The sequence below is a fragment of the Phaseolus vulgaris genome, chromosome 6 (assembly GCF_000499845.2).
Source record: "Phaseolus vulgaris cultivar G19833 chromosome 6, P. vulgaris v2.0, whole genome shotgun sequence".
NCBI lineage: Eukaryota > Viridiplantae > Streptophyta > Magnoliopsida > Fabales > Fabaceae > Phaseolus > Phaseolus vulgaris.
The window spans coordinates 23,310,623-23,431,009 of NC_023754.2; the positions used below are offsets into that span (position 1 = coordinate 23,310,623).

Consider the following 120,387-nt stretch of genomic DNA (forward strand, 5'->3'; position numbering starts at 1 on the left):
TTAAAATGGTCCTTTCGGTTAAATATCACCAAACGGTGTTAAGTGGTGCTTATGTGGCAGACACGTGTAAGTTACGTGGATGATGCTTACATTACTTCAGTGAATACTGAATTAGGGTTTAGGTTATTCAAATTGGGGATTTTGAATTTCTGATTTAGGGTTTCTGATATGAGGATTGCTCCCCTAGTTGGATTCTGTGGTGTGCTTCCCTGCTTCGATTCCATTCGGAGGTGTGCTCCCCTCATTCGATTCTGTGGTGCGAGTGAATTCGGAGGTACGATCTTGTGGTTTGTGATTCGTTCGTGGGTGTAGTTCCGTTTGTGGTGGAAATGTGTGCATATAGATCTGCATCTGTATCATCATGTAGCTGTAACTGAATGGAAGTGCAACAACAACAACGATCGAATTCTAGCCATGGTGGTGGGAGTAGGACGACTTTTGTTGCTCCCATTTGCGATTGTGGGGAATTTACGGTTTTGAGAACCGCAACAACTCAAAAATTGTGGGAGGCAATTTTGGGGGTGTCCAAAGTATAAGGTGAGATGTATTAAACTATGGCTTATGAAAAAAAAATGCATTGGTATTGATTTTTTGCTTATGGTTTTGTCTAATACAGAGTAGGAGTGGCGTAAGCATGAGATGCAATTTTTTTAGATGGTGCAAGTGCATTGAAGACATTGGGGATGACAAAGATGGAACTATTGCTAGACAAATAAACAAGATTTGTAGCTTGGAAGCGTTTGAAGATGTCAAGAAAGTGGATAAAGATGTTGTTAGTAGGGTTGTGTGTTGTTGTAATAAACCTTGCTATGTTGATTATTTTCTTAAAATTCCCTTGAGTGACGTCTGAATGTATGTTTTGGTTGGGATTATGATTGAAAGAATTAATGTAATATGTATTAGTTTGTTGATTTGATTATGTCTAGTATGTAATATGTATCCTGAGATCTGTATCAATGAAAAAATGAATTTTAGCAAGTGGTTGACATAGAAGTTATGTACTATTTTCTTGTTTTGTGGTGCTGCATAATTTTGGGGTTGAATAAGTTGGCATTGTGGAAAATAAGAATGGTGTAACCAAATTAAGATGCAGATTCATTCTTGAAATCAGTATCAGAATAAACTAACATGGGTTAGATTTGCTTAGCTTGAACATTAATGTTAAATACTGCATCTAGTATACATCTTAAGCTTTTACTTTTTTATGAGACAATAAAGTTCAGCTATCCTGTGTCTGAATAAGGTGATATGCATCTCATAATGGTCTAATGGACAATTCCACAATGGTTGCAGTGAGCGAAGTAAACTTCATAATTGAAACTATGTTGGTTAACTGATTTGCAATTCCCAGGACCAAGGCTGCATTGTAAACTTAAGTTTATTATATGTAAATGAAACCTGGTTGAAGATTTCACAAAAGTGATGTAAGGGTACATCAAATACATTGGTTGTTTAGAAGATATTTATAGAAAAGATATTCTCAGAAAAATTTAAACAACATTTAAAAATGTGCAACCGCTATATAAGTTTTTTCTCCAAGGACTTGAGATCGAAAGGTATTATACAATTGAAATTAAGAATCAAACAGATTAGTATCATGAACAATTAAGAACTCTGATTTGGACAACACAACAAGAAAATTCAGAACAAGCAGAGGCCAATCTCATCAAAGACTAAATAAATGAAGGAAAATTGTGATGTTATAATAATATAAAGGTAAAGTATGTAAAAGTAATACAAAAGATATGTAATACATTAGAAGATAAAGCACAAACAAATTTTCTTCACTAATGAGTCCATAAGAGCTACCACAGTTTGGTCCTATAATAATTGTTTTTCAAAATACATATGTTTAGAAATGAGTGAGTTCCAAAAACATTCATGGCTTCCAAAAGCGGTCTTTGATGGACTGTAACTTAAGCTGATCTTGTTGTCCTTCGAGCTGCCTGAGATGACCCTGGTATTCAAACTGTATGCAAACTGTACGCAAATTGTTTTACACTCTTCTGCCTACATGATATTCAAACTATACGCTAATGTATTTTATACAATAATAATCTTCTGCATATATCTAGAACAAAGAAGACAATCTCAATTTAAATAATGCTTGCTTTAGACAAAGATTTTAGTTTCCAGCTTTAACTCAGTTTCTGAAATATTGCAGTTGATCTTGTGGTCCTTCGAGCTGCCTGAGATGACCCTGGTATTCAAACTGTACGCAAATTGTTTTACACTCCTACATGGTATTCAAACTGTACGCTAATGTATTTTATACAATAATAACCTTCTGCATATATTTAGAACAAAGAATACAATCTCAATTTAAATAATGCTTGCTTTGGACAAAGATTTTAGTTTCCAGCTTTAACTCAGTTTCTGAAATATTGCAAGCAAAACCAGGAGCATTAATTCTAGATAAACGAAATGATTATAGGAAGGGATTGATAGAGAAGCATGGAAGTAGCGGTGTGGACGACTCTTTCAGATACAAGCACCTAACATTCTGCTAGCCAAGAGGAATTGTATTGCAATGAAATTAGATAAACTCCACAAAACTACCTACATCACTTTAAAGGCTGAGCCAATGCAGAAACTGCACACCACATATGTAACTGAAGCCCCTTCCAAATTGAATCTGCATAATTTTGAACCCCAACATCACAAAATCATCTGCACATGGATAAAGAGCTGCACGAATAGAACAAGTTCTGTTTCACACATTAGCAGCTACTATAATCTAAGTAAGCAGCTGAATGATGGACCCTTGAAGTGGAGAAGTATTGTAATCAATTACAAACCAAACCTATGTTGGACCACACATCACAAAATTATGTCAGAGACCAAATGTTGGACCACACATAAAAAAAATGTTGCACATGGTGGACCCTACATCATAAACAACTCACCTACTCTGAAACTAAGTCAAAAATTACTAACCTTATAAAGGAGCAACCACAAAATGACACCACGGTCTGGATCGCAATCGCTGCCCCTTCACCACCTCTGGACCGCACCACATAATCGCTCCTCCAAATCGACCATGGGAACGCAGCTCACCATCGTAACTGACGATCGCACCACAGAATCGAATGAGGGGAGTACACCTCCGAATGGAATCGAAGCAGGGAAGCGCACCACAGAATCCAACCAGGGGAGCAATCCTCGTATCAGAAACCCTAAATCAGAAATTCGAAATCCCCAATTTGAATAACCTAAACCCTAATTCAGTATTCATCAAAGTAATGTAAGCACAATCCACGTAACTTACACGTGTCTGTCACATAAGCACCACTTAACGCCGTTTGGTGATATTTAACAGAAAGGACCATTTTGAATACATTTTAAAAAACTTAGGGACCAAATTGAATTTTTTAAAACCACGGTACCAAATTGACTATTGGCTATAAATATAGGGACGAAAAAGATAATTAAACCTTTTAGATATTATACGTATATTCATATCTGTATCATATCAGTATTCGTCTAAGTGTGTTATAGCTTTTAAACCATTCAAATAGAGAGAATCTTGAGAGACTGTTTTATTCCTGTGGAAGCCCGGTGGCAAAGAACAGTGGAGGGTTTAAGAGCAGAAGCGGCTTTGTGGTGTTGAGCTGAGTAGAGTAACCAACTAGGCCAGGTTCTCTCATTCAATTTGCTTCGACCATGTTTTCTCGCACTCGCACCTTTCCTCTCGTTCCCATCGCTTCCAAATGTATTTACTTCTCTCTCTCTCTTCTCTCTTCTCTCTTTCTTCACTGACCTAACGCTGTTTCTCTTTTGTGATTCCCAATCAAGTGTGTGCCTCTCCACTCGAAGCTCTCTACTCCACCCACATTGTCGGCGATAAGCCCGTTCTGGTAAGTAATCCATTTTATTCTCATGAATTCAAATTTCTAAACTATGCCTGCGCCATAGCCACCCACTGTTGTGCCACCAGGTTCGGGATTTTATTCATTCCGCACTCTACCATCCCTTACATGGCTACTTCTCCCGAAGATCGGGCTCCGTTGGAGTTCTTCCTAATACTATCAAGTTCAATCAGCTTCAAGGTCTCGCTCTATTCATTTCTTCATCTATTTTCGGTTAATTGATTTTCGAGAATTAATTAATACTGTTATTAGTTATTATAGAATAAAATGAACTTAATTTTGTTTTACTATGTCTGAAGGAGGGTAAGTAATGTACTTCACCCTATTGATAATGGGCTTTTGACAATTTTGGCTGTCGGTTTTACGTCATAATATGGGGAATTAGCTTTTCATTATTCTGCTTTCGGATTGTTTCAGTTCAGACAGTTTATCTGTTCTCTGGATTAAAGGCAAAACATTGAACTTTTTAAAATTCCCAAACTATTTCAGTTCAAATGCTTGCTATATTTTTAAGAAGTTGAATAACTCAATTTTACATTGGTTATCAATTTTCCGTGGTTTGTACTAATGCTATCGAGTGATGACTTTTCAGGCCGTAAAGCTTATATGAGATACTTGAATAATATTTACAAGCAGAGTGACATATCATGGTTTACACCAGTGGAACTTTTTAAGGTGCCTTCTCGATGTGATTAAGATGTTCTAGTCCTTAATATGTAGAATAATGACTCGGAAGGTGGTTTTATGGTTCTCAGTTTTGTATGTAGAAATTTTCTATGTTTTTGAATAATTTATTTAATCAAGAATTTATATTTTCCATTAACGTTCAATTTTTAAGAGCTATTATTGTTGCCAAGCTCAACCTTCTTGTCAAAAGGGGGCTGCAAAAAGTAGCAATTGATTTCAAGGTTCAATTAGTGTCTGTTTTGGGGCTGTGAGCATTACCTGCAAATTTGCCGTGTTAAGATGGATGCATTTAGGGAAAGTTCAGTAATAATTGACTAGGCAAGACATCTAAGTTAAAACTGAAAACAAGAAGAAAAATTAACCTAGGCATCACACGAACAATGGTACTGAAGGACCAAGTCTGAATTAGATTCCCAACAACTACAAAACCCACAAGGAAAAATTTGGATGTTGAAAATATAATTACAAAATTCTCTCAACAACCCTCTGTATTGCCTACCCAATTTACTCTACCATTTAAAATTCACCCAATTCATGATTGGAATCTAAATGGAAAATCAGGCACATATTGGACATGAAAACTTTGGTATGCAACTTTTCAGAATTTTTGTGATTATTTTTCTTCGGTTTATCAATTTATAGTGAAATTAGTTTCTGTTGCTTGAAACAGCTGTAGAATCTTAAATAATAATTTTGTTTCTCTTAATATTTCCAATCATGTATGTCTATGCAGTGATCTAGCTCTTTTATGTTTATTTTTTTATGTATTTACTTTTGTAGCCTTGGTATGCTCATGCTATCGCTGAAGCCATCATGCGCACTGCAAATTTCTCTGTTCCTCTAAAAGTAAGTGTTTTGCAATCTTGTTGCATTTGATTTCTGGTCTAGGTTCATCTGGCATTTTCCCCTAATCTAAATTTCTCTCTTCATCCAGCAGCTGGGCTATATGAGAGCCCTGCATTTGCTGCTATTCAGCACTAAATCACTTATCAGATAATGTTTCACTTCTATATAAGTGTGTTTCATACCTTTAGATTATCTCAATAAGCCTCATCATATTTTCTTTTGATAATAATGTAGTAAGCATCTTAAGTTTATTTTGTTTACAGAGGTCTGTTACTTTTTACTACTTCAATCAGTAGTTGATACTATCCTCTAATTTGCAATCAGATATATGAAATTGGTGGTGGATCTGGAACTTGTGCCAAGGGTATAATGGATTACATAATGTTGAATGCTCCTGCAAAAGTTTATAACAGTATGACTTACACGTACGTGCCTTGATAGTCAATGTAATATATATTTATTATAAAACCAAATTATAGTGCTAGACACAGTTTTTAATTCTTATGTTAAGATACTTATATTGTGTGTACCTATATTGTCTGTGTAATTCATATGTTGCATAGTTCTCGCATTAGTAACTTCTATGTCGGTCAATCTTTACTTTGGGCCTTGTAATAATTTCATTGCAATAATATAAAAGAGGCATGATATAGAAAATTAGAAATTTTAGGAAGCTGTGTCCCTTTTGATTTTACTTGACTGTATTCCATTCTCAGCTGATTTGGACGGGATGGTTTGGACCAATTCTGGAGGTGCTTTTCTTGTAAATTATAAATTATTTTCAATGTCTGATGCACTCAACTGCAATTGTCAAAAATGGTCTGGCCTGGGCCAGACTAGGCTGGGTTATTGAATATTTTGCCTAAAATGTACTGGACCAATGTGGCCTGGCTTTGATAGGGCTAGATGGGCCATGCTGTTGATAGTTGCCCCCTTGCAGGAATAATGTATATCCACTGAAAAGAAGAGAAATAGTGTGAATGTCTAATTGAGAGGGTGAAAATAATAAGACTAGGAATAGATTTGTGCGGCGGGCAGTACTTATATTTTGAATTTTTACTACATTTCAAATTATAATGATAATTTATAGTTATACATTACAATTTACAAATGTTAAAACGTTAGTGGGGGCAGCTGCCCCCACAGGCACATGTGGATCCATCCCTGAGTAGATTCACTATTTAGTAAATTTGTCTTGTGTACCTATCTTTCACTGGAATCATTTGATTCACATCTGAATTACTATCCTGGTTTTTTACCACAGCTCAGTTGAGATTAGTCCTTCACTTGCTGAGTTGCAAAGAGAAACTGTTGGTGAAGTGCGTAGCCATATACCAAAGTTCAGGGTAGAATGTCGTGATGCTGCTGACCAGAGTGGATGGGGTAGACTGCTATTATAATTCTTCTGAGTTACATAAATATTAATGCGGCTTCCAATTCTAAAGTGATTCAGAATCTAAAGATTAAGCTATCCTATAGTTATTGTATTGTATAATTGTATTTACTATTATATTATTTAAATGTTTCATTATTATTATTGCTGAGGGTCTGCAAAAGTTAGGATGGCTCCATGTGACCTGGAGGTAATGTGTCCAAATATTTGAAACAACCTGTTTACTTGTGAGTAAGATTGTGTACATTTTCCCTTTCCGAATCTTACTTGTGAGTAGGTGTATTTTTTACCGCCTTCTTTCTTTTTAATAATTTATAACAAAATGACAACAATGGAACAATAAATATGTTTCTTTTATTTTTCCTCCATGAGTGATACAAGGATATTCAGATTTTTATCTATCATGTCCATTATTTACTTAATTTTCCTATTTCTCTAGAACTCAGGATCCTATTGTTGTATCAATACTTGTGTTGTTAGAAATCTTAATGCTCAAGGAATGCCTAAAAAATCTTAATGCTTGAGGAATGCCTAAATTGGTCACTTGTTGCTTTATTGTGTCTTTTCAAATGTTTAATTTGTATCCGAGGGTATGGACTTCTAATTTTTCTTAGGGTACAATCTTGTGGAGAAGGGGAGGACATAGTGGACATCAATGAGTTGGATGGATGATGGTGCACTTTCAGAGGCTAGACAAGCTTTAGATATTTCTGTTAACTCCTGTTGAATTATGGGGTTTTAGGTCTAGAGGGATGACAAGGAGAGTGAGACTTTGGATAACATTGTATTGAGTATTCTGATGGTTCTTAAAACCTTGAACACTAATGCTTATTTGTACTAACCACAATCCTAATTTAAAAGGATAAATATCATCAGAGAAGGGAATATTGTAACCAATAGTAAGAAATAATAAGGAAATAGGAAACTAAACCAATCCTGAAGAATAATATAAGACATTCTGAGATATGATCAAGATAATACTAAGTGAATATTTTCGTGTATTTTAATAACACCAACTGGCTGTTCTAGGTTGATATAATTATTATGGTATATGGGCCTCAATTATTTTCCTATCTTGCCCTTGAAAAGTTAATTTTCTCAAACTTCCAGCCTCTTATTTTGGATGTGTGATGACTTCTTTGCAGGATAAGTTTATGGAATAATGCTAATATTGTTCCCTTCTTTACAGAGCAGGTGGAGCTACAACCATGTTGGGTAATAATGCTTGAGGTGTGTTTTATATTGTTTCAATTGTTTTGAACATCTAAAACTTTTTGTGAAATGGTAAAAGAAGAGTTTCAAATCCTATTGTTTCTGAAGCAAATAATGTATTAGAAAATGGGGGAGAAAGCTCATTTTGTACCTCTAAAACCCTAAACAATGATGTTTTAGGGGATAAAATTGGTTAGAAGCCTATATCATGGTAGTGTCACTATAGCAAACAAAAAGCCACATTTTGGCTGCATTGGCCACTATTGAAAACTCTACTATTTGAATTCCATAGCCGCCCATGGTACCTTGCTCTGCTGTTCTGCTATGGTGCTGCTACAGGGCACTATTCTGTGGCTTCAACAAGCATCTGTGATGATTTGTATGATGCTCAACTTTAATTGTGCTTTCAAATACTTAAATTAATTTGTAGATGTTGATGAACCTAAAAGTCCCTAATTTGGTGCTGCCAATGTATGGTTCTGTTTTATTGGGCTGCCTGTAATACAGTGGCTGTTCTACAATTGCTGAACTCTGAACTGCTATTAGTGAAATGGTCAACTACAAGCAATCAGCTATTCAGGTGTGGCCAGAAGCTGCTTTAATTCATACATGTATGATAATGACCAATATAGGGAACCTACGGAGAGATGATTAGCCTGTTCCCATAGTTCAAGGCCCCATTTTACAGTTTTTGGCATTAAAAATTTGTGCTGGTAGTTTTCCTTTAGAAGCTAAGATCTGGAATTTGGCTATCTGCCATTATCAACTCAAACGCATCATAAATTTTTTGAGTCAATTGTGTGTTTTGCTAAGAATTTTGGTATTCAATGTTGCAGACTAGAAATCTTCTTTTGCTGGTGTTTTCTTCTCATTAATGGTGAATTTTTTTTATTATTGTTATTGTTATTTAGATATTTAACAACAATTACTTTACTTTGTGTAGGTACTTGATAATCTTCCACATGATCTTATCTATGCAGAGAATCAAATTTCCTCATGGATGGAAGTCTGGGTTGAGAAGCAGCATGACCAGTAAGTCTAAGCTTTATGTGTGGATGCTAAATATACTGGTACATATTCCAGTGCCTCATTGGGAGTAGCTGTTAGAAAATCTGACAAATATCTCATGATATTTTTTTATATATCTTAGAATATTTTAGAATATTCTAGATGATATTTTTTATTTTATGATTTTTGCTTTCTTATTTTTTATGGGGTTGAGTTAGGCTTAAAGTCCACTTTGTAATATGGTATCAGAGCCATTTCGAGTCTATCCTAGCGAGTATTTGTGTTGGGCCTATCGTGCCACCCGCTATCGGATCACCCATAATATATAGTCTCACGCACGAGTTGGCAGTCTCGGCGTGAGGGGGGTGTGTTGGAGATCCCACATCGACTAGAGATTAGAGTCTTTCATTGTATATAAGTGGGTGCAAATCTCAACTCTATGAGCCGGTTTTATGGGGTTGAGTTAGGCTTAAAGTCCACTTTGTAATATATTTAATCAAGATCTTTGTAATGATAGGTCTAATCATATCATATGAATAGGAATATTATTTCGTATATTTATTTGTATTTGTTTCATTAACTCTATATAAAACGCACTGAAATATTGTGTACTCAGTTTCAATATCTCTTGCATCTATTTTTCTCTTTAAAAACATCATATTAGAGCTGTACCAATTAGTCTCCTCTTCCATAGTGTCTCTTCTTTTCAATTTGACTATCATTTTTCGGCTATGTCCTAATTTGGTTTACACTGGAAAAATCCATGGCAAATGTTGTTCACCAAGATTGACTTTCCCAATAGGTAATGTTTCCCAGCACTGACTTTTCTAGCGACACACCTTGTGCTTGCCTCCTTTCAGGGTTGTACCCTTTTGTTGTTGATCATGGCTTCCTCTAGTACTACACCTCGGTCCATTGATAATCCCCGGACAACTTTTTTTTTGCTACATACAAAGATTTCCTCTACTGGTATCAGCATCGCTAGACTGATGGTTCTTCTACTTTGGTGTTTGTTATATCATTACAGTGACTTCTATTGCCATCCACAAGCATTGAATCTTTTGCCACAAATAAACCATATAGGGGTGGTCACTTCTATTCCTGCAGATAGATGATTATTCTGATGGTGAATTGTGTTGTTTATGGCTCATAATAGCCTAGCTCTCTGTCCCAGATGTTGTTGTCAGACTTATTTTCACGTTTAATGTTTTGGTTCTCCAATTATATTGGTTTCAAGCTTCCAAAGGAGGTTGGGAAAGTCCACCTTGCTTTGCTTGCCGAGAAATTTCTCAGTTTGTTGATTATTCTAGCTATTTGGCTTAGCTATCTTTGTAGCGTTTCTCTCTGGCTTCTCCAGCATCCCTGAGTTACCTTTCCAACAATTGTTTTTAGTGGAACACAGTTTTTATGTTTTCTAACTATTTTTATTTATGGAGAAATGATTTGTTTTTCTTGCAATAAGTTGAAAGCTTAGTAAGATTTAGCCTGAGCAGGATGTGTTAGAAAATCTAGGGAATATTTGAGGATATCTTTTCTACATCTAAAAATATTTTGGAGTATCCTTGATGACATGCTAGGATTTATTTTTATTTTCTATTCTATGATATAATTCCTTATTTAATTAGGATCTTTAAAATTTTAGGCATATTATATGATGTAAATAGGAATTTCATCTCCTATATTTGTTTGTATTTATTGCATTATTCTATACTAAATGGGCACCAATGTGTAGTCAAGACACCGTTTCAACATCTATTTTTCTCTCATTTGAAAACCACAACGTTAAAAAGAACAAAGATGTTTCTGTTTATCATTTAAGTGATTATAAAATCATAACATTATTTTGTGGCCTCTTTTATACGACCTAAATGAGAATTACACGTCACCAATCATTTTCTATCTTTATTAGTGAAACATTAAGTGAGTTATACAAGCCAATGCAAGACTCACTAATCACACGTTGTGTTGAGATCATGGACTTGGATAAAACCAACACAACTAACAGCACTGCAGTATCTACTATGAAAAGCATTTGGTCTAAGGTTTACCCAAAACCTCGGAGATGTTGGCTGCCGACCGGTTGCTTGGTAAGAGTTTCTTAAATCTTCCCTAAGTCTCTCACATATAAATTGATTATTGCATTTACTACCGTCTCACTTTCCCAGAAATTACTTGACGTTCTCCATGAGGTGTTACCAAAGATGTCTTTGATTGCTTCTGATTTTAGCTACCTGCCAGATGTGAAGTTACCTGGTGAAAGAGCTCCCTTGGTTTCAACTAAAGTATATTCTTGTTATACTTTTAACAAAACTGCTGTTGTCTGTTTTTGCATCTTGTAGACTTTAGAGAGAAGTTTAATTAACTGATTTTTCCTTATGAATGGCAGAAAGATGGGAGCAGCACAGATTATGACAATTATATGGAGGCCAAGGTTCACTTTACCTCTAGCTTCTTTCATTTTCAACTTTTTCGTTATTCTCACGTGTTCACTTCATCTGGTGTCTTACATTATAAGTGGATACTGTATTTGTTGCTTGAGACAATCTTGCTTAAATTTAGTAGTATGTTTTAAGTATTATTTCTTAAATTATGCCGAAGCACTTATGATTTGCTAAAGGTAATGGCTACAAAAGCAGTTGAACATGGCAATTTGAACGTACTCGAAGTTTCACATTTTATAATTTTATTCAATAAATTCGTATGGCATGATAACATGTGTTTTACGGACTGTAAGGCCTAGGAAGTAGGAATTTCCTTTTTTAAGAATGTTACTTGTTAAAAGATGTTAAGAGACAAATGTACATCCGAGGGAGGATAAGAAATTATACAAGTGCGAGCCAAAGCGGCGTAGAAGAACCAATAAGCTGCTTTATCCAATTATTTATTTATCACTGATAGAAACTCCCTTCAAACAGGGTAGGAACTGCTTTTATGCATTGTCGCCCTACTCTAGAGAAATCCATTTTCTTAGTTACTAGTGATCAGGAACGATCTAAGTTACAAACGTATATTTCCTTAGAAGGAACGTAAAAGCTGATTGGGAGCATAAAGGCCTTGGTGGTGTAATAATATGAAGAACCTGAAGCATTGGGAGCATAAATGTCTTGGTACTAGTGTAATTTAAATTGGAATTCCTTAAGAATTTTCTTTAAATTGCAAGATGCACTGATGTTTTAAAAGTTATCCCGGGATTGATATTACTGGTCTGTCTCTTACTAATCACAAGTAATTGGGTATTTCATAGTAATTTCTGGATCGTTTTGTTGCTTCCACTTGCAACATATAACTATTTAAGCTCAATCACCATTTCATTGGCGTACAGAACTATTTACGCATGCTGTCTTGTCATAGAACAATCTCTTCCTCCACTTCTAAAAATACATGGTTGTACTTAAGCATGTGTTTATCTTTTGCAGGGTGACGCTGATATCTTCTTTCCTACAGACTTTTGGTTCTTGGAGCGAATAGATCATTATTGTTCTGGGCGGCTAAAACTTCATGGTGATCATACATCAAAAAAAGGAAAGAAAAGGAGAACAATTACGGTAAGGCAATACCAGATGTGTTTTTGCTTCAAATGGTTAGCAACTTAGTGTTCTCTAGCTCAATGATTTATATTTGATGTAGCTGGAAACATCATCTTTCATGGAGGAGTTTGGTTTACCCACAAAAACGAGAACCAAGGATGGATACAACCCACTCTTGGATGATTTCAAGAATACCAAATTTTATCTCAGTGTCCCTACACACAATACTAAGTAGCTAATAGTCATGCTCAATGCAAGTACTTTCATTCACAAGGGCGTGCCACGGACGTGTATACCATTTGAGCATAAATGAGTTCCAAAGGGTGTCTGTGGTCATACATAATCGATGGGCATTTTTTCCTTGGACATGTGGCCCTTCTCTCTGAGACCCCACAAATTGTTTGATTTAATTGTAATACACATTTTTACATAGGTTTTAGAACATGACTTTTATAGATCACTATAATCTTTGTAATGTCGTATTTGGCAGTACTTTGATTTGTACACTGCAAGATCCTACCCACAAGGTATATACCTCAACCTTTAAGTGATACCTCATCTTCCAGAATTTGAAGTTGAAAGATTAAAAAGATATTGATTATAAAGATATTGCAAATGAGATTAAAAATGATGATGAAATTTAAGTGTTTGGGAGGCATAAATGATTCAATATTTTAATAAGCAAAAAGGTTATTATTAATACTTTGTAGCCAAAAAACTTATATATAAGTCGCAAGTGTTAAAATAGTTGTTGGAGGTTTTTTTTAAAAATTTAATCGTTTATAATTGGTTCTAGATATTAAGTGCATGATTCTACTTTCATATGAAACAAGTTAAAAAGTAAGACTCGGAGTAATAATTAAAATTTTGTTTTGACTAAACCAGGTTTTAAAATCATTAGTGTAGTTTTCATAGTTTCACAAGCGACCTCCTTGGCTACCATTATTACGCTTTTGGTAGTTAAACATTCTTACATGTGTCTAATATTAATGGTTTTAACTTCACACCTGGTTAAACAATTTAAGAAAATCCATCGTAGAATTGGGGTATAATCTCCAAGATTAATGTATTGCTCTCTGAAGTTTAACAATATTTGATAAAAGTTGGTCGTCGTGAGATGAAAAGAAAATTAAATTTATTACGAAAAAATAATCCTAGCTACAATATTTTCCAGTTTTTTTATATCTAACATAATGATCTATAAATAGGATTCGACAACTATTTTCAGGTTAATTCATAGTTAGAGATGGAAGGTAATCTATTCCTAATTTTTTTTAATTTCAGAGTGACACTAGGCTTTTCACTTATCTCAACAGAATGAAATTTTTGTTCAATCTGTATCTCACTTGGAATAATGGGTATACGCAAAAAGAAAAATAAAAATTTAATGTTAAAATAGATGGATATTTCCTTTTCTCCAACATGAAATATAAAAAAAAGAAATCTGATTACATAAATATCAAATTACAATGTCAAATAATTATAATAAAAAATAATAATAATAATAATAATAAAATATGTGTCCTATAAATAAGTTACTAAATTAAGAATCAAAATTAGTATAAGTTTATTAGATTATTTAATAAACTAAAAAAATATTTTAGTAACTTAAAACACAACAGGTATAAAAATAAGATAAATATTAGAATAAATATAAAGAAAAGAATGAAATAAATATGTATATACTCGTACTGATATTCATCCTCATATCTAATTTAAAATTTGGATATTAATCGTATTCATATTATATTTAATTTAGAGATTCCTCCTTAAAATTAAGAAGCATTTGGATAATAGTAATGGAAACGGATTCAATTTGAAGAAAAAAAAAGGCAAATCTACAGCTAATAATAATATATTTGTCATTATTCCAATTTGAAACTTTTTTTAGGTAATTTATGGCTAATATGGGAAAGCAAACAATTTGAAGTTGTGACTCCAAACGGGCAGCGAGACTAGGCACATTGAGAAGGTTGCAGGGTCAGTGAGACTTATTAATAAATCACTTTTATTTGAAATTTTGACATTTATAAGTGCAAATTAGGTTTGCCAGCGAAAATACATATATAAAAATTGTAGAAATAACAACAGAGCTTATAAATGCATGTTTGTGCAATTACAAAGGCCATATTACAAACTACACTATAAACACATGTCTACCTACATTCAGCTTAAGCATTTTATAAAGCATTCCTACTATCACCATTTGAAAAGGAGAAGAAGAAGATGAACAAGCACCGATGAGTTTCTCACAAGTTGAACAGCTGAAAACGAGTCATATTCAACAATTAATTACACTGTCTTTGGTTATGTTAAATATGTCTAACCAAAATGATATATATTAACAAAATCAAGAAAACTCACCAATCATTTTCAATGTACCTTCGAGTCCCATGATTTTGACGTAGAATATCCATCCCAAGGATGATAATCTTCAACTCGAGCAAGCTCAAATTCGTCTTCGTTTTTCTCTGCGTTACACTTCCTAACCAATCTATGAATCTCTTCTAATTCAAATGTGATCTCTTTCATAGTTGGACGTTTCTTTCCATTCAACTCTAAGCATCTATTGGCAAGATTAGCAACGGCAATGATTTCTCTTTTCTCTGCTTCTTTCACAATTCTCTTGTCAACAATGTCAAGCAGATTGTCCTCCTCCACACACTCAACAAAATATGAAGCTAAACTCTTGAACTCTCCAGATCTTACTGATGATATTGGCTTCTGGCCTGTTAAAAGTTCAGCAAGAACTACTCCAAAACTGTACACATCACTTTTCTCTGTAAATTGACTAGTGTGAAAATACTCAGGATCCAAATAACCAAAGGTGCCTTGAACAACTGTTGTAAGATGAGTAGCTTCAATAGAAATTACTCGGGATGTTCCAAAATCTGCAATTTTTGCCCTATATTTTTCATCTAACAGTATATTAGTGGATTTGATATCTCTATGATAAATGGGTTTAGATGCAACTGAGTGCAGGTAAAACATGGCTCCTGCAATCTCAGTGGCAATTCTCAAACACATATCCCAGGTCATTGGTAATAACTCCTTGTTTTGGTCATGCAAATATTCAAAGAGATTACCATTAGGTATGAATTCATAAACAAGTAGGGGAATTTCTGTCTCCAAACAACATCCTAACAACCTCACCACATTTCTATTGTTAATTTGTGAAAGAATGACAAACTCATTGATGAATTCTTCAACATTTCCTTCCACCTTAAACTTTTTCACTGCAACAATTGTACCATCTACCAGCATTCCTTTGTAAACAGTACCTTGCCCTCCTTTTCCAACAACTCTATTCATGTTAAAGTGGTCAGTGGCTTTCTCTAAATCATCTAAGCTAAAGAGAATAGCTTTGTCTAGATTAGCTTCATTGGATGATATTCTTTGTTGCAACAACAAACCACCATTCTTTTTGAAGAACTTCTGTTTCCCTTTCTCTATCACTCTCTTCCTTACATCCTTATACAACAACCATAGACCAAGGAGGAAAATGATAGATCCCACACTTGACGAAACTCCTACACAATTTGTCACAATAAATTCATCATGGATTGTAATTTTTCCATTACAAAAGTTGTTGTGCATGCATCTATAGTTCTAACAAAACGAAATTTCACAGAGATGTAGTTAACCATCTGGAAAAATACAAAAAACTAGATAATTATTTTTCATAAATACTTATAATGGATTTCTATCACAAAATAAAATTACCTATATGAGTTAATTTGTAGAAACTTTTTTCTAGTTTTCTTCTGCTACAATTAGAAAAAATTATTAGTCTAAATCTATTTTTATATATCTAGTCTTGATAAGTGCCTTTATAAATTTAATACGTACCTACTATAGCCCACTTCTTGGTTTGACTGTTATTGTAACCTGGTAAGGCTGAAACATCAGAAACGAAGTTAGATTAGGTTTTAACTTACATGTATATATTAACTTTCACTTAAAAGGGTATGATCAGACTGCATGGAATTAATTAATTTGATACCAGAAGTTATACTGTATTTAGATTTTAGAAAATATGTGCAATGTTAAATGCAAATCAATTCTATCCAAAACAATAGTATATAAATTATTTTATATAACACTACCACTGTAGAACAATGTAAAGTTACTGCATAGAGATCATACCAGTGCAGCCTCCTGCAAGGTAGGGATTGCCATAGAAGCCTTCTAAGCAGTCGCATCTCCAACCTGTGGTTTGCGAAGATGTAAAATTAGAGCGATTACAAGTGACATAATCTGATTCTGAAAGGAGTTGAAGGGTAGAATTGTGGAGTGTGTTGTCCAAAATCTTCCACTCAAGAATTGCAGGAACATGATCCATATTGTTAAAATCAGACGTAACTTGCCCATGTACAATGAGCGCATAACTACACGGTTCACTCACAGTATTATTGTTTTGGGTGTTAAAATCTTGAAGTGTTGCGTTATATTCTAAAAGATACTTGGGCAGTGAAGTCTCGCAGCAGTACCTGCCACTGCAACTACCTTCTCTTACCAAGTTGAAGTTATCGTTGACTTCTTCACTGTCATCACAAATAGAAACACAACAAGCAACATTGGACCCATTGGACTGCAAAAAAGCAAGGTTGTTGCAACCAATGGCCATAAATTTGTTGGCATCCTGGGAATACACGAAAGGGCTTCCTCTCAGGTTTATTACCTCTGGCTTCGCTCTTCTGCTTGGGCAGTTCCAATGGAAAATTGGATTCATTATATAAACTTCATGCATGCCAAGGACTCTCACCTCCAGATTTAAAGACTTTAGGTAGGGTTTTTGACCCTCAGAAGTTTCTCTGCATTCGATTTCAAACCACTTGTCTACGTAGCATTTCGGATCTTTCATTCCAAAGGGGTAATAGATCTCAACACCTCCACATATGGAACTACACCCAGGTTTTGCTATAATAAGCTCATGTGCAGAATATGCCAGAGGATATATAGGCAATGTTATCAACATGATGATGACGAGAAATGGTAGTTGCAGAATCATTGTGGCTAAAACAGTAATCCCAATATCTATACCAGATTATTAGAAGAAGCATATATTTATGCATAACTTAAGATAACTGCTTAATGAATTTCTAAGTATATGTTATTGATCTTCTGGAAGTCAAACTTTGACATGCAGTAATACTGGAATTTAAAATTTGGTTTGAACAATTCTCCATTGCCTGCAGTAGTGAGCTATGAAGAGATGATGGCTTGATTGAGATGGATGGGATAAAGAAATTTCCTCATCATCTTCACTCTCCAAATAATCAAAAGGTCATGTTAAGATATCAATATATATAATAACTAGTCTTGTTTTGATTAATATATTATCAAATATCTATTGTTTGAACAGTACTAATTTATTAGCCTGATTGATTAAGGAAAGATACAAATAATGGTGAACTTGTAATTGTTGGTATAATTGCATACACTTTCTACAGAGATATACTCAACCTACGTATTCATACACTATTTCTCCTTTCACCATTTGAATTTGAATAATTTAATTCCTGATCTCCATCTAAAAACTGATAATTTTCTAATCATTATTGATGAATTGATCAACTATAGAAATATTCATTGACTTATAAGATAAATGCTTCCGCTTTCAGAGTTATATATATATATATATATATATATATATATCATTTAAATTAATTAGTAACAATGTTATAGAAGCATGAAACATGCTTCTATAATATTGCTATTAAATAATTTAATTTTATGGTAAATATATATTAATGTATAATGGTTCCTTTACATTGATTTATAATTTTACAAGATAAATAACATGATTTCATTATATTGATTTTTTTTTTTTGTAAATATATATTATTTAAAACTTTTATTTTGATTTCTACGATTGTTTTACACATTAATCCATCAACTGATACGTTATACAAATATATATATATATATATATATATATATGTGACTATTTCTTCTCTGCACATTTGTATTCTATATAATTCGGGATGTCTTTTTTTAAAATTTGTAATTAATTTTCGAATTACATAATCTATAAAATTTTTTTATGAATGATTAATTTTTAGATTACATAATTAAAAAGTTTTTTTTAATTTTTGAATTGTATAATCTATTTTTTTAAATATATGTTCGAATTACATAATCTGAAAACAAGTGGCACAAGAAATTAAAAATGTATTTCCGCGTTTTGTATTGGGTGGCAGAGCAGGAAGAAAGAGTCATACTATGTACTCTAAATACCAACAATTGTGCAAATACCAAGAATTGTGCTTTGTTTTGCAGAGAACTGCAGAGCCTCTGGTCAGGTCCAGTTATTGTAGTGGGCCTGTTGTATGTTATGGACCACTTACCTCCATAACAATCATATGGTTTTTTCTTCCTGCACCCCATAATTATTAAAATAACAAGTTTACCCTTCATAAAAGTGGCTTCTGGATTATCTGAAGTGGAAATAACTGGAACAAATTTTTTTGGAATTTTTATAACAAGTTTTGAAATAAACTTTTCATAACACGTGAAATGTATTTTTGAATAAGCTTTCTGAATAGAATTTTCAAAATAAACTTCTTAGAACAAGTTTTTCAAAACACATAAAATAAGTTCATGAACAAACTTTGAAGAACAAAATTTGTGGAGACAAACATTTCAGAACTGTTCCTACTAGGGAGATGGGACCTAAAGAACTATTGAAGTCTTCGTCTTCTTCTTTCGGTCGGACAGGTTGTTAGGTGCTTGAGATCCTTCTCGTCTTCGTGCTTCTCCTTCGGCTCTCAGTCTCGGATGAACACCGGATGGGGTACATGCGGAAGGCACTCCGACGCTCAAGTCAGTAAAACGGGTGATCGGTATTCGGGTAGGTGCACAGTAATAAATGACATATCTTTCTCCTTGAAATGTGTGCTATTTATATTATTTTAATGAGCTTACCTCATTGGGCCTGATTAGTGGAATGGATCACACTTAGGGTTGCATTACCTAATCCTTAATGATGGCTTAGCTTCACTAACCTTGGTTTGAGCATTAATGTTTATACGTGTCAGTCGGTCTGACCATGCGTGGTGTGTCGGTCGGTCAGCCGGGGAGAGAGACACGTTAGCATGTGTCTTGATCATCTTGGATAGAGAGGCTGAGACACGTCAAGATGTCGACCATACTGGTATAAGAAAGTAAATGATAATTTCCAAATTGAATTTTCTAGATCAACTCTCTCTCTTATTCTTCTTTCCTCTCCAAGAGTGCAACGCACGATTTAAAATGAAAGTGTAGGTGGCGGATACAATGGTAGAAGTGGCATGGTGCACAAGAAAGGGTATTTTAGTCGTTTTCCCTTAGTATGTGACAGTAATTATAGGGATGCAAGAAATAAAGATGCTTATTAGATGAGATTTTATACATGATAGAGAACAGAATTGATATTTATGAAATTTTGTTTATTAATTAGGAATAGTTTTAAGAGATAGCTAACTAGTGACATCCTTAACGCATAAATGTTGGTAGGGAGAATTTTAGAGTAGATTCCCAAAATGCAGATGTGAGGTTATGTTAGAAAAAGATTTATAAAAGAGTAAATGACAGAAAAGCAAACACAAAGCTGAGTGAATAAAGAATATGCGAGGAAGATCCTTTCCTCCACTTTCCCTATCACCTACAAAACCCACTAACATCTTTACCTCACTTCACCACTTTTTTTGCTCTCATCACCAACCTACCATTGTGCCACTACCTCTTCTCTTCCACTCCAGTTCAATATGAATTCCAACTTCAGATCATGCCACAGAATTTGCAACCATCAACTTGGATGCCATCTAGGAAACAAAAAGAACAAGGATGCTCTTCATGTTAATTAGTTCTACTAGTTAGGCCACAAGCCTTCAACTTGAAGGGCAACCAATGATCCTTTGGCAATGTTTACTATTATATCATACACACACACACTCACTCAGTGTAAGCAATCTTGGTAATTAGTTTACTGTTTTTGCTCTTATGTTGTTTATTTCTCTATAGATGTTTCTGAGTAACATGTTTCTATTTGGGTAGCCTGTGTCCTGATTCACTGTTAATGCTATGTTAAACTCTGCCATTGGTTTTCAAATCTTTTTTATTTCAAGTTCTTTTGTTTTTATAATTGCTTGTTTAGTTTGACTATTCAGGTCAGCAAGATTTCTAACTTGTGGTTTATTTATTCATTCAATTTAACGCAAGAAGTATTTTGTAGCTTAAAATAGCAAAAATTGGCTAAATACTATATGGATTAAGTACTTAGTGTTCACACAAGTGTAAAAACGATCTATTCACTAAGAAATCTCGTATTCGTTTATTATCGTGTACGTAAACCCTTCTAGCCACAATAATAACTACGGATGAAATTATCTTTTTAGTAGGAAAATAAAAGTTCAACATGTTTTTCGTCCATTTAACTTTAACATAAAATTGAATTTTGTTTTTAGTTTAAATTTTAGACCATTCAAATACTTGTAGTATAAAAATGATTAAAATAAATTTTATTATGTGAAATTGGTTCAATTTAAAGTTTCACTTCATCAATACATTGAATATAGTTACAATGAACATCAGTCTTTAATTAAAATAATAATAAATTTTTAAAAAAATTAACAATCATTTTATTTGTATAATTATACATTTTAATCATCTTTAAACTACAATTATCTGGATAGTCTAAAGTTTAAACTAAAAACAAAAATCAATTTCGTATTATAATATATAGACGAAAAATATATTTAACTTTTAAGTAATATATGAAATTAAATGGTAGGTAACTAATAAGTGTTGAAGCTAAAGGTATTGTAGATAGACTAATTTTATTTAACCTATTTAAATTAATTTAGTTATATTATTTTATAGTGAATAAAATAATTTTTTTCTTATTTAAAACCTATTTCCTAAATCAGAATTTTATAATTCTTATAACCTTTGAATTATTTTAAAACCAATGTAAATTAATTTTATTAAAAACTTCATAATATAGAGAATTCTGAAAAGGATATATTTTGTTTATATGTTAATATGATATGGAAAGGCATAATAAACCATGCGAATTAAGTAGTAGTTTTAATTAAAATCATTAATTTTTAATTTTATTTTTTATTATACTTTTTAATTTTAAATCAATTATGATAAATGGACTATGTGTTTTGTCCTTACTTTTTTCTATTAATCCTATTAAAAAGTGGGTTTATATATCTCTAACTTAATTTTATAAAATTGGCTTGCAAGGTAAAGACTATAAACTTATACATAGATTATTTTTATGGATAATTGATATATGATATCCAACACAAAATGAAAACCTAATTAGTTGTCTATGTGGACGTAGGTTGCAGATTGACAGCGACCGAACCACGTTAAATCATGTGTTGTTTATTTTCTGCAGTTGATTTGCGATTGTGTGTTGCTTTCGCGTGCGTTTTTCCATCAGCTTCCACTCAACTACATCAACATTGACATTATTATTTTTTTTTGCTGGACTCACCATTGTCGATGTGTTGTTGGTTTAGGGTTTAGGGTTTATAAATGAGTCATTTATAGTCTTTCTGAAGGAGCAATGTACTTAAGAGACACTTCAATATAACACCTCAAATTGGAATCTTTAACCAAAATCAAAATGCACTTAAAATATGATTCTTCAAATTGGAATCACAACAAGCTATAACTAAGACAACTTGCAAAATTGCATCCAAAATTTCTTTGAGTCTTAATATGTACATCCTCACCCCACCACAAAGCAACTGTAGGCACAGGCGCAAGGAGAGAGTTCATCGGAATTGGAGCCGGTGGGAAGCTCATTGATGTCACAGTCGGAGTAGACGATGTCGGAGGCTTGGTCGCTGGAGTAGGAGCCACAACCGTGGGAGGAGATGTCGCTGACAATGCGGAGGTTACGGCTTTAGGGGATGTCACCACTTAACACCTCACATCTTTCAATCTCACTTCTCTGTGCCACATTAGAAGCACTTGATGTCATAAGGTGCGACTTAATGAAAATGACTAATTCTGATACATTTTAAAAAAACATAGGGATCAAATTGATTATTTTAAAAATCATTGTACTAAATTGAATATTTACCATAAATATAGGGACGAACCAGGTAATTATACCTTAAAAGATTTGATCATTAAAATTTGTCATATATAGTTAAAATTACACTTATTAACTCTTTGAATTGTCAAATTAAGTAATTATTATTTCAAATTATATCATTTTTTTTTCTTGAAATCTTACTCAGTTTATAATTCATTTATTTGAATCATCATTAATGATACCAATTGTGAATCATTTATCAACAAATTAATCAATTATTTTAAATAATAATTAATTCTTTATGTAAGTGATATTTGAACAGTTATCATTATTACAAAATTATAAAATTACTATACTAAATAAATTATATACTTTATTAACTAAATTAGTATGATGATTAAATTAGAAATTAATTTTAGAGAAAAAATAATAATTAATTATTATATTAACTAAATTAAATATTATTTTATGAATTAAAAAATTACTATCATCTAAATTAGTTTTATAACTAATAAAAAATTATAAATTAATTTTTAAATTGGTATCTAATTAACTATCAAAATTTTAATTATTAATTTATTTATATTATAAAGTTGATAGCTAATTAGTTACCAATTTAGAAAGTAGTAATGCCATTATGTTGTCAAATTAAAATGATTCCATAGACTTATCTAAGTCTAGAGAGATGATAGTATAGAATAAAAGTTCATTTAAATTAAAAATAAAATGAAATTTGATACATAAATAAATATTTTATTACTTAATATGCAATCAATTTTTTAAAAATTCAGATTATATTTTAATCTAACTCATATTCTATTTTTAATAGTTTAGTGAGGTGATGATGCACGTATCTAAAATATTTTATTGGTTATTCTCAACTATTATAAATTCAAATTTTCAAAATCACAAACAACTATCAAACATAAAAAATATCATTAAAACTTGAATCGAGGATAATATCAACACATATTTCTTAATCTAATATACCAATTCAATATTAATTAATGGAATTAATTGTATGAATTTTTTATTTTGAAGAAATATTTTTAAATATTAATTTTATACAATTAATTGCCTTGATTCTATTAATTTTTGCTTTTAAAGAACTCTCTTTTCATTTAATTTTATTGTAATTAACTTTATTACATTAATTTTTGCTTCTAGAGAACTCCTTATACATATTAATTTTATTGAAGTTCATAAATAATATATTAATTTCACACATTGATCCTATTGGAATATTTATAACATTAAATTCTCACTTACAAATTAAAATAGTTTTAAAATTAAATTACTATAACGACTACGAATAGAATTTTTAATAAAATGTAGTACAATTTTACATTTTACTTTAATATTATAATAAAATTCAAATATAGTTTAAACTTTTAACATATTTTATTATCATAAAAGTTTACTATAAGAAAATCATTAAATAAAAATTAATTTTAGAGATAAAAAAGAATTAGTTGTTATATTGACTAAATTAGATAGATTAAAAAAAATATTAGTATATAAATTAGTTTCTATTATTGATAAATAATTTTTAAATTAATATATAATTAGTTATCAATATTAACTACCAACTTTTAAATTCAAAATAATTAGATATCAATTTAGAAAAAATTTATCAATAATAGAAAATAATTTAGATATTAATAATTTTTTTAAGTCTCTATTATCGTCGATTCGAGGTTAGTCGGATTCTATATGAGCTCTTGTTAGTCTCCTTTCAAGCTCTAAGTCGGAATCTGGATTAGCTCATGTTGGTCTCTCTTCAAGCTCTAGCGAACCAACCTTCAAAGAACGAGGGAGGCTCCTCCTGCAATTACATTGTGACGCTCAAGTCACTAAGAGCACAAAATATTGTGTATATAGTGCATGCAAGTTCAGATACTCCCTGTGTGTGATTGTCTATTTATAAGTCTTCTTGGCCTTGAATATTTGACTATGGTTCCTTCAAGCATTAATGTGTTATATTATGGTAACTTTGTATAAAATATGAACATCATGTATATAAATTGAAGTATTCTACCATATAATTAGAACATTTATGTGATATAATCGGGGATATTATGCATGTAATTATAGCATTTATTATATGTGAAAGTTACGTTAATTAGGTTTTGATGTGAGGATCTTCTCCTGATACCATCGGTGTTGAATTAATGATATGGGTTACTGGGCTCAAACTGCTGCATTCTGGGGTCAACTCGGTCGGTTCCATGAATTACCGGATGGGCCAAGCAGCTTGACCAAATTTCTAGCAAGTACGGGAATGGAGGAGGTCGACCTGTTCGGTCTGGACCTCGAACTGCCAAAATGGAGGAGGACAACCGACTCAATTTTCTCACGATTTAAGCCTAAATGGAATACATCCGACTTGGACATTGATCGATATGTGTCCTATCAAATCCGGGACAGTACAATATTTAATTCAGTCAATATAACAACTAACTATTTATTTGTATCTAAAATTAATTTTTATTTAATGATTTTCTAGCAATGATTATTGTTTTATTAATATTTTAATACACATAATATTATAATAAATTTAATAAATATAATATTATTAAAAATTTATGCATTAAATGCATTTTAAATAAAAGTATATTTTGAATAATCTTAAATAAGTTCTTAATATTATAAGTATATTCTTTATTACTAGTGAAAAAGAAATATTTTGTACCTTTATTTTTCTTAAAATTTCATATTTAAAAAAAAATAATGATAATTACACACACATTCTAAAATATCGTTAAGGATCAAATAAAAGTATAAATTGTACACATCGATGGAAGATATCCGGTTCTTGATATAAATCACTTTTAATATGATCATACAAACCAATAAAAATAATTTATTTTTCATTAATTTTAAAACAATATTACTAATATACTAAATTTTACTTTACTATTAATGATTTTCTAAATTCTTTTATTAATATTAGGGGAAAGACATCCGTTTGCATATTGTGTATTCATTACATTAAATATATATTATTTTATTATTTTTATGAACAATTAATTTAAAAATAATAATTTAATATATATACATATATAATTTTATAAAAATAGTATTATAAAAATTATGTAGCTGTTACTTTTTAAAAGAAATGTTTATTTATTTATTTTGAATTAAAAAAATTATTTAACTATTTATTTTATTAAATAAATTATTTTTGTTTATTAGACAGATAAACTGTCTAATTAAAACAAAGGAAGTTACAAAATAATATATATTTTTGTATAAAATTAATATTTGTGTTTTTTTTATCATTATTATATGTGTTATATTAAATGAAATTATTAAATTTATAGTATAATATTATAATGAGTATCTAATCTTTTATTTTTATCGTTATCATGTATTATTTATATTTATTAAAATGAATTATAAATTTATATTATAATATTTTAATTTATCATAAATTTATGGATCTTAATATATGAAATTAAATTTAATAAATAATTATAAAAATAAACATACCTTTTTATAAATTTATTGGAAGTATATTTTATTTATTTTAGAAGTATTTTTTTTATTATAATTAATTATTAGTTCCAAAAATAAAATGATAAAAAATTGTATATAAGAGAGATAATATGCTTAGTATATAAAAAGTCTAATGTAAAAGTCTATAATTTTTTAAAATTATGTATCATATTAAGAAATCGAAGAAGAATATAAAAATTATTTATAAATTAATTTGTGTATCGCACCAAAAATATGCTGGTTACTTCCTAAATAAATCCTAAATATAATAGCAGAATAAATTACTCACTTAAGATATTTCTACTGGTTAAAAAGATTATGAAAAAAATGAAAAAAACTGTGCAAAAATCTCTGTTTAAAGGAAGGAATAAAAGCTATAACTTTTTTTTATATTTTCAATGTTAACTTCCATAAAAAATCTTAAATTTGTAGTTAAGATGGTTCAGAATCTTTTACCTTATAAGACATTGACCAGAATTTATTATTTTCTTTTATTATTACATAGTATTTAATTTTTAATTTTCTCATCTTTTTCAAGTAGAGGACTTTTAGTATTTTAACAGTCCCTCTCATTTTCTTTGCTTTTTTTAATTAACATATTATATTTAAAAAGTAATTGTTTAAGTGTGAAAAAGATAATTTTTCACTTATAAATTAAACTCTAATGAGCCTCCATTGTCACCAAGTCACAAGCCCTAACAATGGGTAAAACATGTTTGGTTTGTGTCTGTGCTGTTTTTTTTCTCTTAACACTCTCCAGTTCCTTGGCAGCACCATCGTCAAGTTCCTCACTCTATGACTCTTTCCTTCGCTGCCTCACACAACAAACAAAATCCTCAACTCCACTCTCCAACATTGTCTTCGCCCAAATCAACCCTTCCTTCCCCACCGTCCTCCAAAACTACATCCGAAACGCTCGTTACAACACTTCCCAAACACAAAAGCCGTTACTCATTGTCACTCCCCTCCAAGAATTTCACGTCCAGGGCGCTGTAATATGTGCCAAAGCCGCAAACGTTCAAATCAAAATCAGGAGTGGAGGCCATGATTTCGAGGGTCTCTCCTACGTCTCCGTGGAACCCTTTATCGTTGTCGACATGTTCAATCTTCGTGCAATCACAGTGGACACAACAAACCAGGTTGCTGTGGTCCAAGCTGGTGCCACGTTGGGAGAGCTTTATTATAGGATCTGGGAGAAGAGTAAAGTCCTTGGCTTCCCTGCAGGGGTGTGTCCCACTGTTGGTATTGGTGGCCATATCAGTGGAGGAGGGTACGGTAACATGTTGAGAAAATATGGCTTATCTGTTGACAATGTTATTGACGCTCAAATTGTTGACGTTAAAGGAAATCTTCTCAACAGAAAATCCATGGGGGAGGATCTGTTTTGGGCTATTAGAGGAGGTGGAGGAGGGAGTTTTGGTGTGATAGTGTCGTTTACGATTAAGCTAGTTCCCGTGCCTGCAGCTGTTACCATTTTCCGCGTTGAGAAGACTTTGGAAACGAATGTGACTGCCACAGACCTTGTGGTGCAGTGGCAGCAGGTGGCGCCAACCACTGATGAAAGGCTTTTCATGAGGCTCTTATTGCAGCCAGTGAGTTCCGATGTGGTGAAGGGAGGACGGACAGTTAGAGCCACGGTTGTGGCTTTGTTCCTTGGAGGGGCAGATGAGGTTGTGTCGATTTTGGGGAAGGAGTTTCCACTTCTTGGATTGAAGAAGGAGGATTGTAGTGAGGTTAGTTGGATTGATTCTGTTCTGTGGTGGGACGATGATGAGAGTTTGAAAAACGGGGGCAAACCTGAAACCCTACTGAATCGGAATGTGAACTCTGCTAGTTTTCTGAAAAGAAAATCCGATTATGTTCAGAACGCCATTTCAAAACAAGGGCTGACGTTGATATTTAAGAAGATGATCGAGGTGGGGAAGATAGGACTTGTTTTCAACCCTTATGGAGGGAAGATGGGTGAGATTCCTTCTGATGCGACACCGTTTCCTCACCGTAAGGGGAACCTCTTCAAGATGCAGTATTCTGTGACCTGGAAGGATCCTTCACCTGGTGCGACTTTGAATTTCTTGAATGAGGCTAAGATGCTTTACAGTTACATGACCCCTTTTGTGTCTAAGAATCCCAGAAGTGCTTATTTGAATTATAGGGACCTTGATATAGGGGTCAACGACTTTGGCAAGAATAGCTTTGCAGAAGGGCAGGTTTATGGGAGCAAGTACTTCAATGGCAATTTTGATAGGCTTGTGAATGTTAAGACTAAGGTGGATCCCCAGAACTTTTTCAGGAATGAACAGAGTATTCCAGTGCGTCCGAGTAAAGCATAGGAATCACACTGTGAAGAATATTGCTTACTTAGGGCATTTCTTTAGTGTGTTATGTATTTTTATTTGGACAACATACATTCAAAATAATGACATGAATATAAACATGAATGTTCTGAATCATTTGTTGGTCGTCTTCCCAAGGAATGAGTTGTGTACCAACCAAACTCACGGTTAAGAGTTGTTAATTACACACACAGATAGCCTCCAAATTCAGAGTTAAAAGACATATATTTGAAATTATGCCATCTGAAACCTGTTTGCAGTCAAATTCAAAACATATATATGAAGATGTAATTGGGCAGCCCAAGATACTACTGCCAACAATGATTTTGCTTCAGCTTCATGGAAGATGTCCATTCGGGTCAGGAAGACATTGGGGCCACAAATTATCCTTTGCCATTCTGGATGGAACCATGATATGTTGACAACCATCCATTATATAAGTGAAAAGATAAATAATATTTTACTAAAATATAATCTTCAAGTGTGCGGAGATTGATCAATTTTTACATATATACACTGATTACTGTGCAGTTTTCTAATTAATATTTTTTCTCTTCTAAGTATTCTAATATGTGAAGATTTTCACATATGTATTATCTTTTAGAAATTTAGTGCAATAAAAATAATAAATAAATGTAAAACATTTTAGGACATAACCTCTTAAAAAAGTCCAAAACATTACATATATCTTGTCACAGTAACTAGATTTTAGTTTTCGTGTTAGAAAAAGTATATCGATGAAAAAACTACAATGTTTTAAGTTAAATGAACTAGCCTGTTTAATTCACCAACACATAATTTTCTAAAAAAACTAAAATGCTATGTGTTAGAAAATTGGTTATAGTTTTCTTAATAGCAAAAGTATATTGAAAAAAAACTAAAAAACTATTTTTTGTAAAAAAATTAAGTTAACCAGCTCATTCTTCCGGTATTAACTCAATTTTTTTTAAAACTCATTGATAAGTGAGGCAGGTTGAGTAAATAAGTGCCGGATGGGGTTATACATCAGATAACTCATCTAATAAATAATGAATATATAAAATTTATATATAAGAGAAAACACCTATTGGAGCAAAAGAAATATATTTAACAACATATTTGATTACATCTTAATATTCTTAAAAAATAGTTTTTAAATTTTAAAATAATTTAAATAAAAAAAGTAAAAAAGGGCATTAATTATGTGAGAATATCACTTTGCACAACCGTCTTTTGGGAAGTGGAAATGTAGAAAAATATGGTAAAATGAAAGTTAAATGAATGAATAATAGTTGAGAATAGATATGATGTTTAAATCTGGCACCATCATGTTCTTCAAGAAAATATGCTTGATGTTTATTTTTGTTGTTATATTCTACTCCATGTGTCCTAATTTTTACAATAGGGACATCATGATTTTTTCACAATGCCAACCATATTTTTCTAAGTTATTTTATTTTTACAAATGGTGCACGGAACATATTTTATCTTATTGGTCATTTAAAAAAACTTCTACAATTCTTTGTTTTTAATTTTTTTTTTTTCATTATCTTTTATTTTGAGACCGCAATGAAACTTTTATTGAAAGACATTCTCGATATATACAGTCTTCAACTTGCTTGCTAAATCTCTGTTCATCATATGCTTCGAGATAACGTATTAGTACATAAGTACATATACTTTGTTTTTTCAAGTCACAATAGTATTATACGTGAACAAAAATTAAAATTTTCTAGAATTTTTTTTGTCAATAACATTTTTACTACATACTTTCATTTTTTTACTTTCTTATAGTTTTTAAATATCTCATTCTTCTTCATTTTTATTAACTCAACAGGTACCTTGAAGTTTCCTTAGAATTCCTCCTTGTAGATTATTTCACACTTAGTTCTTGTCACCCATTACTGTAACAAAAATTGTGTGGACTACTATGCATCTTTCTTTTCTTATTTCTTCAATTCCCTCTTACTTCTGTAAGAGCATAAATGTCCAGAGGAACAGTGAATCTATTTCATATAATGTAAAAATAATAACATTACTTTTTTTCTCTATCCTTAATATTAAAAATAATTATTTTTATGTTTCATATATAAAATTATAAACGTACATAGAATTTATTATGTTATATAAGAGATAGAAATTATATGTAAATACATTTATTTTCAAATTACTTTAAAAAAAATCTCAAGGATAAAAAGTTTTTTTTTAAATTTAATGATTTTTTTACAAAAAATAAATAAAATAAAAAAACAAACACTTCAGTCCTTATAAAAAAACATTTCCCTCCTAATTTTAAATAGAACATAAAAACTTAATGTGGTATGGTGAGTGCAAACTCAAGGATTTAATATGCAGCACCACCCACCTTCCTTACCACACAACAAACAAATACTAATCTTACCATCCTGTGAAACTTAACATCAAATAGTACTTATGCATCACATCCCTTCTACAAATGCTCTCATCCCTTCTACAAATGCTCTCAGCTCCTAAAAACATGAAAGTACTTTCTTTTTCCAATACCTACACCAAAAGCAAAACATTCCCCTTCCTAGACTAAGAAGCATAACAATTATTTTCACATAACATTTTAATTGCCCTACATAAATACCATAAAAAACTACATATGTACAATGGTATGCAATCCACACAACTCCAAAAAACATATTATTTTCCACACCTCTTAGTCATCTCACAAAGATAAACAAAGTTAAATCAGAAATTTAATGATTGTTTAACAATAATAATATGAAGTTATTGTACGTACATTTTGTTTGTTTAGTACGTAGGGGTGCATGAATTGGCATCTATTATGTATATAGTTTAAATGTATTTTGCCAAGAGGCAGTGGTCATTGCTAGTGTGACCTGTTTTTTTTAATGGAATACAAAGAAACTTTATTCTTTTTTTAAACAGGTTGGAATATCCTACTCTCAATTTGTTTATTTTCTTTGCTAAAAAAATTAAAATTATTGTGCATAATATATCAAAAAATTAAAAACTATATACTATAAAAGCAACTTATTTGTTTGTTAACTTAGCATTTTTCATGGTCCGAGTATAAGCATAATAAAACCTGAGAAAGAAAAAGTGAAGAAATGGTCAATTATAGTTTACTTAAGATTTGATGGCTTATATGAATGAGGTTCCCTTTAAAGTTTCTATAATTTGCCTTGAAGAGAAGGGTATAGAATTAGTTAAGGATGAGATAAGCATAATAAAACCTTTGGTTCTAACTGTGAGGCTAATAGAGATAAATTCTCCTTCTATTTTTGTTATTCTCCATTTTCTATGGTTCTTTGTTTCTATAGATATCTTGGTTTGCATAGGTGTGTGTCCGTGACTCTAAAGACGCCAATCACAATGACAATGGCGAAACCTAGTTTGGCTTTTCTTTCTTCTTGTTTTCTTCTTCTAACTGTCATCACTTTGTCGGTGGCAGAAGCACCAGATCCTGCAATCCACGATACTTTCCTTAAATGCCTCACAAATAACACAAAAACCACTTCGGAGGAACTCGCCAAGATAGTTTTCGCCCAAAGCAACCCCTCCTTCACCACCGCCCTCCAAGACTTCGCTCGAAACAAGCGTTTCACGACCCCCCAGACGCCAAAGCCGTTACTCCTCGTCACTCCCCTCCAAGAATCGCACGTGCAGGGCGCTGTAATCTGCGCCAAAGCCGCAAAACTTCAAATGAGAATCCGAAGCGGTGGCCATGATTACGACGGTCTCTCCTACGTCTCCAAGGAGCCCTTTATGATCCTCGACATGTCCAAGCTTAACGCGATCACCATCGACGTAAAAGCACAGACTGCAGTGGTCCAACCTGGAGTCACCACGGGAGAACTTTATTATAAGATCTCGGAGAAGAGTAAACTTCATGGCTTCTCCGCAGCAGTGTGTCCAACTGTTGGCCTCGGTGGACATATCAGCGGAGGAGGGTACGGTAACATGTTGAGAAATTTTGGTTTGACAGTCGACAATGTGATTGACGCGAAAATTGTTGACGCGAAAGGAAATCTTCTTGATAAAAAATCCATGGGAGAAGATCTCTTTTGGGCTATTAGAGGAGGTGGAGGAGCGAGTTTTGGAGTGGTAGTTTCGTTTACCCTTAAGCTTCTTCCCGTGCCTGCAAAGGTTACAGTTTTTAGCACTGAGAGGGGTATGGATGAGAAGATGAGTGACTTTGTGGTGGAGTGGCAGAAGGTTGCACCAGTGACTGATAAGAGGCTGTTCTTGAGGTTACTATTGCAGCCAGGAGGGAACAGCGTAAAAGCCTCGATTATGGCAATGTTTGTGGGAGGGGCTGATGAGCTTGTGTCGCTTATGGCGAAGGAGTTTCCACTTCTAGGGTTGAAAAAGGAGAATTGCACTGAGGTGAGTTGGATAGAATCTGTTCTTTGGTGGAGCGATATCAAGAGTTTAGAAAATGGTGAGAAACCTGAGATCCTGATGGAGCGGAAACCGAACAGTGCTAAGTTCCTGAAAAGAAAATCTGATTATATTCAGAAGCCTATTTCAAAAGACGGGTGGGAAATGATATTCAAGAGAATAATTGAGATTGGAGACACGGGGCTTACTTTTAACCCTTATGGAGGAAAAATGGATGAGGTTGCTCCTGATGCGACGCCGTTTCCTCACCGTAAGGGGAACCTGTTCAAGGTTCAGTACTCTGTGAGCTGGAATGAAGCTGGAAAGGATGAGACTTACACGAACAAGGCTAACAGGCTCTACAATCTGATGACACCTTATGTGTCAAAGAATCCCAGAAGTGCCTTTTTCTGCTACAGGGACGTTGATAATGGGGTCAACACCTTTGGTGCAAATAGCTACAAGGAAGGAGAGGTCTACGGAATCAGATACTTCAAAACTAATTTTGAGAGGCTCGTCAAGGTTAAGACCGCCGTTGATCCTGAAAACTTTTTCAGGAATGAACAGAGCATCCCTGTGCTTAGTGCCAAAGCATAGGGAATCATGCACTCCTCGCCACATTTTATCAATTAGAACAATAATAAGTCCTTCTCTTGTATATATATTTTAAGGATAAATTGTATATTTTTTAATTCTTTAATTCTTAATATCTGAGTGTTTTTTTGCATTCACCGATCATATTGTATAAAATCTTAATATAGCGTGAAATTTCATTTTCATTTTCGCATGTCTTAATTATAAAGATTGGTGATGGAGACTCGCCCTTGCTATCCCATTTTCCAATATTATACGCAAAGGCAAAATTAAGAGAGCAAAAAAATAGAGGAATAGAAGGTAGATAGAAAATAGATGGGAGTGAAACTTATAACGAAGGAAGGAGATGATGTTTTGAATAGGAAAAATATTAATATTAGCATTTCTGTAAGATGGAAGATGGTAGGAGAAAAAAAAACAATTACATAACACATTGAAATATATTTCTATTTTAATTGAAAAGTAAAAATTATTTCTTTTTCATAACATTTTGCTTGGAGGGTGATTTTCTTAACTTGATGATACAAACATCTCGAAAACTATAAGGTGAATGCATATTGTTATTTACTCACATACATAACTAAGCGTGTCCATCAAATTCATCCATCCGTTTCACCGTCTGGTTCTCTGCATCATAATTTTAGGGGGATACTTTGTTCATTTCTGAAATAGTTTTCGGGGTCAACCTCAGTTTTAATCTTCACCAATGTATAGAAGTTGTTATGGAAATACTTAATACCATAAACCTCTCCTTCGTGGTAGCTATTGTTATCATGATGATTGATACCAATGTCAAGGTCCCTGTAATTCAGAAAAGCTCTCCTTGGATTTTTGGACACAAAGGGGGTCATATAACTGTGTAACCTTCTAATCTGTGTTGTAAAGTTCTTGTCTGCAGCATATCCCGGTTCATCCCAATTAACAGAATATTCAATTTTGAACAGATTTCCTGCTCGGTGAGGAAATGCTGTAGCATTTGTTGAAATCTCGTTCATTCTTCCACCATATGGGTTGAAAACAATACTTGTTTCTCCCAACTCAATCATCCTTCTCCATATCCATTCTAACCCATCTCTGGAAATTGGAGTCTTCACATAATCAGATTTTCTTTTGAGGAACTTTGCTGAGTTGAGTTTTCTGTTAAGTAGAGCATTTGGGTGGGTACCATTTCGAAAACTAGCCCACCAAAGTGCAGACTCAATCCAACTCATTTCAATGCAATTCTCTTTGTTTAGACCCAAAATTGAAAACTCCTTGTCCAAAAGTGACACAAGATCATCTGCTCCTCCTAGAAACAAAGTCACAACCTCAGCTCTGATAGTTTTGTGCCTCCCTCCAACGTTTGAATTCACAGGCCGCAATTGCAGCCTCATGAAAAGCCTTTCATCCGTGTGTGGTGCAACTTGTTGCCACTGGACAACAAGATCAGTGGCATTTTGATCCAAAGTTTTCTCAACCCTAAAAACAGTAACAACTTCTGGCACAGGAACCAACTTAATCGTGTATGATAATATGACTCCAAAACTTGCTCCTCCACCTCCTCTTATGGCCCAGAATAGGTCTTCTCCCATAGTCTCCTTGTTGAGAATCCTACCTTTGACATCAACAATCTGAGCATCAATGATGTGATCAATAGATAAGCCATATTTTCTCATCATATTGCCATACCCTCCTCCACTAAAATGACCACCAACACCAACAGTAGGACATACCCCTGCAGGAAAGCCATGAACATCACTCTCCTCCCATATCCTATAATAAACTTCTCCAAGCGTGGCACCAGCTTGGACCACAGCAACCCCTTTTTGCACATCCACTGTAATGTTGCGGAGGTTGAACATGTCAAGCATGATGAAAGGTTCATCAGAGATGTATGAGAGACCCTCAAAGTCATGGCCACCACTTCTTATTTTAAGTTGAATATCGATGCCTTTGGCACAAATGACTGCTGTTTGGACATGATATTCTTGCAATGGTGTGACGATGATTAAGGGTTTTGGTGCAGAGGTGGTGTTCAACCGGGCGTTACGAATGTATGCACGGAGAATGGAAGTATATGATGCGTTGGTTTGAGCAAACACTATGTTAGAGATGTTGGGAGAGTGAATATTGTTTCTTAGACAATCAACAAAAGCTCCATACACTGAGTCTGTTGGGGAAGCACAAGAGGTGTGTGAAAGCAGAAGAACAATAACAAAAGGAAGCATGGAAGCCATGGAAATGGTGGCCAAAGGATTTGGTTTTTCCATGGTGGTGGTTCATACGTTTCTGAAGAGTAGGTGAAATGAAATAGTACAGGCCAAGTATGGTTGTATCGAAAGAGACACAAAGTTGGGATTTGGGAGGCATTAGAACAAGGTTTTAAATGATCGAAAGTTTTTTTGGCTTCACTGTTTCATAATTTTTGACGATAAAATTTAGTGACCATACATTTCTGGAGGGACACTATGATGAAGATTCTTCTTTGAGCTTTGCCGTTTTCTCAGCCGGCGCATACAGAACAAGCTAGTTAAAATATTCCTCAGCTGAAGTTTAACCAAAACTAAAAACAACACAGGAAACTCGAACATTAATATAGAGCAGTCTCAAATATACTACATGTTAATATTGGGAGCTCCACTTATATGGCCACCGGCACCAACAGTGGGACACACTCCTTCAGGGAAGCCATGAACTTTACTCTTCTCCCAGATCCTATAATAAACCTCGTCCAATGCGACTCCACCTTGGACCACTGCAACCTCATTTTTGACGTTGATGGTGACTTCTCTAAGCTTGAACATGTCGAGGATGATAAAGGGTTCCTTGGAGACCTAGGAGATACCCTCGTTGGACAGTTAGAAGAAGAAGAGCAAAAGAGAGATAAGCCAAACAAGGTTACGCCATTGTCATTGTCATTGGCTCTTTAGTGTCATTGGCTCTTTAGTGTCATTGGCACACACCTATGCAAACCACGACATCTATAGAAAACAGAACAATAGAAAATGGAAAATAACAACAGTAGAAGGAGAATTTGAAGGGTATTCAGAAAATTGGAACTGAAAAACAGCTATAACATTGAGTGAGGAAAGAAGAAGTGTAACAGTATGTATGAAATAGGATAACTGATTACAGGGAGAGGCTTGGATCTTGCTTAAAAGAAGTGAATATTGAGACGAATGTATTGGAGATTGATATCTGTTGGGATCTATTTCAGAGATACTCATGGAGCAAAACACTAATCTAGTAATAGTATAGGTAAAAGAATCATAAATCTGAAGGTGTTAGTCATAAGAAGATACCACTGCATACAATATCATCGTTTGAAGTGCAGTAAAATCTGTAACAGAGATGTGAATTGAGGAGGGGAGCATAAGAACTTACGGAAGACTATCTGTAAGGAACTCTACTAACTGCGACTGCGTCTGTTATATGTTTAGTTTTCATGATCAATTGTCTAATATTCTCTCCTTATGTCTAGGAATGGAAAGTGGGGGCAACATAGAGCAACTAAAGGTGTAGTTTAAGTACTTAATTGACTGAACACTGTTAAACTACTATAACGGTGGTAGCTGAATGCGAGTGGGTAAGTGTTGTACATAATAATGCAAGATTTTTGGTAAGTAATGAACAGAAGTGCAGTAGTTGGCTGAAGGAGGATCTATAACATCAGTAGGTAGTGAGGGGTACATGGAACTTGTGTGCTTGTTGTTTAGGTTTTATGCAGGTTAACATGATCTACTAGCAACAAAATGGAAGTTGAATAAAAAATGAGAAAATGCAGTGAAGCGAAGGAAGAAGGGAGAAGTGTGGACAATGAGTAAGATTACTTAACACCCTAAAATTGAGGTCTGAATATGGACACAAATATCTCTATGAACCCAATATTTTAACCATGTTTATTTTATTTTTAATTTAAAAGTATTATTATATTATTATACTCAAATAAATCTGTTTTACTTTTTCAGAGTCTAGTAATCTCTTCCATATCTCTAATACGAATTTAGTTGAGAAAGTATGGTAATACATGTGGGAGTGACAACTTAAGACCTAAATATGAAAAATTCTGCACTAAATATTGTAAATAAGTTGGAGTAATCCAAATACTCTATCATAGACATATAATAATATTTACTAATAAAAAAAACTATTTTGTAAGAAAATATGTACTATTTTATCAAAATTGTCTTTGAACATAATAATTCTAAAATAACTCATAATAACTTCTACAAGAGTATAAACTAAAATCATATTCATATATATATTAATTTACAATTTTATTACTTTTTTAACTACATAAAACATCAGTGTCTTTCGTAAATCATATATCTTATTAAAACAATTATTTCCTCAACAAAATTCACAACTCAACCAACAAATTTCAGAGGTTCCATTTTGATAGGTACTCATCTAAAAAATATTACTTTTTAGTAGAAACATTTGTTAATTTTTTAAGTACAGGGAGGAGAATGAATTCAAATGTATACAGGTTTTCTTATTTACCATTTGAATTCATTCTTCCATTTATTGGTTATTTTATGCACTTTTAATCATATTTATTTTAATTTTTTTAATAAATATAATATAAAATTTAATCTTTTAAAAAATATGATATGTATATACGTTTCTGTAAAATAAAAAAATATTTTATTAAAATTTATGAGAGGATGAAATACTTAATATTTAAAATTTAACTTAATTATTGATAAAACTCTCAATATATATACATTATGTTTTTTATAGTAAAACTTGTATTTATAAAAGAATAATAATAATAATATAAAGAAGTTATATTTAGATGAAAATTTAATTTTATGGTTCATCTTTCTAAGCACTAATTTTATAACTCTAAACCTTTTTTTATTTTTGAAGTAGTATACTTTTAACATATTCAACCTATGAGGTTCGGACATGTCTCTTAATGGTATGTTTGTATTGAATACACGTATCGAACACCGACACTCGTAGGACATATATCGGTGAAATGTTCAAATTAAAAAATAGTTGTTGAATTTCTAAAAATTCTAACAAGGTTCTAAAATAATTTTAAAAAAAAGAAATACATTAATTTTCTACAAACTCAAATTTATTATATAAATTTTTATTATAATTATAAAAATAAAGAACAAATTCTTTTGAATCAGTCATGAAAAACTTCTTTTTATTCCAATAAAAATTGAAACATACTTGTACATATAAATTTTTATTATCAATATATATAATTCATAATTGAATAATATATAAACTCGTATTCTCATAAACTCGTATTCTCATATCCTATATTTTAAAGATTATATGTATGTCAATATTTATGTATATGTCGTATTAGTATCTAAGTAAGTATGTCTATTATAATCCATATATTATTGAAGTATGCATTTAGACATTTCTAATTATCTTGTTACGAGTTCAGTCAAATTTAACCATCCAAATTAAATAAACATGTTCTAATATGTAAAGCTTGTGTTTGTGTCCTTGCAAGATTTGAGTTTGACTTACTTCATTTGACAAACACGTATTATAAATTGTCCTAGGGTGTAATTGTCTAACACGTATAGAAAAAAAAAATTGTGAAATGATTAAATGATTATGAAAATACTGAATTCAGAATGTAATTGTCTAACACGTATAGAAAAATTTAAAAATAATAAAGTATAACGCGTCTCTCATAATGGCAATTTTTGTATCGTCTATTTTTGCCACCAGTTGATAGATTCTTAGAGTTTCAGTTTGTGGTTCACGCTGTGGGAGGCTTGGCGGTATATGTATGACTTGTATCTTAGTACTCATTACCCATTCCATTCATCACTTGGTTGTAGAAGTTGTGAAGACTCATATTCTAGTTCAAACAAAATATTAATATATATCATTATGAATATTCTATTATAAAAATAGAAAAATGGAGGAAGTTAAAAATCCACTAGGAACATCACGCATTAAAAAAGAGGGGACAAAGTCAAGAGAAATTTAAAGACAAAATGGAGAAAGACAAAATAAGAAGGACAGAAGATGTGGTGAGCATGAAAAGGAAGAGTTCCACCAGTCACGCAAATTTAGTTGGGAAAATTCAACCAATACCAACTTCTTTACTTTCATATCATATTTGTAATAGTGGGATTTAACCCATTATCCTACGCCCCAAACACAACCCATGTGATTGATATTAGCAAGTTAGAAATATTGCATACCCCATAATTGAAGATTAAACATTGTGAATCTCCAACCATTGATTCAGATGGGAGAGGAAAGAAAGAAGAAAGAACACAAGAAATAAAATAAATGAAAGCTTTGAAATTCAATGATGTATCAATAATGGGAAAAGTATCCCGGGCCTACATGCCAACCATTAAAACAGAATTATAGGAACAAAAATTTAAACTAAACTAAAATCTAACGGATAGTCTTCACTGTATGATTCCCTATGCCGTGCTCAAAAGTACAGGAACACTCTGTTCATTCCTGAAAAAGTTATCAGGATCTACTTTGGTCTTGATGTTCACGAGCCTCTTAAAATTCTCACTGAAGTACTTGCTTCCATAAACCTCTCCTTCTTCAAAGCTATTCTTACCGAAGTTGTTCACTCCAATATCAAGGTCTCTGTAGTTCAAAAAAGCCCTTCTGGGATTCTTAGACACGAAAGGTGTCATGTAACTGTACAGCCTCTTAGCCTGATTCGTGAAATTCTGTCCCGCACCAGCTGAAGGATCGTCCCAGTTCACAGAATACTGAATCTTGAAGAGATTCCCCTTACGGTGAGGAAACGCCGTCGCATCAGGAGAAATCTCTCCCATTTTCCCTCCATAAGGGTTGAAAACAAACCCTGTTTTTCCCAACTCAATCATCTTCTGAAATATCCACACCAACCCGTCTCTAGAAATGGCGTTCTGAACATAATCGGATTTTCTTTTCAGAAAACTAGCAGAGTTCACATTCCGATCCAGTAGGGTCTCGGGTTTGTCACCGTTTATCAAACTCTCATCATCGTTCCACCACAGAACAGAATCAATCCAACTCACCTCAGTACAACTCTCCTTCTTCAATCCAAGAAGCGGAAACTCCTTCTCCAAAATCGACACAACCTCATCAGCCCCTCCCAGAAACAGGGCCACAACCGAGGCTCTAACGGTTTTGGTCCCCTTCACAACCCTGGAACTCACTGGCTGCAATAAGAGCCTCAAGAAAAGCCTGTCGTCAGTATTTGGCGCCACCTGCTGCCACTGCAACACAAGGTCGGTTGCAGTCACATTTGTTTCCAAAGTCTTCTCAACGCGGAAAACGGTAACCGTTTCAGGCACCGGAACTAGCTTTATAGTAAACGACAATATGACACCAAAACTGGCTCCTCCACCTCCTCTAATAGCCCAGAAAAGATCCTCCCCCATGGATTTTCTATCGAGAATATTTCCTTTCACGTCAACAATTTGTGCGTCAATCACATTATCGACAGATAATCCATATTTTCTCAACATGTTACCGTACCCTCCTCCACTGAAATGGCCGCCGACACCGACAGTAGGACACACCCCTGCAGGGAAGCCATGAACTTTACTCTTCTCCCAGATCCTATAGTAAACCTCTCCCAGCGTGGCACCAGCTTGGACCACTGCAACCTCGTTCTTTATGTCCACCGTGATTGTGCGAAGGTTGAACAAGTCTAGGATGATAAAGGGTTCATCGGAGATGTAGGAGATACCCTCGTAATCATGGCCTCCACTCCTGATTTTGAGTTGAACTTTGACGCTTTTGGCGCATATTACAGCGCCCTGGACGTGCGATTCTTGGAGGGGAGTGACGATGAGTAACGGCTTTGGCGTTTGGGAAGTGTTGAAACGCGCGTTTCGGATGTAGTTTTGGAGGACGGTGGGGAAGGAAGGGTTGGTTTGGGCGAAGACAATATTGGAGAGTTGGGTTGAGGAATTTGTGTGCTGTGTGAGGCACTGAAGGAAAGTGTCGTAGATTGAGGAATCTGGGGTTTGTGCCGACGACAAAGTGAAGAGAATTAGAAGAAGAAAAGTGGTAGAGAAATAAGCCAAACACAGCTTTGCCATTGTCGGTTGTGAATGTCTGAGTTGGCGACTTGGGAGAGGGTGAGTGCAGTGTTTATATACACCACAAGAGAGGTGTTTGGGACGTGTTGGTCTTAGTCCACCTTTGCGCCTAAGAAAACGTGAGAATTGTCATAAAAGGATTTTTCTTTTCATGGGAAGGGTATTTGATTGAATGGTAGATACTAGAAAAAAGAAAAAAGTGTTGGAATCCCACATTTAAGTAGGTTTAAATTATCACCCGGTTGAGGTTTAAATTATTAAGTTAGGTTTAAAGTTTAATTTGTAATATGATAATTATTTAACATTTAATTTGTAATATGATAATCATTTAACATTTAATTTGTAATATGGTAATCATTTAAATTCTATCCATAACATGTTATCCGTTGAAAATCATGAGAATATTTCATTCACTGAGGAAATTGAATTGGAGATAGAATCTTCTTGTGATTTTCCTCATAATATTATTGGTCAACGCTAAATTGGGCATTGAATTATCCCATAAAAATATGAGATAGAGAGCCACTTGTACTTTGCGTTAATGCATTTAGAACCATATGTAGTCAATTTCACTTATTATAGAGCCGTAAGCAACTAGATCTTTTGTTTGGTAACTGCTGGCAGCACATAGAAATAAGTAATTCTAAACCCTTCTATTTGTACTTTTTTGGTCAATAATCCTATTTTATTTGTATAGTAATTATTATATATGTTTATATTTTTAAAATAATAAACACATTTACCTTTTATTCAATATTTTCTTTTTGAATTAATAAAAAGTATAAGGAATCGACAAGAGCATATTACGTTACTAATTAGGAATGCATGATTGGGTATTTTGTTTCTTGGGTTGTTGAATGATACTATCTTACAAGAATTGTGACTTATCTTGGTTGACAAATTGCACATTACATAGAAAAGTAAAAGGAGTTGTTCTTTTCTGGTACAAGAGTACTAAGTTTCAACAAATAAAATAACGTAAAGGGTAATATTATATTATTATATCTATTCTTGTATAATAAAAATGTTGACTTTTGTAAAAGTCTTGAAAGCATAGTGTATCCTAAATTTCTTGCATTAGTTTCCTCTGAATGAAGAAGGTGCAGTGTTAAATGGCATGGGTTTTTATGTCCTAAAAGGTAAAAAGAAAATGCGAAGTAGTATAACTAATGGTGGGTTTCTTTTTCTCTTTAATTATGTAACCTTTTATGGGAAAGAACACTATCTAACCAAGTAAAAATTAAAGTTCCAGAACAAAAAAATTAATAGGTTTGTGTTTCTAATTCATCCATCTCTTCCTTCTAGATTCATGTATTATAGAAGGTGAACTTCCCCTTTATTGTTTAGTGAATTTCTTAAAATATAATTATCGAAATGTTTATAAAAGTTAATAAACTAGAATTTTGACTTATCATATAAATATATCCTACTTTTCTTTTTCCGTTTAAACAAAGATTTGTGTATTTGTTTTTTTTTTTCTATTTTCTTTTGTATCAATTGATTTTTTTTTTATTCATTAAAAATGGTTTAAGTATTGTTGACTCTTCTATTATATTTAACTTGTGATTTAAAATTCAGTAAAGAAATGTAATCTAAAATGTTCAATAATTTTTACTTAAATTGAATGTTTGAAAAATAGTTATTATAATTAACTCCTTTCGTATCTTTTTCTTTATTTCGAAGAAAAAATAATATCTATTATTTTCAATAATTTATTTGGAGTTTTTCAGCCGTGAATACTTTAAAATAGTTTAATTGCCTTAGTATTGCTTTTTTTTTTTTAAAATGAAGATTTTTATAAAAAAAAATATAAACGAAATTAAACGTAAAATAAAAAAGTAAATTAGTGATTAAAAACTTATTAGTATGATTAAAAGACTTAAAATTCACAAAAAAAATCATGACTTTGATTTGATTTTTGTTTTAATATTTAATTTATAAAATAAAATAATATTAATTTGTTATAAAAATAATTAAAATTTCATAATTTTAATTTTTTTTAATGTTTAAACTTGTAAAACGATCACATTACTCCAATTAACGTACGAATTTAATTAAAAACAGAAATATTTTAAACATTTAATAAAACAGTTTTTTTTTCAATTAAAACACAATTAAAAATAAACACTTACTATTTTTTATTTATTTTTATGTACAGATACGTAAGCAATGACGATACAAGTAGTAACCATATGACACAAAATCAAGCAACCAAGAATCGATTGAAAAAATAAAAAAATAAATTTAATAGACTAAATTTTTTAGTAGTGAATTAAAAATATTTAAATTTATAAGTGACTTTGTATTTTACTATCTTGTAAAACACATTTTTTTTTAATGAAAAGTATTGAAAATAAAAGGAATATTTTATTTTCAATTTTTATTTTTTAACTTTTAAAATAACTATAATTGAAATTAAATATATTTTTATTAATAAAAAGTAAAAAAAGAAACTATCACTACAAGAAAATCATGAAATAGAGACCAATTTTTAGATACCAAAATAATTAGTTGTAATAGTAACTAAATTAGAGACCAATTTAGAAACTAAACAGAAATTTTATTTCTAAATTAGTTTCTATTATTGTTAAATAGTTTTTAAATTGGTATCTAATTAATAACTTTAACTACCAATTATTTAGTTTCTAAATTTGATAGTAAAAATCTTGGTATTTACTTCTATTAATTATTTGATCATTTAATATGAAAAGGAAAACATCAAAGGATATAAAAATAAAAAAAATCTCTAGAAATTGAAAAAAAAAAGACGGGAATAAGTTAGCATTGATTAACTTAAATTGGAAAATATATTAAATTTTTAAAATTTATGAATTAATGTTGACAAAGTTTATTCTAGAATATATATATATATATATATATAAAGAGTTAGTGTTGATTTGATAAACTCTAATTATATAATATATTTAATTTTTAAAATTAAAAAATAAGGAGATAAAAATAATGTTTTTTATTTCCATTTAGATGATGAAATAAATATTGATATCAGCGACTCTAATTATAAAAATATTTATTTTTTAAAGTTAGATTTTACAATATGCCTGATTAAACCTGAATAACGTTAACTAAATTATATGTTTAATTTATTTTTTAGTTTTAACTTTATAGTGGGAATTTAGTGTGAGCACTGTTAGCTTGGTATCAAGATCTAAATTTTGGTAGGAGATAACTAGTTGTATTTTTGTATTAAGCTTTTGTATGTTTTAAATACTTCATAACTGAAAATTTTCTTTAATATTTATATCCTTCAAACTTTATATGCACTGGCAGGAAAACTTTGATTTTAAATACTTTGATTTAAATTATAGGGAATTGTTGGGCCTATTGGGCTTGGTATCTCTTAAATAGGGAGGGCAATTGCTTCCTGCACCATATCACTGCACCCGATCTTAGCGGAAAAGACGAAACTGTCCTTAAAAAAAAATTTCGAAATATGTGTTTTGGATATTTTTTTCCAGAACGAAATTTTATATTACGGATTTTTTTATCCGGAATTGATTTTTTATTTTTGTTTCCGGATTTTTATTTCTGAAACACAATTATTTCTTTTCTGGATTTTTTTTTCGGAATGTATTATTTTTCAATTCTGGATTTTTTTGTTCAAAATAGAATTTTAATTTTGGTTTCCAGATTTTTATTTCCAAAACTCAATAATTACTTCCGGATTTATTTTTCTGGAATATATTATTTTCAATTCTGGATTTTTATTTCCGGAATTAAGGGCATTTTTGGAAATTAAAAAAATATGTTGGGTGCAGGTTAAAAATGATTGGGTACAGGGAGCATTTGCCAATAGGGAGGCTCAAATATTTGTTAAGGTGCGTTTAATTTGTTAAACAAGTATTTGTATGAACACTACAAATATAGTTGTTCCATATTTTTGCATATTAATTGTTTCTTGAATTAAAAAAAAAAGCATGACATAGAGATATGAACGAAACAAAAAATAAACTTTTTGTAACTAACAAATTATTAAACAACTCCTTATTCTAAATATATATACTATATAATATACTCAAATGAAAAAATAAAATCTAACCTCCGTTTCCCATTTTCTTAATAACTGTTTTGAATAAGGTGTGTGAATTGTTGTAAACTCCTACATATTAGAACATATATAATAATATTTTTATACTATTATAATAATATAAATTTTATAAAATAATTAATATTTAAAATGATATTTTAATAATTCTATTATTATTTTGATTGTAGCCTGTTGTCTATAATTATTATTTTCCTATATATAGTGTGGATATCTAGCACGTTCTCTAAGATTGAGATATTCCAAAGAGTGTAAGTAGAAATCTATTCCCTTTTATAAATGTTTTCAAGTACTTAAATTATATGTAAATTGGTACCAATCAAAATAAATTTTCTTCATTTTTTAATTATCTATTTACATTCTTTAATTACTATAGTTCTACCAACTTGATTTTTTTTACATTAGGAAAATGGTATTTAACTTGTTTTGCTTGATTTATCTTTTATCCCAAGTTGTTGGAGATCCCACATCGACTAGAGATTAGAGTCTTTCATTGTATATAAGTGGGTGCAAACCTCAATCTTATGAACCGATTTTATGGGGTTGAGTTAGACTTAAAGTCCATTTCGTAATACAAGTTTTTGTTAAAAAAACCATCTTTTATCCCCTAAGTTATATTTGAATATTTTTACTATTTGTATCATTATTTAACATACTCCGTTAAATCCATTGATTCTCAGCATCAAAAGTCACAACTTTTAAGAGTTAATATAATATTAAATAGTTGTCGATAAAAACAATATTAAATAGTTAAAACCCATTCACAAACATTAAAAAAAATGTCCTTTGTGTTTGTTCATTTGGAAAGCAGCGAAAGAAATCACAACAGTTTTTTCCATCATTACAAGATGAAGTAGTAACTTCCGTAAATGAGGAACGTTACATGCAATTGTGTCATTTTATATTTTAAGTTTCTTCTATTAGTGAACGTAGTTAAAACAGAACACACTAATATATTCTATCACTTCTAAAAAAAATCTTAACCAGAACAATTAAAAATAATTCAGTAACAATGCATAAAGTCATAAACCTTTTATTACACAATGATCACTTCTATGAAAAAAAAGCTTGTTGAAGATCAAACTTTTTTTTTTCTTTATTTCATTTTTGTAACTTTCATAGTTATATTTTTTATTTTTAGTGTCAATGGACACCGAGTATTTACAAAAACATTTTCAATTTTGTTGGGTTTTGACTTTCGCTCTGAATTGAATGTAAGATTTACTCACAACATTTTTAGAGTTAGTTTTCTTTTTTTAATTTGATTTTTTTTTGTATAATCTTGTATTTTAATATATATATATATACATATATTAAAAAAACGTTTAATTATATAAATATTTTTAATAATTTAATTAATTATTATCTTTAATTAGATAAGTTAAAAGAGTTATTATCTTTACATATTAAATTAATCAATTACAATTAATAGTTTAAAATTATTTTATAAGTGTTAATAATTCAAATTATAATGATACCGTATATTTATAATTTCTTAGAATTGAGTATATCTAACCAATTAAGAAAAATCACTTGCCTAATTGATAGTATTAAATATGTTTTTTTTAAATCAAACCTACCCTTAATCAAACCTACATTGATGAAACATATTAAATACTAGTAATTATAAGGTTTAATTACCTTTTTCGTTCCTATATTTATAGCTAATAGTCAATTTGGTAGAGTGGATTTTAAAAAAAATCAATTTGGTCCCTAAGTTTTTTAAAATGTATTCAAAATGGTCCTTTCTGTTAAATATCACCAAACGGCGTTAAGTGGAGCTTATGTGGCAGACACGTGTAAGTTACGTGGATTGTGCTTACATTACTTTGGTGAATACTGAATTAGGGTTTAGGTTATTCAAATTGGGGATTTCGAATTTCTGAGTTTAGGGTTTCTGATACGAGGATTGCTCCCCTGGTTGGATTATGTGGTGCGCTTCCCTGCTTCGATTACATTCGGAGGTGTGCTCCCCTCATTCGATTCTGTGGTGCGATCGTGAGTTACGATGGTGAGCTGCGTTCCCATGGTCGATTTGGAGGAATGATTATGTGGTGCGGTCCAGAGATGGTGAACGGGCAGCGATTGCGATACAGACCGTGGTGTCGTTTTGTGGTTGTTCCTTTATAAGGTTAGTAATTTTTGACTTAGTTTCAGAGTGGTTATGTTCTGTTTTTTATTACTTTTAGAGAACATATACAGGTTGTTTATGATGTAGGGTCCACCATGTGCAACATTTTTTTATGTGTGGTCCAACATTTGGTCTCTGACATAATTTTGTGATGTGTGATCCAACATTTAAGTGAAGGTTTGGTTTGTAATTTGTTTGTTATTTGTGGTCCACCACAGAATCGAATGAGGGAAGCACACCTCCGAATGGAATCGAAGCAGGGAAGCGCACCACAGAATCCAACCAGAGGAGCAATCCTCGTATTAGAAACCCTAAATCAGAAATTCGAAATCCCCAATTTGAATAACCTAAACCCTAATTCAGTATTCACTAAAGTAATGTAAGCACGTAACTTACACGTGTCTGCCACATCAGCACTACTTAACGTCGTTTGGTGATATTTAACAAAAAGGACCATTTTGAATACATTTTAAAAAACTTAGGGACCAAATTGAATTTTTTAAAAACCACTGTACCAAATTGACTATTGGCTATAAATATAGGGACGAAAAAGGTAATTAAACCTAATTATAAAAAATATAATGGGAAAGGGAAGATATAATGTAATTTAGTTATTGAATTTAAAAGATTAAAATTTAATATTAAATATTAACTAATTATAAATATTTAAAAAGAAACATATTAAATTATCTCCATGTTCACGAATTTATCTTATATTCAAATCTTTTAAATTCTAGACTCCATTTTTATTCACAACTCATATTTGTCCTTCTCACTAATAATTTTTATAAAAATAAAAAGAATGAAACTTACCTAAGAAAGTTTCAAATATTTTTGTAGCATTTATAATATGAAATTAGATCCTATGATGTAGACCAAGTGGTGTTCACATTCTTCCAATTAATTGGAAGTTCCTATCAAACTGTACATTTCTTATGCATGGTATATAGTCGCACTTGAGAGAGTTGGTGTGTTCCTATTAGAACATAATCCACTACTCAATTCAGTGTCACGATATCATCCACTCATAATTCAAAATTCCTTCGTGGTCCATTTGCCAGAATATAGTTCTTTTTTATATGATATTCATATTTGACTTTAATATAATGTTCACATGCTCAAATTTTAGAGATAAAATAAATTTGTATATGAGACTGTATATGTATATTTATGAGAATATTAAATAATTTGATAAGTTCAATAAATTATAATTTATTAGAATAAATTTTAAGTCAACTTTAAATCTAATTTAATTAAAATATTTTTATTTTGAATCAATATAAAAATTTTAACAATATTTTTTAAATGGTACATGAAGTTTCAAATGTTCATGGACATATGAATATGAGTGTATATAACACCAAAAGTAAAAGTGCATGTGTAAGTTACAAAACTCTAAAGAGGATTAGTATAATTTATTCAATAATCAAATTTATAATCTAAATAATTTGTAGTTAAAAACTTTGTAGCTAACTAGATACCAATTCAAAAACTACTTAACAAGCTAAAATTATTTTTAGTCTCTAAAATGGTTTCTAGTTTAATCACAATGACAACTAATTATTTTTTTTTCTAAAATTGATTTCTATTTCATAATTTTCTTGTAGTATTCATTGTAAAATGGAAAAGACATTTTTCTTTTATATCTCTTAAGAGTTTTTCGTAAATGCTAAATACATTATATCAAGATGAATTATTTGAAACAGACACCTTCTAATAAATGGTTAAATATATTTTTCGTCTTTATACTTTTGTGTATAATTTATTTTCATTCTTAGTCCAAACTTTAGATCTTAGGTATTTGTAATAAAAAAAACTTTTAAAATAAATCTTTGTCAGTCAAAAAAAAAATTATGTGACAAACAAATTTTCAGTGTGAACAATGTTAAAATATTTCATATTAACTTATCACCTAATATTTAATATAAATGTTATAATTTATAATACTATAGTATAATTCACATTTAATATTATTTAGAAAAACATTAATAGGTAATTATTTTAATAATTTTTTTATTATAATAATATTTAAAAATTTAAAATTTATACTATAAAAAAATTAATTTAAAGTTATAAGCGAAAAATATATTGAATCCTTTTAATAAAAATGCAGTTATCAGAGTAGTGAAGTTCAAATATTTTATTGAAAAAAACTATAGATAAAGAAAACACATTGAGGAAAAACAAAATTAATTTTTTGATTTGGGTGTATATTCAAACAGTGAGAATATCTGGTATTGTGATGGTTTTAACAGGATGCTGATTAGGATTTGCGGGTTACTATATTAACCCGCCCACCAAATAAACTTTTAAATATTAAGTATGATACGATTAGGTATGATATGACACCCACAAAATTTTTATTTTATTTTGAGAAGCATTACCAAAAATATAAAATATTAATGTTACGCTTTTCATCAAATTGAGAATATGTTATGCAGAATTAGTGTGTTGCGCATGCTATCTATCCCCAATCGTAAAGGAAGATGAACCTCTCACTTTCTTTCATTTTCCTCACTTCCTCTTTCTTTAAGCTTTCATTTCTTCTTTTTCTTACCTCATTATCAAAATACAAAAACTACTTTTAATATCAAAATATTTAATCAACCCAAAAATATTCTTATACCCCCAAAATTATAAATTACGCTCACCCCTGAAAGTTTATACATAATTACAAAGATTACTCTTTAATTTGAAAACTAGAATTCTACACAACCCCTTTTGACAAAGGAAATTTCTTCTGCTTACCTTATCTATGCTTGGCAAAAACATGTTACAAAACTTTAGTGTGCCATTATACTTTGCGTGTAGCACTGAGTAAGTAAAATGTGAATTTGATACGAGCCATGAAATGAATTGAGTATTATGAAATATGCAGAATCTTATTAAAAAATTATGCAGAATTTTCTTTAGTTGTTGCATGATCACAAAATGCTGCAAGAATGCAGACAAACTTATCTCTAGTTATTAAAAAATATTTCGAAAGTAGTGGGGCCATTGAAGACTGTTGCTTTGCTTATACCATTCTTTTTAGCAACTATGAAGCATAGGGAAGTCCTTTCGGATTATGTTAAATGTGAAAGTGGTCGATGTTCTTGCAATCAAAGATATATCAGAAAGCTCATGTTCCACACTGTCATGATTAAGAATAGAACATTAATTACAAGATAATGCCAACACTCTTCATCTGCATTGTGACGTTTTTCTTAGCTCAATTATACGTAAACTATAGTATAACACATTTGTGACCGTAGTTCATTATGGTCGTATAAATATAACATTTATGATAGCCTCCTTAAGCACAAAAACACAAACCTCAGAAGAACACAAAACCATGTTGTCACCAAGCTCACACTTGGCAATTTTAGTCCTCCTATTATCAGTTTCATTAGCAGCTTCTGCTTCACTTGATGAAAACTTTGCCCAATGTCTCAGCTTCTATTCAGACAAAGCAGCTCCATTTTATGCCTCAATTTACACTCCAAAAAATGCTTCATTTACCAACATCCTCGAATCCTCTGCACAGAACCTAAGGTATTTGGTGCCTTCAGCGCCAAAACCAGAGCTTATATTCACACCCTTGACTGATTCACATGTCCAAGTGGCAGTGACTTGCTCAAAGAAACTTGGTATTCATCTCAGAATTCGTAGTGGTGGCCATGACTATGAAGGACTCTCGTATGTTTCCGAAGTTGAGGCCCCTTTCATAATTGTTGATTTGTCCAAGCTTCGTGCCATAAATGTTGATATAAAAGACAACAGTGCTTGGATTCAAGCTGGTGCCACTATTGGAGAAGTCTATTACAGAATATATGAGAAAAGTTCAGTTCATGGTTTCCCTGCAGGCCTTTGCACAAGTCTAGGTGTTGGAGGGCACATCACGGGAGGTGCATATGGATCCATGATGAGAAAGTATGGTCTTGGAGCTGATAATGTCCTAGATGCAAAACTAGTTGATGCAAATGGCCAAATCCTTGATAGGGAAGCCATGGGGGAAGACCTATTTTGGGCAATTAGAGGAGGTGGAGGAGCAAGCTTTGGCATCCTTCTCTGGTGGAAGATAAAGCTGGTTCCTGTGCCAGAAAATGTGACAGTTTTTACAGTTACAAGGAGCCTAGAGCAAGATGCAACAAAGATTGTTCATAGATGGCAGGAAGTGGCACCCTATATTGATGAGGATCTCTTCATCAGAGTCATCATTCAACCAGCAACTGTTGGGAACAAAACTGAGAGAACCATCACAACATCTTACAATGCTCAATTCCTTGGTGGGGCAGACAGACTCCTCCAAGTGATGAAGGAAAACTTTCCTGAATTGGGTTTGACAAGAAAAGATTGCCTTGAAACTAGTTGGATCAAGTCTGTGCTCTATATTGCTGGTTATCCTAACGACACTCCCCCTGAAGTTTTGCTTCAAGGTAAGTCAACATTCAAGAACTACTTCAAAGCCAAGTCAGATTTTGTGAGAGAACCAATACCAGAAACCGGGCTTCAGGGACTCTGGCAAAGATTGCTGGAAGAAGACAGTCCCTTGATGATTTGGAACCCATATGGTGGAATGATGAGCAAATTTTCAGAGTCTGACATTCCCTTTCCTCACAGGAATGGAACACTTTACAAAATCCAGTACTTATCTCTTTGGCAAGATGGGGATAAGAATGCCACAAAGCATATAGACTGGATTAGGAAGCTTTACAACTACATGACTCCTTATGTGTCTAAGTTCCCAAGGGAGGCATATGTGAACTACAGAGATCTTGATTTGGGAATGAACAAGAAGAACTACACAAGTTACATACAGGCAACTTCTTGGGGCAATATGTATTTCAAGGATAATTTCAACAGGTTGGTAAAAATAAAGACCAAAGTGGATCCTGATGATGTGTTCCGGCATGAGCAGAGTATTCCACCACTTCCAGTTTCAAGTATGAAGTTAAAAGACAAAAAAAGCAAGACCTGGGAATGAGGCACTGTCTTGGTGGAGGGAGTCATTGGACTGGTTTCTATATATTTGTTATGTGGTTCATTAGCTAATTTAGATGAATAAAGGATACATTTGGATTTTGTTGTGTTTTTGGTCATTCTAATGTTGTAAAACACTGTTCAAGTGCTTAATCATTGCCATCTATGTAGTTGTGCGTCTGACAATATTGCAAGTAACAAGTGCCGTCTCACTAGCAAGAGTCCTGTAACTTCTAAGAATCCAAAATCCACTCTACTCAAAATAACTGCAATATTACTCTATAAATTAAGGGATAAAAAGAAGAAAAAAAAAGTTTCAAAGGCAAGATTTCTTACTCGATTCTGGGTTATATTTAGTCACGCATAATCAATCTAGATTATATCAGAGTAATCATATCCTTAAGAGTACAATATGTTTATAAACTCTCAAAAATTGTATTTTACTTATAATTTTTTAATGTTATTTATAAATTTTACATTTGGTTAACGTTTACAATATGAAAGCTAGTAATGTTTCAACTTGCATTTTTTGTATAACAACAACAAGAATGCTAAAATAAGCATATACACAGTATAAAAGAAATTATGAGACCTCTTTAATTCATTACAGGGACAAAGTCTACCTAAAATGTTAAGCAAGGAAATTATAAATATTAAAAACTATTTCTCTAGTTATTGGACATTATAAAATCTTTCAAGATAAAACTTCATAAAAAAGTAAAGAAGAAATATAAAAACTAGCAAAGAATCTTTATCCAAACTTTTAAAGGTGGACAATGCTTAAATGAACAAAATGAGACGAAAGTTTAAAGGATTACTAGATATATTTTATATATATTAAAAGAGAGCATGATGTGATACCACTTAAATTCTCAAAGTTAAATAAGAACAAAAAGAAGAACTAAAAAAAATCATATCAACATGAGACCATATAGAGATGCTTCTTCAGTGAGAAAAAAAGAAAGCAAACAAGTTATATGTTAACTTTAGTATGTTAAATCAAAGTTTTTCAGAACAAAAAGAAATATTTTAATGATTTTCTTTCCGTACAAAAAGTTTATGAATAACTTCTTTCAAAACTCTTTCATGCTTTCAAAGGCATATAAAGGTTTAAACAAAATATTATTAAAGAAAATAATTCTTTAAAGAGAAAGAAAAGCTTTCAAAAGAAGAATAATATTTTTCCTAAGAAATAATCAAATAAAGTTACAAAAAGTTTAAGAGATGAATTGTTACTCTATGTGTTGAAGAATCAAGAAAACTTCAAACTATTTTAGAAGATAATAAATAAATAAATAAAAGAGGTTGATCATGAATATAAGGGAAAGAAATTTGTTTATGATGAGTCCAAAATATGTGTTTATTTTCATGGAAAAGTTAGATGTATTTTATTTACTATTATTACAAAATCTAAAAAAGTGTTATATTGTGCAGACTCAACTCATTTGAAGTGTTTATATATGAAATATGTGCGTAAAGCTTTAAAAGTGATTAGAAAGAGGTGTAGGCCCATTGGCATGATTGGGCTTCCATCAACATCACGATAGCATGAAATGTAGGCGGCTTCTCCCTGCACCTCCAATGTTTCTCCCAACTCCATATATTTTTATAATTCCATAAATGTTAAGGTTTTTGTTATATGCGTGGCTTGTTTCTTTTGTAGTGATGTTGGTTTATTGAGGTTGTTGATGTTGGTGAAGGTTGAGATAAGTTCTTTGTTTTACACTATTTTGTTGTGTATTTTTTTTATTTTGTTTGTGAATATGAAATTATACAATCTGTAATACTTTCATGGTATAAAACACTAATAGTCAACCTTAGGGCTTAAATCTCAAAGCTAACACTATGGCAATAGATATCTACAGCAGAAAGGAACTTTCCATCATAAATCAATCTGATACAAGAAATCAATTTATACAAGATGTTTACTTCTAGAACTGACACCACAAAATTGACAAACGATACACCCAAAAAACATCAATGATTGTGGGGTCAAATAAATTAAGATAAATAAAAGCAAGATTTCCGGAATTTGCTATTATTTAACGAATATATGCTATCCTTGACAGTAATTTACATACTTTTGACATCCATTTTTGACGGAGGAAGTGTTCCAAAAACTTTATCCCATAGTGATGAAGTGATTCCAAAGCCTTTATCCTGGATCCGAAAGTGATGATTCAAGTGATATTTCTGCAGAAAAAACAAAAAAAATGTTTATTTAACTTGAAAAAACAAGATGATTATATCAAAGCAATGCATCTTGAAGCAATCGTCATCTTTTAACCTTGAGATTTCGGGGTACTTCAGTCTTTGGCTGACCATGGTGCAAGTAATAATGGGTGCAATCATACATTACATAACCCAATAAACCGCCACCAAATAAAGCAGGCGCTGTTGAAGGGGTTGCCATGAGCTTCACTACGTTCCAGAACTGGACACAGCATACAAAAACAATAACATCACTTCATGAAACCTTGAACCATATGGGCAGAAAATATGTTTAGCAACATTGAATATTGACATATCTGAAATTACTATCATAAAATAAAGTTATAAACGTCGCTGCACTATTAAAAGATATATTCAAACATAACGAAAATCCAATCAACATCTCTTGTATTTCCCTCTCATACCTGAAACAGTTTCACTTAATCTAATGTTTGTCTTATTGGTGATTTTCCATCAAAACTATTACATTCAATATGACATATAGCGTAACAGTAACAATATATAGAGATATACAGTTGTCTACAACTAATTCATCAATAGTATTTGACCAGTTTATACAAGAAAAAATCAATGTCACACTTAACTACTTAAAAGAGAGATTTAGATAGCATGGGAAACAAGAAAAAATATGAAAGGTACTCTTTTGGTCTTTTCAATTATGGGAAGCACGCATGACAAAATGTAAAACTTTGGCTGAAAATTTAAATCCCACAATTCCCTTCCAACCAAATAAGTATGGGAAAATGATTTAAATAGTATGTCAGAGAAGAGATACCGGCATCAATAATATAGCAGTTGCAGCAGGGGGGAAAACGAGTCTCAAGCCATCCATGGGGTGCTTATGGTGGCAGCCATGGAGTAGATAATGCAAGGTATTTCCCCTAAAGCAGCATTCAATACCCCCAAAATAAAAAGAAAATAAACTTTTAGTGTTATTCTAACAAAAAAAAATCAAAATAGATATAGTTAAACACAATTACAAGCAAAAATTAAAATGTTATTTCACACTAAGGAAAGGAAAGGCAAAGAAAGTGATCTAACCAGTAGGTCTTTGTTTTGATGTGAAAAAGAAAACGGTGCAATGAGTATTCAAGGAATGTCCAAACAAAAATGCCAGCAACCACCATTAGAGCCAAATGAGGACAACTGAGACCCATTAGTACTGAGCTATACACAAAGTAGCAAACAACTGGCAGCCAAATGACTGGTATTGCCCACCAGACTGTGCGCGTCAAGAACTGTTCCAAGTAGTAACAACTCAAGATCACATGAAAATTTTCAATACATTACCAGAACATAAATTTTAAATCCTGAACCGGAAGAGAATTGAAAGAGATATCATAATCACAATTGTTATAATTATAGTTATAGAAATATGTAGCAGATCTATCTAATAAAAAAATATAATATGGATTATAGATATATATATATTATGAGGAATACTTTTATTTCATCTGATTATATCTTTATCGTTAGAGAATACTAAATCATTTTTATTAATTATATAGATTTCGTTTTTTCACTACAAAGTAATTCATGTTGTCTCATAAACTCACAGTTTTAGCTCCATGTCTTTCCTATATAATTTAACAAAGTATCTAGAGCTAGGTTCAAAAATCGCGTTGGTTCAGTGGACCTATTGTCTGGAGAATTATTTTGTATTTTGCAAACCTTTCTTCAGGTGTCAGCGAGTTTTCCAACAAGTTTCACGCGACCACCATTTGCTCCAACGGACACAGGGTCGGGATCGCGTCATGCCTCTATCCAACGATCCACCAAACACAGGCATCTTGTCTCCTGTTCCACCGCAATTCCAACTGAAGCGTGATGGCACGTGTGACAACACCTGTGGCCTTCTGCCCAAGTCGCTCCTCCATGCACACTAAACACATGGTGGCTGCTCCATCAAAGTTCGTTTAGTGGTCTGATCTACTTTTCTCTCTTCTTAGGTTATTTTAGTATCTTTTTCCATACTCCAACGAAACAATGTCTTCCAGGCGCCCTCATCAACATCCAGAACAAATCCTCCCATTTTTTCTAATCTTAATGTTAGTATTGAGAAGATGAACAGGTTTAACTATTCAACTTGGGCCTCCACAAAATCATATTATGGTTAAGTGGGTTGGATTACGAATCTTATCTCGCTACAATATTGAATCCGTTCCAACAGAATAACAGGAAAAATGAATAAAGATTAATGCTCAATTATGTAATGTTATTAAATCCATTATTCACACCTCACTCATACCTATTCTCAATCTCCTTTTCTTGGACCTTCAGTCTTTGACTTTGGTACAACCGATCATATATCCAGTAACCACTCTCTTTTCTCCCCCTTTACTTCTACCGTATTTTTGCCATTTATAATTGTTGATGACAATGATTTCACAAACACAAACTTACAGTGTTGGTTGTACCCAACCCCTCACATTCCTTCTTGGTGACTCTCATTCTTTATGCCCCTAACTACTCCACTAATTACTGTCACTCGATTGATCCAATCTCATGACCTTTACCTTTACTAAAATAATGTACGATGCAGGATCACATATAGGCAGTATAATTAACATTAAATGTGAGTCACATGGCCTTCACTTGTTCTCTCCATCACCATCAGTATGTGCATTGACGGTATCTCTGATGAAGCACAATTATGATATCTCGAGTGGACAAAAGTGCAGAAGATGGTGTCAAGTTCATTTGACTAGTTTAAAGTATGTGTGATGTAGTTAGAAAAACATATTCGACAATATTTTCATTATAGTCATAATAAACAAGTTTCATCACTTCCTTTTTTTAGTTCACTTTGATATCTGGAGTCATTCCCGTACGGTTACTCCTTCTGATTTTAAATATGTTTACCTTTATTGATAATTACTCTATATGTACTTGGATTTGGTTAATGGAGAATCGATCAAAGTATTTCTACGATTCAATTTTTTTTAATGCAATCAAAACTCAATTTGGTATATCCTTCGTAGTGACAATGTCCGTGATTATCCATCTCACCAATTTCAGTTGTTCATGGCATCTAATGGTATTATTAATCAAATTTTGTCTTCTCATACTATTCAACAAAATGTAGTCAAACACAACACAAAACAAACATCTTATTGAAACTACTCGAATACTTCATAGTCATCTTCCTCACTGTTTTTGGTGGGATGTTGTCTATTACTGCATATTATCTCATTAACCGAAAATCATCTTTCCTTAATTATCAAGTATTTCACCATCCTTTTTCCTCATTCCTATCCATGTAGTTTTCCTCCACATGTTTTTGGTACATAACCTCACACCTAGTCAAGATAAAATTCTTAATTGGTTGTGTTCAAATGTGCCTTTATATGACATCATCATTCTCAAAAAAGGTATTCATGTTTCTCTCCTTATCTTAACCGATATTTAGTGTCTATCAACATCTCTTTCTTTGAGTATGTTCTATACTATACAAATGTTCCTTCTACTTATGACATATGTAATTACTTTCCCACAATATCGATCTTCCTTCATCACCACCAAAGAATACCTCGAGATGCTTCCCCGACACCTCTTCATGTGTATCAACATTGTTTACGACGTATTGAAATCTCACTACGGAACCAAACAATCTTCGATGGATAATGATATAGTGGAGGTCATGTCTGATCCTTCCTCAACACTGTCTCCCATACTGGGTCCGGTCTCCTCTGAAAATGAATGGGCTATTCCTATTAGAAAAAGCACACGATCTACCCATAGCCTTTCTTCCCACTATACAAACTTAGTTATCATCAACTTTCCACCATACATTTACTTGTTTGTTCTCATTATCTTCTATTCCTATTCATGAGTCTCCAAGTGAAGTATTGTGGCAACAAGATATGATTAATGATATAGGTGCCCTTCAAAGTAGTGGTAGTTGGGAGTTGATTCCTCTTCCAGTTGGCAAATCAATTGTTAGTGGTTGTAGATTCTTAAAACAAGAACTGATGGTAAAATTGATCGCTATTATACAATAAATGGTTTATGCTTAATGTCTCTCTCATTCCTATAGTTTCACAACAATCAATGTCGAAAAAACTATGAAAACAGCAATTGTCATGCTAGTAAATGTAGAGCATTAAGCATTAACAAAAGTAAAACATAACTCAAGTGATGGGAATGTTGAGGTGAATGAATGAGCTGAAAAGTAGACATAAAAGAAATGAAAAACAAGATTAAGAGTGGATAGTCACCAAGAAACTCAGATTAGCAACTACTCATAACAAGATGACTGAAACTCACCCGATAAAATTTAATCATGAAAGAAGAAAATCAATTGAAGATTCGTGACAAAAGGAACATGAAGTGGAAGATGGTCAAATTAAAAAGGAAGGGTAGCTAGGAGAAACAATTGAAAAGAACCTTGCTCTAAATTGTTTTACTACAACCTTGGTTTTAGATAAAGTCAATGGCATCAATTAGTCAATCTAGCCAAACTCTCTTTGTAAGGCCAGGCTTGGCTGTTGTAGTTTTGTCTGTAGTTAAGTGGCATACCTCCAGAATTTCATTTTCAAAGAAACGAGGGCCTTCCTTGCAAACAATGGGCTGGTGCACCCACTCTTCATAAGCTTCCCCAAGATGTCCCACCTTTAAAACATGGAGAATTCAGCAAGATTCAACAGGAGATTACTTGGTATACATAAACACAAACAGGGCCTATATGAAAACTGAAAACTAGTCGAAGACGGAGTATGGAGAACACGTTTGAAAGAAGACTAGAAGGGGTTTTGCCTTTACCTGGAAAACAAGGGCCTTGTTCAAATCAACTTCAAAGTTCTGCACAACCATCCTGGAACTGAGTTCAAAGACCAAAATGAAAAATGTTAAGACCTAAATGGGTGTAAGTTTAATGATAAAAAAACAACAACGTCGTGTATAAAACCATAACATGCACCGCTCACAACAGGTCATATGGGGTCAGGAAACTTCGTAAGTATTGATTTTTTTGCCTTCCTGACGACATTGATTTTAACCTTTATAGTAGGGAACAAGCTAGGAAGGCGAGTTGCCAAAAAGAACAAAGATACAATTCGTTTTTAATAGCCTTAATTGGTCACAGTCTTGTAGACTTATATTGCACAAAGGTTCTAGTTATCATTGCTTCAGGCCAAAGCTTGCGTGGTCGTTTCTCTAATGACTATTTCACGCTGCAAACTATCAACACAATGATAAGCCGCACCTTCTTTTATAAAATAAAAAAGACCCATACAACACCCCTATAGCTACCAGAAACGACCAGCGTCGTTTTCAGCCAACTAGGATCATGCAAAACAACGGAGCATCAACGTCAAAGAAAAAATAAGCAATAATTTCACATGCACAAATACAGCCAAGATTTATATTCTACGAACTAAAACAAGAAAAAACAAGAAGTAAAAAAAAGTAATAAACATTTTACATTCCCCAACAATTATCATTTCCCAAAATATACGCGGATAGCCGTAGAACAAAGGCAAATTTCCAAAACTGCCACGTTTTGTACAATACAAAGCGGAATTGAACAATAATCAGCAGACATTAACAATGCCAACAAATTAACATGTATCTACGAAAGTATGAATCCAATTGAGTAGCAAATTCAAGCGACGGAAACCTCAAAAGGCATTATAAACATAACCAAGCACACTTGAAATTCATATCTAGCAAATAGCACACGATAACTCTAAAAATACGCATTTACTTAGCAATGCTGAAACGAAACCATTAAATCAACTCCAGATCCAGAAACCAACGTGAATCGAGAAAACAAACCTAGAAGCAGAAGACAATGCGGTGAGATCGGAATCGAACCTAACCGGAGAGGAACGCTGTATGCACGCAGCACCGCAACGTACCCTTCTCCACGTAGAGCAATGGAAAGGGCTAGGGAAGGAGAAGAAGGCGCGTTGTGTTATTACGAGTTTAGGAAGTGTGCGAGAGGGAATCTTAACCGTTCATTTTCAAAGGCATCAACGAATATCTCTCTTCGCGTTGGATTCTAGCTCGTCACAGCCTGGCACTGTGGCAGGATCACCTGCGGGCAGGCTCACCACAGGATTAAACAGTTGTACTGTATTTGGATGACATGGCGATTTTTTATTGGAGTCAAGGAATACGAATTTGAGACTAAAGTGCACCGATTCGGATTTAAATCCCTGCAGTCATTCACTGAACTTCATGCAATGCAATTATAGATCGACGGTGGATAATTTTTAAATGTAAATCTCATTTTTTGTTTTAATATTAAACATTAAAGTTTGAAGTGGTTAACATTTGTGCGGTTTAAAATGTAACTGTAGAATATCTTAGTCTGTTTCGAAGACGTTATTGGTCTTTTTGGTGGGACCAGTCGAATCTCGACACGTTAATGTGATAGCGTGACATATTTCGAAGTTGCTTGCAACTAGTTCGGAATAAAAACCTTTTCTACAGATTCGCAAAACTTAATAATAATGTTGGGTAAATTAAATTCTAGTTTCTATGCTTTTCTTTATTCTTATTATTAAATTTATATTTTCAAAATTATATGTCTATGTCTATTTTCAAAATTATAAACAAATTTTTGAAAAGTTCTTAAAAAATAATACAAACATTTAAAATTGAGAATATGTGAGTAACAGTATTTAAAATGTTTAAAACACGTTAAATGGCTAATAAATGTTAAAAACTAATAAGAGAAGTAGGTGGCATTGAAAGTTAGATAGACAAAAATAGAATAAGAGATTGAATGGCACTTGAATAAATTAAAATATTACATAATATGGGTATGTTTTTAATATAAGTTTCTTTTCATATAGTTTCTCTTATAGGCAAATTACAACATTTAGTATTTGTCTTCTATTTAGTTTAATTCTATATTTACAATTGAAAATTCACAAAGTTTTACACAACATAACCAAAAGTTATTCAACTATTATATCATTGATGTAAAATCATCTCTCAAGTAAAAAAATAACTACCAATACATTTCCCGTTTAGAAATAATAATGTTTAAATATAGGATTGGATATTAAATTTAATAGTTTAACATTCAAAACATTTTTAAAATAAAATATAAAGAAAAGATAATTTATTCATAATCTTAGTATTACAAATTAAACGAATAACTAAGTAAAAATAGAAGTAAAAAATACAAAAAAAAATCATTAAAGGGCTAGTTAGATTTTTTGGACACAAATCATTCCTTAACAAATAGATATTTTATATAAACAACAATTATTTTTTAAAAAATATTATAAATTTGAAGACGTTATTTATTTAAATTGGTTTAATAAAAAAAATGAGAGACAAAAGAATAAGATGATGTTACGGAGTAAGTTCAAAATATGAGATTTACTAATGTCTGACTTGAATGTGCTTGATTTGTGCTGCGTTTACTGCTAGGACTAATGTTTTGTAGATGCTTCGGAATCGATGGAATACTTGTCTTAATTACTGTGAGAAAGTCAGGTTTAAGGTTACTCATATTTTTCGTTAAGGAAATGTGTTTGTTGATAAGTTGGCTAATTTAATAAATTTTTTTATAAAGAACTATTTCATTGGTATAATATGTTTTTACTTAGTTTGTTATTAGAATTTTTTATGAATATGTATAGATTACTCATTTATCGTGTGCGCTTATATAGAGAGATTATTGTCTTCTCTAAATACATAAAAGATGACGTTTCCTGCGATAAAGGACACAAACTCAATTTGGATTAAAAAATTTGGAATTCTAAAAATCTAATACACTTGTGAATCGACTCAACATGTTAAAATTAAAGTGTGTCAATTCTTTCTTTATGTGTTAGATTATTAGGAAGCATAGATTTGATTCCTTATCTATAAATTATGATGTGCCACTTGTTAATTGTGTAAAGAGACCATTATTATGAAGGAATATCAACTTAATTAAAACAAGACTTGTTTTATATGATATATCTTGCTAAAAAATAAAAATATTTGTTTATTATGTGTGTTGCATGTATTCCTAATGTTTTTTTTTATAAAAACTTTTTTTTTTTTTGACTTCTTAAGTAGTACACATTAAAAACACATATTTCATTTATCTATACTATATATAATATTTGTTATATTCAATTAAATTTCAAGCTCATTTGACTTATGAACCTCTTCAATTACATCCTTCAACTCTAGACTTTAAAATTTGTCAGCTCTTTCAAAACTATATAAACAAGTGTTTGTTCTTCTAGGTATCTAGAAGCATTAAAATTAAGTCTTGATGTGCAGTTTTTATGGTGTTATAACTTTTACAAGACAGGGTCTTCAAGGATGAAGGTTCAATTTCTGTTTTTATTTGTGAATTCTTAATTTAAACAAATTTGACAAAAAGTAACATTGAAGGTGAAGGTTCCTTACGTGTTGATGTTCCTTAACTTTTTAATGACTTTTTTTTTCAATTTTTAAAATGATTTAAACAATTGTATCGGTAACACTAGTTATAACAAATTCAGTTCTAAATTACACTATAAAAGAAGCACCCCACTAAAAGAATTACATATTGTAAAATTTAAAATTATAGTTTTGACTTTTGAGATGTAGGAAAAAAATAAAATGGAGACTATATATGGTCTAAGTACACTTCGTCTTCTCAAAACATGTTTATTATTAAGTTTGGGATCCATTTTGTTTCTTTCATATTGGTTTTAAGTTTTGGCTTCATATCATGTGTTGCATGTTTCGAAAGGATTTGTTTTAGTTGGTATGGTAAAAAATGTCAATTATAAATTACAAATTAAAATTTAAGAGTTTTAAACTTTCACAACCCACTTTCCAACATTTGTTATTGTGTCATCTTTTGGGATCAAATTAGAAAAGAAATGAAGTTAGAATATTAGATAGTTTATTTTAATTTGAAAACCAAAACACATAAGAGTGTTCCAATACAAATGCATTATATGAACTTTTCAAGAGATTTTATTTTACTCTCACTATCATATTATGTTAATTTTAAGATCATTTTACAAACCTTGCTTGAATGATGAGATTTCATAAGATTTATATTTTTATAACTATTTTATTTTATTTTCTTACAACTTATAGAATTAATATAGCTACATATTTAAATAATATTTTTATTCCTACGGCTTATATTTTCCTATTCTCATGCTTCTATATGAACCTTCTGTTTATAAAATCTAAACCTCAAATTCAATATGGTATCTAAGAACAAACACTGGAAATGGTTTATTGGTAAAAGAATATTTCAGAAAAAAAAAATAGAAAACAAAAATTTAAGAGAGTAACTCTAGAAGATTAAAATAATTATTTTTAATTTAAAAGCTTGAAATAAAGTGACCTGAATGTCAGATATTAAAATAATAATGATAATTCAAAACCTACTCTTTACCGAATTTATTTGTGAAAAGCATAATTAAAATTGTGTGTTTTTTAATACGTACCTCAATTAATATTTTAACAGCGGTGTTATGTTATTTGATGCATTTCTTCTCACTTTATTCATCAAAATAAATTATTTGCGCGTTTTATGCACTTTTTTTGGTTATTTGATGTATTTCTTACTAATTTGTTATTTGATGTAATTCTTTAGTCTATTTTTTATTTTACATGGAATCAAGTGAATAATGTTCTATAATTACTTTCATTTAAAACAAGTTGAATTACCTACATCGAAAATATATTTTAAAAAAAATGTATATAGAGAATAATAGCTACGTATATATATATATATATATTTTATAATTTACTAAAATGGTAGACTAGGTTCAGTAATTAAGTTAAACATAATTTCTTTCTAGCATAAGATTCGCTTAACAATAGACTGCTTATTATATGATTTAGTTCTAAGTAAATGGGCTGGAATTTTGCAAGCGGCCCATAATAAGTTTCCTTTAAGTCGGGGCTATGCATTCTGCACCCTATAAATTTAAACTGCACCAACATAATTTTTTTAAAATTTGTATTTTAATTTGCATGATTAAAATATATTTTAATTTTATATTTTAAATTGTATATCTTCAAATATATATTTTTTATTTTTAAATGTATATCCAAATATATATATATATATATATATTCAAAAAATGAGTTACAATCTAAAAATATATTATTATCTTAATAAAAAATATATATTTAATATCGAAAAATACATACTAAAATATTTAATTATAAATGTATTAATATATTTTGGATTGTACATTAAAAAAATATATTAAATAATATAATTCAGAATATATTAATATATTTTAAAAATATTTTTTTAAATAGATAAATACATGTCTAAGCTATTCAAGATACTTAAGCTATTCAAAATATAATCATAAGATAAGTTTTTGTTATTTAACTGCTCAATGATAATAAGGTTTAAAAACATAAGAGTGATGAAGGTAACATTCTTTAATTTGTGAAAATATGACCTATCCAATGAAGAAAAAGTGTAAGAAAACATAGGTTTAAAGAATTTTAATTTCTAGTGGTTTTGGACATCTTACAACGAATAGAGTTTACAATATTTTATAGTATATAAATGGGTGCAAATCCCATTTTATAAATAGATTTTATAATATTGAGTTAGACTTAAATTTACTTTTTAATATAATATTAGTATCATTCAAATCTTAGTCTATTGAGAGTTTGTTGACCTTATCAGATCATCCATTATTGGATCATTCATAATATATAGTCTTAAATACGAGTTGACAAAAATTGTTTAAAAGTATTAAAATACTAAAATCATACATAATTTAAATTAAAAAAAAATGCAATTTTGTGTGACATTCTTATGTTAAAACCTTCCCGAGCTTCACATTTCCGTTGGAGACAAACAGTGTACATTAAAATCTTTTATAGGTGCTTAAAATTAGTTCTACTTGAAATAATTAAATTTTTAAAACTTATTAACTTAGTTTAGGAGTAGGACAGATAAGCCCATCTATTTTTTATTTATTTATTAGGTTAATTTTTATTTTTTTTGCATTTCAAATTAAACACAATATTATAAATTTTTAAAAATTACACACAATAAAAAAAATTGTAAAAAAATCGTTATAACACAATACTTTATCAAGAAATAAAAAAATTTGAAAAGTAAATAATAATGGATTTGATTAGGCCTCATTAGATTAACACATTTAAATAAAATGACTTGTTGAAATAAATAAAAAATATTTAACTTATAAAGAATAAATAGAAGACTAAAATATTTAATCAAAATATAATTATTTAAAAAAATCTATAATAATAATATATTTTAAAAAATATAATTTTATTTATATAATTTATATTTACCAAGTAGTTCATAAATTAGGTTATAAAATATTTGTAATCCAATAAAGTAATTTATTAAACCCTAAAGCAAATTTTGTTGAGAAAAGCAGAAAAGCTTATCTACTTAGGATAAAACAATAAGGATATTTGAGGGGAGAATATGTTAGTATTGAAGTGGAAGTTGTGATTGTTTCCATTGCAAAGAGTGGAAGTGGGTAGTTTGAGAAAAACATGCACCACAATTGTTGTCCATCAACAATGCACTTCACTTATTGGAGGCCTTATCTTCTTCAATAAATATACCCAACTCAAGAGGCAATTCAGCTATCTATCTTCACGAGAATCACCTACTCCTAAACTTATTCACCAGGATCCATGTTCTTTCATTTCTTCCTCTCACATAAAGTTTTATGTCCTCTTTATTTCGTTTCTATGTACCATTAATCTTCCCCTTTTCAACACTAAATGGAGACCCAATTGCTTCTTAAAACAACCACTTTTCCGCTTTCAAATAAAAAACAAACCAACCACCTCCTTTTTATCAATTCAAAATTTAGATCCCCTCCCATCCTCCCCACTGCCCGGATACCTTCTTTATTATCAATAACAAAAGGTCTCATAGTGATTATTATTATAGTAATAATTGTTCATACTTGAAAATAAACTAGATATCTTGAGATGAAAATGGTGATTTGTGAAAATTTATTGTGGAGTTTGTTGAATATGATGAGGGAAGATATAATTGCACGAGATTTCCAATATTTAAGTTAATTAATGATAAAAGAAATTATAAATATATAAGTGAAAGTAAAAATTAAGTGAGTATGAGAATTGAGAAAGTACTCGTGAAATTATTTATATTTATAGATTTTTTTGGGTATGGATTGAAGTATTCAAAAGATATTTAAAATAAACAAAAGATACTATTGATGATTAAATATTTTTCATTTAATAAATTACTTCAATATACATATTCAAGTTATACGATTGTATCTGGTTTGATTGAATTTTATATTATTTTGCATATATTCGTATATGTTGGATATTGGTATATCACTACAACAAGAAAATCATTAAATAGTAATTAAATTTAGAGACAAAAAATAATTAATTACTATATTAACTAAATTATATACTATTTTAGAGACTAAAAAATTATTAATATCTAAAATGGTTTATATTATTAATAAAAATTTATAAAATAATTTTTAAATTGATATATAAAGTAGCTATCTTAAAAAAAAAACAACATTGCAAAATTTTATTCAAGAAATATTTGTTGAGATGAACTAACATAATTCATTTAATTTTATTTAAGTATAAAATATCTATTTAAAACGTACTTATAAAATTTATTAAAAAAATATGAATACATAAATATATTTAGCACTATATAATAAGAAATAATAATTTGAATTCTTAATTATATTTATTATTAGTAGAATTCTTACGAAAGTTAAAATTTTATAAAAGAACGGAGAAGATGTGGCACAAAAGGACCACAAATAAAATGTTTTAAGTATAATTTAATGTGAAAATTGGAGAAGGAGAGAAAGTTGAAGCATATATTTGTATCTAATATAGGTTGTGACAGTCACTTTATGTCTCCAAAAGTGAATGTTATTGTCATCAAAGCAAACAATTGCTATTAAGTGTTTCTGGGCATGCCATAAAGTGCATATGCCTTAATATAAAAAAAAAAACTCAAATCACTAATTACTTCAGAAGTGTTGCTGCTGCCTCGCTAAATCCAAGAACCCCACTTTCCTTTCAATAACGTTTTTTTTTTCATTTTTATTTTTTCCAATCAAAAATAAAAAAAACGTTTTTTCTCTCCCTCCTTACCCAATCTCCATAACTAAAGATGTTGATATAACATCTAGAAATAAAAACAAACCAAGAGATTTTTCTGAGCTGTTTTAAAGCTAATTTTTTAGCATTTTTTAGATTATGACACGTACTAAAGTAAAGCAGTCAATTTTTTTTTTATTTTAAATTTTCAATGTTAGAGAATATAATGAACATTTATTTTGGTAACGTAAAAAAATAATTTTGATCCAAGGATTTATAAGACATTATTATCCTGGTACCCCCAAATATTATTTTTTAAATAACGGTCAAGTAATTTTTTATTTCTACTATAATGTAAATTAATTTTTGTTATTGAGAATCTGTTTACCAAGTCAAATAGATAGTTACACATAATGTCACGGGATACATAGTAAACAAGAAGCTACAAATTTACAACAGTTAAAAAACATGCTAAAATAATAATAAAGTTAATCGAAAAATGGCATCTCACGAAAGGTGGAGACTAATTTGCATAATGGGAAAAAAATACAAATATTATTTGAGTTGAGGACACTTTCACAAATGTAGGAATCACATTGTCCTTATTTCCCAATCTGGAAGATAAGCAACATTCCTTATTACGGAATTTGAAAGGAATAAGGTAACTAGATTCATTCCTTCCAATCGGCATCGTTTGTTTTTATTTTCAAATTTTATTACATCTTCTAACATCAAAAAATTTGTAGTCCTTACCATTTCATCTTCTATCTTCTATACACAACCTATTTTTAGGTTCTTATGGAAGAACATATTCTTCAGTCTCCCACGTAATCTCCATCTTAAGAACAACACATCACAAATCCTGTAATATTCTGTTTGTCATGTACTTCAACGTGTCAATCAAATGAACCCTAGCAAAATCTGCTGAATAAAAATATTATTCTTAGATCACAAGTTACATTCATTCCTATCTACATCTTCTAACATCTAAACAATCCTTCTCTTTGTCATCTTCAACCATCAACGTTTAACAACTGAACAAAACATACATGACACAAGTCGAGTAACAGAGAATATTAGCACACATAAGAACAACAAATCAATTCACATCACCACAGTCACAATAGACAAACAAAAAGAATGTAACTTGTTTGATTAGTATCTATCTATACATTTACATTTCAGAGTACAACGCATGAAGTTGGATTCCCAACAAATGGTTGGAGTTCCTTTCCCGGGAATGATCTCTCCTCACTGTTTTAAACTAACATGATGAATCTTTACCATCTAAGTATGATCTAGAAATAAAGTGGAAAAAATAAATAAAAACTTGTTTCCCCAAAATCCCCATCAAGAGTTTGAAACAGAACACTTTTTCGGAGACACATTGGGTGATCTCCATAATGTTCTAACTATTTTCATGGTGCAACACCATGTCATTGAAAGTATCAAAGCCGGGAAACGACCCAGAAGAAGCCCAACAAGGGCAATCATAACCAGAACCATGGAAGAACCTGAATTCCCAACCCTAGATACTCTCTTCGCGTTGTAGGAACAAGTGATGCCACAATCAACCTCATCTTGTTCAGTATCCTTGTTCTTATCCTCCTCTTCAACTTCTAACACGGGTAACTTATCTTCTTCCACAGCACTCGAAAATTCACTACCCGACTCATCATCAATTTCCTTATTCCCCTTATCCTTTTTCTCTTTCCCAGGGCCACGAAACTTCTTAGGCACAAGCATCTTCATCATCCTCGACCCAAACCTACCACTTCTACTCCGTTTAATCTTGTATTCAGAAACTTCTTCAAGAACATGTGAAGAACAATCCTCGATCACTTCTGACGCCACGTCACCACTGATAGAACGCATTTCACGACAAACCCCCACGTCGCTCACAACCTCAATTTCATCAATTAAAAAATTCTCCGAAAAGGTCAATTGAGTCAAGTCAGTGAATCCACTCCCCCGAACACGCTCCTTCTTCAGAACCCGAACCTTCTGGAACCACGATTCCACAACGGAACCCGAAACGACGCGTCGCCCGGCGATTTCGAGAAGCAGAAGCGCGAACGTCGACACGGTGATTCCGACGGTGAGCCTCTTCACGCTAGCGACCACAATTAGTACAATCAGAATCTTCACAACTAAAATAACGTTCACAGAGCACTCCGCGACCTGATCCGAAACCGAAGCGACGACGTTCTGTTCAATCCGAGGGTTTGGGACACAAGGATAGGGTTGTGGCGGCGGAGAGTTGGCCGGAGAGGTAGGTGGCGGCGGCGGATCGGGGACGTTGGGCGGTGGCGGTTTTTTCGAGCGGTGTTTTTTAAAACGGCTTCGGTTTTTGACGAAGAGGTCGATTAGGGAAGTGGGGAAGCCGGTCTCGACGACGAGGGAGCCGCCGCGTTTTGGCGATTGGAGATCCGCGACGATTTGGGAGATTCGAGGAACACGGTTCTTCTTCCACGGAAACGGCATGGTGGTTCTGAGAGAGCAGTGAAACGCAACGGAACAGAAGAGTGGGTTTAGTTTAGGTTAGGAATAATGATGGAGCATTGTTATTATAAGATTGAAGTTGCAAGAAAAGGAGAAATTGAAGAAGGAGACAAGGAAGCGGTTCCCACGGAGTGAGAGAAAGAAAAGAAACAAACACGGCGAAGGCGCGTGAGTGAATGAGTGCGTCTCAATGGATCAATCCATTGTTTAAAAAGAAGGTTGTTGTGAGTTGAAAACTCGCGACTCCAGAATGCGACCTCTTTGATGAGAGAACACTGTTGCCGTGTCCTAACCAAAATTTCCTTTTCCTTTTTCCTTTTTTATTTCATTCATACATTTCGAAATTTGGAATCTATCTATTTCCTCATATTTTCTACCTTTTAACCTAAATATTCTCCTCAATTTCTGTCGGTACCAGTTTTTACCATTAACGCTTCAATAACTTCTTTTACACTACTAAATTATTATTTTTATTTTTTAGTTTTCAGTAAATTAATTAAATTATCTTTATTTTCAGATAACGCCATTCCTTTAACTTAAGTTCTTGAAATTATTATTATTATTGGTTTCAAAATTAAAGTCAAGCTTCTAACGTGTAAACTTAACTTTAATAGATATCGGGTGTTTTAATTATTACTTTACATTACGCGTTTTTGTTCTTGAAAACAAACAACACGATTAGTATTTGTATTTTTTTTAATTAGTTTCTTCTGCTCACCGATGGTTTTTATATTCTAGTGAAGGAGAATATGTATGTGTTTGTGGATTGCTGATTCTTTCTCCTTTTTTTTTTATGTATTTTATATTTTTTTAGGAGAAGGTGGGTTGGTTTTTGGTTTGGTGAAATAGTAAGAGGAAACCGATAGTGAAGATTAAGTGGTTCGGTTTCATTCAAATCGTGAGAAAGTACTTTGGTTTGAACACTGGTGAGCTAATACATCATATCATTTATTGTTTTTTTTTTCTTTTAAGTTGTTACTAGTCTTCTCTCGTCTTTATTTCATTTCAAAGTTGATGTACATTTTCCCCTTTTTAGAGTTCATTTTGTATCAATGATTGGATTTAAGGGTGTGGAAACTGATAGATGAATTTGACAGAAAAGAAGTTGGAATGAGATTGTTTTGATTAAGAAAAAAATGAAAAGTGATTTATGAAAGTCTGGAGTGATATTTGTGATTGTTAAAAAATTAAATTTTAATCAGTGAAATTGTGGTATTACAATTTGACTGTGGTCAAAATTAATTTAAAATGGACTATTATCAGTTATTTGTATATTCAACTTGTGTGTGATTAAAATGATTTTCGCTCTGAATCTTAATAGAATATATATATAAATGATCTGGCACGGTAGATACATGTAAAATTATTGAAAATAAATTTAATAAAATTTGAGTATTAATAATTGTAAGATATTTACCAAAAATTACAAATTTTATAGAACTTAATAAAATAAATATAAATTGGTATAAAAATTAAGCACCTAATAATATTAAACATAAGATGGATGATCATAAATTATTTGTACATACGGTTAAAGCAATATTTTGGTACTATCCGTGATCGACCCAAAAAAAACTATAAATTATCTAACATGTTAGTACATCTAAAAATGTGTAAAAAAAATTATAAATAAAATTAAATTGTTATTGTTAATAGAATAATTATTTTATAAGTTTATTTTGATAATGATTTTTTTATAATTTTATTGTTATAATTATTATTTATGATTTTGTTACTATTTTTTATATATTATTATTATTTCATAAATTTATTTTGATTATTCAAATAATAATGTGTTTTTATTAAAAAATATTATATTTTAATTTTTATTATTTATATCATTTTCATCAATTATTTAAGTATAATTTATCATCAAGTCTTCATAGACAATTATGCCTAATTGTGTGCTTATATGTGTACTCTACATCACACATATCTTGCCTATGAGGATGCAAATCAAACACAAGTGAATGGAAGACAATGTATTTGAGAGTTTACTTTTGAATGTATTTGAGAGTTTACTTCTGGATGTCTATATGTATACAACAATCATGACACCACCATCAAAAGAGTTACACCTACGTAACTACGTATTCCTCGATGACTCTACTTACATAACTATGCATTCCTCGATGACTCCACCTACAAAACATCATTCTATTAATGGATTATGGATTATTTGATAAAAAATTAGATAATGTACAAGAAACAACCTATAATTGTATGAAAAACACCATGTAAAAAACCAACAACATAATCGGTTATGGAAGGTATAACCGATTATACTTCAAAATGAAGTCAATAATCTTTAGCATATAAAACATAGAGTAAAAAAGTATGCAAAAAAAAGTTGGACAAATTATCTATTATCAAACTAACTTTCCTTTCAAATATATTCACATACATATATAAAAGATCACAAAGTTAGATCATCCACAAATGTATTCCCTCACATCTTTACAAATCACATAAAATAAACTAAAAACTAAAAAGTCATCTTCAAATCAGTACAATGCATTTTTCACCAAAAACAAATACAATGTTAATCTGAAGAGTTTTTTAACTTTCTTTTAGATATTAAAACTAAAATCTATTCACTTCTACTTAATTATATATGCTCTTTTTTATGAATACTTGGCAAAAATATCACAAAGGAAGTAGAAATTATATATAGTAATAAAATCAGAATATCTAATGCAGCTGTTACTTAATTTCAGGATCCAATCTACTAATACATGTCCAGATTGTCGCTTCTTATTTTTGGCGTTTATTTTCAAATATTTGTTGCAGTAATTTTTCTACTCTGTAAGCTAGTTTAGATATATAGATTTTGTTTCTCTTTCAGTTAAATAAGCGACACTATATTAAAGCAAATTGTAGATTTTGGTTTAGAAATAAAAGTTTCACCTCTTATAATTTCTCTACATAGTATGCCTAAACATTTTTCACTCCTTTGCCAACTCTATGATAAGTTGGTGTTGCTACAACGTGAGGAACACCTTTCCACTCCTTTGCCAACCATATTTAGTGAAAGCATAATGGCTAAGGACGTGGATGACATAACAACAACAAAGCCTTTTATTCTGCTTAATAACACAAACAAATGTTCATTCTCCAAACACAATTGTCATTAACAATAATAATATATCCCACTCTAAAAAAATTCTGTGGTAGAAACCAAAATCAAATTGTAGCTATATGTATGATAAAGTTGAGGAGCGAGTAACAAAAAATCTGTGAATAATGAATGTGAAAATACGTGGTGATCCTACCACTAATTAAATCAGAGTGTGAGATAGAGTGGTGAATATCCAACTTTGGATAAGTAACATCACAAGTAATTTTGTTATTGCAATTATTTGGCAGCTTGACATGGACTTCCTTGTCGCTTTATGAGCTGCCTGATTCAGTAACACAACTCATTCCTTTTCAATCTTTTATGGCCTTATAATATGGATTTTATCACTTTCCTTCATCGTAATTGGTTGCCAGCAAGAACTCAAAAAATGTGAGGTTACATTCTTAATTAGCAAAATTAGATAAAAAGAGAAAAGAAAAGTTGTCAGAAAGACTATACAAATGTAACCCACAGGAGGTGCCACAGTGAACTCCAACAGCTACTCTTTTTTTTATCTTTCTTTTCATAAGCAGCCTTTAGATATCAGTTGATTGTGATTGACCATATAATTCTTTCCACTACACAATGAACACTAGGTGCTGCCTTAATAATTGGAGCACACTAGATAATTGTTTAAGGGACCCATTAGGCCATTTTCCTGTTAATCAAATTATATATAATGGATATGTATATGCATGCTTTAGGATCGGAAGAAAGGACCACTAAAAAGATTGACTTTTGGGGCCCCAAAAGAGGGATAAGACCCAAAGAGAAAAGTTAACCCTTCAAGCTAAAAAGAAGCAAAAAAATCCTATGATTATGGTTCTGTGTGTGTGTGAGTGAGTGACAGTGGGGTTGGTGGGTATCCCAGGCACGCAGGCAGATACAAAGGAATCATTTTAAGACAAAAACAAAACCGAATAATTTAGCATGTTTTCTTGGACCTTATAATACAAGCCTTGTTGAGCACAATAACAGGAGATGTAAATGCCAAGTCAGAATCATTGTGGAACATTAGAACAAGAAGCACGTGGAATCATATGGAATTTGACTCATATTGGTCTTGTGCTATGAGAAAGTGACACCTTGTCTACTCCTTTCATCCCCTACCTTAAGTTTTCACTCATATTCCTCTGAGCTCCATATTCGATCTGCCACAGGTTCAAGCTTTAAAATCAGTGCTTTATTTATTTATTGTTTTGTTTGTGGCGTATTAGGTTGATCTTTTACCAATGAAGTGTGTTACAGAATATGAACCAGTGGACCATCAAAAATTTGATTCTCTGCTGCATCAGGACCAGAATGTAATGTAGAACACGAGAGATTCTATTTAGTACTACTAAATCATTGATAATAATAAATTAGTAACATTAGTCAGTGTTGTTGTTAATTAATAAAAGTTAATGATTTGTGAATGTTTCATTAATTTAATAATAAACCAGTGGAATTGAGTAAAGTAGGGTAATAAAAGAATTTTTCAGCAGGGCAATCTCATTTTGAAGGTCTCAAACAAAGAATATCCTTTCCAAATTGGGAGGAAAAGAGAGACAGAGTATCACAGTGAGAGGGCAACGTCGCATGAAGAAGGTGGCACCATCAATTATTGCAAAGTAGAGACCAACTTTGAACAAGTAAGACATGGCCTAATCCAAAAGGTATTCGAATCCAAAACATCATCAAGACGATATGGAGTTTCCTTGACAGACCCGCCAATTGAAATCCTTTTCAATAATTTTCCTTCCCTACCAAATGCCATGCTTATGAACAGGATTTTGTATAAAAGAATGAATCAAATGATAAGTGCTTAATCACTTTTTTTCTTATGAATTTGTTGAACAGAGATTTGTCACCAATAGCCTCTAACTCTGTGCAATTGCTGACCATGGCATAGTTCAAAGACTTCGAATCCTTAAATAAACAATACTCTTACAATTCCAGCTAACCCAACTAATGTTTTCTTTTACATCACTTTTGTCCCCACCAAAAGCGAAACCTTCTACCTTAGACAGGATGCTTGATAAAGATTAAAGTTAGAGAAATGAAATGACTAATAACTTTTGAAAAATTTCTTTAAGTATCTGATAAATATAGTTGCCTATTTATTTGAAATAAACTACACTAAATACTATAATAATATACCAATCTAAAAGCATTGTTAAGCCTACTTTTTGAATTTTCTTCCTTCGACGAATAACATAGTCTCTGCTCTTCGACTATTTTAACCTTCACTTTATCTTCAATAAAAGTATGAGCCTGCTTTTCAGAAAGCTGAAAACAAGCATGCAATCAAATATCTTTGTGCTATGAACAGCATATGAAATGTTTCTGGTGTGGAATGTTTCGCCTAAAAGGTGAAGTTGACTTGCGTTGTTCCATTTGTTATTCACTGCAATGTTCACATTTGATCCAGAATATATATCACTAAATCTTTGCTGGAATAATGTTGCTAAACTTTGTTACTTAATGATACAAATGAAAATTAATGGGCAATGCATCTTTCTTTGTTGAGGAAGGCACTTTAGTTGGGACTAGATAATAAATCTGTTAAAGCTATCAACTTAAAAACTACTTGTTTAACACACTACACTGGCTAATACTAATAGAGCACAAATTGATACAACAAATTACTTAAGCCACCATCAGCAGCAGAAGCACCAAGTCTAACAAATCAAGGTGGCTAGAAGGATAGTTGCAAATGTATAACAGACCCTAGTGGTGATTGGGGTAGTTAATCTGGCATAGGGGAAAACCATGTCAAGAGAGAAGTGAAATTTAGAGTGGAGTTATCATCCCTGAACTTAAAGGAAGGGGAACCAGGAGCCTTATCTCTCAAAGTGTGTTTTATTCTCAATGTTGTTCTTGAGTGTCATAGTATTTTCTCTTGAAAAAAACAAATAACTCTCCAGTTTTCTCGCAAGATCCATCACAATTGAGATATGGAAGAAGAAAAAGCTCTGAACATGTTACCCTAGCAAAAGAAAAGAACCTTTGACCTCACTACAAAAAGTCATTGAGGTAGTGAATGAGCCATTAATAATATCTGTTCCATCTACAGGAACTTGGCCATATCAAATGGATACATAAGTGTGTATGCAGATTGGAAGCCAATGATTAAGTAAAGTGGGAATCATGTCATTGCTGCTCATTATCAAAACAACCCTTTTTCTCCCATTAAGTCCAAAATGGATTTGTTGCCAATATCAGCATCCATGAAAGAATGGTGCCAGGGAAAAATATTCTCTCTTGAACACTCGTAGGAGAAAAGAGTAGTCCACACTAACTTTTGTAAAGCTTTGTATTACAAGCAAAACGATATTAAAATCCATTAATTTTGTCAACTAATAACAAAGGATTAACTTAAGATGTTAGAATATGTTGGTATGAAGCCAAGACAAAGTGTTTTGAGCTGACTAAACCCTATGTTTAGTGAGTGAACTTAATCATTGTATCTCTTTTATAATTTTTATTTAAAAAGATCTTTGTACTTGTAATTGGGGTGCAACCGGACAGAAATGAAAATCTAATAGTGTCCGTGTGGATATAGGTTGCAGTTAGCGACCGAACCACGTTAAATCCTGTGTTGTTTATTTTCTATAGAAAATTTCATGTTTATGTGTGTTGCTTCCGCGTGCGTTTTTTCTATCAAGTGACATTGGAGCTTGGTTCGTTTACACAAATCCGATCAGCATCTTATCACCAATAATGCAAACTTTACCTCCTCATTTTGATAAATATATATTCATAAATATCTCAACTTATTCTAATCAAATATATTGATGGATTCCATGCATTTTTGTAGTGTATGAGTTGTTGTGGGGTGAGGTGCATTGAGATGTTGCATAAACCTTCCCCTGCACATCTCATTTAATAGATGTAATTTGTACGATGTTATTAGAAACTGATTTTCTGATTCTGGTCAGTGGTCACTCTTGAAGTTATAGGCCACCCATGGTCCTTCCTTAGCCATTACTAACCTTTGCAAGCACCTCGCATTTAGCTTTGATACATCTTCAGGGACTTCCATTCCTTCCCAGACAAAATTTTGCAAGAGGGATATTATAAATCCTTGCTAGATTGAATCAACAACTTCTACAGAACATGATTGTTCAATTTGATTGTGTTGGAGGAAACAGGAGTGATGAATCAGACAAAAGAAGATATTTTTATCCCCAAATTTCAATCTTCCTTACCTAACGCAATAACACACATTAATGCACGTCAATCAAGCCTGCTAACTAACATACCAAACTAATTAACAACAACAATTTCTTGTCACTCCAGCTTCCATGTTAAGGCTTTAGCTTAATCAAATGAAGGACAGGGAGATCATTAATGGCATAATTAATCCAACTTTGTTGGTTCTAGTGACAAAATAATTTGAATACTTCTGGTCTTCAAAACAGCACTTTTGGACGTAGGATAAGGTTCCTTGTGAACATAGAATTAGGCGTGGTGGTATGATATTTTTCTTCAAGAGGTGCCACACCACACGTACATGTCTCGTGGTCGAGGGGCAAGATGAGTTACCAAGTTTGAAGATCTTCTAGTCCATTCTTAGGGACACTAGCAACCGTAACAGACCAAATAAAAAATTAATCCAACTTTCATTTCAAATTGGTTGGAAAATGGAAATTGATTCCGCGCGTCTAAGAAATCTACTTAGGACTAGGTAAAGGCTATTTTTTTATTTGTTCTCGCTCTTTAATAAGCTCAAATACCTCATAACAAAAAGATACAAAAATTGATCTTAATCATACATTTTACTACATTCAAATTAGACGCGATATTCGTCTTACTTCTTAGTTTTTATTGAAAAAATTATTCAATATATCAAAACATGTTAATAATAATTTATATATATTGCTCTCTTAGCATACTAAAGCTTTCTTAAGAAGGCAACAATTTAATAACTCATACCCTTTAATTATTAATTAAAAAGCATGTCAAATTATTTAGAAGTTAAGGTGAATGAAACTTGTATTCACATTTATCCTTTGAACATATTGATTAACTCTTAAAGAATATTCTACATTGACTAGAAATATGATCAAATTATAGTATACATGTAGGTCCATACTTCACCTTATAAAAATAATTTTGCAAGGTTGAATTAAATTTAAAATTTTCTTTCTAAGATGACATCAAAAGTTTATTAATGATCAATCCTAGCATGATTAGTTGGATATATTATGTCACCTGTTATAGAATTTTCCATCTATTTTCGTGCTTGATTAATTAATTTTAATATATACTTTTGATTTAAAAGAAATAATTTGACAACGTTCAATTAAACCAATTTTTAATTTTGAATTTAATCAATTTACAAACTATTTTTACTCTCTAAAAGGTTGTAGTGATTTGACAGATAAACTTGCTTTGCCAAAACAAACATGAATCAAATTTAATCAATTGATTAATAAAAGGATTTACTTAAAAAATGTACGCACTCAAAGAATTTTTAGTTATAGATAAACAAAAAGACAATACTATCCATACATGTTTAAATAAAGCAGAAACGATGTGAAAAGTAATGATGTAACATATTTAGGTGCAATGAATTCTGTGACATAGATTTAATAAATGGTTTCTGTTGAGAGATTGTACAAAAAAATTTATTTACAGCACATCCCAGTTTTCAATAAGTATAATATATATATAATATAAAATAAATCACTTTGTTTATGATATCAATTACTATATATCAATTTGAAATGCCCAGAGTGACCAAAACCAAAAATAAGGATATTGAAGTAAATCTCATTCTATAAACAGTCTAAAAAAATGATCATGTGAAAATTTAATCAAGAAAAGAAACAGATGTGTAAATCTTGTTGATGATAGCATATATGAATTAGGATAAGTAATTTTATATTAACTCAGTTAATTGAAGTTGGAAACCCTTTTAATTGGTAAAAACGTGTGTTATAATCCGAGAAATGTTATGACATTAAAATTTTTGAAAAAAAAATAATCTGTCACTTATAAAAATAGAAACAAAAAACTTTTAAATAGATTTAATATAATTTTTTAAAATATTTATTTTCCTACCGACAAAATATACATAAAAACTACTTTTTAGTTAGAAGTAATAATTCATAACTTATTTTAAGCATTTTCCTTTACTATAAAAAAAATCAGGTTTACATATGTATTCTCTTTGTAAGAAATTTTTTGTAATAAAATATTTATATGAATCCTACAAATATTGACTTTGTTTCTACATTTCTATTCATAATATAAAATTAAATAAATAATTTTTTTATTAAAAAGTTTCTTTGGACGTTGAAAGTTTTTAGTTTTCAAGTTTTAATATTTTAAGTAGTTTAATGAGATTTTTGTTTTTATAATTTTGTTAATATTTAATATTCTTCTAAATCATACAATAAATAAATATAGTATAAACTATATTTCAATATTGTAGATTATTTCATGAAGTTTATTTTTAGAAAATTTGTTTAGTTTATATAAATTTATTGTATTTAAATTATTTTAAAAAACTAAATATTAGATATAAGATTATACTATTAACCACACATATACTTTAAATATTTTATTATTTTATTTTATTTATTAAAATAATTTTTAAACGATGAAATATAAAATGAGGGTCATACATATATCTATAATTTACTTTTAGGTGTACACAAATAGTGTAAAATTAATAAAAAAAACTTTATTTCTACTAAATTAAAGTATAAATACATATTTTAATTAATAAGCATTATATATAATATAACATATATAGTCATACATATAAAAATAATATAAATTACACACAATTATATTAAAAATTCAATACAAAGTTTATTATTTTTTATAATTATATCCATATTTAATCAAATATTTATTAATATATGAAGATAATGTAAACTATGCTTCTGCATCAAAAGTCAATATAGAGAATTAACTTAAAGTACCCTAATGTGTATGAAGAGTTTTATGACAATAACTTTTGTTTTCTGTAAAATGCTGAAGATAATTGCACTAAAGTTATAATGATCATCAAGATTTATAGTAAAACTAAATATATGCAATGAGAATATTTTTACCTGCAGGTATAATAAAAGCTTAACATATATTTGTGTGCCTTTTTAGTTATGACAATTAATGAAATCAAGAAGTCACCATAACACATTATAACATCTTAATTTCACAAACTAAGCATACATTGGATTGGAAGCAGTGTTATAATTTATCACATTAGTGACATTTTGTATTTGGCCTCTACCAAATATTTATTGTGTTGGTAAATATTTTTTTTAAGGGATACAAAACGCGAAAAACTCTTATTTTAGTTGTTGATTTAAAAACACTTTTACTAATATAAAGTAATTACTTCCAATTTTTTATAATTATTTTTTTTATTACTGTACTTGTTTGACATATATATCATTTTTGTCAAAGTCAGAAGGATCTTTTGTGTTTTACTACTAAGTAATTAATGTTTGTGTATCGGTATGGGTGAGACCTGTTGGGTTTAATAGTGCCAAAGTTCAAGAGGGGGGGTGAATTGACCTTTTAAAATTTTCTCGCAGAAACAGTGTTTAACACAGTTTTACAGAAAATAAATCGATTTATGTGAAAATGAACAGATTTATTTCAGCACTGTTTTTGTTTGAAAAGCTTTTAATTCAGCAAGGTTAATCACAAGATTATGCAGTGAGAATTTCCAGCAGCACACACACAAATATCAGATTTGAAAAACAGTGAAACACAAAACAACAAGCTTCAATTTCAAGCAAGTGATTAAGGTTCAATTGATAGCATGCTAATTAATTGAGTGACCTTTGCAAACAAGCTGTTCCAGTGGCTTTTAACAGACTATGAGTGTTCTTCTTGATGTCAAGCAATTTTCCAGAAATTAAGAACAATGAATCACAGAACAGCAAGCTTCAACTTTAAGCAATTTGTTTAAGGTTCAATTAATAGCATTTACAGTTTCTTGAGCAGCCTATCACAGTCAATCTGTTCCAATGGCTTTTAGCAGATTATATATGTTCTTATCAGATTAAGACAACTTTTTCAGAAATCAAGAACAGTATGCACAGTGCCCAGAAAGAACAGATTTATTTTCAATTGAACAGATTTATTTCTTTGTTGTTTTATCAGTTATGCAGAAACGAAATTGCAGAGAGTGAGAGAGAATGAACACAAGCAATTATACTGGTTCACTCAACCTGAGCTACATCCAGTCTTCACCAACAACAGGTGGAAATCACTAACACACAGTACAACCAAGTACAATTCCCACTGTTCTTGAAACCTACAAGAACTTAGGTACTCTTGTTGAAAAAACCTATTTCAGCATACACACACACCCACTCTTCAAGAACACCTATCAAGAAGAGTGATCAACCAAACTATTACAAGAAAGAGATGTGAAACGACTACACCTGATTGAGGATACACAGATCTGCCTTAAACCAGTAGGCAAGATTGCTAGAACAGTAGCAACACCTCACACCAAGCTTTTGGAACCAAACCAAGAACAAGCACTTTGTGATTTTTGAAATCTTTGAAGAACAAATGCTAATCCTTTGTAAACACTTAACTCTCTGCTGTCAAAACTTGTTTTTGCAAATGTATGAATTGTTTGAATCGTTTTTTTTTTAACTCAGAAACAAGTTTGCATTTTATAGAAGGCCAGCTTATAACAGAATTTTGAAAAACAGTTAAAGCTGTTATAAAATGAACAGATTGAAAATAAAATGAACTGATTTATTTTCAAAAGCAGTTAGAGAATTTGTTAAGTGAGGAGACTTAGTCAACTATTCTGGTGCTGAGATAAAACTGAAAAACGTTTAAGCTTGACATGGCACCAGAGGCAAAAAGAATCTATTCATTTACAGATGAACAGATTTATTTTTCAAAACGAAAACAGAGAAAGTTTAACAATTTAAAACTCAGTCGTTTTGAAAAGAAGAAGACTTAGTCAAAATACCTGATGCACAAAATCAAATTTTTACAAGACTTTAGCCAAGGCATCAGTGAAGAAAATGAATCTGTTTATTTAGAAAAGAACAAATTTATTTTTATGCAGTAAACGTGTTTTTGTGTAAAACCTGTGAAAAACAGTTTAAGAAAACTTATGCTTGTTCTTAACACATGGCCAGTGGTTATGAGGTGAGTTACTCAGCAAAAAGCCCACTCTTAGACTACCTCTAAGCACTAACTAAGACATACTTAAAGCAAAGCAACAATACACATGAAATGTACATAAAAGTCTTCATCAAACACAACATATAGGTCTTCATCAAACACAATCTTGAAGGGGCAGCAACCATCTTCAACAAGACCGACATGTGGACTCCCTGATCGAGACCCACTTGCCTGCCTGAAACCTGTCTGCCTGACCGAGACTAGGGAACCTGGCCGAGTCCTGCGAGTCTTGGTCAAGGCGACCGAGACCTGAAATACTTGGTCGAAACTAGGTAAAATCGGCCGAGACGAGTAAAATCGTCACGGTCGGCCTGGCCGGCCAACCCATACTACCGTTAACGCTCAAACCAAGGTCAGTGTGTTGGAGATCCCACATCGACTAGAGATGAGAGCCTTTCATAGTATATAAGTGGGTGCAAACCTCAACCTCATGAGCTGGTTTTATGGGGTTGAGTTAGGCTTAAAGTCCACTTCGTAATATGGTATCAGAGCCATTTCGAGCCTATCCTAGCGAGTATTTGTTAGGCTTATCAGGCCACCCGCTATCGGGCCGCTATCGGACCGCTATCGGACCACCCATAATATATAGTCCCATGCACGAGTTGACAGTCTCGGCGTGAGGGGGGTGTGTTGGAGATCCCACATCGACTAGAGATTAGAGTCTTTCATTGTATATAAGTGGGTGCAAACCTCAACCCTATGAGCCGGTTTTATGGGGTTGAGTTAGGCTTAAAGTCCACTTCGTAATATGGTATCAGAGCCATTTCGAGCCTATCCTAGCGAGTGTTTGTGTTGGGCCTATCGTGCCACCCGCTATCGGGCCGCTATCGGACCACCCATAATATATAGTCCCACGCACGAGCTTCTATCTATCACTCTCGGCGTGAGGGGGGTGTGTTGGAGATCCCACATCGACTAGAGATGAGAGCCTTTCATAGTATATAAGTGGGTGCAAACCTCAACCTCATGAGCCGGTTTTATGGGGTTGAGTTAGGCTTAAAGTCCACTTTGTAATACAGTGAAGTTAATCCGTTATTAAGAATTAAGTAATACAACCCTAAGCGAGATCCACTCTGCTAATCGGCCCTAATAAGATAAGTCCATTAGAATAATATAAATAGCACACATCCCAAGGAGAAAAGTACGTCATTTATTATTTGTCATTTATTATTGTTCACCTACCGGAGCACTGATCACCCGCTTTACTGACTTGAGCGTCAGAGTGCCTTCGCAGGTACCCGTCCGGTGTTCACCCAAGACCGAGTGCCGAAGGAGAAGCAGAAGGACGAGGAGAACTCCAGTTCATCACCCAACAACCTGACCGACAGAATGAATGAGAAGAATACTTCAATAGTTCTCTATGTCTCATTTAGTAACAATTTGGTATATTGAACACCAGGTCAACAAGTTAATGTTGCAATTCTCTTTTGCAACTTCCCATAAATTTAACCTCATTTTCTTCTTGATGACTTTAGATGCAGGGATTTTGAAAATTTGAAAGTATATTTTGAAAATACAAGATATATGAGATGTGGAGGAGTTTATTATTTATTTTATTCATATATTCTATATATAGAAAAATGTAAATGAATATCAAATATTTATAAATATATTAATCTTAATTTTTTACATCTAAATAATAAATAAATACATTTATGTTTCTTTATAAAAGATATTATAAAAAACTTAAAATTTCTAAAATCTAACTTAAATTATAATAAACAAATGTTCACCAGAAGAGTTGGTTAAGCTAATTGCAACCTCCAGGTATGTTGAAAAGATCCCTTGATTATCTTTTTGTCAATGATATCCAATTTTTTTAAATATTAAATTAAGTTTATATAAATATATAAGCCTTTTATTTTTTAGTGCTTTTTTTTAGTTAAAAAAGGAAAGAGTATATATATATATATTAAAAATAATTATGTAAAAAATATAGATATTTTAAGAGAAAAAAGTATACAGTTTTATTGTACTAATGTCAGTTAAAAAGAATTTAAATTAGCATAAATACTTATAAATGATATTTAAGGGAAATAACAATTATAATAATAATAATAATAGTAAAATTAATTTTTTTATTAGGAGGAAATCATTAAAAAAATTATTATATATAAATTAATTTTAAAGATATAAAATAATTATATTATACTGACTAAATTAGATACTTTTTATAGATTATAAAATTATTAATATCTAAAGAAATTTTTATTATTAATAAAAAAACTTAAATAATATTTTAAATTAATATCTAGTTAATTACTAAATTTTGAAAGATATAGTATTTTTGGTAAATCTTAAAATATAAAAAGGAAAGTATATTTAGCTGTGAAAGAGGTGCATTTAATAATGACTGGTGTGGGCCGTTCTAACAAAATCACTAACTGCAACCTTTTTTCATGAAAATGGGCTGAAAAAGAAGAAGGAAGAACATCAACCTTTTTGTATTAAATTGATGATGACCAGCATATATCTATAACTTTATATGGAGTGGGCTCTGAGAGTAGGTTATCAGTTATTTTCAATGTTAAATGTTTTGAGGCTACTCACATTCAAGATTTTGTTCTACTTCTACATGTTCATTATTGTGTATTAGCACTTGCAATGATTATTTTCCAAAATTTAAACAAAATGAAGCAGAGATTTGAAAAGTGTGAATGGCTTCTGGGATTGTGATTTGTGTATTTGGTGATGAAGTCAAAGGGAGGAGCCTCCTAGTTGCAGGAAGCAGAAAGATACAAATGAAAAATTGTATCACTTTACCTACTACTCCACAATTTTGTCAACAATGTCCACCCAATGAGTTTAATGGTAAACTTAATATGATTCAAAATTGAACTTTGGGTGCAAGAAAAAGGTTGGAACTAAGAGTACACTAACAAGAGCTGCTGAATCATGTTCATCACACTATTAGCTTTAATATCTTAATTAGGTACACGTTTAAACATTTCTACAATCCTTTATCATTACTTAAAACATTCACAAAAGAAGAGAAAATAAAAAAAATACAAAGAAATATATGTGTTTATTATAGTGATAAATCATCAAATCAAAACATGTCCAATTTATAATTAATCATTTTATTCCATAAATTGTTGAGAAGTCAGATCACAATAGAATAATTATTAAAGACTTCAGAAACCAAGACAAAAGTCATATTTCACCCACTAAATATAGTATTAAATGAAATTACATTTTTTTTAATTTCTATGAGAGTATAAGGAATGTTTGTCACAATGCGTTTTGTTTATTTTTTTTAAAGGCATTTTGTTCTTCTTTTAAATATAGATTGTTTTTCACTTTTTTTCTTACTATTAGTTCTATTTTATTATTATTTATTTATTTTTAAATAGAGGTAATATTTTATTTACAATCATCTTTGTGTGTAAATAAATGAAATAACAATATCAATTTTTTACAATCATCTTCTATTTTACAATTTTTAATATAGTTTCAACTTAAACTTTGGAATAAAAATTTTCAAAAAATGTTCAACAAGTTTATTATGCTCCTTTATAGATGTATATTAATTTATTAAATAAAGGAAGAGAATGGGAGGAAAACAATAGATTGTCTTGTAATTTTGTCATAAAACCCTTAAAAAGTTATCATTTTATAGTAAAAGTGCATTTATTAAAATTTGTTGCAATATAATTTATGTATGCTAAATATTAAGTATAAATATTGATTGAACTTAAATTTAGATTGTAGAATTGAATAAAAATAAAGTAATTTAAGCACGTACTCTTATTTATTTAATATAAACTCAGAAACATTTTATTAAAAAGAAGGAATAAGTCATGATCTTAGTTCTCCTGGATATTATGTTTTCTATAACAACTTTACAACCAGAAAAACACATTTGAAAGGTTACTTAACCTAATTAAATCAACTTGAAAAAAAGTGGTTAATATAGTATTTGATGCATCAACATATTATAGAAAGAATGACCTTTAATTAATGTCATTACCACTAATGGGGATCTTTTTTTTTTTTTTAAGTTGTTGATGTTTTAATGAAATAAAAAAACACTACATAACTAATAGAAGGATTGAAGTTATCAAAGAAGTAGGGAAATAAATGTTGTACACGTTATAATAGGCAGTGCTCATGTGTATGGAATGATAATTACAACATTTAAAGTTTTATCGGATATCTTTTTTATAATTTTCAGACAAAATAACATGTGATGTTTAATAGTAGATTATTTAGTATTTTTATACTATTTCGTATAATAGTGTAAATTATGTTTAATTATTATTAAATAGACGGTTGTTCTAAAGTATAAACTATCATTATTTGAACTCAATCTTTATGAGTAAAATTCAAGTGTTGTTTGACACTTAGTTACTCCTAGTTGGAAAGCTGAGTATTCTTTAATAACATGATTAACATATCGCAAATTTTTCTTATTAGGGTGGAATTGCATCTTTCGACAATTACAAAGATAAGCACTTTCTTCTAGTCTGTTAATGAACACAAACATCGTTTTTCTAAAACTTTTGGCACAAAGACAATTTATAATCGTTTTAGCATTTTCAAGTAGTAGTGTAGCTTTTTATTCTTCTCATCAAAACATGTCTTAATATATACATGTAAATAATATAACTACGACAATCCCCTTTTTAGCTGCTGAGTAGCATTGAACTCATTTTAATATCTTTGTTTTTCTTCTATCATTTGACAAACTTGATCGTTGAGATTAAATGCGTTCCTGACAACATATATCCTTGATAACTGACAATATCTTTCTCCCTAGGCTGGATAATCTTTTGCACCAAAATATTGTAAAAGTGCATATTGTATTTAGGATATACTTAAGCTAGAGTTGACATTTGCTTGTGTTAAGATAGTTGACGAACAATGCAACTTTAGCTCATAAGGAGGATGAAAACCTAAAGGTTGTTTATGAATTTATTTACACATATGGTCTAATTGGGCTTTTGTTTATTTTTGTAGGCCCAATCAAGAGGACAACTTTAGGGTGAAGGAATGTACAAACATATCCAAGAAGACCTCCAAGTCATCAAAACATAAACTAGAACTTTGGTTAGAAGAATACAAGAAGATTGAATTTCTGCTAACTAGTCAACATTATTTTTGGGCCAAGCTTCATCTTAAATAAATTGTATAAAGTTGTTTAGGATTTCATGGACCATGTATTGAGCCTAGTAGCATAAAATAACTGGACCAAATATTTGACCCAAGTAGCAAATGTTTTTGGGCTTGTATTTGGACTAATAGTAAAATATGTCTAGTTAGGGTTAAAAGTGACTAGTTAGGATAATATTTGAGATTCTTTGAGCTCAATGTAACCATAAAACGTCTAGGTATATTGGAGGAAGAAAATTACCTTGGCATGGAGCACATGGACGTCCACATGGCAACCTAGGAGTGGAAAGGATTTAACATGGAAGGTGTGAGCTAAACATGGAAAACATGACTCCACATGACACCTTCTCATTGAAGAGTTTTATTTTGAATTTTCAAATTTTGGCTCCAAAATGTTCAGTCCTTTCTCCTATAAACTGAGGTGCTTGGCTCATGAATTACTAAAATCAAATATATTTGTGAATTGCTCCCAAGTTTGCATGCTTTCTCACTCCTTTGTCTAAACTCTCTATGATAGACACCTTGATCTTCTTCTTCACATTTTCTAAGTGATATAGCCCAATCAACCACTCTCCCTACTTCTCATGCACCTTCAAGGAAACCATAACTCCACTGGACCATCATTGTCTGCTCCCTCCATCAAGCTTCCGCATAAGTTCATCAAAAATTCAAGAAACCAATTCGAAGGCTACACCATCACCAAGAGATCTTTGATGTAGACTTTACTTTTGTGCAGATCATCTTGACAACAAATAGTGGAGACATTCCCTGCAATACGAAATTAAGTTTTGAGAATATTTTGTATGTTTTACATTAGCTTAAAATATATTTGTATATATAATCTAATTACTAGGAACACCTATCAAGTAAAGTATAAAATTTTCACAAAGCTTTATCATTTGTTAAATAATACACTTGAACTTTGTATGATATTTTTATATAACGTCTGTCAAATTTTATTAAATTTAATATATTTAACATGCTCAATTTAGATAATATTTATTAGGTTTAATAGTTTTTTTTTGTCTATATGATAATCACACTACATAAAAAAAAAAAACATATCACAACACTTCATAAACCTACACAAATCTACAAATTCTTGGTTCCTTTCATACACTATTCCACCCTTTGTCTCCATCACACTCAAATAACCTTAAAACACAATATTAAAAAAAAAACTAAAATTTGATTTGAAATTCGCTTTGTAAAGTCAGTCAAGCCTGGTTACAAAAAATTTGGTTTTTTATTTTCAGAAATTTGATCCCTTTTATTTTCAGAAATTTGGTTTTTGGAAGTGTGATGTATGAGATGTCTCTTGTAGAGTTTCGGTAACATGAAAAAAAATAAAAAATTGAACAAATTAAGATATCTTTTACATCTTTCCCTGACTCTCAAATTCCAAATTATTCAACCTTACTTTTATTCTCTAAATCCTAACTTTCCCTATTAACCCAATACTCTTGATTCAACTCCTCTTTCGCATGTGTAATCCACACTCTTGTGTTAATTTCCATTTCTCAAATCATCCTATTCTTAATGATGTCAAAGTCACTCTAATGCAAGATACCATATTAAGTCTTTTTAATAAAATTAAAGATTTTTTTATCAACAAGTAATTTTTTTTTAAGAATTACATTACATTTTGACGAAAAAAATTGGGAGAGAAATTGATATTAAACCTATTTTTTTATTTTAAAACTCATCAACCACTCGTGACCTTACATTGAAATGTTGGATCCAAAAATTGGAGAAATCATTGACAGCTGGGTTGGGCTATAAGCCATCAATTCTCACCGGCCCACCTCACTCATTCAACTGCCATTTTAATATTCCAAACCATGGTTCTTATTAAATTATAATTCTAACTGGAATATTCATGAAATAAATAAATAAATAAATAAACTACTCACTTCGCCTCACTTTTTATTCGAAATATCTATTCTCGTAGCATTAAATTTCTCCAAAATGAACTACTCCTTCATTTCCTCTTTTATAAAATCCAAATGAAGAATTTCGTTTGGTCCAACTGCTCTTTCTATATTTGATTATATCAAAAAACCCTTTCTATAAATAATGTGATGGATAGAGATAATATGCATAAAAAATATTATTGTATACATTCCTGTATAATTACTACAGCTCTTTCAAAACAATATAAATTTTAGATTTAATACATGGTTCATTTTTTTAAGTGTAATGAATTTTTAATTTTGGTTTTTAGACGCAAAAAATTATTAAATTGTTCATATAATGCCATTTGTAGAAAACATTTAACAATGCCATCTTTTTTTTTAGGAGACAACTCAACAGAAAGAGAAAGGGTAACAGTCTCTGGTGGTGGCAACAACAGGGAAAGATCAAACGTTTGGTTTGGTTCCTTATCACAATTCACAGCTCAGCACAGCAAAGCACTATCATTTAAAAAAATCCTGTCTATTCCGAAAATACCCTCAGGATATCGCACAATTACAAAGCAAACCCACCCTTCAAATTCTCCCTAGCATTCACCCCTCTCATTCATTTCCATTTCCTTCAAACCCAATCCCCAGTTTCCTCAAACCCTAATTCCCTTTCTCCCACACTCTTGCACACTCTCCGATCGAAAATGAGAGAAATCTTGCACATCCAGGGAGGGCAATGCGGGAACCAGATCGGAGCCAAGTTCTGGGAGGTGATCTGCGACGAGCACGGCATCGACCACACCGGGAAGTACAGCGGCGATTCCGAGCTCCAACTCGAACGCATCAACGTCTACTATAATGAAGCCAGCGGCGGAAGGTACGTTCCACGCGCCGTCCTCATGGATCTTGAACCCGGCACCATGGACTCCGTCAGATCCGGCCCCTACGGCCAGATCTTCCGCCCCGACAATTTCGTCTTTGGCCAGTCCGGCGCCGGCAACAACTGGGCCAAAGGCCACTACACTGAAGGTGCCGAACTCATCGACTCAGTCCTCGACGTCGTTCGCAAAGAAGCCGAAAATTGCGATTGCTTGCAAGGTACCACCGCTACTTTTAATTTCCTAGTTACTCATCGAATTTGATTGATTTGATCGTGTTTTGATGGAACTGGACCGGTGGTGATGTGGCAGGGTTTCAGGTGTGCCATTCTCTTGGGGGAGGAACGGGTTCTGGCATGGGGACGCTTCTGATTTCAAAGATTCGTGAGGAGTATCCAGATCGGATGATGTTGACGTTTTCAGTGTTTCCTTCTCCTAAGGTTTCTGACACCGTTGTGGAGCCTTACAATGCTACGCTCTCTGTTCACCAGCTTGTAGAGAACGCTGATGAGTGTATGGTTCTGGACAATGAGGCTCTCTACGACATTTGTTTCAGGACCCTCAAGCTCGCTACACCGACGTGTAAGTTTCTGGTTTCTCTTTTTCTTAATCACTGTTTATTTTGTTGGTGTTGTTCTGTTGTTTTGGTTTGCTGAATAATTGAGTAAATGTTTGCTGTAATTATCTTTTTTTACTTTCAATTTCACGATTTAAATTATGATTAAGTCTCTGCTTGGATATTTACTTCATTAACGCTTGTAGGAAAAGGAAATAGGGACAAAGTAAAATTAACTTATGTGTAAGTTAAAATCAACCTTTAAGAGATAATTCCTTGCATTTAGGTTATGTATAAGCTAGTTTTAGCTTGTGGGAGAAGTTGATTTCATTTACCTTACTTTTATTTTGTCCTAGTTCTATGGAGAAGTTTATTCTAATAGGGGTGAAGTGTCCCAGTGTTGGTGGGTCCATGGGGGTTATTCGAGTGGAGTTAGGTCTTGTGTCTTGTTCGTTGCTGTTGGGTGGTATTGTTTAACTTCTTCTATCAATTTGGTTTTCAGTCACTATCTCTAATGGCATATGGCCACTTTATTTGAGATTTTTATGCAATTGATTTCGAAAGAATTGAGGTTAGTAAAATTGTTGTGTTTGGGGACGTTATTTTAAAAGTAAGTTTAGAAGAACTGATTTTATTTGGATGTTAAAATAGAAACATTTTGAAGGTTAGGTTTTTTGTGGCTCTTTCACGTGAATCAAATTTACCGACCAAAACACCTTAATTTTTCAGTTCTTAAATCAATTATACATTTCTGCTCACTGCTGGATCGATTTTGATTCCTCCATATATTACCCAGACAACTTTTAGTTTATGAATAAATTCTTTGGGGCCTTGAAGCAAACAGGACATTAGTTGAAAGTTCAATTTTTCTAATTAATTATTTTCTTGTTTTGATTACAGTTGGTGACCTTAACCACCTGATTTCCGCCACCATGAGTGGAGTTACTTGCTGTCTACGTTTCCCTGGGCAACTGAACTCCGATCTTCGCAAGCTTGCTGTTAATCTTATCCCATTTCCCCGGCTCCATTTCTTTATGGTTGGGTTTGCGCCCTTGACATCTAGAGGATCCCAGCAGTACCGTGCTTTGACTGTTCCTGAATTAACACAACAAATGTGGGATGCTAAGAACATGATGTGTGCTGCTGATCCTCGTCACGGTCGTTATTTGACTGCATCAGCAATGTTCCGTGGTAAGATGAGCACAAAGGAGGTAGATGAGCAAATGATCAATGTGCAAAACAAGAACTCTTCATATTTCGTTGAGTGGATACCTAATAATGTGAAGTCCAGCGTGTGTGATATCCCGCCTAAGGGTCTTAAAATGGCTTCTACTTTCATTGGCAATTCTACTTCAATCCAGGAGATGTTCAGGAGAGTTAGTGAGCAGTTCACGGCTATGTTCAGGCGCAAGGCTTTCTTGCATTGGTACACTGGGGAAGGAATGGACGAAATGGAGTTCACTGAGGCTGAGAGTAACATGAATGATCTTGTTGCCGAGTATCAGCAGTACCAGGATGCTACCGCCGATGAGGATGAGTACGAGGAGGAAGAAGAAGATGAGGAGGAAATTGCACCATAAGGCACTCCTTCATTTATAAAATGGTTTCAAATATCAATGTGGTTGGCTTTGAACGAGTGGTGTAAGTTTTAATTGTGATGCAGTCAAATTAGATTGACTCGTTAATGTGTATGCTTATTATTGATTGTTGACATTGTATAAACTGGGTTTTGTTGACAATATTTCTGTTCTTGAGAGATCAAGTCTTGGATGTTTGTAATAGTTAGTGACATGTTTTTTTCTCTTCACCTCTCCTGTTTTGATATCTTTTGATTATAGTAAGTTGCCTATGAACAAAACAGTAATTGTTTTAGGTTTTCATTGACATGTTCCATTCGGGCGTGATTTATCCTGGCTGGACAGACTAATGACTTATTTTGCTAAAATCGTCTGAGCATGACAAGATACAAGATACGCTGGTTTAATTTAATTTAAAAATAATGTTGTATGATTATTAGTAAGATGCTGTTTTTGATACGAGTAAGATATGAATACAAAGGTTTGTAGTTAATTTGTGTAGTGCCATTATAATGATTGATTGGTAAGACTAACGAGAAGGAATGGAATCAGCAGGGAAGTTGTCCGGCAAGTTGAGATTGTAAAGGGTGGCATCAGATGATGGAGTATTTTAAAAATATTCTCATATCACACTTAATATTTTTTGTTAGCTCTATTCTTTATCATCCTTTTGTATTAATGGAAAACTATAACTGTCATTTTTATAGCACTTGAATAATCTAAATTATAGTATAAAATGATAGAAATATTTATATACAATAATTATTAGTAATTATTAGTAATTGGTAGTTAAACCTTGATAGTTAATTAGATACTAATTAACTATTTAAAAATAATAGAAACTAATTTAGAAATAAATAAAAAATTTAGTTTCTAAAATGGTCTCTAATTTAGTAATTATAACAACTAATTATTTTTTGTTTGTAAAATTAGTTTTTATTTTATGATTTTCTTATAGTAATATTACTAAATATTAAAGTATTCAAATTGTGTCATTTTAATATATATATATATATATATATATAAAAAGATTAACTTTCAAAACATATTAAGTATACTTTATAATCCAAAATTCAGCACAGATATTTTTACTTATTTCAAAATAAGATTTTGAATCATTTTTAAAGCGAGATTTTTTATATATTTTAAAATACATATTGTGAAGGAGAAGACAAAGAGAAAACAAGTGGAGTGTAAATAGGATTGTTGACCAAGCTCTGAGTGGACCAGGAAACAAAACCCCAAACTATTCGGCATGTGTTTTTTTCTAAATTAACCTTCAAAGTTGATAGTTTTTTTTTTCTCGTATGAAATTAAAATCTATTAAAATTAAAACTCTACAATTTTTTTTTTCAAAAGCTATATTTTAAAATAACCTCATATTGGTAAAATCTCTAATGCTTCGGATGCAAATATTCAATAAAAATCAGCTTTCAACTAGACAAACTTATGCAATTTAGCCCAAAGAACTCTTCTAAGAATCAAGAAAAATGTTAAATATAGCCATGAAGTTGTTTTCACACCAGGAGAGAAAAAGTGATACAAATTTATAGTGCTTTATATCTATTAATCATATTTCTAAACTTCATATACTCTCTTCCCTCTTTTTCTGACTCCCATATATTGTTTGTCGTAGATCCGAAATATGTACTCATAATGCATCTCCTCCCATACGTATACTTAGTCTTGGTACCAAGAAATTTCCTAGAACTAGAATACATACAACAGCTCCAAACCAAATTAGAACTGTTGTCACGCATTTAGAATACACATTAATACCCTTATTTTATTGGTCACTCACTTTCTTCTTGTACAATATTTTTCTTTACAAATGGAAGAGTTAGCTGCTTCAATATTAGATTAATGAATAATTATCAACAAAATGAATCCTTTGAGATTGTTTTGTTGTAATCTATAGCCGAATGGCAGCATCGCCGGCATTATCCGTAGTATAAAATATTTCTACACAGACCAGCTTGAACAAAACCCTACTTACGCGATTCTTACCACTTCAAAGATGACCAAGTCTGTTCTTAAACAGCTTCACATGTACATTGCTTTATAAATAGGCCTCAATGCAATGTTCTATCATCTTCATCCACTAATAACCACTTATTACTAAAACACACATTTCTCAACTGCAAATTCCACTTCTTCTTTGTGTTCTTCTCAAATGGCTAATCCCTTATTTTTCCTCACACTTTTGGCTCTTTCACTTTCACTTGTTTTAGCAACTGCTATCACTATCCAAGATTTCTGTGTGGCGGACTCAAAAGAGAAAGGTACAGCAGATACATATGCACTACTATCTTGCCATTTTATTTTAAAACCCTAAATTTTGTTTAGTAAGTAAAAGAAGTCAAGATTTATTTTCTCTATAAATTAGTGTAAAAATGACAACAGTTTTTAAGAATCTTGTTCGTAGTCTATTAAACCATAACTGTCAATTATTGTAGTTTATATCATTTTTTGGACTATATTTTTTTCTTGCATGATCTCTCCTATGGATTAGGTTACATTGTAGTTAAAAATGTACTATAGATAATAATATGTTACAACTCACATTTTTATGTTGTAGTAATAATAAAAGGTTTTGCAATAGATACAACAAGATTCTGACACTTCTCTGTGATGAATTATGGCAGTGTTGGCGAACGGGTTGGCATGCAAAGATCCAAAACTTGTTGAGGTGAATGACTTCTTCTTCAGTGGTCTTCACATAGCAGGAAACACCACAAACCCTGTTGGCTCTAAAGTGACACCAGTTTTTGCAACTCAGCTTCCAGGACTGAACACTCTCGACATCTCCATAGCTCGTATTGACTATGCTCCATGGGGCACTAACCCTCCTCACACGCACCCTCGCGCCACTGAAGTCTTGACTGTTCTCCAAGGCACCTTAGAAGTTGGATTCGTCACTTCCAACCCCGAAAACCTTCACTTCAGGAAAGTTCTACAAACGGGTGATGTGTTTGTGTTCCCCACAGGACTCATTCATTACCAGAGAAACGTTGGGAATGGCCATGCTGTGGCCATTGCAGCACTTAGCAGCCAGAATCCAGGAGTCATCACCATTGGTAATGCAGTGTTTGGGTCTACACCTGACATTGATAGCGATGTTCTTGTTACGGCTTTCCATTTGGACAAGACTACCGTCAACTATCTACAGTCCAAGTTCTAGACAAGATCATCGGAAACATCGAATTTGATTAATTATTGCTTCCTCTGAGTGTTGAATTGTATGTGTTCATTATCCATTTGTCTTTATTATTTCTTTGTACTTTGATTAATTTGTAGGATTGGCTTGTTTCTGTGTTTGGTCCACATCAATTGTTATTCTGTTTCGATATTATTTCACTATTGGCATTAAGTTCTTGTCATTCCATAGCAGTATTCAAGACCTCACATTTTGGCCTGGTTTCTTTTACTATTCCTACCATTTTCTTTGGTAGTTTGTGTCCTTTCAGTTTTATATTAACATAATTTATCCCTAGCTATTTTTTTTATCAGTAATAATAATTAAATAAATGCGAACTATTTCAGGATGGTTCAACTCTTATACAAAATATACAATGAACATCTTCTAAACTAAAGTCACTAAACTAACCAAACCAAAGCACGAATCTTAATAAAAACCTAACATACATCAAAAAACCATTCTCATACGTTCCAAAGGTTCCAAGCACCAGGAGAAGGAAAACGAGGCAGAACGAAATTTTGCAGAAATCCAAGAACAAACCTTTGCTTGCATCATTGCACACTTCTGACGCATCAGTCACCCTCCTATTGAAAATGATAGAGTTCTTGTGATTCCAGATTTCCCTTACAACCCCAACCCAAATTGTGTTCCACACATCATTAAATGAATCAAAAAATAGACTCAACCTAAACTGAGCAAAGTTTGAAGAAGGATTAATGTGAGACACAAACGGCACTCTCAGTCACTTAAAGCAAAAACACCAAACCCGCCAAGCAAAATTGCAAGCGAAAAACAAATGGCAGTGAGACTCTTCCTCCTTCCCACACAAACAACACAAAGAACTTTCCACCAACACCCCACTCCTTTCCAGATTGACCATAGTAACAATTTTATTATCCAATCTTAAAGCAGACAGTACAACTTTACAACTTCATAACTTACTGAAAACCGGAGAAAATATATGTATTATTAATATACAAAAATATAAGTATAAATTAATATAATATAAGAGGTTAAGATGTTATATTAATTAATTATCAATTATATTCTCTTTGCTTCGTTGCTAAACAAATTTTAAAGTGTATAAACGGTTTAGTTTTTCATGTTTTTATAATATCTCATTTTTTTTTTAAATTTCTCCTCTTACAATCTATCTGCGGATAAGTAAAAGAAAAACCTTATAGCAAAGACACTATTATGAGTCATGTCTAACTAATACTATAATTAAATCTTTTATCATATCATCATGCAGGTTAAATTAGTGCAATATGTATTATATGATATTTAATATTGCATGATGAAAGACTTAGAAAGAACTTCCAATGTTTTTTTTAACTCTTTGTTTATTCGCAACTACGTAAACATTGAAAAGAGTAAAAAAAAAAACAAAAGAAAAATCAAACACGCAAAATAATATAAACATTTCACACTCAACTTTTCATAAAAGAATCAAATTTTTTTAGATATCAAATACATTATATTAAAAACATAATAAATCATATTTAATTATATTTATGTAACCTTTATTATATAATATAATCAATTATGTATAAATAAATATAATTAAATATTTACATTTTAATTACAATATAATAAATAATATAATAATATAATAAATAAAAGATTTAAAAATTTAAAATTTATAAAAAAATATTTTAATATTTAGTAATTAATTTTAAAAAAATAAATTTATTCAATTAAACTATAATTTAATTTTATCATGTTTTAATTTTTTAAATTGATAGGTAGAAAATAAATCATATATATAATTATAATTGATTATTATTTAAAATAAATATAATTTTTATTTTGTTTTAATTTCATAAAATGATTATTTATAATAAATTATATTTTATTTTTATTATACATACTTTTATTAAATTTTAATTACAATATTTTGATAATTTAATATATTTTTGCATAAAAGTTGTGAGTGTATAGATAAAAATGAAATGGCAAATAGAAAACCTCTAGGGCAGCCGATTGGTCCAACTTCTAAAAAGGTTGTGGTCCTGATAGAAAAAAGCCATTGGGAAATAATAAAATTGCTGGACCACCTGGGCCCTAGCTTTTGAAAATGGGTGCAGATATGAAAAAGTGGTGGTAGCAAATAAATGGGCTGAATGAATGGACCCAACATATTTTACAAAAACAGATGTTCTAGGAAAAAAAAATGGGTTCTGAAAATAAAAGAGGCCTAGATAAACAGTAAAAGAAGGCAGAAATTGTCATGGAATTTTTGAAAGGTAAAAACTTGTATTCAGCACTTGCATAATCAGAACTAATCTGCACTGTAACCTTAATGAATAATAGAGAAATGATACTTTCACACAAGAGAGATATACACCTCGATATGATTGATTTAAATATAAATAAATATATATAAAATAACAAGTAAATTTATAATTAAATGATATAGAAATTTTTAAAAATAATAATATTGAAAGTTGTAACATAATTATATAAAAAATTCATCGTTAACCATTCAGAGCTCGGTTGTGGCAAACGCAGGAGCACACATGTAGGAACTCCCAGTTATATCAGTTCGTTATTTATTACTTTAAATAAGGAAGGCATCTCCTTCAGTCAATTCATTTTTACCAATGAATCGAGCCACTGAACAGTCTGGGGAGAATAAGCTGGTGGTTTGAAACTCTTTTCCACCTCCCATGACAGGCATGTTCGCCCCAACATTCACGCGGCTCACATAGCTAGCTTTGTATGTTTGCCCCAACACACCACTCACTTCATTGCTTAGAGTGAAGAACTTAAACCCTAGATCAAGGTGGGCAAAGCAATCCTCTTTGGTAATTCCATAGTTGTGAATTCTAGAGTCTTCTTCGGTTATAGGGACAACCTTGGCTGTGACCCTTAATCTCCCTTCCACTTCCACAAGGACACTGTTTGTAGAAGTGCTCCTAACAATGGAGACATTAGGAACAGTGGAGGATGTCCACCTGGCACCTTCTGATTCGTAGAGGGTGAGAGGTTGACCATCGAATGTTAGGGCAAGTCGGTCTATGTGGTCTTCCCATGTGGTTGTTTTGAGGGCCCCGACAAATAGTTGGTGATTGTCAAAGAGAATAGCTATGGATTGGACCCAAGTGAAGTCTCTCTTCATGTTGTTGTTTCTTCTGCCTATGAAGTGGGCGTTTATGTGGAGGTTGGGATCGGATACGAGGCAGAAGTTTCTGTCTTTCTTTCCATGGAAATAGAAAGTGATTCCATCGCCACCAATGAATCGAGGATCTTGGCAAACAGCTCCTGGTCTGTCACACTCTGCCACTCATTCAACACAAAATTAGTCAAAAAATGTTTATTCAACACCTAAGGGAAACAAATCACTCCTAAGAGAGGTGTATAATTATCATTTATATTTTAGATTAGAGAATTATGTATTACTGAAAGACTTACTGCAAACTGGTTTGCAAGTGATGCAATCAACCTCACACCCACGAGGGCAGGCGTTGGGACAAACATGTTCCATGTTGTAACAATTAGAGTAGCTCTTGTTCCTGCATCTTGCTGTTCTTGGTGACGAGGATTCACCGGAGCCAGGATGACTTGGAGAAGGTGTTGATGTAGACGGAGGTGAAGGAGAGGGAGGATTAGTTGTGGGAGGTGTTGATGGTGATGGAGTTGTTGGAGAAGGCGTTGATTATGATGGTGGCGGATTAGCAGGTGTAGTTGTAGGCGATGAAGGGGTAGAAGCTGTTGGTGGTTGGTTCGCAGGAGTAGGATTTAAAGTAGGGGGTGGTGAAGGAGTTGAAGATGAAGGTGGTGGATTCTCAGGGGTAGAAGCGGCAGGAGGAGTTGGAGATGAAGGTGGTGAATTCTCAGGTGTAGAAGGGGTAGTTGGAGGTGAGGGTGGTGGATTATCTGGTGTAGAAGGAGTTGTTGGAGATGAAGGTGGTGGATTCTCTGGTGTAGAAGGAGTTGTTGGAGATGAGGGTGGTGGGTTCTCTGGTGTAGAAGGAGTTGTTGGAGATGAGGGTGGTGGATTATCTGGTGTAGAAGGAGTTGTTGGAGATGAGGGTGAAGGATTATCTGGTGTAGAAGGAGTTGCTGGAGATGAGGGTGGTGGATTCTCTGGTGTAGAAGGAGTTGTTGGAGATGAGGGTGGTGGATTCTCTGGTGTAGAAGGAGTTGTTGGAGATGAGGGTGAAGGATTCTCTGGTGTAGAAGGAGTTGAGGGTGGTGGGTTCTCTGGTGTAGAAGGAGTTGTTGGAGATGAGGGTGGTGGGTTTTCTGGTGTAGAAGGGACTGTTGGAGTAGTTGGTGGTGGATTTTCTGGTTTAGAAGGAGATGTTGGAGATGAGTGTGGTGGATTTTGTGGTGTTGAAGGAGATGAGGGTGGAGGGTTTGCAGTCCCAACACAGATGGGTTTACAAGAAGCACACTCCACTGTACACTCATCAGGGCAAAACTTAGGGCATACATGCACTAAATTATAGCAATGTTTGTACTTCTTTATCTTGCAGCTTGCATGGCTAGGATTTTTGGCAATTCCAGGGGGAGTAGCCCCTACACCTCCCACTAGCACAAGTAGGATTGGCACCAAAACTTTAACAATTATTTGAGCCATATATAAATTGAAGGTAGATTTTCTAGTTGTAATTCTTAGATCAAATACCTATTAGCTCTTCAATTTGTGTGTGATTATCATGGTATGAGCATTGCCTTTTATAGGCACGAAGAATCTATAAATTAATGAGTTGAAGAGCTGTACACAAGGCTAGAAATCCACGAGTTTCGGATTGTGTTTTCAAAATTTTCTTATCAGAAACAACGTATATCATTCACATGGTTCCTTAAGAAATTAAAATAGTTGAAGTTACTTTTTGTTCTGTATCAGGCACATGGTTCCTTTGGAAGCTTTAAATCTGAACATGGCATCTCTTTAACACGACGTAAAGGAATCAGTTAATTAGTCTTCCTCTTAGATTGAAATACATCTCCTTCAGTAAATGAAGGTATTTCATCAACATCAAATTTCCCTGATCAACATCAACTATCCATCAAAATTCAATTATTAATTAGTTTTTGATTTGTGGAATTTATTAACTTGATTTTTTATTCAACTATTAAATGATTATGGTAGAGAAAAATATTTGTCACTTTTTAATTTATCATGTAGCATACACATATAAGCACTAATCTTCCAATAAACCATGACTTTTTGTAATATTATTCCAAAAATAATTGATGAAATTTGGTAATTAATATGACTTATTTTATCAATAAAAAATTAAATCAACATTTTAGAACATTTGGATACTCTAACTGTACATAAAATTAATATAACATAAAATATTACTTAAAAATTAAAATAATAACTAATTATTTGGTGAATCCTTTGAATTATTTATGAATTTTAAAACACGTCTTCAATTTGTTTTAATTGAGTTGCTAGACTAGAAAAGTAGATTATTTTTGAAGAGAAATGACACCTTGTGACTGTTCTAGGCACTTAAGTTTCTTTCACAAAAGTTAAATAATTAAACCTAAGTTTTATAATAATAAAATGCTTACAGTCACCAGTCATCACCAATATTTTTGGATGTTTTCCTTAAGACGTGATTGATGCACATCTCGAGAAAATAGATTAGTCAAATTCCCAAACATTAGGGTTCGACAACATTGGCCTAAATTTTATTTGGAAACATTTATGAAAATTTATTTGAAAATGTTATTAATATATTATTGATTGTTAACAAAGTTATCAAATTCAAACTTTACAGGCATGCATTATATTATTAAAAATCTCTATTTTATTATTGAATTAGAGGAAGTAGATTGATTAATTATTGGAATGAAAAACAATTATATTGGGTACCCACAAACTAATAATTCCTGTGCTTTGAATACATGACTAGGTTCAACTTCTGCTTTCATTTGAAGTAATTTCTCAATCTGTTTGCCTATATCCTAAGTCAAAACACTTTTTTCTGTGTGGAGAAAAACAAATGCTTTTTAGGATTGAACATATTCTTTCCTGCAATTATGTTTATGAAAAATAAAAAAATTATTAAAAAAAGACTATAATAAGTTTATTATATATAATCTAACTATAATTTAAATAATAATCTAACTAATAATATAATTAATAATATAAATAATAATCTAACTAATACTATAAACAATAATTTAAATAATAATCTATTTAATGCTCTTAAAAATAATTTAAATAATAATCTAACTAATACTCTAAAGATAATCGTTTATAAGATAATAGATAACAGTAATATAATATACTATAGCAATAATAATATAATATAATATAATATAACATAATATAATAATAATAAAATACATAATAACAATAATAATATTAATATATTTACATAATTATAATAGTAATAAAATAATTTAATAATATAAATATTAAAAATTATAAAATGATAATTATAATATATATAAAAAATTAATAAAATTATAAATAATAATTATAATAATAATATTAAAAATAAGAATAATACTTAAATTAATTTTTAAATTAATAATAATAATAAAATAATACATAATATTAGTAAAATAAATAAAAATTAATAATAATTAAAATTAAGTTATCAAATTATATTAATCTTAATAACAATAATTATTTTATTTTTATTGTTAGTCTACAAAAATTATTTTTTTATAAGTAACTGCAATGTCAAATAATACAAATTCTGGCAATAATATTTTAATCACACACCAGTTATGTGTACAAAATAATTAATCATATATAATTTTAAATTAGTTTTAATCATACGAGTAAAATTATAGTTTTATTATTTCATTAATATAAGAAAATATTTCATTAATTACACCTATTAAATCACTTTAAACTTTCATAAACTCTCATTCTCTTTGTCTAAAAAAATTAATTTAGTATTTTATTTATATTAAATGAATATAATATTTTATTATGAAAAGGTTGTAAAGTAGAAGCCAGACAAAAAATAGAATGTGAAACAAACAATAATCTTTTGAAAAGGGTGGTGGTAGGTTACACCCAAGTGAAAAATATTAATTTAATAATCCAATAAATTAATATTTTAATTATATTTAATTTATTTTTTAATTTAAAATATTATTATAATAGGTTGTGAAGCAAATATTATTTACTATTTTGGTGTAAAAGTAAACTTTTTTGCCAAAAGTACATAAACGAGGTAACTCAAAACTTTTATTAGTAATTTGCACAAAATTCTGTTTTTTTTTTAAATTGGGTAAGTGTCTAGTGTGACACAACTTTGTTTAATTATGTTAATTAACTAAAATTGTATATGAGTGATACAATTTTAGCGTAAAATAATATAACTGAAATTGTATCACCCGTGTACAACTTCACTTATATTATTTTAGACTGAAGTTGTGCCACCATGCACAAATTTAGTTTAGTTGTGAAAAAAATAGGTTTAATACTTGAAAGAATTTAATTTTTTTACACATATTTATAAATTTTAAAAAGTTATTCTTTGTATTATTTTAAAGAGAATTTTTTTTATCAACAAGAAAAGATATAATAAATTTAGCCCACATAAAAGTGGTTCAACCCTCTTACAAAGTAAAAAAGACATACACCTCAAAAAACTCCGATTGCCTATCCTTCCACAACTAGCTTTTTAAAGATAATGTTAAAATTTGAATTCTCAATAATTTTTTAAATGTAATTATTTGCATATTATGATATTATGAAATTTTTCCAAAGTTATATAGAATGTATGAGATCCAATTTCATCTAGTGCAAAATTAAGTTTATTGTTCTGCGTACACTTGACCTAATTTTATTCCAAACCTTCACATGAGATATAAAGAACTCGGAAGATCAAAGACTAAACACATCCATAATAGATAATCGAGATTGAAATAAACTAAAAGAGTTCTCTTACTATAAAAATGAAGGACACAATAGGAGCAATTGCTCGTATTAACCATAAGATATCATCACACTTTTATTAACTATTATGTAAAAATATATTATGCTTTCTTATATTCTCATTTACAATACTTTCATGTCATTCAACTAACTTCGACCAATTTATATAATATTGTAATCTGCAAATAATTACAATTAACGAATTATTAAATCTATAAATATATCTCTAAAATAGATTAATGTCTTTCAAATATTAAATCTATTTTTTTATAATCAAACTGAACTTATGCCTCGATGAGATAATCTTAGGCATAATAATAAAACTAAAGTCACCGATGAAACAACTTCAATTATATTATTCAATTATATTATTATGTAAAAAAGTCGTGAAAAAAAAAGTTGTGCAAATGTTACGAGTTCTAACTTAAAAGGTTGATCTCCCAGAACTTAATCCAATTTAGTAATTTTTCCCCCCAAATTTACATAATTTAGCGGAAATATTCTTCCTTTCCGACGTTCCCTTACATCTTCCTTCTCTGCTACCTTTCTGAGTTCATCACTTTCACAAATTCAATATCGAACTTGAGCGACCTGTTCCAACCGCAAATTTGGTATACACGAACCAAATCACAGTACTATTCGTTCATTTTACTAAAAAGATAATAAACTATACAGTTTGGGATATCAGACTATAAATATGAGAAGAGAAGAAATCCATGTCTGTGAACTTAATCAAGGACTAATATTACTCAATCCTCAAATTCATGATGGTTCTACTTTGTAGTAAGGTTGCAGTACCCTTTTCACTTTCTTTCAATATTTTTTTGCTTATCAGAAGAGAATGATAAGCTTGTCTTGAAAGAACAATGGGCACAGAAAGGATCAGAATTATCACCACACATAAATAGAGGGAGAAAATGGAATAAAGTAGCATATTGTTTAATTTAAAATGTCAAGCAATATTGTACCAAACAAAGTGAAAATGTCAAGCAATGCACCAAACAAGTGAAAATGCCAATTCGCTGATAAAAAAAATAGTGAAAATGCTAAGAAAACTTGTCATAACGCAAAGGAAACAAGGCAATGTTTTGTCCATAACCAAAAGATCACTCCAAGTTGTTGCAATTGAGAGCATCCTTGACTCTGAGAATAGTTGAGGTTAAAAGGGAGTTCACAGCTGCTCCAGCTTTCCTATTTGGCATATTGCGTCCATCAGCACTAGCTAGTATCTGAAATGCCACAGTCAGTAATGAGCCTCCCAATCTTTCACCATCTGAACAATCAAATGCTCCCAAAGCTGCATTTGGGTCACCCTCTGGAGAGATGACAAAACCTGATGGAAGAACTGGTAACATTGAAGAGTCTTCTCCCATTATGGCCGAAGTCATAGTTGCTACATCAGTTGGAGCATATATGACATACGTTCCCATGGGGGTTGTGAAACTCTCTTGAAGAATCAGTGCATTGTTCTCGCTAGGGATGAATGGCTACACATGAAAAATTGAAGAATCAGTGATCAAGTTAGGGTTGTGACTATTAAAACCTAATTCAAAGTTGTTTGCTACGTACCTTAACCATATAATTTAACAAAGAATGCCTTATGATTATGACAGTGTTTGTTTAATATAATTGTAATAAAAACTAAACTAAACCTGTCTTAGAACAAAGTTGAAACATGAAACAAAAAGAAAGATTTGAATTACCCGAATAATCGAGACACAGTTCCCAGGGTGAATTCCATTTGAAATGTGTGCAACCTTGTGTGACTGGTTTCCACAGGTAAGAACATCCCACTGTGTATGTAAGAAAAGAGCACGTAAATATTAATCATTCTGCAAAGCAAGGTTAATTTAAATCTAACTAACAAATAAAAGTAATTCTTGTATATAATAAAAAATTAGTTAGCTAGATTATTGTGAACCTGAGCACGGTTTTTATCATCTGAGAAAAACTCAAAAATTTTCATATAATGGAGAGGGAGCCAAATGGAGGTAGCAGCTGCAACAATCATGCCACTTGGTTGTCCAATCATTTTGCTTTCGCGAATAGAGACCCTCACTCCACTAGTATTCGCCAGATCAGAAAGTGGAAAGTCCAAACCATCTGCCATGGTTATACTTTCACAGAAGATTTTGAGCATACGATGAGCAAAATTCATTATACTTCGCCTTCCTTCAAGAGAATTGATCACTGAACAATGATAAGTAAAATATTTGAGTTAGCTATAAGCACATAACCATCTATCATAAATAAAGCATACACACACATATATGTGAATTCTTGTTCACGTATAAAAAAAATGCATGTATGTATTCATGCAGTGTAAGGGTTTTGAGTAATATGAGAAAGTGTGACCTCCTGCAGTGTCATGATCAGGTATCTTTTCAATATAAAAGGCAGCAAATCTCTCGGAAATTCTTTGAAGTTCCATAATCCACCTTTCAGCTCCATATGCAATGCCCTTAGCAATAATATCTTTGTACAGTGGATGTATTTGGATTTTATCATCCACTTCAACATGCTCCACCCAAGTAACCTAACAAAGCATAATATATTTTTTATTAATCCGTCGGATAAAAAAAAGGGTATGCATATTTGAACACTCCACGAAAATAACTGGATTTAATCCCAGGATTTACTTCAATATTGGAATTATATGATTTTGTGATGTGAAGTGATCAGTGAATCCCAAAATATAATGATACAGAATTTCTAAATCTGGATAAGCTGAAAAAGTTTTCACTAGTTTTAGCATCAATCTAATTCTAATTCATCCATATAATAGATGACCACAGTGAAATAGATTATAAACCTCTAGATTAACTTTATTTATAATGTCCAAGATTTAGAAATTTTATTTTAAACTAGCTAGTGTTACCTTCACACATAAATTGTTTTAAAAGAAATTAAACTAAAAACTGAAAAAAAAAATAATTCATATTTAATTGTTGAATAAATGCTCACACATTATTGCCCTAGCAAGTGGTACTACCAATGGGTCAATTGAACCATTTTACATTTTTCCTGTTAGGCCTTCATCTTAACACAAGGTAGCAATGCTTTCCAGAATGGCCTCTAAAATTTTGCTTTTATGTAAAACGTCTTTCTCAGTAACATGTAGAGTATTTCAATCTTATAGTTGAAGATCTACTAAAGTAGTTCACTAATATGTAAATTACTAACCATGGAGTACCCATTGGGCAGTTCCTGGATCAAGCACCCAGAGGGATATTTCCAAGAGTGAAAAATAGAGGATTTTTGCTGAAAGGAATCAAATGACACATCTGCAATCACCAGGCCTTCTTCAATTTGTTGACAGAAACGAAGAAATTGAAATTCACGAGGTTGCACAAAGGGTGAAAGAACATGCATTTGCTCGGACATCTGTCATAAAAGTATTGTCAACAGATTAAAAACTTATATTAAAGAGCTTAATTACAAAAACAAGGTTTGCATGAAAATATATACCAACTGCAAGGCTCCACTTCGGTTTCCTGCCGAACCTCTTTCAAGTACTTTCAGTGTTTCTGCTTTTGAGACAATTGTTGGGAACAGATTAACCCATTTGTTCTGAAAAGAGGAATTCATCACCATGCTCTTACGAGTCAATATTTTTTTCATGTCGATAGTCAAATCACAATATTAATTAAAAACTAAGAGAGAGAAAGTCTACAGCAAGGGTTATGATATGCTTACCGAATCTAGAAACATGTCAACAAGCTGAAGGCTATTGATGCTCACTATTCCTGATTCTTTTGTTGCTTCAATACGCACGTTTGGCCCTTTGAAATGTTTGGTCTTTGGGAACATTTTTTGATAGTTTTCAAGCAGAAGGTAGAGCTTCCCATCTTGAGTGGAAGACTTAATCCAAAAAGGCTCATTAATCCGAAGAAGCCTAATTAACTCATCCATTGCGGTAGCAGCAACCTTAGCCATAAGGTTTTTTTCTATGCCTTCACTTGCATATACGTTATAGCCACCATCCATCATTTGCAAAGCAAGATTTGGATCATGACTTGAACTTGCACCAATTACTTGGTTCATTGGATTTCCATGTGATGCATTTGAACTTGATCCTATGATGGGGAAAAAACCCTGTTGGAACTGATCAGGTGGTAACATCTGGCTCTCCAAGTACCTCGAAAGAAGACGAGACACCTTCTCATGCTGAAAACCAATTCACAAATATTTAAAACCAATCAACCTACAGTTCTTCTGTTTAAAGCAGTAGCAAGCAAATATTGCATTCACATGAAATATAAAAAGAATGAATGAACGAGTTCAGTAACCTCTTCCTTTAGGTGAATATTTTCAATTTTCATATTATGGATAGAATGTTCACGATCTCCTTCAAGACACGGTGGTCCCCCACAAGATGGGCAAAGCATACTCTTCAAAGCCTCTTGCATTGTAACATTTTCTGTGTGTATCCTATCATTCTCAACTCGAAGAGCAGTGTTATCTGCTCTCTCGTGTTGATTCTTTAGGTAACATACACATAAAAAATGGTGAGTTATATATTAAACACAATATTGACACGTAAAATGTTTTGTACAATCTCACTGTAGAAAACACTTTCTGTAAATGAATAACACCAACACATGTGAAATAGTTTCTAAATGAAAAGTATGATCAATACCTTGATTTGGGTCCTCTTATTCTGAAACCAGAACTTTATTTGCCTTGGCTCAAGTCCAATCTCAGCAGCCAACTGACGCCGTTGGGCCTCATCAGGGTGTGGGCAATCCTTGATGAATCTTTTATAAAAAAAAAAAAACCTCAATAGTTAGTTCTTCCTTTAGCAACCTATGAAAAAAAAAGTACATTATATAAAAGTTATCTAATTATTATATAATATGATTTGATTTTGACCTATATAATTGATTGAGTTATGTATAATTAATTATGTAGTTCTATAATGTAAAAGATAAGTGGTACATAAAATGCATAATCCATATGGGTTATGTATAAACAACTATACATGCTAGACAATCAATTATGTAGTAACATGCTGATAAAAAAAAATTATGCAGTAAAATTTTTCCTATTGAGGTAAGAACATGAAAGTAGAAACATTTTTATATTTTGCATGATGTTAATGTCTTTTAATTACATCATAGAAAAGAATAAAAGTCTTTAATGAATTTGATGCGTTAGTTCTTCAACTTAACCCTCTCTAACCTAAAATAATATACACAACATATAGTTGATTTAACTTTTTTTAATAATCTCAAATAATTTGTTATTTGCTCTGTTTGTAACTTTTGAGTTGGAAAAAAAAGTTATGAATTCAAATTAAATTTGATTTGTAGAAGAGGAGAACCATTCATCTATATTAAAGAGAATATGCTTCATTAAATATAATAATTATTATTACATATATAGATAGAAAAAAATTACTGCACTGGTCAATTTAGCAAAACAAAAATCATAGATAGTGCAAACTACTCAAATTCAACAGTTAAAAAAATAGTAAAAATATTATAAAAAAATGTCGATAGAAAAAACAACAAGCTTATTGGTAGTATATTGCATAATATAATTTATCAGTATGGAATTCACTATGGTTAGTTTTAATGAAATGTGAAACAGTATTTTCATCAAACATGTGCACGATTATGACATTCATCATACAATGAAGCACCAAAAAAGTGTTCTTCAAAACAATTAATAGTTCATATATTTTAGTTCTATAAAATTTATTTTGAAATATCAGTTTTAATTTTTTTTAAACAATTGATTCGTGTTAGGGTTTCATATTTTGAAAGCAATTTGAGAAGAATGTATTTAGAGTATGATTGAAATGCATGTTTAAATTGGTCATATATTTGCATTGAAAAGTGTGTTTTAGGATGAAAAATGTGAAAATTGTTTTGTAAATTATAAAAATCAGAGGCTAAAAAAATACAATTTGTGACATTTCTCCTAATCAAAATCGTCGACCCTGCACAAAATTGACCGAAACATGCAAGGGCATGTTACAAATCAATATCGGTAGCATTAATCGTGATCCTAGTGACAATCAAAACCACATTAAACCAAAATTAATAGAAAAACCCTTGAGTAAATAGATTAAACCAAAATTCATCAAAAAAAAATATTTGATGAACCCAAGAAAAGCAAAATCAAGAGGAATTAAATGTGGAGAGAGATCTATTGAGCTTGATTAAAAAAAAAATAGAGTTTTACGAAGATGCACAATTAAATCTAGAGGAATTATGTGTTTACTCTTTAATTTCTTTCACCCAAAAAGCAAAATGCTCCCTCAAAATGAAGCAAATCAAAGTATTAATTAAATTGAAAGGGTTATCTTAATTACCTTTCAAGTCTTGCTGTTTGAGAAGAAGTAAGACGTTTGTAGGAGTTTTTCCTTCCGTTGTTCAAGTTTTGAGAACCTTCATCGTCACCAGACCCACCAGCACTGGCCATTGAAGAAGCCATTTTCAAGCAGGCTAAGCAATCTGCAATTAAAATTATGGAACATTTCTGAGCCTTTAGGTTGTTTATATACAGCCCTAAGAACTTCACACCCTCAATGTCTTTGCATGTATGACTTGTCCTCTACTAAAAGTCAAAAGTAAAAAAGAAGAAGAAAAACTTGATTATTTTTTACACAACTTTTTTTTGATTCTTGTGTCTGAGGAAATAAATAGAACGAATTATTAATATTTTCCATGTAAATATAATTTTGTTTATTGTTGATAAGGTAGGAAAATTTGTAAAAAGCGTGTATTTAGGCAAACCACCGATTTCTGAAAAGAAATCATTTGTGCCATTTGATTAGGGCAATGGAATGTTTTTTAAGGCTTCCATATCCTTGGTTAAAAGTAAATTAAAGATAATTTTTTAGAACTATAAAATTAATTAATTATGTGAGAGTCTCGTCAAATAAGGCACTAGTTATTTAGTTAAACTACACACAATAATAAAAATTATGTTAAATATGTATTTAAAAAATATATAATTCTACTGATATGAGTACTGAAATTTCCTGGTCAGTTCAAAGGAAAGTAAGTAAAAAGGAGATAGTAAATTTAGAATGAGAAATGAAGAAAGAATAAAAAGATTTTATTTTTATTTTTGTTTTTAAAAGACATTTTTCTTTCTTTCCTATTTCTTCGTTTTTTCTTTAACTAAACAACAAAAATGTACCGTTGTCATTGTTACGTATTCTTTACATTCTCTCTTCTCATTAATTATATCATAAATAAACAATTATGAAAAAGTGAAACGTATAATAATTTAAAAAGCAAATATTAAATAAGTTATGTCATTTGGTTTATGTAATAAATGTTTTGTTTTGTTTATTAATGTATGTTTTGGCATAATAAACATTTTTTATTTTGGTTTTCTCGAAGGTGTTACATAACTTTCCACGCGGAAGACTAATTCAATTTCATCTTAAATCATCACCTGTTTTTATTGTTTTTGGGGAATACTTGTAATTTTTTCTTTTGCTTTCCAGTCATCACCTTGAAAAAGATATATAACATTGTCTAGTAATGCAATAAGAGAAAATAAATAAGAGTTGTATCTTTATGACACCTCAATCTCATCACATTAACCATTACAAATTTGTAAGTGTGTCTTAGAAAAAAGGGTTAGCTCTTAATTATATCGTAGGATTTATAAGTTAAGAGTTTCTTTTTTATCGATTAATTAAAATGAGCATTTCAATTATGTTTCAACTTTTATAAAAAAAAAATCTTCTATTTCAAATCTATAAATCAACGAATAATTAATTGGATTAACCAAACACCTGCTACACCTTATTTTAAATACGAGATATAATGTTAGAAAAGTTACATTTACACATTACAATGAAATCTCCCAAAATATAAGCAGTCCTAAAGTGCACATGGATAATGCATAACAATGTCTTACATAAATTAAGAGAAATATGTTCCATTGTAGTCACTTACTTCTATTAACTTAAGTTTTTTGGAGAGTGTCTGGATTGTGGTGATAAGTGAGATTTGAAGACATAAGAATAAGCACATAGAGTGATTGATTATCATTCTGCACTGGATAGGAATCGAATCCAAGTCATAGGACTCGAAACCAAGCCCCCAATTAATATTTCAAGGAAACTGCAACAGCCAGGATTTGAACTCAAGTCCTTCCCGTCAAAATAAAATAGTTATGACAATATATAAATAAAATAAATTTAAAATAAATAATATTTAAAATAAACAAATATTTTATATAACATTTAAATAATTTAAATATATATTTTATTTTAGTCAATTAATTTTAAATCAAACGCTTATTTAATTTAATAAATCTAATTTAATTAATTTATATTCAAAATTGATAAATTAAATAATTTATTATAACATTAAAGAAATAATTCTAAAATAAATATAATAAAGAATTCAAAATTAAAATATTTATTATACATTAAAAATATTTAAATTTTAAAATTCTAAACATGCGTGGGCTATAGCGGACGCATATGCGTGGGTTATAGCGGACGCATATGCGTGGGTTCTGTGGGCAACGCAAAACGGACGCATATGCGTGGGCCGCGGCCGACGCAAAAAATTTTAAAAAAAAATAAAATAAAATTAATATATGCGTCCGTTTTGCGTCCAATGTAAATCTTGCGTGGGCTTTTACTCATTTTGGCCGACGAGAGTAGCGTCCGCAAATGGCCCACGCAAAAATTTGGAAGCTAAATCAAGTTTTTCTTGTAGTGTGTGGAGATGTAAAGTTTTGCCTTCTATTATGTTCATTGCCTGGAGAGTGTTAGAGAACAGGATTGCTACCACGGTCAACTTGGAAAGACGTGGAATAGTTGTGGATAACCTTTTGTGTCGTTTGTGTGGGAAGGAGGAGGAGTTCAACAGTCATTTGTTTTTTGCTTATAGATTCGCTTGGCTTGTTTGGTGTCTTTGTTTTGAGTGACTTGGTGTGGTGTTTGTCACTCACTTTGACCCTATGTTAAGTTTTATTCAGTTCGGGATGTGCAATGCTTCTGGTTGGGTTAATGATTTATGGGGAGCAATTTGGGTTGATGTCGTGATCGAAATTTGGAAACACATGAACAATATCATTTTTAATAGGGGAAAGGCCGATGAGACTAAAGTGTTCGCATTGGTTCAAGTCAAGGTTTGTTCTTGTATCTATTTTAAATCTCGTTTTAGAATGTTCTTTTTTTATTGGTGTTTGGATCCAACGACTTGTATGGCTTTTTGAAATCTTATGTGAGCATGTTTTTACTAGTTTTTGGGTCTTGTCTGTTCTGCAGGAACTTTTAGGCAGGGAGGAAGAGTTTTTAAAAGTGTTGTTTGTATAAGGGTTGGATCACCCCTAAAGTGATTCATTTTATTTATTAATTCTTTTTGCTGATAAAAAAATGAACCAATTAGGATAAGATAAAACAATCGACATATACTTCTGATTTTTTAAACAAGAATTACAATACTTTTAAGAAGAAAATCATTAATTTCTAATTCTTAAGCTGAAAAGAAAATAAATAAAAGTTTCATAAGTTTGCCCTCTCAATAAAAAGTTACATCAAATTACCCAATGTTTCTATTAACAAAACTATAAAACCTATGAAAAACTAGATTTTTTTTTACAGCAATCAAGAATATATATATATATATATATATATATATAAAGAATCACTTCAGAGGTGATTAAACCTTTATACAAAGGTATGAGCAACCTAACTGTATAATACCTTTGAAACATCTAAGAAACAAAACAGCTTCTGACACATAACCTGAAAGAAACTTTCTCTGACATCCCATTAAAGTGAATACAAACAAACTAAAGGAGCGAGACACCAATCAGAAAAAAAAAAATTAGTTAAGGAAAACTTAAACGTGAGTCAAACTCAAACCTTCAACTAAGCAAAAAAAAAAAACTAGACTAAAAATACGTCTTGAACCCCACAATAATATTTTCGACACCATTTATCTTTCTTGGCACATCTTGTGTTAAGAATTGCAGAAACCTTCACAGAAAGTTAATGTTTAAGGAACACGATTACTTGGCGTAGAATTTTATAACACAAAGTAGATTTTATATGTGGAATGGGAAATCCACTCTATCATCACATAACAATTTCAACATAGCAAGATGATCAAAATTTGTAGGCGCCAGTGCAGGGACTTTCAATGAATCACAGGTATTTGGAGGGCTAAAGCAACACTGCTACTGGATAAAGGTCCAACCTGCAATCAAAACCAGATGTAAGCAGGGCAAATTTACAGACTTAGAAATGAAGCATTTGATGTAAAGGGACAAATGATAGATAGTTTTGAATGTTTGATCACTTTCCGGTGGTAAAGTTGTGATGAATTTTGTAGAAATTACACATATTTGTAAAATTGGTCTCATAAGTTCACTATTAATCCGAACTAATTAACTTGGTTGAAAATGTCTTAAATATGCTTAGGATCCATGTTCTAGAATAATGTTACCGAACATACAGACAATATTTTTAGAATGTACTCCAACAAGACACATAGTAGTTTTTAGGCAGAAGACTATTAAATGGGGGTAAAAAATTCATATATGTTTTTATATTTTCATGGTTTTATGGTTCATATATCACTACAACAAAAATCATGAAATAAAAATTATTTTTTAATGACAAAAAATAATTAGTTGTTATAGTGACTAAATTAGAGATTAAAAAAAATTTGGTTTCTAAATTAGTTTATATTATTATTAAATGGTTTCTAAATTTTTTAGTCTCTAATTTAATTACTATACCAACTAATTATATTTTGTCTGTAAAATTGGTTTTTATTTCATGTTTTTCTTCTAGTGTATGTTAGGTATGCATCTAGTCTTTAGGAGTTTGTTTCTTTAGATCATATTGGATTTTATTGGAGTTTTATGTAAAAAAAATTGTGGGACTATTTTGTGTAATTTTTTATATAAGAATTGAAGTATTCTTTAAATATTTTATTTATTAATTTTTTATTTACTGATAAAAAAATTATTTTTGGACTATTTTGTGATGAAGGAACCTTATATAAGAATATATGAATGTATGAATATTACTCTTAAATGTATAAAAGGTACTTCAACCTTTTATATAGAGAGAGAGGTTGAAACATTTTTTCAAATGTTCAATTTTATTGAATTTATCTTTTGTTTATAAAGGAAATAATGAATTTTAACAATTTGACTTTCGATCTAAGACATATAGAGGTTGTTCTCTATGTTTCTCTCAAAAGATTTCCAATTTTTTTAAAATCTGATTTCAAATGTGAGAATTATCAGAGAAGCACGACTTTTATAATTAGCGAGTTTCACTATGTGCTCCCAAGCCTCGCTTGCTCGAGGAATCAAGATTCACTCGGTGAATGAGAGGTAAAATTTTGACTGTTTTGACAATCTCTCACTACAAAAAAAATTATAAAATATAAATTAATTTTAAAAACAAAAAATAATTAATTATTATAGTGACTAAATTATAGATCATTTTAAGGACTAAATAAATTTTTGATTTCTAAATTAGTTTCTATTATTGTTAAATAGTTTCTAAATTGATATCTAATTAGCAATCAAGTTTAAAATCTAAATAATTGGTAGTTAAAACTTTGGTTGCTAATTAGATACCAATTTAAAAATTATTTAACAATAATAAAAATTAATTTAGAAATCAATTTTTTTTAGTTTCTCTAATTTAATTATTATTATAATTAATTATTTTGGTATCTAAAAATTGATTTATATTTAATAATTTTCTTGTAGTGTCTATAAATCAAGATATGCTCAAAATATTGCACCCATGTTGCCAAAAGCAAACAACATTAAACCTCACGTCCAAAACTTCTTCATGGACCTGTAGATACGAAGAAGGCTGAAACATTTTTATCCCAGGAGATGAACTAAACAAGGATGAAAAAGCCATACTACATTTAAATATGAAAATACAAATTTCAATCAAGTTTAAACATCCAAAAACATAACTTATAATAATATTTTAGTGTGATAAATATCTTATAAAGTCAACACAAACATCTTTTAAAGACCACGGAAAGGTTTTTTTTTTAGATTCTCTGAAGTCTAATGGAAGAATTGATAAAAGGAAAATTACAAATGGTATGGAGAGTTTTGGAAGACTAGTGGGAATGTGTCTTCTTAAAGATTTTTGGAACAACTCACTTATGGAAATTTGTATTTGTTTTCTTGAAAGCAACATTGCAGGTTGGTTTTCAACACAAATATGTTTTTGCATAACAATCAAATCATGATATAGAAACTAATTTTTAGTGATAAAAAATAATTATTTGTTATAGTAACTAAATTAGAGATCATTTTAGATACTAACAAAAATTTTGGTTTCTAAATTAGTTTCTATTATTGTTAAATGGTTTCTAAATTGATATCTAATTAGCAACTAAGGTTTTTGCTACCAAATTTAGAAACTAAATAATTGGTAGTTAAAACTTTGGTAGCTAATTAGATATCAATTTAAAAACCATTTAATAATAATAGAAACTAATTTAGGAACCAATTTTTTTTTAGTTTCTAAAATGATCTCTAGTTTAGTTACTATAGCAAATAATTATTTTTTGTCTTTAAAATTGGTTTTTATTTCATATTTTTCTTGTAGTGTTGGATTTTGTTGGTGAGGTCAGAGGGTTGATGTTGTCAACACTTTTGGACCTTGAGTTGTTGTATTTTTGCAACTATGTATTTATTGTGGTGCATCTGAAACACATAGCAAATTGAAGTGTAGTGTTTTTTGTATTTTGGTTGTCACAACTGCAAACTACCAAGGAAACTAAGTTTTCTAAACAACTTGTGGTTTTGGTCTTTTTTGTTAGTTGTTGCATCATGAGATGATGTTTTAAACTTCTAGTTAAGTTTTTTGTTTAAGTCATTTCATTCATAGGCAGCAAAACATAGGTTTTTGAGATGGTATGTTGCTTGATTACATTAAGTTTTGACTTGAAGACTTAATATTTTTTATATGGACTGGAGCATTCATTAATTGTCTCATTTAATTCATTACAAATTTTTTTAAAAAAAAAATTCTATTATATATATTAAAATTGGTTTATCATCCATTATATTGGGTCATCCAATAAACTTAAGAGCAACAACTACTTACACTTTAAGAAAATCATCAAATAGAAACCAATGTTTAGAGATCAAAATAATTAGTTACAATAGTAACTAAATTAGAGACCATTTTATAAACTAAAAAAAATAGTTTCTAAATTAGTATCTAATTAGGTATCAAAGTTTTAACTACCAATTATTTAGATTCCAAATTTGGTAGCAAAAAAACTTGATTGCTAATTAGATACAAATTTAGAAATCATTTAACAATAATAAAAACTAATTTAGAAACCAAAAATTTATTTAGTCCTAAAATTGTCTCTAATTTAGTTACTATTACAACTAATTATTTTTTATATCTAAAATTGGCTTCTATTTTATGATTTTCTTGTAGTGTTATAACTATCAAGTTGTTAAAAAAATTTATTGCAATTCTATAATTATTAAAAAAAGTTTGAGCACTAACGCTCTGTTTTATTTATTTATAATATTATGATAAAAAAAACTATAATTATTAAGAAAATGTCAGTCTGAAATTGGTTGATTTGAAATAGAAGGATGCGAATTTTTTCATCATTGACACCTCTAGCACCAATATAATCACCAACATGTCCTTTAAGAAAAAAAAAATTATATAAATTGTGGATAAGTGTCTGGATTGGAATAACAATAGTAGGTGCTTTGTATTATTTGTATTTTCTATGAAGAAAATCTTGAAATAGAAACTAATTTTAGAAATAAAAAATAATTAGTTGCTATAATTATTAAATTAGAAGTCATTTTAGAGACTAGACAATTTTTTTATTTCTAAATTAGTTTCTATTATTGTTAAATGGTTTCTAAATTGGTATCTAATTAACAAATAAAGTTTTTGGTACCAAATTTAGAATCTAAATATTTGGTAGTTAAAACATTGGTTGTTAATTAGATACCAATTTAGAAACTATTTAACAATAATATAAACTAATTTAGAAACCATTTTTTTTTCTATTTGATAATTTTTTTGTAGTGTAAGGAGTATGACTGAGGCTCTAAAAGGGTGCGAAGGTGTATTGTGTTTATGGGTTTAGGGTAAGGCCATATTGTATAGGTATATAATCTGTAACGTGTTTTATATGTACAATACATTTAATCTAAGTAATCTGTTCACAATATATTTTTCTTGTTCATAAAAAAAATAGTCTCTCAAATCAATCTTTTAAACTTTTTTTAGTTTGCAGAGTCTTCTTAATTTTATAAACATAACTAAGTTTTTAAAAACTTTCAAAATCTAGAGGTTGGTCAACAAAAAATTATTTTCTTGTAACTTTAAAGCATACGCTGTTAAGCAAAAAGGTTGGATGAATTAGATTCATAAAAAATCTTAATCTCTCCATGTAGTTTTGAAAAGCCTTTTCCCCAAAACTTATTTTCCTAAAACCAATCTTGATTTGAATACATAGAAGAGATGTGTACTTTATTTTTTGGTATAAGGGTAAACTGGTTAACTTAAAGTACATTATTCCTCTGTACTATTTTTTATATATAGATTTTTATTATTGATAAAAAATAAATAATAATTAATTTTAATATTAAATTATTAATAAAAATTATAAATTAGTTTTTAAATTAATATATTATTACTTACTAAGATTTTAATTAGTAACTATTTTAGATTCTAAATAAATTAGTTAAGTGAGTAATTTAGATTCTAAGTAATTAAGAAATAAATTCTTAGTATTTTATCATAAATACTAAATTAAAAATTAGTTTATAAATTTTTATTAATAATAAAAATTATTTTAAATATCAATAAATTTTAGTTTATAAAATAATATATGATAATTAATTATTTGTTATTTTTAAAATTATTTTTTATTTAATAATTTTCTTATAATATTAATATCTAATTATACTTGTATTATCTCATAAATCCAAAGACTCTTAAATTTAACTTATAATATATACAGCATGCAGGGGATGAGTAGTCCTTCTGACTTCGTATGTGTCTATATTGATGCCCTCAACAAGATTTTCATTTTAACATTTCTATAAACATACCTATCATCATTTGAAAAAATGGGTTTAACAACAAATACATAACACCACTATGATAACTTGAATAAAATCATGTTAGTTATTAAGATAGAACCAAGACGAAGATATTGGTTTTATTGTTAAATGGGTTCATGAATACTCAGAAAAAAGGGAGTGAATTAAGTTGTTGTAATTTTTTTTTCAAAATAGATTTTTGAGATCCTTTAACGAAAACATTTTTCTAAAATTTCAGAAAATATTTAAGAAAATGAACTCTCAAGGATCAAGGAAAATAAAATTCTTAGTTAATATATCTGATTAGTAATGTATGGGTATGCACAACCGTAACAACCAAATTCTTTTTTTTTTCTTTTTTTTATCAGCATAAACCAAATTCTTATTTAATAATGCAATAAAAAAAACTTATATCCCTATGTGATGTTATCAAATTGCATACAATGATAAATTAATAATGTGTACTAAAATAAGAAAAATAATATAAAAATAATAACCAATTGAGAATTATAAAATATTTAATTGAACTTATACAATAATAATTTATTCAATAAGTCACAATTAAGATTAAGTCAATGTTTAATTAAGAAAATTTTTATCAATTTAAAATGTTTAATTCTTATCCACGTTAGATTGTCTTATTATGTGATAGAGAAATTGAAAACACAAAACATTTATTTAGTTTTAATATGAAAATATGGAATATGATTGCTATTTGGTTGGAAATTGTGTTAGTTAATCGCGAGTCAGTACTGAAGCATTTTAGTGTGTTTAATTTTGTGAATTTTAATAGAGATAAATAATATTTTGAAAAGCATATGGATTGTTAATTATGGTTTGGAACATGTAGACTTTAAGAAATATTATCATTTTTAATAAGTACATATTATATAATTAACAAATTTTAATGATTATTCAAGTAAAAATATGTACATGTGGTTAAATGTTAAATTTCTAAGGTTTATTTTTTTATTTTGACTCGTGCTTAAGCTCTATTACAATCATTAAGACACCAAGTCTAAATTTAGAGTTTTATGTTGCAAGCAATAGGGAGGTGTCTTGAACACTCATAGCAAGAATACTATGTTGTAAAAGGTTTCTGTGATGATTAGTGAAACCAAATATTGCAGTAAAAGTACAAACTTCATTCTTATATGTTTATCTATGAAAGAAAGGGTTCTTAATGCAAATATTGCAGCCATAAAAAAGCTTTTAACTCTTTAAAAAAAATGTTACCATGTTGTAAAGCATTGTAAAAGGATTTTATGCTTTTTGGGAGTTTAATTAGTTTTGATGCTTGTGGGTGTTTGAGAAATTATTAAGTTATGCACAAATCTACATGTAATAAATCAAATTATGTTTAATTGTGAAAGAACTTTTGTTTTTGATTCAAGATTATGGGAGGATTAGGGACTAAAATCCTCTTATTTATAATGTACATTAAGATTTTTTTTTAATGGGTTGAAATACTCCTTGTATTTCTATTTATTTTATTTTTTTATTGCTGATAAAAAAAAATCGTACTTATCTTTAATCAACTTATTGAGAGTTTTTATTATAATCTTAATAATATACCAATATCTCACTTTTTAGAGTTGTAATACTTATCTAAGAAGTCTAAAAAGAAAGTCAATGAATAGCACCTTTCACTACAAGAAAAT

At 31.0% G+C, this 120,387-nt stretch overlaps 13 protein-coding genes across 15 annotated transcripts; 7 read left to right on the forward strand and 6 right to left on the reverse strand.

The window, feature by feature from the left end:
• Nucleotides 1-3,373: 3,373 nt before the first annotated feature.
• Nucleotides 3,374-13,093, forward strand: LOC137832001 (protein arginine methyltransferase NDUFAF7 homolog, mitochondrial). The gene is made up of 14 exons (XM_068639948.1): nt 3,374-3,712; nt 3,796-3,857; nt 3,938-4,049; nt 4,462-4,544; nt 5,337-5,402; nt 5,727-5,827; nt 6,667-6,785; nt 7,985-8,025; nt 8,951-9,039; nt 10,925-11,102; nt 11,181-11,297; nt 11,402-11,446; nt 12,432-12,560; nt 12,643-13,093. The coding sequence occupies exons 1-14, from the start codon at nt 3,664-3,666 to the stop codon at nt 12,775-12,777; spliced, it is 1,326 nt and encodes a 441-aa protein (XP_068496049.1). The 5' UTR covers nt 3,374-3,663; the 3' UTR covers nt 12,778-13,093.
• Nucleotides 13,094-14,527: 1,434 nt separating this feature from the next.
• On the reverse strand, nt 14,528-17,622 carry LOC137832002 (wall-associated receptor kinase-like 10). Of its 2 annotated transcripts, none has more exons than XM_068639950.1 (4): nt 16,689-17,622; nt 16,392-16,439; nt 14,907-16,072; nt 14,528-14,806 (listed from the first exon to the last, which is right to left on the reverse strand). In XM_068639950.1, exons 1-3 carry the CDS (start codon nt 17,551-17,553, stop codon nt 14,916-14,918), a joined length of 2,070 nt encoding a protein of 689 aa, XP_068496051.1. In that variant the 5' UTR covers nt 17,554-17,622; the 3' UTR covers nt 14,528-14,806; nt 14,907-14,915. The 2 variants fall into 2 exon arrangements, with proteins under 2 accessions (XP_068496051.1, XP_068496050.1); XM_068639949.1 differs by having other exon boundaries at nt 14,925-16,072; nt 16,689-17,601.
• A 9,127-nt stretch (nt 17,623-26,749) lies between these two features.
• LOC137832004 (berberine bridge enzyme-like 21) lies at nt 26,750-28,529 on the forward strand. Its single transcript, XM_068639952.1, has one exon. It carries the CDS (start codon nt 26,781-26,783, stop codon nt 28,407-28,409), a length of 1,629 nt encoding a protein of 542 aa, XP_068496053.1. The 5' UTR covers nt 26,750-26,780; the 3' UTR covers nt 28,410-28,529.
• Nucleotides 28,530-31,412: 2,883 nt separating this feature from the next.
• Nucleotides 31,413-35,605, reverse strand: LOC137833538 (berberine bridge enzyme-like 21). The gene is made up of 2 exons (XM_068641881.1): nt 34,002-35,605; nt 31,413-31,446 (listed from the first exon to the last, which is right to left on the reverse strand). The coding sequence occupies exons 1-2, from the start codon at nt 35,603-35,605 to the stop codon at nt 31,413-31,415; spliced, it is 1,638 nt and encodes a 545-aa protein (XP_068497982.1).
• Nucleotides 31,650-33,471, forward strand: LOC137832003 (berberine bridge enzyme-like 21). Its single transcript, XM_068639951.1, has one exon. It carries the CDS (start codon nt 31,683-31,685, stop codon nt 33,357-33,359), a length of 1,677 nt encoding a protein of 558 aa, XP_068496052.1. The 5' UTR covers nt 31,650-31,682; the 3' UTR covers nt 33,360-33,471.
• Nucleotides 35,606-39,606: 4,001 nt separating the features above from the next.
• LOC137832005 (berberine bridge enzyme-like 21) lies at nt 39,607-41,693 on the reverse strand. Its single transcript, XM_068639953.1, has one exon. It carries the CDS (start codon nt 41,381-41,383, stop codon nt 39,755-39,757), a length of 1,629 nt encoding a protein of 542 aa, XP_068496054.1. The 5' UTR covers nt 41,384-41,693; the 3' UTR covers nt 39,607-39,754.
• Nucleotides 41,694-50,664: 8,971 nt separating this feature from the next.
• On the forward strand, nt 50,665-52,751 carry LOC137832006 (monolignol oxidoreductase AtBBE-like 13). The gene has a single exon (XM_068639954.1). The coding sequence runs from the start codon at nt 50,861-50,863 to the stop codon at nt 52,541-52,543; it is 1,683 nt and encodes a 560-aa protein (XP_068496055.1). The 5' UTR covers nt 50,665-50,860; the 3' UTR covers nt 52,544-52,751.
• Nucleotides 52,752-54,399: 1,648 nt separating this feature from the next.
• LOC137832009 (dihydroceramide fatty acyl 2-hydroxylase FAH1-like) lies at nt 54,400-60,721 on the reverse strand. Of its 2 annotated transcripts, none has more exons than XM_068639957.1 (7): nt 60,547-60,721; nt 59,533-59,590; nt 59,290-59,382; nt 55,813-56,009; nt 55,547-55,652; nt 54,827-54,973; nt 54,400-54,732 (listed from the first exon to the last, which is right to left on the reverse strand). In XM_068639957.1, the coding sequence occupies exons 2-7, from the start codon at nt 59,581-59,583 to the stop codon at nt 54,613-54,615; spliced, it is 714 nt and encodes a 237-aa protein (XP_068496058.1). In that variant the 5' UTR covers nt 59,584-59,590; nt 60,547-60,721; the 3' UTR covers nt 54,400-54,612. The 2 variants fall into 2 exon arrangements, with proteins under 2 accessions (XP_068496058.1, XP_068496057.1); XM_068639956.1 differs by having other exon boundaries at nt 60,586-60,717.
• An 8,196-nt stretch (nt 60,722-68,917) lies between these two features.
• On the reverse strand, nt 68,918-70,641 carry LOC137832008 (uncharacterized). Its single transcript, XM_068639955.1, has one exon. It carries the CDS (start codon nt 70,273-70,275, stop codon nt 69,142-69,144), a length of 1,134 nt encoding a protein of 377 aa, XP_068496056.1. The 5' UTR covers nt 70,276-70,641; the 3' UTR covers nt 68,918-69,141.
• Nucleotides 70,642-89,985: 19,344 nt separating this feature from the next.
• On the forward strand, nt 89,986-92,827 carry LOC137832010 (tubulin beta-3 chain). The gene is made up of 3 exons (XM_068639959.1): nt 89,986-90,684; nt 90,777-91,046; nt 91,921-92,827. The coding sequence occupies exons 1-3, from the start codon at nt 90,291-90,293 to the stop codon at nt 92,598-92,600; spliced, it is 1,344 nt and encodes a 447-aa protein (XP_068496060.1). The 5' UTR covers nt 89,986-90,290; the 3' UTR covers nt 92,601-92,827.
• Nucleotides 92,828-94,770: 1,943 nt separating this feature from the next.
• On the forward strand, nt 94,771-98,671 carry LOC137833132 (putative germin-like protein 2-1). The gene is made up of 3 exons (XM_068641503.1): nt 94,771-94,879; nt 95,243-95,772; nt 98,453-98,671. Exons 1-3 carry the CDS (start codon nt 94,771-94,773, stop codon nt 98,552-98,554), a joined length of 741 nt encoding a protein of 246 aa, XP_068497604.1. The 3' UTR covers nt 98,555-98,671.
• Nucleotides 98,672-99,274: 603 nt separating this feature from the next.
• On the forward strand, nt 99,275-100,376 carry LOC137833539 (glycine-rich cell wall structural protein 1.8-like). The gene is made up of 3 exons (XM_068641882.1): nt 99,275-99,323; nt 99,382-100,202; nt 100,278-100,376. The coding sequence occupies exons 1-3, from the start codon at nt 99,275-99,277 to the stop codon at nt 100,374-100,376; spliced, it is 969 nt and encodes a 322-aa protein (XP_068497983.1).
• A 4,203-nt stretch (nt 100,377-104,579) lies between these two features.
• On the reverse strand, nt 104,580-110,131 carry LOC137833133 (homeobox-leucine zipper protein HDG11-like). Its single transcript, XM_068641504.1, has 10 exons — nt 109,980-110,131; nt 108,300-108,417; nt 107,950-108,141; nt 107,357-107,827; nt 107,129-107,230; nt 106,844-107,044; nt 106,016-106,196; nt 105,582-105,850; nt 105,364-105,453; nt 104,580-105,147 (listed from the first exon to the last, which is right to left on the reverse strand). The coding sequence occupies exons 1-10, from the start codon at nt 110,099-110,101 to the stop codon at nt 104,767-104,769; spliced, it is 2,127 nt and encodes a 708-aa protein (XP_068497605.1). The 5' UTR covers nt 110,102-110,131; the 3' UTR covers nt 104,580-104,766.
• Nucleotides 110,132-120,387: the final 10,256 nt, after the last annotated feature.

Bases quoted from the DNA above. Each gene is read 5' to 3' on its own strand.
- LOC137832001 (XM_068639948.1), top strand. From the start codon at position 3,664: ATGTTTTCTCGCACTCGCACCTTTCCTCTCGTTCCCATCGCTTCCAAA. The intron at 5,403-5,726 runs GTAAGTGTTTTG...ATTTGCAATCAG, and splicing joins ATTTCTCTGTTCCTCTAAAA to ATATATGAAATTGGTGGTGG. The intron at 9,040-10,924 runs GTAAGTCTAAGC...TATCTTTATTAG, and splicing joins GTTGAGAAGCAGCATGACCA to TGAAACATTAAGTGAGTTAT.
- LOC137832002 (XM_068639949.1), bottom strand. From the start codon at position 17,553: ATGATTCTGCAACTACCATTTCTCGTCATCATCATGTTGATAACATTG. The intron at 16,440-16,688 runs GTATGATCTCTA...CTGATGTTTCAG, and splicing joins CCTTGCAGGAGGCTGCACTG to CCTTACCAGGTTACAATAAC. The intron at 16,073-16,391 runs GTACGTATTAAA...CAAATTGTGTAG, and splicing joins CAAGAAGTGGGCTATAGTAG to GAGTTTCGTCAAGTGTGGGA.
- LOC137832004 (XM_068639952.1), top strand. From the start codon at position 26,781: ATGGGTAAAACATGTTTGGTTTGTGTCTGTGCTGTTTTTTTTCTCTTA.
- LOC137832003 (XM_068639951.1), top strand. From the start codon at position 31,683: ATGGTTCTTTGTTTCTATAGATATCTTGGTTTGCATAGGTGTGTGTCC.
- LOC137833538 (XM_068641881.1), bottom strand. From the start codon at position 35,605: ATGGAAAAACCAAATCCTTTGGCCACCATTTCCATGGCTTCCATGCTT. The intron at 31,447-34,001 runs CCTAAAATTATG...TGCTTATACTCG, and splicing joins AGAAATGAACAAAGTATCCC to GACCATGAAAAATGCTAAGT.
- LOC137832005 (XM_068639953.1), bottom strand. From the start codon at position 41,383: ATGGCAAAGCTGTGTTTGGCTTATTTCTCTACCACTTTTCTTCTTCTA.
- LOC137832006 (XM_068639954.1), top strand. From the start codon at position 50,861: ATGATAGCCTCCTTAAGCACAAAAACACAAACCTCAGAAGAACACAAA.
- LOC137832009 (XM_068639957.1), bottom strand. From the start codon at position 59,583: ATGGTTGTGCAGAACTTTGAAGTTGATTTGAACAAGGCCCTTGTTTTC. The intron at 56,010-59,289 runs GTATGCCACTTA...TACTTGGAACAG, and splicing joins TTGAAAATGAAATTCTGGAG to TTCTTGACGCGCACAGTCTG. The intron at 54,733-54,826 runs GTTAAAAGATGA...TTTTTTCTGCAG, and splicing joins AAGTACCCCGAAATCTCAAG to AAATATCACTTGAATCATCA.
- LOC137832008 (XM_068639955.1), bottom strand. From the start codon at position 70,275: ATGCCGTTTCCGTGGAAGAAGAACCGTGTTCCTCGAATCTCCCAAATC.
- LOC137832010 (XM_068639959.1), top strand. From the start codon at position 90,291: ATGAGAGAAATCTTGCACATCCAGGGAGGGCAATGCGGGAACCAGATC. The intron at 90,685-90,776 runs GTACCACCGCTA...GTGATGTGGCAG, and splicing joins AAATTGCGATTGCTTGCAAG to GGTTTCAGGTGTGCCATTCT. The intron at 91,047-91,920 runs GTAAGTTTCTGG...TTTTGATTACAG, and splicing joins CAAGCTCGCTACACCGACGT to TTGGTGACCTTAACCACCTG.
- LOC137833132 (XM_068641503.1), top strand. From the start codon at position 94,771: ATGGCTAATCCCTTATTTTTCCTCACACTTTTGGCTCTTTCACTTTCA. The intron at 94,880-95,242 runs GTACAGCAGATA...GAATTATGGCAG, and splicing joins GGCGGACTCAAAAGAGAAAG to TGTTGGCGAACGGGTTGGCA. The intron at 95,773-98,452 runs TTCTAGACAAGA...GGTTTGAAACTC, and splicing joins TCAACTATCTACAGTCCAAG to TTTTCCACCTCCCATGACAG.
- LOC137833539 (XM_068641882.1), top strand. From the start codon at position 99,275: ATGTTCCATGTTGTAACAATTAGAGTAGCTCTTGTTCCTGCATCTTGC. The intron at 99,324-99,381 runs GTTCTTGGTGAC...GTGTTGATGTAG, and splicing joins TCTTGTTCCTGCATCTTGCT to ACGGAGGTGAAGGAGAGGGA. The intron at 100,203-100,277 runs GTACACTCATCA...TTTATCTTGCAG, and splicing joins TACAAGAAGCACACTCCACT to CTTGCATGGCTAGGATTTTT.
- LOC137833133 (XM_068641504.1), bottom strand. From the start codon at position 110,101: ATGGCTTCTTCAATGGCCAGTGCTGGTGGGTCTGGTGACGATGAAGGT. The intron at 106,197-106,843 runs GTTAGTAATTTA...ATGCTTTGTTAG, and splicing joins TGCCCAATGGGTACTCCATG to GTTACTTGGGTGGAGCATGT. The intron at 105,454-105,581 runs GTTCACAATAAT...TTACATACACAG, and splicing joins ATGATAAAAACCGTGCTCAG to TGGGATGTTCTTACCTGTGG.